The 137,157-nt window shown below is 35.4% G+C and overlaps 7 protein-coding genes across 7 annotated transcripts; 2 read left to right on the forward strand and 5 right to left on the reverse strand.

Moving 5' to 3' along the window:
* Positions 1-3,665: 3,665 nt before the first annotated feature.
* On the reverse strand, positions 3,666-21,089 carry dila (centrosomal protein dilatory). The gene is made up of 14 exons (XM_071584693.1): positions 21,051-21,089; positions 20,799-20,903; positions 20,612-20,719; positions 16,593-18,069; positions 15,502-15,568; positions 15,333-15,425; positions 14,001-14,253; positions 13,529-13,732; positions 13,076-13,239; positions 11,907-12,132; positions 10,961-11,184; positions 8,489-8,660; positions 7,587-7,783; positions 3,666-3,993 (listed from the first exon to the last, which is right to left on the reverse strand). The coding sequence occupies exons 1-14, from the start codon at positions 21,087-21,089 to the stop codon at positions 3,861-3,863; spliced, it is 3,462 nt and encodes a 1,153-aa protein (XP_071440794.1). The 3' UTR covers positions 3,666-3,860.
* Positions 21,090-21,852: 763 nt separating this feature from the next.
* Ctu1 (Cytosolic thiouridylase subunit 1) lies at positions 21,853-26,541 on the forward strand. Its single transcript, XM_071582561.1, has 6 exons — positions 21,853-22,033; positions 22,172-22,403; positions 22,482-22,600; positions 22,700-22,891; positions 23,533-23,773; positions 26,061-26,541. The coding sequence occupies exons 1-6, from the start codon at positions 21,986-21,988 to the stop codon at positions 26,342-26,344; spliced, it is 1,116 nt and encodes a 371-aa protein (XP_071438662.1). The 5' UTR covers positions 21,853-21,985; the 3' UTR covers positions 26,345-26,541.
* A 631-nt stretch (positions 26,542-27,172) lies between these two features.
* On the reverse strand, positions 27,173-28,349 carry LOC139685631 (coiled-coil domain-containing protein 115-like). The gene has a single exon (XM_071582574.1). The coding sequence runs from the start codon at positions 27,979-27,981 to the stop codon at positions 27,382-27,384; it is 600 nt and encodes a 199-aa protein (XP_071438675.1). The 5' UTR covers positions 27,982-28,349; the 3' UTR covers positions 27,173-27,381.
* A 250-nt stretch (positions 28,350-28,599) lies between these two features.
* cutlet (chromosome transmission fidelity protein 18 homolog) lies at positions 28,600-64,886 on the forward strand. The gene is made up of 19 exons (XM_071585861.1): positions 28,600-28,696; positions 28,805-28,966; positions 29,429-29,561; positions 31,657-31,771; positions 33,804-33,887; positions 36,984-37,124; positions 39,585-39,708; positions 43,957-44,073; positions 45,146-45,297; positions 47,809-48,002; positions 49,834-50,082; positions 52,291-52,377; positions 53,951-54,062; positions 55,751-55,921; positions 56,136-56,285; positions 56,462-56,592; positions 57,294-57,507; positions 60,215-60,269; positions 64,721-64,886. Exons 1-19 carry the CDS (start codon positions 28,600-28,602, stop codon positions 64,819-64,821), a joined length of 2,589 nt encoding a protein of 862 aa, XP_071441962.1. The 3' UTR covers positions 64,822-64,886.
* Positions 64,887-66,952: 2,066 nt separating this feature from the next.
* On the reverse strand, positions 66,953-83,166 carry LOC139685638 (uncharacterized). Its single transcript, XM_071582586.1, has 18 exons — positions 83,013-83,166; positions 82,709-82,933; positions 81,276-81,401; positions 81,058-81,193; positions 80,678-80,894; positions 80,218-80,374; positions 78,585-78,735; positions 77,880-78,032; positions 76,292-76,425; positions 76,010-76,206; positions 73,767-73,814; positions 72,988-73,032; positions 72,525-72,725; positions 71,166-71,333; positions 70,840-71,039; positions 70,656-70,745; positions 69,428-69,555; positions 66,953-67,540 (listed from the first exon to the last, which is right to left on the reverse strand). Exons 2-18 carry the CDS (start codon positions 82,888-82,890, stop codon positions 67,402-67,404), a joined length of 2,472 nt encoding a protein of 823 aa, XP_071438687.1. The 5' UTR covers positions 82,891-82,933; positions 83,013-83,166; the 3' UTR covers positions 66,953-67,401.
* Positions 83,167-85,056: 1,890 nt separating this feature from the next.
* Positions 85,057-91,346, reverse strand: LOC139685646 (ribosomal RNA-processing protein 7 homolog A). Its single transcript, XM_071582600.1, has 7 exons — positions 91,223-91,346; positions 90,983-91,122; positions 90,744-90,872; positions 90,336-90,456; positions 89,333-89,492; positions 85,531-85,661; positions 85,057-85,438 (listed from the first exon to the last, which is right to left on the reverse strand). The coding sequence occupies exons 1-7, from the start codon at positions 91,254-91,256 to the stop codon at positions 85,353-85,355; spliced, it is 801 nt and encodes a 266-aa protein (XP_071438701.1). The 5' UTR covers positions 91,257-91,346; the 3' UTR covers positions 85,057-85,352.
* A 27,706-nt stretch (positions 91,347-119,052) lies between these two features.
* On the reverse strand, positions 119,053-128,804 carry LOC139689124 (angiotensin-converting enzyme-like). Its single transcript, XM_071586578.1, is given in 9 exon segments — positions 119,053-119,306; positions 120,378-120,437; positions 120,809-121,061; positions 121,156-121,249; positions 121,415-121,523; positions 123,970-124,237; positions 126,348-126,548; positions 127,163-127,404; positions 128,755-128,804. Coding segments are annotated over 9 exon segments (1,416 nt in total). The 3' UTR covers positions 119,053-119,167.
* Between the last annotated feature and the right edge of the window lie 8,353 nt (positions 128,805-137,157).

The following is a 137,157-nucleotide window of genomic DNA, read 5'->3' on the forward strand; positions in this document are numbered from 1 at the left end:
GGGTGTAAGAAACACTCAAATCAAAGAAAATATTTATCTCTTTCTCAATTATTCTCATCCCTGAGAATTCTTTCTGCATGATCAATTTTTGGGATAATCCGTGTACATATATACTATTGCAATGTGATAAAAAGGTAGGGATATGTGAGTATTTACATATGGCTTAGAAGTTACACTGATGATTTCAAGTTGATAGGGTACTAGTAATGCAGTATACAATAATAAAGAGAAATGAATGCAGAATTTCTTAATTTCTTCAGACAAGAAAGTTTAAAATATTTTTATGGAGAATCATATTCAATACAAAGTAAATTTATTAATTAAGAGCATTGACCCCCTAGTTATGACTGAATACCATACCGTTTTTCAGCGATGCCAATCCATTTTTCTTTATTAAATAGGTTATCATGTAGTTAAATATTTTAACCTTTAATGAACCATAAAAAATGGATGTTCATGGCACACCTAAAGATGTCATGGAAAAATTGAAATCCAGGTGGAGACATATAGGTTTAGTGCAAATGAATAGAACAAGGTTATTTTTACAGTTTTGTTTTTACAATAAAAAAAAAAGGTCTAGGATTGAGTCCCAGTCAAGGGAAATGATTTGCACTGCATTTCGATGTACAATAGTGGATGATTCAGATAAAGTAACTGCCAAGGCATCTCCTGCAATTCTTTGAATCTATCAAAGAAAAACACCTTTGTGGTTGAACAATGGCCTTAGACCCATGGACGTGCAGTGTGCATGACAATAATTACCAGTGACATTGTGTGTACCGTAATTTGTCATAACATCTTTTTCCTTTAAAGTCCCTAGAAATTCACAATGTAAGAGGATGCCTCAGTAACATAACTGATTTACACAGTCAGCTGGAAATCAATAGGATCTGGGTTTCAGTCCTGGTCAAGGTACGTGCTTTTAACACTAATATTCCTGCATCTAGTGCATTCAAGGTTCCAGGGGAGTTGTTCCTTTCTCTGAGCAGCCTATAATTTCTAATGAAGATCTGGGTCCCATTCCTCAAAGCTACATGGCAGCATTTAAGTCTATGTAATTTTCAAGAATCTGCTGATGATCATAAATTATGCAACTTTGATGCAGTTACTTGCCTACATTACACAGTATGCAAATTTGAAAGTTTTATGTTATCATTAGGACTGTATTCAGAGGACTTGTAAACAACAATATTACTTCAGAAAAGCTAGGCCAACCTCCACAGCTATATTCCAAGTGACCGACCACATTTTAGTCGCACTTGATCAAAAAGGAATATTAGGGATTTAGTTTTAATTTATCCAAAGCCTTGAATAAATAATGTTATAATTGTCAAAGAAGTATTGGCATCGGAGGTCACTGGATCGAGTCTTACATGAAGAACTACACATAATTGGTTAAAATTTTAAAAAATGGGGAAAATATCAATCACTTCAAACTGTGATTTTGAAGAGATGGATATTTGACTCCATTCTCAACAATTATAGTTGTACCTATCACTAGGTTTTCCTAAGGGTTATGTTTTCGACAAGTGCTTTTTCTTTTGTAAATTCATTATATGTTGGAAAGCGCTGGCTCCATGGCTATACATGGCTCCAGTCCCAATTTATATGCAGATGAAATGATATTCTCACAGCCTCTTCAGTAGCAGACTTCATGACATGCAGCAGTTCCGTTATTACTTACTTGGTGGCAAGACAACTAATTAAATATTATGCAGTAAAATTCCGGCTTATGCCCTTGGCTAATAAAAATAAAGAAACATAAACTTCCATGTTAACCTTTGCAGGAAACAGATCCCACAGATATGCTCCACTAAATTTCAAGGATTTGCTGTTAATAATCAACTTATGTGGATGTAACTCAAAAGAATCCAGGCTAATTGACTCAACTCAAATCATTACTATCTAAGGACTATTAAGGCCAAAGTATCTATGGAGGTGTGGATTTCACTTGACATATTATGAAAAATTCTACTCTCAAATTATAAACAGTATCCTGGGTTGGGGTACTTTTACCCAGTCAGATACTATTTTTGAATTTAAAAAAATGCACATACGACTAATTACCAATGTATAAATACACAGGCATACCTGTAAGCACACCCTCTGTTTAAAAAATCAATAACTTACATGTGCCTTGTATATGTATCTTTGTAAGCTTACTTCATATATAAACAATTTTTCATTATAAAATGTAAAAAAAACTTGAGCGTGTTTGCTTATGAGACAAGATCCCAGAATGATTAATTTTAACAAATCAAGTGAAGGACTCAAAAAAAATTCCCAAGATGTCACCTTCCAAACGCAAACTAAGGAAATTCATACAGGTTTTTTTCCATTCCTTTTCCATCTAATCCAGGAGTTAATGGATAGTGATAATTTGTAATGTTTGTACATAAAATGGCTGATGATATTATGTTTACCTGTTCAATGCTATTCTCAGGTGTTATTATTTTGACGAGTCCTGTAGCATGATGAATTACATGCTTCAACCTTAAGGCAAATGAACAATTATTATTATATAAATGACTAGTAACCTTGAGAAATGAGCCCTTGGTAACCAAATATCAGCCCAGCTTGTGTGCAAGGTGAGGGTGTTCAGAGGCATTACTAAAATTTCAACTTAGGCATTATTTGAAAGCTCTATTCAGTAGGCTATCACATTATCCATAAATGAGACACGCTCAATTAAATCCCCTTTACTAGGGATCATTCTAAGACAAAATCATTCCTAGAGCCTAAGTCTTCCAAGGTCTCTTTTACCTCTTAATTTCGGGCTTTTATAGTATAAATTACTTACAGTATTTACAAATTATTTACAGTATTAACTGTCACTCTTGAGGCCCATGGCAGGCTATTTTCATGTATCCAGATAAACAAAACACTAGATCTGCCTATCTTTCAAATTAACTTGTACAATATCAATTTAAACGCACAGAAATGAATTCGACTGAGGGTTATGCCATTGATGCTTATTATGGAAATGGGCAGGCCCGTCATCATATGAAAATATAGAGCTAACATGACATAATGGCACATTAAAGGCATTGCCAATTGTTGCTATACTTTGGCTACCATGCATTTTTATAGAACATATTTCATAATTTTCATTAAATCAAAGAATTAAAATCAGAACATTGGTGAATTAAAAATTTGCCATCTACGTGACTACAAGGAACTACAGTGCCATGAAAATTTTGAAATCCTTCGGTATAGTTTCATAAGAAAAACTAAGCATTAATTTGATCTTCTTAAGAATTACACAACTTTAATAAGAAATACCATCAATGATTTATTTGCTCAATATTATGTATTTTACAACAAATAATACTGTACGACCCTATAGTCATGAATGGAATTAACTACAATAAAAATAACCTATTAACTTTAAATTCAAAAACTTGGCCAGTAGTTGAGTAGTAGTTATAAACTATTTATAGACAAACAGTAAAGTTTTAAAAGATAGCAGACTTGTTAAGCAGGAAATTACTCATTAATTATCATAAATAATTATTATTAATAATAATGCTATCTCTTTGGCTTACACACTTACTCTAAAAGTAATAATACTGAGGTTAGTAATACTACCATTTCAGTAAATAGATAGCTGATTAAACAACGAAGGAAAAGCTTTTAATTTTTCACCAAATTATTAATATTTCATAATAAAAGTAAATACAGTAGGTAAGGCTATATAACTAGCCAAATGCTATGAATATAAAATGGCTATTACTACACAGTCATGCATTAGCATAAGGTATTCTTAATATTATAGCTTTTTCCCCAAAATATGAAAGCTTATAAATATATGGGATTTCAAAAATAGATTAATTAAAAATATATTATTCATTTATCAATAATTATTTTAAAAGTAAATCCTTCCTTTGCTTATCAAGGAGCTCTTGAAGTTGTGAACATTTCTTTAAAGCAGCCTCATACATTGATTTCACTTGGTTGACTGTTTCTTCTTTTTTGGCAATAGCTATCTCCACCCTGATATTCAAAAACAAAATGTCAAAAATAGTTTAGCAAAAAACAAATGCAAAGAAATGAAAATTCAAAATACTTCAAAAATTTCAGGGTAGAAATGTGAAAAATAACTATGATACAGGAACCTCTCCAGCAATTTGAAGGTTTCTTGAAGATAGATCGTGTCCAAAATTTCAAGATGCTCTTTAAGATCAAAAATTGGGATGGTAAAGATTTCACTACAACCATGGAGGTGTTTTTGTACATTTAAATTGAAATTTTCAGCATACCCTTAGAGGTTTCAAAGGTTCTCGAAAAATATTTCAAATCTAGAACTCCATTTAAAAAGCTGTAACAGTTCCACCATATCTCCATCACATTGCAAGAACTTCAAGTAGAATATATAGGACCTATTTTTACAATTAGCCATATTTTGTGACAGTGAGAAATCATCTGGGAATTGTATAGAAGTCTGCTTCAATTATTCAAAAACCACTAACATACACACATTAAATAGGTCCTCAATATCTCACAAATGATGCCAATGCCAATTTGGGTTATAGAAATAATCTATGTTTTTCATTCTTGATGAACCCTGTGAATGATAATTACTCCATAACTCTCTGAATAGATGCATAACTTGTTTCACAAAATATATACATTAAATCATTGAGCCAAAACAAATACATGTTAAATATAATTTTATAGAAACAATACAGATAAATACTCAATTGGTGCTTTTCCTTTGCTGGACTTTAGTAAGTCAATGGAAATTATAAGTGTGGTAATTCCAACAAGCAAAGGTATAGATAATATTTGGAAAAAAAAACCACTAAGATATATTTCTTGACTTTGGCTGATTGTCTTGCATCATATAAACCACACACACGGTAGATATTTTAGTTTCTTGTTATGAATCCATTTAATTCATGAGGCACCAAGAGAGTTTAAGAACTTGATGAATTGAAAGCATCATAGTTTTGTTTTCTGTCATCAAAATCAATGGTAACCAGCCAGTTACTAAATCAACTCTAATTTGAATGAAAGTAGTGCAGGACACAAATGGAGCGGTGCATGATCTTTCACAAATTGCAATCACATTACAACGTATCGAAATATGTACATTGTTCCCGCAGATCAGGGCCAGGGAGTGCCAGTGGAAGCAATAGAAGAATTTGAAAAGGATAAAACAAGACCTAATATGGAACAAAAACTGTTCTCAGGGATGCTCCTATTTGATAAGTTACCAATGGCTTAATTACATACAACTTTAGAGATTATTCAATGGCTATAAACAAAATGCTAATAATATAACTGTCAACTTTGTCTGACATTCTAGGCATTGTGTTTTTAAATACTCTCCTTTCCTCCATAAGATACATGCAACGAGGTAAAGTAAATGGCTGTAGATAAAATAAAAGATGGTAAATTACTGAAAAAAGAGTTAGTCCATACTTCCTGTGTGACCTGTGGCTGCCTTTTAAATACTTTCCATCTTTCTGGGTTCCCTTTCCCTTCTGTCAGTACCTATATATTCTGTTTTATATAATGCTTCCGACCTCTGAGTAATCCCCTTGACATTTAATCTTCTTAATCTCCATTTATATAATTTGAAAGGCCAACCTTTGCCCATTGTCCTAAAACTTTTCCATAACCAGATAGTCTTCATTACTCTTTCAATTTTTAAACCTAGATTTGGCATTTCATGGTTTTATGTTGTGCCCAATCTTACACCTGGGTCATTTGTGCAATCTTACATTCGATTTTGATATTTATGTTACACCCTAATAGGAATAATTCATTTCACTAGTCCCATAGGATTATTTAGATTTACCCTCCTCTTCCAATGCCCTATTCTTTAGTTTGGGATCATCAGGATAAATACTCAATCTTCCACAATGGAACACTAGACTAATATTTATAAGTATGAACATTCTGACTGTGAACAGCAAGTATATCCATAAAATATTGATTTATGTAAAAGATAATTTACATCTGTTTCCCGCAAGATGTGAAGAACATGATTATAACAACAGAATAAAAAATCAACTCTCCATGTGTAACAAATATAATCATAAATAACATGTAATCAAATCACAGCATTATTTGAATAACTTTGGCATAATATTATTTAATCAACTGCCACAAAATGTTAGAAAAACTAAATCTGCCAAATTTAAAGAAACATTGTATTCATGGCTAACCTCAAAAGCTCTGTACTCACTGAATGAAATTTTCATTCATAGAAAAATGGATATGATTTGCTGATGTTTTATATACCTGATGCACTGCTTTTTGTTGTACCCCTGATGAGCTATTTTACATTACATTCTGATGTGATGATGATTAATTACACGTCCTATGAGTTTTGTTTGAAGAGGTCTATTTGATGCCTACTTAATGACCAATTAAATTAGTATTATCAATGGCAGCCTGTTGGCTTGGAACAGCCAATTCCTAGGCCATAGTATCTTCATGAAATTTCATAATCTTTTTCAGGTTATCCTAATTATCCTATCCTACCTACGTTATGCCCTCCAAGTGCCAATACGCATTAACCATGACCAATTATTCACCACATATGCTTATTTATAAGCTAACCTCTATAGCCGAACATCAAAAAATCACCTGCAAGCTGATGAAAAAATTCAATGGCTTTCAACTCAACTTTTCAAATGATTTTTTTAAATTGCATTTTAATTCAACGCCATGCTTTTTGGTAAGTTAAAACGTTTGGCCATATCTGTCAAATACATATACAGGGTGCAGCAACATAACTTCCTTTTTTGATAGCATTTGAAAAAAGAAAGTTGTCACCGCACCCTGTATTTTTGATTTTTTTAAATAAATTTCAGTGTGGACATATTACAACACAATTCAGTGGAAACAATGAAATTTTATCACATTCTGAGAGAAAAATGGCAGATGAGACCCATGAGATGTATTCCTTAATTCCTTTGGTAGGCCAGCTCTCAGTTCTCCCTCCATTTTTTGGGGTGCATTCTCTTTCTCTAACTTTTGCAAAGCATAACAGAAAATCCATGAGAAAATAACTTTTAAGCAGTGCGACATGCTCATGAGATGCCATTAAAAATTATCTTTCATAAATTGTCAAAGTAAATGAACTAAGAAAGATGAACTTTAGCAGTTCATAATAGGTGACCTTCCACCATAAACTTAACTTTCTCGTATTGCTGATGTTTTAAATAGCCTACAGGAATATGGAACAAATACCAATTAAGCAAAAATATCTATAAGTCTGGCCACAGAATTTTACAAAACCCCTCTATTGTAACCACACCCTAATTGTTCTGATATGGTGGAAACTAAAAGTTTCCCTAGCATTGATTTTTTAAGTGGCCTACATCGAATAACAATATAAGTTAACATGGATGTGGCTGGAAAGAAATCTCTTCACTAACTACTGACTGTAAAAACCAGTTCCACTATTTTATCCTAATTCAATACTTGAGAAACTATATTAAGTAAAATAGAAGAAAAATTTTTGAATAGATGTGACACAATGGAGCAATAGGGATAATGAGATAACTTTTGACATGAAATTGATTGAATGGATCAGATTAGACTTATAAATAATGTCATACGTAATGGCAAACCTTTTTTGGACCTGGACTAATTCATGCTCTCTCTCCTTTTGAACCTGAGCCAGTTCCATTTCTCTGCGTTCCTTTTCACCAACCACTTGAGCTTTTAATATGCCAACCTCTTCTCTAAGGGCAGCAACACGAGCAGACCATTCCTCCACCACTAATTCCCTTACCTTACTTCTTTCCTCATACAAATGTGTGGTTAACTGTGAGCAAAATTATAGAAGAAAAAGAAGCTAATTACTAATAAATCAAGTTAAACGGAGTTACTTGAGAGGCAATCATTATTTGCTCTCCATATTAATAATATACACCCATTTAGAACACTTCAGTGCACATAAAAATGACATAAGTAATTATATAGAGCAAATAGTTAGCAAACAAAAAAGAGGTGTTTGATGTAATATAAAAACTTCATTTACTTGTATACCATCCTACAAGAGTAACAGCAATTAATTTTCCCAATGAAATAATTCTCACTCATTTTTACCACGGCACTGATGCATCACTCTGCCATGATATCAAAGGTTGGTGCAATAAAAATAAGAAAATTGAGGAGCTCGAAGCCAGATGTTTATGACAAGAGGGTGGTGGATATATAAAAGCATTAGGCAGCATCAACATTGATTTTAGAAAGTGTCATTACTGCCTGATTTTTTCTTTTCTCACACTTGTCTTAAAAAGATTTCCAGCAAGGATACTGTGAATGCTTTTGAAAGTATACACCGCAAGGACAATTTTCAAGGATACAAGAGCATACTGAAACTGGTTTTAAGAATACGATTCTGAAAATGCTCTCTAGTTTGCAGACTTAATATAGTACAGACTACCATAACCTTTTCAAATATTTATTGCATCAAAATGATGGAAATGTATATTAAATCAGAATTATGGCTTGTGGGGAAAGGTACCTTATGACCAGTCTCAAGTTCTTTCTCTAGTCTTGACACAGATGTTTTTAGCGAAGAATTTTCTTCCATTAGAGCAGCAAACTGTGAACGAATCTCTGCACACTGTTTCCTCTCCTTCTCTGCCTCAGTTTCTGCAATTTGTACTTGTTCATCACAACGTTCTCTCATACGCCTAATGGAACAAAATATAGTGGGTCCCATATTATTTATAATTTAATTTTTATGTTGAGCTTCCATGGTATACTATTAGGTGAAAATACTTTAGAGAGTGATGATTCCAGAATACATGATTCACCACAATCCTAACATGAAAAAGGAAAAACCTGAAGGCAAAAACTATACTGTGTTAAAAGGAGAAAAAATTGGAACTTGTAAATCCTTTAGTGTCTAAGAAATAGCACATGACATGGGATAGGCAAGGCACAACAGCCGCAGTAATGAGTATTTATGAAGTATCAGCATTAATGTTACATCGTTGAAGCTGCAGAGACTACTATCAGCATAGTTACAAGCTGAAGAGACAACTAACAAGTGCTAAAAGAAATTGAGTCTGAAAACAATGAAACATTACATGCACACATTGGCCTGATGTAAGGTACTATATGCACAAAAATATGAGTAATTATGCACTGGAACAAATAAAATTGGCAGCTTTCAAAATGTGTAATTAGTAATGAGTTATCAATGCCAAGTGGACAAACACATTACGAAGTGACAATATAACAAAATAAGTACAGATACTGTACGTGCTAGTTATGAAAATGCTAGTGAAAACTTTGATATGGAGAATGATCCTGCGTGACGTGGAAACTTGGTCATTGATGCAAGGTGATAGGCATAGATTGGAAGCTTTTGAGATATGGCTGAGGTGTAGTGGTGGAGAAAGATGGAAAAAGTAAAATCTACAGAGAAGGACATAAACAAGGAAGTTCTAGGTTAGGTAAGGGGGGGAGATAGGAATGTTGGGAAATATCCAAAGGAGACAAGAAAGGTGGATGACAGAGACTTTTAATTGGGGATGGAATATTGATGACTGTGATAGAGAGGAGAGCATTAGGCAGGTAATGCAGGGGGAAAAAAATGATAGGGATGCAGAACAGAATGAAGGGAAGCAAAAAGTATTAGGAATATGAAGAATGGGTTATAGTAATACAATGTATCAGATTGTGCCTAACTAAGTGGGGCTTAGAAATAAAGTGCTGCTCAGTCTGTTGTGTCCATTCAAAACCTACCTTAAACGTTAGACTGCCAATGATGATCATAAACAGTGAAGAACCCACAAAATAGAAGTAGATATGGATTTGAAGTAAAACATATACAATGCAGCCTCAGAGAGCATATTGACAGAAAAAATGAATGAAACAAAATTAAAAGGGAAGAAGTTCAGAGTTGCCACAAGGTGAGAAAGTGGAAAGATATAATGAAGGAAATTAGTAATCATTGGATTGAAGAAATATCATGATGGTGGTGAAGGTAGACTTAAACTTATTACTTATGGGATGCTATCTTATAGGTTCTATGAGATATATGCATTTAACTCTTTCACAGTGGATTTCAACACGTAAATTTCCTTCAGAAGAGTATTTTTGCTTAAAATAAAACAAAGGTGTTGAATTTGAAAACCTGAAATTTTTAAAGTTGATTGCCTTTTGGTGATGTGCACTCAGTGCTAGCAATATTCTTTTTGATATTATAAAGAGAAAATCAACAGATTTGATGCCAAGAAATTTGTGGGAAATTGCAATCTTTACAAAAAAAAGGGTTAAGGAATGACATGATCATACATTCCCAAAGGGAAACTCTCAAAGAACATTTTTACAACAAGGAAGAGAAAATTGAATTATGGTCAACACAAAGAGCTGTGAAACTAAAGTGACCTCATTAGAAATAATTCATGGTATGCTTATAAGAGTGGCATAAAGAAAAGGCATGCAAAGATGTTTATTTTTTAAAGGGTGTATGATTCTATTTGGTTGCTTAATTTCAATTACAGACATCTGATTATACAATTGCAGCTGAGTATTTCAGTCAACCAACTCCACTTCAGACTTTTGCCCATCATGAGAAATAATATTTAGATATACTAATAATAATTTCCACTATTTCTCATTGCACTGTGAAGAAACCCAGATTATAATCCTTGATAAACTTGTGAAGACTGCACCAGTTTGTCTAAGATCGATCAATATTATCATGTACACTCAAACAACTCACTTAAAAAGGATTTAATTTGGTTTAATTACTCTGAAATTATTTTCTACACAGATAGTTCTGATGGGACAATTCTAAAATCTGGAAAATAACTAAAGATAAGGCCATTTTTATTCATAGTTTTAATTAACAATCATACAAAAAGCAATGGCTACCTACTAGAAATAATATTCCAAACTTAGCATGCAGGAGTACAATTAACAATGGTAATTCTAAGCATGTAATTAATTTATTTCATTATTAACAAAAAATTATGCAAACCTGAGCGTCATTTCTGTCTTGGCTTCCATCTCCTGTTGTGTCTTCTCTGCTTGCCTTGTTAGATGGAGAACGGCTTTTTCAATCCCTCGGTCTCTCTCTAATCGAAATTGCTCCTTAAGCTTGGATTCTCTCTTTCTTTGCTCCAACTCCATCAGTTCCCTTTCCTCCTTCCTTGCTGCTTCAGCTGCCATTTCCCTCTGAGATCTTTCCTTACTTAGCAAAATCTGTAATTTGGAAACAAGGCAATCCTAATTAAAAGCAGGGGAAAAAAGGAATCGTTCTCATTTCCTTGGAACTGTATGCTTATGGATTTATTTCTAGGTGCATAGTTTGAATTTTCATGGAAGAAACTATTTTGGAAAGATTTTTTAAATAAAAGAAATTTCAATTATATGAATGAATGAATCTAAATCGATAAATAATGGTTTGAAATATAATATTATGAGAAGACTAATTTAAAGCATATTTACACATAGTAGCTGTCAAAGTATTAGTTGCAGACTTATGACTTGAAAGCCCAATAGATAAAAATAAAATCTATTATTCTTTTAGATTTTCAACTAAATTTCATTGTATGCTTTATATTAATCCTGAAAAAAAACAGATTTTAGTTTATTTTACTGCTTCCCTTTATAAAAATCCTGGGGGTAGAACTATCAATATGAGTGGTTGAGTTGCTATGGCCTTAACAATAAAAAATGGGGATATTACACTCCTATGGCTGGACAAATGTTCACCACAATTCATCACTGACTGTGAATATTTCATACAGCGTTAAGATAGTAACTTGACTGGTTTTGAATTAATTTATGCTCTCAAATTTCAGGGCTGAAGAAAAAATATTAATGACTAGATTTCCAACTTGTAGGGTATACACTGAGGTACATCATATTAGAAATAATTGGATTTTTTTCAGTAGCCTGAAAGAGAATCACTAAGAACCCACTTGATAATTCTGCTCAATTTCATCCGTGGCTTTTTCGAGGTTAGCTTGTGCACGAGCTCTTTCAGCACTTATATCTTCAGCCCTTCGCTTGCGTGCCTCCTCTTCAACTTCTCGTATCCTTCTCTCTGCCTCTTCTGCTCTACCACGCAACATACACTCTTCAGCAAGAAATTTTCGCCTTTCTTCTTGATGAAACCTCTCCATTTCCTCCATCCGTTCTTCCAATCTAATGAAAAAAAATGAAAGGAATTATTGGAGCGATAGTTACTCGGTAATATACAGTAGAGTAAAAGAGAGCCACTGATGGGTTGCAGTAGTATTGAAAGAAAAGGGGGGAAGAGTAAACATAAGAAAAGGTGAGTGAAAGAATATTATTATTATACTAAAAGCTGAAGAACCAACAAACTTAGTTCTTATTTATGCCTGCATGCCAAAAAGTAATCATTTGGAAGAATAATTGGAGTGTATATGATCAACTAGACAAAGCGAATGCCTGTGAAAAAAAAAACTTTATAGCAATGGTGGATTAGAATGGGATGGTAGGAGTAGGGAGAGATGAGTGAGGAATAGGAGCTCAGTTTAGGTACTACGAATGACTATAAGGAGAAACAATTGAGTTTTGTAGAAAAAAATGGATTAGTTATAACTAACACTTTGTTTTAACACAACTGTAGACACAGGTATTTGTCAAAAATTAAAGGGGAATTCAGAGGGATTTTAGTTAGATATACAGTGGTTTAGCACTGCAAATTTATGGACAGCATAATCAAAATCACCATTTACTGGGAGTGAATGCAATTCAGGTTATTATTTAGAGCACCTATAGAGTAGCATCAAATTCAAGTGGATAAGAAAGGAAGGATGCACAAGGAAATGGAATGTAAAAGAAAATGAAGGTGTAATATGTGGTAGCCTGGATGAAATGGATATATGAAATGAAGGAATGAGGAAACATGAAAGAAGAAATAGGGGCTGTATTATGCATCTCACAACCCACTTTTTATCTCCTAAGTTTTGGTGGACACTGAGTTTAAACATCTTTGGAATTAGTTCAGAACCAGAAGATAATCATAATATGTTCCAGAGTAATTAATGAAATAATTATCTCAAGCTTTGCCATTTAGGCAGTCACATGTGATCACAGGAATGGAGTGGTCCAATTAACCTACCTCTTTCTGGCCACTTCTCTTTCTTTGGCCATTCCTTCTTCAGCTTCTCGTTCTAATCGACCCCTCAGCTCATCTAATCTTGCTTTCCATAAAGCTTCAATTTGATAGACTTGCTCAGAAACCAACCTTTTCACTTCCCCCTCAGCTCCTTTAGCAGTTGCAGTCTGCACCAATTTGTTCATTCAAAAAAGGGGTAAAAGAGTATCTGTTTAGTAATAAAATTAATTTGAATGTTTTAAAACCCCTGTAGAGACCTATCAAAAGGCATTGCATTGCCATTTATCATAATTATGCATGCAATATACAATGTCTGTTGGAAAACTAGAACATTTTTGTCAGAGGAGTCAAAAAAATAAACCTTAAAAATGTTCATAATCCTTACCTTCTCTGAGGAAGATGATTCTTGAAGAAATTTTAAAAAAGCAGTTTCAAATATTTGCACGAATTACCAACCTGAATTTTTTGTGTTTTTTCACGAATCCAGCGATCTCGAGTTGCTCTCAGCTCTAGTCGAGCACGTTCATGCTCATTGCGCAATTCAATAGCATGATGCTCTTCCATCGAAAATATGGTGGCTTTGTGACTTTCCTCAGTTCTCTGAAGCTTCACAATGAGGGCCTCGCATTTTTCATTGATAGCTTTCTTCTCTGCCAAAAGCTATAAATGAATGGAAAATGAATCAATTTTACCTACTGAAATATAAATATGAAACAATAATAAAAAAATGAAATAATAAAGGTTTTGAAACTGAACTCTTTGAATGAATTAAAACAATAAAACTTATGCTAACAAACTTGTGCAAATTATTCCAATAAATTACAACAGAAAAGAAGAAAGAAATATAAATTAGAATACTTAGTCCATGCATATATTAGGTACTATTAAGTAATTCAAGGTGTACATATTTCCACGGGCCTTTACTAACTTTTTCAATGAACCCTTGATGTCTTGACACAATTTTGGCATGTTCTTCCTCCAACTTCTTTTTTAACTTCTCCTTCTCTCTGACAGATTTTTCCCTTGTTTTCTCAAGTTCCTTCTTTAGCAGCGCCAATCCTTTTGCTTGTTCTTGCAGCCTCATCCCTTGAATTTGATTGCATGATATTAGATCACTGGGATCTGAATGCTCAATAAATTTGTCAGATCTCATCTTGCTTTGCATTGACATCATAGAAAAACTGAAAAGAAAACATGTTTTTTTTTACTTGGATATCTTTTCTTAAACATAGGATAGCAAGCAAAACAAAAGTTATATGGTTTTCGGGAAAGACAAAAGCTAAATTAAACATTATATTGGGAATTCAGAAACAAGAGCGCGTGGAACAGTTTATCTACCTCAGAAGAGTTTTGGACAAAAATGGGCAAAATAGTTTGGACATAAAAAGAAGAAACTTTCCCAAGGAGAAGAGAAATGATGAAACGTTGCAGGGACGTTGAGTAAGGATGTTAAGAAATGATTCATTAAACTTTGATATCAAAACTTTCGGTAGTTTTTTGCAAATTCTCCTAGTAATGCGATCTAGACATAGGATTCTACGCCATTTGGCAGTAGAATCTTGTAGCGGTTGGGATTTGTAAATGTCTCTGACTGCCAGTTGATTAAGTTTTTTAAAATACAAATTATTAATGAGCTTCTCCTTATAACCATTGTTTCTAGCTATTGTTTTTAATGTAGCTAATTCTTTTTCGAAATTATTTTGAGACATGGGAACGTGCACTAACCTGTGAATCATGGAGTGAAAGGCGGCTAACTTTTGAGAAAAACAGTGCCTTGAGTCAAAGTGAATCACTTGGTCCGAATAAGAATCTTTCCGAAAGATGGAGAACTCTAGGTGGTTGTTCATTTTTGAAACATTTAAATCAAGGAAATTGAGGGAGTTGTTATCTTCTATTTCGCATGTAAATACCAAATTGTGATTTAATGAATTTAGAAAAGAAAGGAAAATTTCAAGTTGCCTTTTGGAACCTACCCACACGCAAAAGACATCGTCCACGTATTGGTGCCAACACAATACATTTTTAATCAGAGAATTACCAGAGGAGAACAGATTCTTTTCAAAATGGTCCAGGTAAATATCTGCACCCATCACAAATCACAAAGTTATTATTTTTCATTTCCAAGATGAATCGATTCCATAAAGTCACGCCGGAAACCATTAACTAAGACATAGCCCCATCATATTCATACACAGTGTAACACATTTTTAGCACATTTATGAGCAGTTTGCACAAAAAGCATAAAATAAAATTTACATACTCTTCAGAATTTGAAGTTTCTATGTCCTCTTCGACGGATTTAAGGGGGGAACTGCAAGACTGTTCCACATTATCCAGATAAGAGAGAAGTTCCCTAAAAAAATGTTAGTTTTGAGATACAGCATGAGCATAACATTTCTCTTTTTTGGCATAAAAAATTATTTTCTTACTTCAGTTTAACTCTTGGTGTATGCTGGAATTCAGACCCTGTTGGAGGAGGTCTTGATGACAGCAATACTATAGAAAGAATAAGGCAGGAAACAGAAGCATTAGAGAAAGTGCTAGCTAGTCGTCAAATAAAAGAATTGGAGCAGAACTATTCAAAATTCATTGAAATAAGAAAAAAACTTAAATTGCAAATAATGATGTAAGTAACATATTTACAAATTTCTTGCAGATGTACATTTTATTTCGGTTGAGTCTAAAAAGCTAATCCAGCAACAGAATTTCTAGGTTGTGAATTTTAATAGCAATGTTTTAAATAAAATTTGCATTTTTATCTGCACTTTTTCATGTTAAAATCCAGCAAATAGATTGGAAGACTTTTAACAAAAATTTTGCACTGCATAATTTAGACTAGGAGTGCATAGTTATTGAACTATTAACCAGACTGCATTTTTAGGGTAGCCAATCATTTATGAATCATTTCTTGACAATGGCCCTAACAAGTGACCAAAATTATAACCCTAAATAATTTATTACAACATCTCAGTGTATAAAAAATTTGAGGTTTGCCTCAGATGGCCTCAAAAGCCACAACAAAATGGACAACAGAATCCCCATCATTATCAAATGGCATGATTTTCTTTACATGTCTATTGACTTAGGGGTTTTTTTAATTAATACCATCAAATTAATGGTCAGCAACCACAATGGGGTTACGGAAATGAATCGGTGATTGTCAAAAGTGTTGATCTTATGATTTTATCATGGAATGAAATGAGCCAAATCCTTATGAGGCTGGAGTCAAAGTAATCTTCATACAGTGATCAAGAGATCTAGAAACAATTTTATCCATGTATTCTGCAGACCAGCCAAGGGGAAACTCAATGATGAGGACTTTGTAGACTATGCATATCATTGCAAAGGTGGCACCATTAGGAACAAACCAGGTACCTATCTTTAAGTACAATGAAAAGCCTCTGACATATCATTTGCAGAGGCTTGCAGGAATGTTCAAGGCCACAATTTCTGACATAACCACACAAGAACATGATAATTAAATAATCGAATCATTCCATTTATAAAGTTATATTATTACCTGGCTCTCTTTCTTCCTTCTCCAGGACCTTGAGAGTAGTAAGTATGTCTTCATACGTGGAGTCTTCATCAGAAGACTGATAATTTTGCACGCCCCCGGAACATTCTATTGGACCAGGAATGTAGGCATTTTCTTCTTTTTTATGATGATCATTTGGTATCTTATGTCCACTGTGAGAGACAATACTAGAAACTGATATATCTGATGTTTTGCATGGTGATTTCATATCATCAGGAGTAATGAAATCATCTGAATCAAATGAATTACAATCATGAACAGAACTTGTGCCAAAATTTGAACAGCTGATATGGCTATCTTTAATCTCTCCTTTTTCACTGGTTTTCATCCAACTTCCTGATGAGCCTTCCACACAAGAGGGTCTTTCAGTCATTACTTGAGTACTTTCATTTATTTTACACCCATTTATGAACTGAATATTATTTTCATGAATGCTTAATATATCTACAATGTCTTCCCGCAGATGCTCTCTTGATAACTTGAGAATCTTGTCAACATCTTCTATTTGGGAAGCAATCTCAGCACTTGTGTCTTCGATAACATCACTGACTATTGAATTGAATGTATTTCCAGTAGGGGGTGGTGAGTTTGATAGGATTTTAGAGCATTCTTTCACATCACCATGGTCACCACCATTCTTGTGTTCCTTGCTCGAGAGTTCCATCGGAGAGACATCACAAAGGACTTTGAACAACTTGATTTCATTTTCAATTTCTAAATTTAAATTGGGAAAGTCATCCTCCAGGAGGCAAGGATGATGACTCATGGGAGAAGTGGGAGAGTTTCCCTTTCCTGAACATTTCAATCCATCAGGCAATTCATCCTGACCGGTAGATATCATGTTATTTTCCAGATCTACAAGTAGTGAAATAAGATTATTTTCTATGGCACCAAGCTTTTCTCCTGCTGTAGAAATTCCTTCCACAGATTCTCCAGCAATTCGTGAACTTTTGGAGGAACTCATTTCCAAACCCTTATCCTCAATGACTGACAAGTTGCCTGCATTTACAGCAATGTGTTCATGAGTGGATTTTACTTCAGAGATCCCGTTTTCTCCATCTGCTAAGCAACTGGGTGTCAACTTGACTGTTTTAGTGACATTAGGTGAGTTAAGATGGACTTCTCCTTTGTCATCATGGAATTCAAGCGCTGTGTCAAATGGATGGCTTCCACCATTGGACTGCTTCATAAGACCAGCCTCATCAGGATGAGATTCACTAGGGAAATTATGAATGACAGTGCCCACCAAAGGTTTGCAAAGGTGACTATCAGAAACATAGCTAGGAGGATTATGGAATGCTTTCCTTTCTTCAGAGTTATAAAAATGCTTCTCATTTCTTTGGCCACTTCTCATAACACTGCTGCCAGTTGTTTTGAGAGATGTTTTAATTTGGCCTTCAGATGCATTCAATTCGTTGGCTTCAGGGCATTTTTTCATCTTGTTAGATCTAAAAACAGCCTGGAAAAATTCAAATGCCAACATAAGTATAAAATATCCTCAATGAAAAATTAAACCAATAACTTAAATCCAAAGTATTTATGAATTAAATTAGTTTGAATATTAACTGGGGTCAGGGCACAATACTAAATAGGCGAGATATGAGCCACCGAATGCTGGGTAATTCCCCTGAATATTCCAGGAATGCAAAGGCTGTGTGAAGGTGGAAAGCTTACTACAGGAGTAAGAAATGCCAGAAAAAAGTTCACCAACCACTGGCCTACACCATCTTCAACTTCATTTATATTTGAAAATATTGGTATATAAATAAATTCTAACTTCAACTCAAAAGTCAAAAATTCCAGTCTAGCACAGAAAAAAACGATTTGTAGCAAAAAGATGGCAAACAAAAATATCAAGTAGTATGAAAATAGAAATGACTAATTAAAATTTTCATAACTAGAGAAGAATCTCCAGTTCTTCCCATTCCTCTTTTACCATTTACTCCAATTACATGTTGAAAAGCACAGGTGATAATATCCACCCTGTCTTATCTCCCTCCTTAACACTGCCCCTCCATTATCCATCTGCTGCTCGCACCTGAGCAGTTTATGACATGAATAGGTCGTGGATAAGTCTCCTATCCCATCAATCTACTCCTAATTTCTGCAATATATTCATTAATCCTACCCAATTTACTCAAGTGAATGCCTTCTTGAAATGCATGAAACAAGTGAATACAATTTGATTGTATACTAATTTCCGCTCTATAATTGACCTTATAATTGCCATCGCAACATTCGTACCTCTCCCTTTCTTGAATGCAAACTGATTCCCTAACCAATCATTTGCCCTGCTCTCCATCTACTTGTTGATTATCCCAAGTACCACTTCGGTTGTGTACAAAATCAAACTATTGGTCTACAGTCCTCACATATAGCCTTTCCCTTTATTGGGATAGGAACTAACACTGATCTCACAAAATCTTAAGCCAGATTCCCCACTCCATAAATGCTGCGAATCGGTCCATAAAGACTCTTTCTCCCACCTTTTCCTAAACCGTTAAGTTGTTCCGCAGGAATTTTGTCAGCCCCCAAGGTCTTCTTTGATTTCATTTCCCTAAATGCCCTTTCTATATCTCATTCAAGTATGACTGAACAAAAGCTGTCACCATCTACATCACATTCTCTTTATCTGTCTAATCTCATGTAACACCTATTAAATAATCAGTCTATAACTAGTCATAAATTATGGCAAAACCGAAGGAAAAATTGTTCATCGGTAGTTAAAATATATGTAAGCATATGGGGGAAATGGTAGTCCAGTGGGTTGAAACTGAATGGAGGGCTGCAGTTAGATTCCCTGCAATACCTCTGGGTACCTTAAGCTTCACCCCACATGAGTCATTTTTTGGGAATTAAATGGATCTTTCTTCATACAATAGCAAAATGAGAATACTACAGTTCCCGTGCTGCAGAACTGACTAGTTGCTTTTAATTTTAAACATACAAATGAGAAATGAGGAAATTTAAAACATTTTTACTTTATTAATGAGTATTTTGAACTGGATTCTAAGTGTCCAAGTTTAAATTGATTTTTGTGTGCTGATGTTTTTGTAGGTCACTTAACCATTTAACCGCATTTACACAGGTAACTCCTAATAGTATATACTAATTCAGTTTACTAAAAATTTCAACTTTTGACCCATGCAATTGAATGATGCTAAAAAGGTTTCATTGAATTATCTTCATGCACTTCGTCTCATGAAATAGGTCTTTAGGAATGCATACATTTATTTTTTTATTGCATAATCATAAATGAATACAGGTAATATGTACCTGTATTACATAGTAGCAAAATACTTGTCTGTATGTATATGCAGGTACATAGATGAAAGTGGGTATCGAGATGGTGCAGTGGTTAATGTACAGGCTTCCCAATAGGTTCAAATCCAGGAGACAACAAACATTTTTCAGTGGTAACCCAGTCGCTACTTTAGGTGCTTAGTGGAGACCACCCTGAGTGAGTGCAACGTCCATCAGATGGGACGTTAAACTGCTGATCCCTAGGTGCCTTTCGACCAGAGTAGGCTAATACCTATACTGGGTTTCTCTCTATCCTTCCTTTATCAACAATCCCTAATGGTGCAAATGGCCTTAGCTGTCGGTGCCTTCCATAAAAACCACTACTACTATACTTGAAAGCAAAGTCACTCATACGTTAACATCTACTAAAATATATGTGCATCATAGAAAGTATTAACGAAGACAATTCAATTAAAAACGTCAAAAATGGAGTTATAAACTAACACTTAATACGCAAAACCTTTCCAGAAAGAAATATACATAGAATATTTGGGATTTAACTTTTTAAGTGTACTCTTTTAGGGTTATATTCCCAAAGATCCTATATGAGATGTATCTTTAATTAATAATAGGTATATTACACAAGAAATACACATTTAAAAAATTCAATAAGGTACTTGCACTTTAAATAAATAAAATTTAAATTTTAATTCATTCATTGTACTTTTTAACTTAGGATATATGCATACATGACCAACCTTATAATGGCCATCATACTTAGACGGCCTATTCGGAGTACGCTTTTCATTGAGAGAAATATCATTTGCTGATTTGGGCCTTGAAGCATTTTCCAATCGCTTGTTATGCTACAATATAAATTAATGAACATTAGGGAGTGAGAATGACAGTAATTACACAATCAAGAATAGGTGTAACCATACATACCAAACCTTTTTGCGCTTCACTGGCAGAATAAGGCCTGAAATTAATCTTGATATTTTTTGAAGATGCCTTATCATTTGAGTCTTTAGTTCTCGGTTTAGGATTAACCTAGATATGAAAATTTATTTGAGAAAAATATATTGATTTCCTATATGGGTTAAAATACAAAAATCGATAGCAAAAAAGCCTTTAAAAACATATTCTCATTGTAAACAATGACGTCCACGGTTCAAAATATGCAAAAGATTGACATGCCTGTAGCCCCCTTAGACATAAATCAGCACATTCGGACATTATTACATAAATACAGAAAAATCACAGAAGCATATGCTAAATCACATAATATATCTCCGACTGGCGGTGGGCTACTGGCACGGCCACTACCAAAAACAATTGGTGCTCACAACTTCCATCAGGGAGTTTCTCCTAGCTTCCCTGATTCAAACAATGGTATCTTAGCAACGTATGCGGTGACGATCCATTTCCAAATATGGCGCCACATACTTCCCTATGCGCTGCTATTATTCCTTTATCAGAAGTAATAACTGACAAAAAATAAATACAAAATTTAAGCATTTCCATCTAGGGCACCAAGATGTGAAATTTCATTCAGTTTAATTAACATCAATCGGGATAATTATCCACAGAAACGTAATCTTCTCTCAAAAAATGTTTAGAGATTACAAATCTTAATGAAATTTTCCATAGGCCTCTCCTTCCACATAGACAGAACGGAGAGGCTCTCAGCCAAAGCCAATTATTTTCCAAAATGCTGCTGACTGAAAACACATCTAAATCACAGTTCACATTCCATTAAATTCATTACGGATGGAAAGTTAGTGTGAAGTTGGTTGTGTACATGCACGTTCCACGCGTACCACCTTCAAAAGTAAGAATTTCTCATTTAACACAATTTAAAAAAAATTAATGAATCATTGACCTAAATTCAACATATTGCAAATGTCCAAATATTAAAATCTTAGGTTTTAGGAGCAGAAAATGTATAGCATTTCCTCCTTATTACAAATAATATCTATATCCTGGAAATGATGCATGTAAATTATTATATTGGTACTGTTTACTAGTTAAATGTTATAAAATCACTTATTTTCTTACTTGAATTTGAATTGTAACTTGGGAGTTTGTACTCAATGAATCATATGCGGAGTACCTAATTGAATCAAAGAAAAATGCCTATACCTTGTGCCTCAGGATGTGGAAGAAATGCCGTATTAAAGGTGAGCAAGAAAAATTCAATCGACCACTGGCGTCAGAAGTTTGGGATCATTTTCCGCTTAAACTAATCATAATTTTGCTAGAATACTACGGAATGCACTCATTATATCTTTCCTTATCTCATAATTCTGCAATGACAGCGTCCAAAGACAGGCTGCGCACTTTGTAAGCAGTGCTTCTTCGTGGCATTTGAGTCGGAGGTTCACGACACTATAGTTAAAGGGCGACTGTTTAAAAAAGGTCAGCATGTCGCAGTGGGAGCCTCAGGCGGTAAAGATTCTACCGTTTTGGCGTACGTTCTGCAATTACTCAACGAGAGGCATAATTACGGCATAACCCTGACGTTACTTTCGATTGACGAAGGAATCACAGGTAACCAGATAACAGACTCTTATGTAGGCTAGTGTTAATATGAAGTGGCCTATTCCTTCGTTTAATTTTCTATTCAAGGTTACAGAGATGATAGTTTGGAGATGGTGAAACAAAACCGCGATGACTTGAACCTGCCTTTGAAAATACTCTCTTATAAAGATCTTTATGGGTGGACAATGGACGCTATCGTACAGGAGGTAATTAGTTAGGATGTACTGAATGATATGCGAAGATATTGTATTGAGATTCTGAGGTATTTAATGTCTATTTGGTATATCCTTTTTATTTACAATTAGGTTGGTAAAAAGAGCAACTGTACATATTGTGGAGTTTTTCGTAGAGGGGCTCTTGAACGTGGAGCAACTATATTGAATGCTGATGTGATAGCTACTGGTCACAATGCTGATGATATGGCAGAGACTGTCCTGATGAACATAATGAGAGGCGATGTAGCTCGTTTGCATCGCTGTTGTGACACTATTACCCAGGTGAATTTTTCAAACTGGTTTCCTAATTACATGTTTTTTGCAATATGGTTCTGCATGTTGTGATGATTTACCCATAGTAAGCATGCATTGATATTATTTACCGAAATAATTTAAGATACAACTGCATATTGAACAAGAGAAGATTTTGATCCAAATATTTTATGAGAGAATTGAGTTTATTTTACAAAAAATGATAAATGCTTGCGAATCACGTTTTACATGTTACCTATTGCACATTTCGATTCTGAAAAAAATGTGAGATCATGGGGTTTAAATTCTTGACAAGATGATTCTAAAATCCTAGTTGGTTAAATCATTTTGGGCCAAATACATTAGTATAAGTTATAAACTATGTGATGCCTATCTTTTGACAAAGTCAGAGAGTGTTATTTACACTGGTTATGTCATGTTAATTTAAGCAGGGGGCCATCTAACTGTCATCCGCATAAGTTGACCTCACTGGAAAATTATTCGTAAAACCAAATTTTCTCCCAGGAAATAGAAAGTTTTTAACAGAGTATGGTAGCAATCTGGGTTGAAAATAAAATAATCCAAAAATAATTAATGCTTGGCAGTATTTTATTATGTGTGGAGTATTCATATATGGAATAATATAATCTTAAATGATTGCTGTTTTTTAGGATTCCCAGCATTCCAATCAAGATGTATCTATTAATAATGGTACTAAGGACCTTCCAAGAGTGAAGCCCCTTCGATATTGCTATGAAAAAGAGATCGTCCTCTATGCTCACCATGCTAAGCTACCATATTTTTCAACAGAATGTACATTTTCACCATTAGCATACAGAGGACATGCACGAACTTTCCTCAAAGATCTGGAAAGAATAAGATCCTCTGCAATCATGGATATAATACATTCTGGTAAGTTGAGAGATCTTTTGAGGAAGAATCTTGAGCTATTCCTTTAGGTATTTGATGTTTCAAAAGTCAAGATACATAGCATTTCAAGTCAAGATATTTAAAATGTTTGCCGCAATGTATATGTGAGAACAAGTTTTATTCATTTTGCTGTTGGTCAATTATCTTGCAAGCTTTTTCCATTGATCAGTTGCTGATTTAATCAAGAGTTATTCCTGATTTGCATCTAAAAATTTAAAAATTGTATCCAATGTATCCAGTTCTGTGAGAGCAACCCCTTACTTTCAGCATATTTATTGACATGGCATAGCATGTAATCATCCTGATCCTGTTAGATTTTGATTTAAGGATATCTATCAGACTCTCAAATCTTGAGAAGAGGTTCTGTAATGACTCACTGACATAAGATTTACAATATGCTGCAGAGATAGGCACTACATATTTCTGGCTTGTATGCTTCTTCATCAGCTAATCCTTGTCTATAGCAAGTCACTTTAGGTCCGTGGTATGGCAATCAGCTCTAAGGGTTTATAGAGTAGACAACAGGATATTGGATCGTTTTTTCAATTTCTCACATTGCTATGTTTGGGGACTTATCTGCTCCATTTGCATATTTGTGCTCCTCCTTTCTCCTTAGGTGTTAGCATTTATGTTGATTTCTTGATTTCTCTGGACATCTGGCTCTCATACAGAAATGCTTCATGGAGTCCATTCCAAAATTAATAGTGATGTCTCAGTGCCGACCAAATGAAAAAAGACTAATTGGCATGCATTTTTTTGAGATTTTTTAAATAAGGGAATAGTAGGGGAGACAAAGGTGCAAAAAAATATGAAGGAGTAGCCATTAAAATGCTGCAGCATGGATACTGCATCATAGCACAAGTGTGTGATAAATAAAAATCACCAACATTCCATTGTATGCATTTGTAAAATGTAAATGTATGTACAGGATCCGTACAATTAGTCTTGTGACTTGTCTAAACTTGTATAGCCTCAACAGAGAGGTGGATGGGGTTCCAACCGGTCGCCTCGGTAGAGAGGTCCCCCACCACTCAGGTGCACTTTAGTTCAGTCGCTTCCAGGCATGCGTTGAGAAATAAGGTGGATTTTTGTGACGTGATCGTTTGTGGTATCGTTGTGCCAGCATGGAGGGCCCGTTGAGCAGTGCTGCGCTGTGAAGTTTTGCCTTAAACTTGGGAAATCCACGTCAGAGACCTTTGAACTAGTTAAACAGGCTAATGGGGATGATGCCGTAAGCCGCACAAGAGTTTTTGAGTGGCACAAAATGTTAAAGGAAGGCCGGGAGCTTGTGGAAGACGAGCACTGCATTGGATGCTTAATTGACCCACATGTTAAACAAATTTTGCTACAACAAAAGAGAGCTATTCGCTCTCTTGCTAATAAACCAACATGTGATTCCTTCAAACCTTTTATTGTTAGGTATGGAATCATAACTGTATTTAGTTTATATACCATTAAGGCTCTGATTTATGTGAAAGTTAATCTAGAACCTTACCAATTAACATCTCACATCCATAATTACACTACAAGAGGTAAAGGGAATCTAAATACTACTTATTGTAGACTGTCCTCAACTTACAACTCATTTTATATTGTGACACATTTAACTCTTAAACTGTCTGCCTACTCAGTTGAAATTGGACTGTATCCATGATTAAGAATAGGGTATATGCCTGGTTACTTGCTCACCCACTTTACTCATTTGACGAATTCTTTTTTGACAATCTTCATCAAATTTAAGAACTTATGTTTAGAAATTAAGTAATAATTATATTGACGATATTTGCTGTATTTTCCCATTGATAACATGCATGTTATCTATAGAAAAATGTTCAGATAATTGAAAAAATGCCCATGCACGTTATGCAATGAAAATTGAAAAATTCCAAACATAGACATATTTTTACACTCACTATATATAATTTTTATGCGCATACATATATGTATACTCAGATTAGCGGCATCTTTACACTTTCAAGATAACTATGAAGCCCTGGGCACGTGGTGTCTATACAAATTCATAATAACTACGAAGTTCTGGGTGCGCGTTAAACATAAGGTGCACGTTATCGATGGGAAAATACGGTAATATGGTTGTATCATTTTTCAAAATGAATATATTATTGTTAAAATATAGGCTAAATACAGTGCTCGGCCATTTTTGTTTTTATTTATTTTTTTCCTGTGGAATCATACATTTTTTTAAATTAGGAAAGCACATATATAGGCCAGTTATTGGTGATGCTTTAAAGTGTTTTCTTCATTACAGGGGAAACATTGCGGATAGGAGTAGTAGAACAGCTGCCAAACAGAGGACATTGCACTAGGTGTGGACAAGTGTCAAGTGCTTCCAGTGGTGTATGCAAGTCATGCATGCTTTTAGATAGCTTAAATCAGGGAAAGCCAAAGATTTCTTTGGGTAAAGCTAGAGATGTAGTGGACAGCGTGGGTAATGCAAGTTTTAGTGGTGCAGATTCTAATGCTTTGACAAGTAGTGACTCTGTGAGAACTAGTAATGATAAAATGCGGGACATAAAATCTATTACATGGTGAATTTTTTGCTGTTCACTTTACTTTTTTTTAAATTGAAGAACCTATGTGAAGATTTAATGATTTCAGTTTTATCTATATTATCTGAAATGTGATCAATTTTTGTACAGAAAATAAATTCATGTTATGTTATGTGCTATGCTTCATTGTATGCAAGTGAATATGATATCGTATTAACACATTAAAATTTTAAATCGCTGTGAAGTCCACTTCTTTATAACAAGACCAGCCCATGATGAAATGCATTCATATGTATCAGTAAAATATTGTCACTTATTCAAATTCTAAACTTATTCTCAAATTGTGAATATGAATAAGTGCTCAATGGACGTATGGAGGGAGTGGATGAAGTAAGTCTGGTGCTTTCCCAACTTATCTGCTTGATGAACTTTTCTCGTGTCTACCACGGGGCCCATGGAAACCCTGACCCGGTAGAAGACCTTAGTAAATTTCATCAAGGGAGTAGATGTTGGTAAGCTACATTCGCCTGAAGATGATGAGTCAGTCATCCATTGAAAGGTTTAATGCAGTAAAGTACAGTTCGTAAAAAAGGCACGTACTAACTCTATGTATGCCAAACGACTTTCTTCGGAAGTATTGTGTATATAAATAATATCCACGCGGATCTATATTCATGGGGGGTACTAAGATATTGGATAGTGTGTTATGTTATCTATATATCCAATGTATATAGTTCATGGAGAGACCTGTGCGGGTAAATTATGTGTTATCATCTATCATAACAAAGAGAGATACATATCAGGTAACCATCATTCAAAAGGATTAATAGATATAGTTGAAAATTAAGTGTTAACACTGCCATCAAATGTACAAGACTTTAGTTCTTTTAATGTACACATAAGGTACAGATTCATTCTGATTTATTTACATTGTTAAAAAATTAACAAACAACCATAGTCACTTTTAATACTGGAAATAACAAGTCATTACAAAGGCAGCATTATACAGGATTCCCAAATAACCGAAAAGCACTTTATATATTCTAAATTACCCCATATTATAAACAGTTCCTTCCAACATCACATACTATTTTCAACAGACTTGACAACCTTGAGAGCGGCCTCAATTTTTTCAATTCTATTTTGAATGTTAGCACAGTCAATAGAGAGTGTTACGGACTTTTCAAAGGCTTTTTGAGCCAGTTTCAGCTCTTGTGGTACTAAAACACCAAACCACTTTAAAGGCTCTACATCACACTTCTTTGAAAGAACAAGTTTAGTCTGTTCATACGAAGTCTCTGCATCTTCGTCCTCAGTTGCTATCTCCGGCTTCTTCTCACTTCCTCTATGTCTTAAATGCATTGAACAGTCAGGTTTCTTGGGATCACCTCTATCACTTGCATCGAACTTGAGAGAATTTTGGACTCTTTCTTCCAACGATAGAATATCTTCGTCACTTGATTCTCTGTGCACACAGTAACGCGCCATCATTAGTTGCTCGTCGCTCGTTGGAAATTGCATCATGGAAACTCTTTCCTTGCCCAAAAGCATCCTAGCTTTCGCCAAGAGTATAAAGCCTTCGCTCATAGTTTTTTCCATTTCTACTTTAGTTTTCACCAAGTCGTCCATAGACTGCAACAGATTGAATGATAAGGAATCCATATGTTCACAATCAGCCATTACTTAGGAAGAAAATGCGATTTCTTTGAATAGTCAATATGCGCAAACAAACGAATCTTCTAACTGATGACTCGTTCAGCTATAAGGCATAATTAGCTGCAAATAGAGGCGTTACTAATTTGCCATTAAATGACAGGGCAGAATGGTTCTATTTGCTGATTGGGCTATTTAAGCTTCTGTATTCCTACAAAATGAAGACACCCGCAGCAAAGTCACTATAAACGTAAACCTGTATATTTTCAGCTTGGGTACTGTTCAACTAGGTAAAGATAGCTAAGGTCCAACTGACGTACAGAATCACGATAAAAAATTAATTGGCCCACGAAAGTGCATAGCTGCCCCCGACCGTGTTTTCATGATAATCAACTTATAACACATGATATTTTATATTGTTTTTTTTACTTGAAATAAGAATCGAAATTACTTCGCAAAACTATCGCCTTTTGTCCAGGTTTCGCGCCACATCAATTGCGAAAACATGAATATGCCCTAAGTCATTTATGCTTGGATGAGACTGTGATATACAATTCCAATAACCGCTCTGGTGAATATTTTTTATTCTTGGTGACACACTATATGTGCGCTGGCAAGGAATTATCTTCATAAATATTTTTCGCGATGGATTTTCCTGATCCAGATGAGGAATTCGAATGTATGCATGCTGATGAACTCGAGTATTTAAGAGAGTTAGAAGAAGACATCGATTGCAGAGATAGTGAGTTTTTCTCTTTATACTGGATTTTTTTATTATTATTATGAGCAGACTATACAATCAAGTTGGCAAATGTCGCCGACATTAATTCCCAGTAATTGATTTTTACAGGTGAATATTCCATCGCTCTCCCAAGTGATCGCACGTCCGCAAAGGTTGAGGAACTTGCCAAACCATTGGTAGAAAATGAAACTGATGGCAAGAGAAAGATCGATGAATTGTTCGGTGACGTCTTAGATCTTTCATCTGACGAGGACTGTATAAGTGTCCCAGGTGTGATAATATTGTTCCTTTCTTGTTGACATACAAATATTAATTCTCACCTTCATCCGTTATCCATAAATCAATACAAATTATAAGGCGCTTTCGAAGTACCGCACAGTTATGTGAACGTTTGTACAGTTTTCCGGGTACACTTTTACAGTTACAGCAACCCGAACTGTGGCCAACTGAAATATCTTAGTGTGTCCATCTTATTTCTCAACTGGGATCAGTACATCACAGTGAGGAACAAGCCTAACTTGGCCCAGTACCCCTGTTGTGTTTGGTTGTATCTTGGTGCATTCATTGACCATTGACTCATCATTCCCCCGGATACCTCCTTAATGCTTTCCCTCGGTGTCAATCATCTTATTCACTTAAGTTCTCAATGTTTTAAGTTATGTATTTCTCAGTTACTGATATTCAATGTTTACGGAAAACCATAATTTCAATTTCGGTTTGTTTATTACGTAGCTAAGAAAAGCTGCCTTTCAACTAATAGTAGTGAGCAAATCTGTGATGAGATGCTGATGGAGAAGATAATTTCCCGAAGGAAGCAAAACATGGGACTTGAAGAAAATAGTCCTTCTCAAGGCTCTAATCAGAGGTAGGTGTTCAGAATTTTTAATTTATTTTCCTCTCCCCTCTTTATATTTTAAATAAATCATACATTGTCACTGGAACAATGTTGCCAGTTTTAGAGGTTCATTTGCCTGGACCTATGTTTATTTCTAATATTTTCCTTGTCTATCGTATATGACACTTTTTCTAAAGTGTCTTCCTTTCTCTTCATCATTACCACCCTTACCCTCACTCTGCTTACTGTTGCTGGTAAGGCTTATTTATACTAACAAATAATATAAAAATATTGGTGTGAAATAAGTGTCAGAAATTGTTGATTTTCCATAATAACTAGTGAGAGATATTCTTGCAAGAGCAGATTTAGCCACCAAGGAGAAATACACATTTAACAAAATAAAATATATAACATGGTTCAACACCAAGTACTATGCCATACAATAACAGTATAGGCATTAAGTTTTCAGCTTTTATCCCAGACTTTCACTGCATAGGCAGTTTTATAATACATATTTGTTAAATGTGGTCCAACTACCTTTCTATTCTGAAAGTTCGCTAGCTGATACATAGAACCTTTTAACATATGTGTAATAGTTTAATATATTATTTAGAATCTTAAAGATATTTAGATTTATTAAAACAGTAATGAAATGAATGTGATGAAAAGGTCAAAGAGAAATATTATCTTTAGCTAGTTAGGCCTCATTTAGATTATGCCACAGGTATATGGGATCCTCACAAAGTTGGATTAATTACTGAATTGGATCACGTGCAACTAAGAGGAGCTAGATATGTAAAACGTTTTTATGATAAATTTAGCAGCATATTCAAAATATTGGAGCTGCTTGCCTGAGAATCACTCACTGAGGGAAGTTTAATCACAGATAAAATCTCTTGCATTAATTGGGAGGAAGTCTCTTTAGCGGTGATGTTAAAAATGTAATATGGTACTGTGGTAGGAGTGATCATGTCAATAAAATTAGAGAAATCAACTGTAGAACAGATAAATTTAAGATGTCATTAATATCATGAATGATAAGGAATCAGAATAACATTGTCTGATCGCAGTACGGTCATATTTGGGTCAAAATTGGTCTGGTGGGTATTCACCCCCTGCCGCACACCCTAGCATTTGCTTGCAGGGTACTAAAATAAATGAATTAATGTTTTAAAAATATTTAGCATAGGAAATGATATGATTACAGCATTAATTAATACAGTGAGTAGTAGTAATAGTACAGTATGCAGCGATTAAAATTTCCCAGAAGAGACTTGTATGGCATGATATTAGAGCACTTATTAGAGAGCTTTAAAATGCTTTCAAGCAGAGGTCATCTCTGACCAAAGAATGTAGAGCTACTGTCACCGTGAATCAAGATTTGCTAAAATTTTACATTTTTGAACTTAAAAAAAACAGGGAGCAAACCTTTTTTCAAAAATATTCAAGAGACTTGGATTATCATGCATTCCATGGAACTAATATACAAGCTATCTTTGGCTCCAGGCATCAAGGTTCAAAATTAATGTCTTGCTTGTTGATTTGAAACAGAGTGACCCTCGTGATTATTGGAATGGGTTACTCTCCTCAGTCTTGGAGGGGGAGTAATAAAAATATAAGGCCTGGTGGAAAACATCTTATCATTTATGAATAGACTTTGCTTTACCTATTTTTAAGAATACTCTTGGAGTATCAATTCTTGAGTTGATCCCTGGATCGTTAAAAATTCACCCTTCCTGGCACCTTATGATGTAATTGAAGACATTATCACAGTAGTTCATATTATTATCATTAATATTAATTTTTATTGAGCCTTTATGTGGTCAGTCATAATAATGCATTTCTATTGGTGATGTGTGTGCAAAAGGTTGCGTAGATATAAAAGGCCCTGGAAAATTCGAAGATTTTTTGCCATATACAACAGCCACCCCTTAATGACGGAAACATTTTTGCCCATTGTTAATAGAAAGTCCAAAATTGGCATTTTCATAATTCAATTCATGAAATGAGCTTGGTTTAATATACTGAAAGCTGTGACTACCTCTTTATAGTTTCAGTTTCTTAATCAAGGGTTTTCTGTGATGTAACCTATGTGTAAAATATTTTAATATTTATATATTTCAAGGCATGAAGGCTGCATTACAAGAAACATACCGCCTTGGCCATTTGTCCCGACTACCAATGATGATGGGAAAAAGGTTTATGTTCGACTTTTATCTGAAGAGACATTTAAGCAGCAGGTAATGATTTTTGCATATCTATTTTGAAAGAGATAATTTATTCTCTAGGTCATACCTCTTCAGTTTAGGAGAGAATACAGCTTTTCGTCATGACTTAATATTCATACTGAGAAATACAGGTTTATAAAAAATTAGAAATTTCAGTTCTATTGCAATTTTATTTTGGTTGTTTCTTTTTGTGTGAGAATTAGTTATTAACTAGTCTGTGTGGGCTGGAATGTTGAATAACAGCTCCTCAAATGTTTCGAAAATCAATTGTTTTGTGTTGCTTAGAAAAGCTCCTCGCTTACGGAACTTTGATAAGTGAATTAAACCACGAAGTTGAGAATCCACCCTTATCTCCACCAACTATACTTAAACTTAATAGTGACAGAAATTTTTATTGCTAAAATATGAATAAAATTTGTATACTAGATTAAAAGGAGAAGTATTGTTAATATAAGAGACTGCCACAACAGTGATGAAAGTATTGTGAGAAAAAGTTATTTAGACCATTTGTACAACTATTCATTCTTGGCAGTAGGCAAGTTCATCTATCTTCTACTTTCCATTCTGATGATACAAACCAAAGTTCGAAATCACAACTGTAATATCCATTTGATTTCCGTTCAATTTAAATACTTTATTATTAGGAGATTATATCATTTAAGCTTACTGTTGCATGATTTTAAATCAAACTTGAACCAAGTGTGCAAAAAATTTTCACCATCAATTAATAATTAGGTATGGCATCGATATTTATTCTGTTGTGCATTGAAAGCCTACCTCAAACTTACCACCAAAATGATAATAATATATGAGAAAAGAAACGGTAAAATTCAATAAAAGTTGCTAAGTGCCCCATGGGGAGGTGATATTTTATGTAAATTCTGGGTTCCAGGATTTTAATTTGAGGTTTTGATTGCATTGAGTAATATATAATACGAGGGCGATTAGTAAGGTCTCCAATTTTTTTTCATGAAAAATCAAATTTATTCTCAGCTTTGCATACATCATTGGAAAGGTTGAGCATTTATCTATTTTTCTTAATAGTTGCCTTGACGATCAATCGCTTTTTGCATCCTTGTAAGCAGCTTTTTAATACTGGCATCATACCTCTCTCCCACCGTGTATCGAAGCCAATTGACGACTGCTTCTCCAATATAAATTCATCGCCCATTTAGTGGAAGTGTATGGACATCAAAAATATGCGGAAGTGGTGCAGGGAGTTTTTTGACGGCCGGGAAAATATCCATGATGAGCAGCGATCGGGGCAGCTGAGTTTGCCGGAATCAATGGTGGCTCCAATTGATGAGATGGTGCGCAATAACTGGAGAATTACCTTTCATGAAGAGAGTGGCTACTTCTGTGTGCTGAATATTGTGTTAAAGGTCCTCAGTTACAACAAGGTGTCTCACCAAAGGAGTGTGTTTGCATCATGACAATGCACGTCCACATGTGTCACGTCAAACGACTGCCCTACTCAATGAATTTGGCTGAGATATCATCGACCATCCTCCTTACAGCCCGGACGTTGCCCCCTGTGACTACCACTTGTTTCCCGCTCTCAAAAAACACCTTGGAGGACAGAAATTCAAGCTGGACAAGGAAGTGCAAGAAGCAGTCTTCAGTTGGCTTCATGACCCAGCAGGAGAAAGGCAAGACGCTGGTATTACAAAGCTGGTTTCAAGGATGCAAAAAGTGATTGATCGTCAAGGCGACTATATAGAAAAATAGCTAAATGCTCAGCCTTTCTAACAATGTACACAAAGTTGAGAATAAATTTGATTTTTCATGAAAAAAACATAGGAGACCTTAGTTTATGAATAACCCTCGTGATAGAGTCCTGTCTGGGCTGTAAAAACTTATGTTAATTCAGGGTGAGTTAACTTGATTTTTCAAATTTTATTGCATCATTTTTTTCCATGAATTTTTCTCGCAACATGAAATATCATAAGAAGGGTTCAATTCATCCATAAACAGTGAATGGTCATTTAACCTGTTTAACTGACATATGTATGTATTGTCTAAAGGTCTAATCCTTATTTTTTAGGTTGCCTCTGTTTCTACTTCCGGGAAATACCTAACCCTTCTTTCTGAACCTTATCATGTCGTGAAAAGTCAAGCTGAGGAATATGTAAGTATATCATATTTTTCTTATGAATTAATGTAAGAGTCATGAGAAGAAGTTATGTGTAAAGTTGCTGCTTCTTATTTTCTGAAGATTATATAGTTCTACATCAAAATCCTGCTAATCAATAATAGCATAAAGGGACTATAGAGTAATTCCTCGTTTTCCATTAGCTCTCTTCCTTTCTCATTTCCTTATTTGATTCACCTTAAAATATCTGATTTTTTGAACTATTTATAGTAAGGGACTGTCAGAAATAGATATCCACAGGTTAAGTATGTTCCTTATTTCCACTTTCTGGTTATTTTCCAGGATCCCCGACCTCTCTCTCCTTTTTTGAAAGAACATCCAAAATTTTGACAACTCTTAAAATTGTAAAATTAGATAACTTTGCTGTATCTAAAATATGAGTGTTTAAATTTTCTATTCCAAATATTAGCTGAAGTCTAACAAAAATTTAGGATGCAATGAAATTTTCTCCCAAAAATGTTCAAGATAATCATACTTTCAAAAGTTAAAAAATTTTTGACCTTTGTTATCTTGAAAGAGTGATTCATTTTTTACTTTCCTGTGACCTCAGGGCTGAGTTTGTTTTAATTGGCATCTGCATTTGAAGGGTTAAAGAATAGTTAATGCACAAGTCATTGTAAAATAAAAATGGTTTTTTGCTGCACTCTTTCCGGGTAAAGCTTGTGAAATTTTTCCTTTCTGCAATTTATGGTATTAAGACTTCTCAAATAATATAATTGTGTAACTCAAAGTTAAATGCTTGGATGTCAAATGGCCCAGACCAACCTCTTCCCCCTTTTTTTGAACTTCATGCAATTTCACAGACCCATCCTTACACCCAAGTAAATCAGCAATAATTAATTTATATAATTCAATTTTTATTCTTATTTTGTTTGTTTATCTTAATTATATTTGTTGTTAAGAAGAAATTAGGTTTAGTGTTGTTGTTAAGGGAGCACACAAAATATTTGTGCAAAAAAAATAATCTTGTGAAAGGAGTATTGTTTTTCTCATAATGACTTTAATGAATTAGAATTCTAACCAGTAATAAGTGATGTAAAACTGCCATTAATCACTTCCCTGCATCTTCCCTCAGTCTGTGGCTATAGTTTCTAGATGGCCTTGAAAAGTATAATGTAACCTTTTCTTAATGCTTCATGTAATCCTTAAATTGAATTCCTTGCTCTAAAATGCAGAAGACCATTATTGGCCAAACTATTAGTGAAATCCAGAAATTTCGTAATGTAGAAATCATTTTCCTTAGTTTGGAACTGCCTAAAGAAATTTGCAGTTAAAGAGGAAGCTTCAATAGCTTAATTAGTTAAAACACTCTTCCAGAAATCTCGAGGATCCTGGTTCAAGTCCCAGTCAAGGCAAATGATTTTTGCATTGAAATTTCTGCATTAAATGTTTATCACCAGATGACTCCATCACTGTCATGGTATCTCTTGTAGTTCTTTGAATTCGATTAAATATTAGCATTAACTCTAAAAAAAGTTTAATTATCATGTATTAGAAAACTGCTGGCTAAAATATATGTTGTCAATCGCCAGCTTCTGAGTCAACCTGGACATAAACCATCAGCCAAACAAGCATTATTACTAACTTCTTTCTACCCTTGTACTGAATTAACATGACATAAAAAGCAGATAATGGGAACTGGGCAATAATATAATTTCCATGCACGTGAAAGGTCAGTATATTGCATTGCATTTATTGCATTTTGTTAAATTGAGGCTATTATTGTGATTACAATTCAACAATTTCAGAGTGAAAAAAATCATTCACCTTGACCATGATGAATTTTAAACTCTGAAATTGTTGCATTGTAATGGATGTTAGCGGATAACTCCATCAAAAAGTTGCTGTCATAACATCTCCTGCAGTTTCTTGGATTATTATTGTGACTTTGGGCATGCACTTTCAGCTAGCATAATTTCTATCACTACTGTTAATGACAAATTGGCTAGTTTTAAGAGGATTTCTATAGACTTATTACTTATCAGCTAAATAAATTTCAATTCAAACTGTTTCTTGTCCATCTCCCTTAAAAGTATGTGAATGAATGGGAGAGGTGCACATAACTTAAAAATGGATGTTGAACCTCAAAATGTTTAGTTCTTGATGTAATGCTAAAAAAATAATGAAATGAAAAGATGTTCTATTTTACTAAATGAAAAATTATGGTACTTATTATACCTAAATATGCCATTTTATATTAGAACTTATGTATTTCCTAGTTGAATTTATGAATTCCTGCAAAGCCAGAGAATAAAGTCAAAGTGTGAGCAATATTTAATAGTTCCCACTAATGTTGCATCCTTGTATACTGGGCCACTGTGCAGTATTGCGGCCCTCCCAGAATCTAGGCATTGGGCCTATCTAAATCACTGTTTGGTATTGGAATAAGGTCTTAGTATTGTCTCATATTCACTTCATCGATCATTAGGACATGTCAACAGAGATTTTTTTTTACATATTTAGAGAATGCAGACTAGAAGTACCTGAAACAGATGAACAATGCCTAAAATTAATTATATATATATATATATATATATATATATATATATATATATATATATATATATATATATATATATATATATATATATATATATATATATATATATATATATATATATATATATATATATATATATATATATATATATATATTGTTATGTGTCAAATAATTGATTTTTATCACTATTAGTTTTTAAATAGTCCTTGCTTAGTGAGTGCTGATGCACTTGTACTAAATTTTTAGACTTTCGGTGCGGAGCCGAGAGATTCCATTTTCCATGTGATTTCTCTTGTCACTTGAAATTTGTTTCCTTAATTACAGTATAATTTTAAGTAATTATGTGGGAAGCTTTAGCAAGTTCATCATCATATCCTCATTGTTTTAAACTTTTTTGGGGAAGATGATGATTTTATTCAAAAGAAAATGTGATTGATTGTTTTCTGGCATGCAAAATTGAAAATTTTACCTTTTAGTAACAATCTTCTGTATAAAATGCAAATTTCATGTGTAAATGTTTAATGATCAATTTATAGGATACTAATTGATTGTTTTTTTATTTCTGTTTGCAGCTTGAAAAAAAGAAAATTGAGTCAACTGCTTCTAAACCTACCTCTCAGCCCTCCCAACAAAGGAATGGCATTGTGGAAAGTAGTGACCTGTGGGTAGAGAAATACAGACCAAGGACTTATATGGATCTATTGAGTGATGAGGTGAGTTGCACAAATGAATACATTTATTGAAATAATTAAATAAATATGTTGATCTTATTCTCTTAATAATGCTTATGATGTATGGTTATAGGGATGAATTTGTTTTTAAGTGAAACTGGTCTCCTCTGCTCAAGGTGTTGGGTCACCAACATGGCAAATGTTCTAAGGTTCTTTTCAGCATTTTTGGTAAAAACTAATGAGTCTATTTCATAAAGAAGGAAACGCAATAGTTTCACAAGATTTACTTTTTTATTCATATTATTGATATATATGTCATTGTGCTGTGATGCTGAATCTTTAAATGTTTGAATTGAATTTATAATTAAGTAAATAATGATTTGAATAATGTGTCAAAAGTGTCGAGACTAACTAAGTTAAAGTTTTATTTAGGAAAATAGACATGCGTAAGATACTTCTCTAGGAAGAGGGAAAACTACTTTTGAAAATGAGGAGTGTAGGGTATGGTTAGAATCAGAAAGCTAAAATTCCAAGATATTGAAAAGCCCGTCAGTGTTATGGTCTATTCAAATTTATCTTTTAATAACCAAATTGATTGCGTTTGTCAGTTGATGGCCAAAAAAGTATTCAGAAGGATAGATTTCTATCTCAATGAGCAAAACTTCATGCACATGAAGCAATTACTTTCTCACATTTTGAGTGCTGTTAATCGGTATTACTGTAAACTGATAAACACAATATTAAGATATTAAAGCAGCTATCATGGGCTATGAGAATAATACTAGAGTGTGATAGTAGAACACATGGAGCAGAAATGTTCATCATCATTATTTCAATACTAAGATTGGTTTACTGCAGCCCTCCATTCTGTCCCATTTAGTGTTGATTCCCTCCCCCTCTAATAGGTTCCCTGTTTTACATCCTTCCTAATTTGCCCTATGTACTTGTCTCTTGGCCCTCCTCGCTGGATCTTTTCTTCAATTTTTCCTTCCATTATGTTTCTTACTAATCCATTGTGCCTCAAGGTATGTCCAATCCATCTAGTTCTTCTTTGCTGTAGAGCTCTCCATCTGGTCCTTTCCTCTTCTGCTCTTCTATATACTTCATCGTTCCTCACTTTGTCTGTCCATTTAATCTTCAGCTTTCTCCTCCAGCATCATGTTACCATGTTTCAAATGCTTCTATTCTTCGTTGGTCCACTTTTCCAGTAATCCATGTCTCCGATTTATAGAGGGCCATGCTCCACACCAACATTTTGACGAACTGATTCCTTGTTTGCAATCTTGTGTTCTTTGATCATAGTACTTGCCTCTTCTCAATGAACGCTTTTTTTGCTTGGGCTATTCTTTGCTTGATGTCGGTCGAGCTTCATCCCTCCCAAGTTGTACTGCTGCCCAAGTAGATGGATTCCACCTGCTCTAGTTTCACTCCTTGAGTTGTGAGGTCTGTATTGAGCTTCTCTCTTCCACGCAAAAGGATTTTAGTTTTCTTCTAGTTGATATTCATATTATATTCCCCCAGTACTTGGTCCATAGCATTTAGAGTTGCTTGCAGGTCCTCTCGCGTTTCCGCCACTACTGCGATGTCATCTGCAAACGGGAGCATGTTGATTTCTTCTCCATTTACCTTGACTCCTTTGATACCCAATTCTTGTTTCTTTTATTGCGTCTTCCAGGAAATTGTTGAATAATGCTGGCGAGAAGTTGCATCCTTGTCTTACTCCTTTCTTTATTTTGGCTTCTATTTTTCTTCCATTTTTCGTTTGCATTGTTGTAACCTGATTCTTGTAGAGGTGATGGATTATTCTTCTGTTGTTGTAGTCCATTCCAAGTGCTGCTAGTATCTTGAACATTTTTTCTTCCATGTTTGCAGAAATGTTAAATGCTCTGAATTCATTAAGCATAGTGCACATGATAGCTTTCATGCCCATGCATATAATTGTTCACCCTTATGTTCATTCATGTAATTGCCATGGGAAAGGAAAGAAATAACATAAAAATTGTACATTAAACATCGAAAACAGACGGAAGTAAATTTATGTAAGTCGTATTAGGCTGAACAATAAGATTCTGGAAGTAGTAAAGGAGTAACCCATATGTGTATTTATTTTTAAAATCTATGTGTGAGATAGTTAAAAGTGAAATTGTGTTTGGTATCTGATTTATAGCAAACTTGTAATTCTTTAAATGGATTGATTGCGTTTGATTTATATTCTAGAAACTAGATCACTAAGGCAAGGTGAAAAAATGTTAACTTTCTAAATATAGTCATCTTTTGATAGTATTGAAGCCTGCTTAGCTGAAAATGTTAATTTTTTAGTTAGAAATTATTCCTTCCTACATTCAAACTAATTTTTACCAAAAGCTAGGGGGTCTCCATAGTAATATGATTATTGGAACTGTTGTATTGTCGTGGTGTAGTTTGTATCGCAGTAAATGCTTGTATTCTATCAAATCTTATGAAAGTATATGTATGTGTGCATTCTTGGTTGAATCTTCTTAGGGAACTAACCGCACCTTACTGAAGTGGCTCAAATTATGGGATCATGCTGTTTTTAAAACAGAGTTAAAGAGGCGGCCAAACAAGATTAACAAGGAAGAAATGAAGTTTAAGAAGGACAAGCAAGGTATGCCATTTCAAATTCTTACATTCATGCTCATTAATTTTCTTCATTCTCCACTCTTCTATTTAATGCTGTGAATTCGCCTTAAGGAGGAGAAGCTTTGGTGAAATCCAAAGGACTCTTGCTGTGGGCCTGGTGTTAATAGGGTTCAGTCTGCAACTCTTGGCCCCTATATATGATAATTAGTCTGCATCTGCTTAAGAATTAAATGTGTTTGTATATAAATATATACAATAAATCTGTCACTCATTTCATTATATGAGGGTTGCTATTTATATTTTCGGCCTAATAATGAAAAGACAGTAATTTATTGTTGAAATTGGCTTTATTGTTTTTCGAAGTTTTCTCAATGATAATCAATTCACTTTTGCCTGTACTCAAACCAATTTCCATATGAGGTGTCTTCAAAACATGGTTCTTGAATGTGTCAACAGCTTCTTCAGGTGCCGAAAAACATTGGCCACACAATTTTTCTTGATAAACGGGAATAAAAAGAAGTCATTTGATGCTAACTCCGGGCTGTATGGAGGATGACCCATCAATTTGACATTTTTGCCAGTCGAATAGGTAGTTGTTTCAGCTGATCAGTGAGAGCTTGCATTGTCATGATGAAGAATGATCATTCGTTGCTGCTTCTTTTTCCATAGTTCACCAAGCACTTCTGGCAAACAAATGTTCATGTACCATTCAGAATGCATGGTTCAACATTGCTCTAACATGCTCATGCGGTTGCCACATGTCACAGATAGACGATTATTTGCTTCGATGTGTTTCGTGCATGAATCACTTTTGTTGGATTTGGCTCGTTGTGGAAGATCCATACAGTGGATTGCTGTTTTGTTTTGGGTTCATATGAATAGATCCAAGATCGCCTGTATAGATGTTACATACAGCTTCTGATACAACGCGATTGTATTTGTTGGGTATTTCTTTGCACCAATTGACACGAGCATCTTTTTGAGCCTAATTATGGGGGATTCAGCACGAACAAATTTTTTTCTCAGCTAATGTTTATGCAAAATCTTTTTGATGTTCGTCATACTAATCCCCAAGGATTCCTCAATCTCGCAATAAGTCACATGACGATCTTCCTTTACTAGTTCTTGCACAGCATCAATTTTTTCTGGCACAACAACTGATTTTGGACGATGTTCAGGACTTTTGAAAGTATCTTAGTCAAGATTAGTCGATTAAAAAATAAATAGCCTGAGCAGAGGATGTGAATCAACAAAAAATGAGTATTTAGCCCTCGTGTGGAATGTAGCGTATAGGATAAAATACTGGATTAATTGTAATGTTGAAATTACATTGCCCTGAGTTTCACACTGTTTCCATACTTTGTAACAACAAGACGTACTAGTAGATGCTGAAAGTAAACAAAGTATTTTTTATATCATCGCTACAAAATCATTTTGGGTATAAAGACCATGGTTCATATTTCAGCTGTGTCCTGAATGGAACTGAATACTATGGACAAAGTACTGGGGGAATATAAAATGAGCATCAACAAGAAGAAAACGAAAATCCTTCTGTGTGGAAGAGAGAAGCTCAATACATATATCACAATTCGAGGAGTGAAACTAGAGCAGGTGGAATCCATCTACTTGGGCAGCGGTATAATTTGGGATGGATGAAGCACGACCGACATCAAGGGAAGAATAGCCCAAGCAAAAAAGGTATTCATTGAGAAGAGGCAAGTACTATGATCAAAGAACACAAGATTGCAAACAAGGAATCAGTTCGTCAAAATGTTGGTGTGGAGCATGGCCCTCTATAAATCGGAGACATGGATTACTGGAAAAGTGGACCAACGAAGAATAGAAGCATTTGAAACATGGTAACATGATGCTGGAGGAGAAAGCTGAAGATTAAATGGACAGACAAAGTGAGGAACGATGAAGTATGGAGAAGAGCAGAAGAGGAAAGGACCAGGTGGAGAGCTCTACAGCGAAGAAGAACTAGATGGATTGGACATACCTTGAGGCACAATGGATTAGTAAGAAACATAATGGAAGGAAAAATTGAAGAAAAGATCCAGCGAGAAGGGCCAAGAGACAAGTTCATTGGGAAAATTAGGAAGGATGTAAAATAGGGAACCTATCAGAGGGTGATGGAGTTAACATTTAATGGGGAAGTATGGAGGGCTGCAGTAAACCAATCTTAGGATTGAAAGACAGATGATGATGATGGACCGAATGGAAAATGAATAAAATCTAAATTTGCTAGAGATTGTCCCTTTGCTTTAATTTAATTTTTTTCTTTCTCAGACCACATGCCATCTATGTGCCAGAAGCAATGCTTACCACAATGCATCCCCACCCTCCATCTGTAAAATCACATTCGTTTCAGTCCAGCCTAGCTGACATTGTGCTGATCAGGTCATAGGCACTGCTGAAAGTTAAAGTCCAATTTTTCATAGAACCTTTGTTCTACCCCAATCCACCCTCCACTTCCCATCTCAACAAAGTCCATTGGGGGATTAACTGGCAGCTTCATTTGGTTTATGGGGATCGAAATAGTGCGGGGGCTAACGTACTGGCTTCCCACCCAGAGGGCCCGGGTTCAAATCCCGGCGGTGTTGAATATTTTCAGAGGTATCTCGATCCCTACTTGAGGTGCTTTGTGGAGGGCACTTTGAGTGAGTACGCCGTCCGTCGGATGGGACGTTAAGCCGCGGACCCCTTGGCGCCTTTCGTAAAGAGTAGGCTAATGCCGACGCCGGGTTTCTCTCCACCCTTCATCCTTTTCTGTCCATCCCCTATGGCGCAAATGACCTCAGCTGTCGGTCGCCTCCCCTCAAAACTACTACTACTATTTGGTTTATTAGTCCATGTTACGGTATGGTTTTGGCATGTACTCTGGGAAAATAGTGTATCTAAATTGTTGAAAGATTCATTGTATCACTTAAACTTTGTATTGCTCAAAGAGAAATGATTCTCATGAACATCCAAGAGAGTGGTTCTACTCTTATGGGCAAACTGCCTCTGGCTTTGGGCAGAAAGAAGGTAAGCTGCCTATGTACTCCAATGGCAGTTGGGCTCCTGTCAATGGCAGAGCTTTTACGGTGCTGCCTGGACTCTGGTTAGATGTTATCACATTATGCTATGAAATCAATGATTTTTAAAATTATTTTGATGACTTATTTGTCTTCCATTTGTCAATTATTTTGTAAATTTGAAGTAATAGATAAATACAAGTTGGAAGTAATGACCTATGCTATTGTCACCAAAGTTGCTTCATGTTACTTGTTTTGCCATCTAATGCCCAACTATTCTTTAATTGCCACATTATAAAATTATCCGAAATGGAAACTATCAATGCCATTTGCAAGCAAAAAATTATGCATGCATCAGATAAAATAATTAAAATTTTTCCTTATTAAAAATCAGTACTCCTTTTTTGTGAGATGGAAATGGAAAGTGTGTGATCGAAATTCAACATTTCTCAAATATGTATTGAAAAAATGTATCCTAAAGGCTCTTTTTCCCTAGCAAGATTATGGGAGTGTAGTTTAACGTAGTAGTTAGCTTGTTTATTTCAAGTAAGTCCCTTAGAAAGGGTTTTTCTTCTCTTTCATGTTAGTTGGTGAACACTTTGTTTTCTGCTCTTATTTTTATCAGGTTAGGTGTATATCACATCATCATGACCTAGGTTTCCATATTTTTTATTGAAACAGCTAATTAGCAAAAAAAATTATAAGTAGAGGTGCATTAAGTGAAAAATACTGGAAGTGGAAGTCTATGTTAATAAATATTTGAGAAAAGCATGACTCTATTTAGTATGGGTATAATAGAATTAACTAAAAGAATTTTATTTTAATTTTTTTACTTAGTAAACAGTTAAAAACTTTCATTAAACACCAATAAATTTGAAAAATATCATGGAAAGTGAATGAGTCATAATTTCTAGTTTCTGTGATAAAATTGAATTCTCTTCTTATTTAATATCAATGATTTCTTTTTCAGAGGTTATTTTATTTATAAGATAATGTGTTCAAGAATTTAATCAATATTTTAAAGGTTGAAATTAATTATCTGGAGTGGTATCATTATCTAAAATATTAACTATGGTGTGTTGCCATCTGTTTGTTGACTCTTAAGGCTTGTTTTGCTGTGGATCTTTTGTTAATTACTTGGGTGAATTAATATTCTTTTGGAAATCAGGTACATATACACATATTGCTGTCACCATATGCTACTAATTAAGACATCTGGGGCCTAAAATGTCATGCATGTATTCATTTTCTTTTAGCTGAGTTTGCTGAAGAAGTCGATGAAGCTGGTTATCCTGTTAAACGACTTACTTTATTATGTGGACCCCCTGGCCTTGGAAAGACAACTCTTGCCCATGTGGTTGCTGAACATGCAGGTAGGTTGATAATGAAGTAATAGCTATGGTGGGGATTAGGATTGTGTGATGGCTAACCAACTGGTCCCCCCGGGTTCAAATCCTGGAAGTGGCAGATCTTTTTCAGTGGTATCCTATTCCCTACTTGAGGTTCTCAGTGGCTAGCACTTTGAGTACGCTGTTCATTGGATGGGACATTAAACTGGAGACCCCTTGCCGCCCTTTGTTTAAAGTAGGCTAATGTCAATGCTGGGTTTCTCTTCTCCCTTCCTCCTTTCTCAACCATCCCTAATGGTGCAAATGACTTCAGCTGTCAGTCACCTTCTGCAACTCTTTAAAATTTTCATTATTATTTCCCATTACACCATTTTACCTCCAACCACATCCCACTTCATTCCACCTCTCCTTATTCCATAGCCCCACCATAGCTTCTTTCACATGAGCCCCAGAAAAGGTGAAAGAAGACTCTGTTATTATATTTTGGGTACATATTCATCAAAATAACATTACAACAAATTTGTTTATGACATCTGCAGTGACACAAGCAGTTATATTTATAACTAAAATTTGTTCAGACTCCTCTTTGGCTATATTCAGTTCCTTTGTAATATCGTTTTGGGTCTTAATCTAAGGAACAGCAGTGTATTCTCTCTCTTCCAATTAATAGTGGAATCCATCCAAAATATTTTGCCAATATACAGTCAGGACCCCTGTCCTGTAAAGTTTTACTTGTAAACGATGAATTTTACCCTGTAAACAGTCAAAAACACTCGTTTAACACCAATACATTTGAAAAGTCTGAATTTCTCTCTTCGATATCCTCCTACATGTGTGTTTAGATTTTTTCCTGAAAACCTTGCCAGTGATTGTCACAGATTGGTCAAAAGAGCTGTGTAAATAAATTAGTACTGTCATTTCTAAACATTCATAATTGCTAGAAATCATGTTGACATTAATTTATGTTACTCGATTGATCAAATGCCCTGTTGGCTTATTAGTTATAATTATATTAAAAATTTTGTGAACATTTAGTTTGTCATCCTCATTTTTAATAGTTAATTTGTAATGTCTCATTCTTTTACTATTGCCTAAGGTTACAATGTTGTGGAGATAAATGCAAGTGATGATAGGAGTCCAGAAGCTTTCCGGAACAAATTAGAAGCTGCCACTTCCATGCAGGCTGTAGTGGGGAGCTCACCCCGTCCAAATTGCTTGGTCATGGATGAAATAGATGGTGCACCAGCTGTGAGTACTTTCTCTGGTCCCATTTATTGGAATGTCGTTGTAAATTTTGGTAGGTCTTTGATATGGCGTTAGAAATCAGGCAGTGAATATTTTTTCTACCGAGCAGTAAAATCTCCTTGTTATGGTTCTGATAAATTTGAAATACATATTATGTTCTTCAAAGCTGAGAACATTCCCTGCAAGTCAGGTAAAATTTCAGCTGGTTAGCAATATGTAATGAAATGCAATTAAATTTAAGTTTTAACTTAAAGGATAAGATTGCCAAGCTTTATTGCAGGAACGAAACATGAACTGGTGTTAGTACTGTAAAATTGTGTGTTGCACATCTTTTTCTTAAATGAAGTGATTGAAATCACTGTACAATGTGCTTAAGCTACAATGAATGGTAAATACGAGGGTCATCCGGAAAGTAGTACCCGTTCGTGAATCAAAGACACAAAAGTAAATATTAACAAACATAAAAAATTTTATTTGAAAGAGGATACTTTAAACTACTTCTCAACATAATCTCCAAGCAAATTAAGGCATTTGTCATAACGTGTGACAAGTTTCTGTATTCCTGCTGCATAGTCCTTCGCCGCCAGCTCATTGAGATACGCGAGGGACCCATCTTGCACAAATTTTTGCATAATGCAGATGGTGTTTAACAATTTCATGAACAATTGTTCGAGAAAAATTGGGAAAATGCTCACAGATGTCATCAATTGTGACGCGCCGATCGTTCCTCACGAATTCGTCAACTGAGCTCACCAGTTGGTCTGTAATGACAGACGGTCTCCCCGAACGCTCATCATCGTGTGTGTTCCCCCTCCCCATGTTGAAGTTGCGACACCACCGCCGAACAGACGACTCGTCAATTACATTGTCTCCATACACCTCCTTTAATTGGCGATGAATATCACATGGGCGAACGTTTCTTGCATTGAGGAATTTAATCACTGCCCTCACTTCACAACTGGCGGCGTTCTCAATTTTTTTAAACATTGTAAACAATCACAGAAACAACACAGGCAATGCTAGCGTCACGCAACTTGGCTCAGAGAAGGCAGACAAGCCACTGAAGCTATCTGACCTCGTCCAGCGGCTACTCGCGTCGTCAGCACTTCATGCGGCACGAACGGGTACTACTTTCCGGATGACCCTCGTAATAATGAATAAGAAATTATTTGAATATCCAAAGAACAGGAGATAATATTGATTTCCATAAATATAAGATTAAAATTATCTTGGAGTATACCCAAAAGAAATACTTCTTATGTGAGTGATAATGATAGAGTATATCTGTGCACATCCTAGGAAGAGCATAGTCATTCCAATTGGTATGAAGATGGTGGGTAAAAAACGAGTAGTGCAATATTTAAGATAATTGGGTAAACACAGTTGAAAACAGACACTTACTACGTGCTCCAAAAACAATAATTGTGCTGATTTTGTAGGTTATGGCCAATGGATTGAGGTCCATAGTTTACTGATTTACCCACACTCATTCATTATTGTAATTTTAAATTAAATCTTATGGTTTCAAGTGCTTCCTTCATGATTTTATATCCAAATTGTTTTTAAGAATTTTTTAAAGTCTGTTTATTTCAAATCCATATGCTTCGAATGTAACAATTTCATGGTCCCTTATTCTTTAAATGATGAGGTTTCACTGTGTAGTTAAACCCCGCTGTGTTGAGATGAATGGGACCGAAGACTACTGTTCATAATAGCTGTCATTCATTGTAATTGTTTTACATAGTAATATGTCATTTACATGTAATTTACCCAATGCTTTTCTCTCTCTGTCTCTCACTTATAAACGTATGCAAAACATTTTCCAAAAATAGAGCAAGGACATTATTTACCGAAGTAAAGGTTGTGCAATGAACATATTATTCAGTAAATACAAACACCACACATTCTAATTTTTTTTGTGGATATATTGTTGGCACTCATGCCCTGAGGGACATCCACTACCCTCCTTTTCAATTCTATGCATTGGGTAACCATTGTTTGGTGTGCCATCTAAGGCACTTGACACCATTGCAATGTAGAATTTTTAGAGATTGCCATGTACCATTAAAACTGAGGTATTTATTCTTTGCTAAAGTTAAATGTATAAGTTTAGAAAAAATATTAATAATCTATTGATTTTGATACTTTCTATTAAATCATTGTCATGATTAAAAACGATGCAACAATTGGCTAATTAACTAAGAATTCTTCATGTCTTAACTTAAAAAGAATTGTTACTTAAATGGTACAAAGTGTAGAGATGGTGGCTGAAGCAGAGTATAGAAATGGAAGATAAATGACCCAGGTGATATATGTGACAACAGGTCATTTTATGCAACATCTTTAATTTCTTGTGTGCTTATGTTGTTAGAGTCAACATTTGGGGTGAATATGATGAGTCATTTAACTTTGGTCAGGAATGTGTATGTAATCTGTAGTGTTTCAAGTGGGGGATCTGATTAAGCCTTATGAATTACTGTGATTTTTTATCATGCATAAATGTTATATTTTCAGCCAGCAATTGATGTCCTCTTGAAAGTAGCCTGTGCAAAAGACTCTGCTCGAAGCAAAGAGAAAAAGGGCAATAAGAAACAAGCAGTATTGAAACGCCCAATTATCTGTATATGCAATGATTTGTATGCTCCTGCCTTGAGATTGCTGAGACAACAAGCATTGATAATCCATTTTGGTTCAACAGCTAATTCCAGGTGACTATATTTTTTATGAATATAATTATTTTACTCATATGTTCAGATATTTTCAATTAAATTACTGTGATAATATAACTAGAATAGTCCCCTTGTAGATGGAAACTAGTTCAATGCTTGAAGATGTCTGTTGTTGAGAGGGAAAGGAGTTAGACACCCATGGTCTATTTAAATCTTGAAGTATGATCACCCATAGTGAGAGGTATTTCTGCTATGGAAAGACAGGTCAATGACTTATTCATAATGAATGTTAGTTGGTGGATATTTTGAATAGATGATCCAGGAGCTGCCAATTAATGTTTATTAACATTTTATTAACAAATTCATAGCAATCTTCTTAGAAAATTTCTGGTTTAGGTTTCATTGTTGAGAATTCCCTACATTTAGAGGTATTAGTATGTTGCTTGCCTATACTTTGCTGCTCGGGGATTCAAACAGGGACCCCGTATCTGTAATTCATGTAATAAATTGATGGCGAAATGATGTAGTTTACACGTTAGACTCCCTTCATAAAAATAGTAAAGAAAAACGGATAGATTTGAATTCAGAATTTCATATTTGCCTGGAGTTTTATTTTATATAGAGCCAGGGTGCTGAGTTAGTCTAGAACTCTCCCGACTAACTCAGCACCCTGGAGAATGATGGCAGTGTAATCCTTTGAAACATCCGCAGCAAAATAACTATTGGATGGAAAACCTAAGAAGACTTTATGTAACTTGAATACAGTTTAGAAATGCATCGATTGTTGAGTAACTGGTAGGTATTCACCTAATGGTTCTTTTGTCCTCAAAGAAGTGCAGCCATATTCTTCCACCAATTACAGATGCAAGATCGTGGCACATCATATCTTTGTTGTGTCTGTGTTCTGTAGTATGATTTCCTATTTCTTCACCATCTTTGATTTGTATGTACAAATGGACACAACAGGATGTTGGTGAGTGAGTGTCAGTGTGTGCTAGGTGCTAGCTAGTACATGATATCCTCGAGAGGCAAGTAAGTGAACAAAACATTCTCCTATTGGAACTTGCTCCGTACCATAAGAAACAGAGAAGCAGAGGAGGGGTCAATTCGTGTGCACTGGGAGGAGAACACAGAGATGGGAGGGAGGAACTTGAACTAACATAAGATGTTAACCCTCTTTTAGGGTGGCATTATCTAGGAAATAAGATTTGAATTGTGCATGCGTTTATATAATGAAAATATATCTATATTTTTTATTAACTCTTCCAGTTCAAGTCATTAGGTGACCTGTAATCTTCATGGGATTCCATTGATATTATTTGCCATAAATCCTTGGAGAACCGCAGGCATACAAATCTCAGAAACTGCCTGTATATTTAATGTCTTCACTATATATTTTGTATTTGATAGTCAAACCATTTCCATTTTGTTTCACGTGTGTAACCTTTCTCCATTCATCATCTTCTTAGGTTATCAGTGTGAGAATTGGGTTTTAGTAACTCTCTAAGCTGTCCCATTAAATTTCAGTCTTTTCATTCCTTCATAGTTCAATGTGTAGATGTCTTTCATCGCCTGCTTCTTGTAATTCATTTTTGGCCCTCCTTTGTAATTCATCTCTGTTTCCTTCTATTATTGTCTTCAGTAAGCTATCATGACTGGGGATATGTCCAGTTAGACTTATTCTTTTCCTGATACTAAATGTATACAAAGAAAGTAAGAAAATAAATTGAAAACATCATCTGAAAAGCAGCTGGGTAATAGTTACATATATTCTTTTATCTTTTTGGACGTTCTCATCAAGTGAGTTTCATTATGATGAACTTAAAAAAAATAGCATTTCTAAGTTTTAAAATTGTTCATTTTTTTATAGACTTGCCTGCAGATTGATGGAAATTGCTAGGCAACAAGGCATTAAAACTGACATGGGAGCACTCATGTCCTTGTGTCAAAAGATGCAAAATGACATACGGGCTTGCATTTCATTTCTACATTTATTTAAAGTGCAGAATAGACCATTGAGGATGATGGATGTTCAGAAGACAACTGTAGGACTAAAGGATATGCAGAAAAGTGCATTTGACGTGTGGCAGGAGATATTTAAAATACATAAAGAAAAAGCGTAAGTAACTTTTCCTGAAAAAGGCATCACTTTACTCAACTTGATATTCTTTGATTTAATTTATTCCAATTGAAATTCAACAATCATTATTATAAAGTTGTGTGGTTTGCGGTAGTCCATGGGATAGAGTGTTGGACTACTGACCAGAGGGCCCAGGTTTGATTCCTGGGCAAGCTTCTCTGGGCACCCTCAGCTCCACCCTTGCTGTGTGATTTTTTTAGGTACCAGATTATCCTGGGAAGCCATTACAGCACAGGGAAACAATCTGCCCCCCCCCCACCCTGATGTGTGAATTTCACTTACGGTCTGGCTTAGTAATGGGTGAACTCTACCATCACCTACCAGACTGACCTTTGTGTTGAATATTGTGTTTATTTGTTTTTATTATAAGTTTTAAATTCATAGTTGCTTTATGCATTGATGCTTACATTGCAAGCCCTTATGTTTCTTGCAAAGTTAACATTAGGAATGTTATTTGAATGAAATTACAAATCCATTACCTCCATTCCCTCCGCAAAAGATTGTAATTTAACCCACTTGTAAGCATTTTTTTAATTAATTTAATCATGGGCGTGAAGTATAGATATTTTCATCCAGAATGCATTTTTCATAAATATTTTGGTAATTTAAAATTTTTTATCAATGTTTTTAAATGGCTGTGATGCTTTCAAGAAACTGTGGGAGATGTCACGACTGTAACTTTTAGCAGAGTCATCTGCTGAATGTAAATTACAATGCAGCAATTTCAGAACAAAAAAATCATTTGCCTTGACCTAGATTCAAATACGGATCCCTGGGCATTGAGGGATCCGGGTTCGAAGCCCATTCAAGGCGTATGATTTTTAAAATCTGTTGCATCTTAATGGCTTTGATGCCTTGATAATCACAAGAAAGAATCAAAAGTAGCCAATTAATAATAAATTGGTTGGGAATGTTCTGTGTTTTTTCTTGCTTTTATTGGAATGTTCAACAAAGCAACAATTGACATAATTAATTTTAATGACTAAACAATTATGTTGTCAAAAATTTCACAATCCATTAAGAGTCAATCTGGTATAGTCTTGTATATTTACTCCCTAAAGTAGTTGTGGAAAGGAGAAAAACTTGTTTAGTGAGCTAAATAAATATGCTTCATTAGGAAGACTATTTCAGCCAATTAAAACTACCAAAATTGTGGCTGTATGTGATTTTTAACAGTTAAATGCTGCAGCTGATGCCCATAAGTGTATCACCATGAAGGTTATATGTTCGCAAATATTTTTTCTGAAATGATAGTCCCTCTCTTTAACAGTTCAGTGCTCTCAGTTTTGATAAGGGTATAGTGGGTATAATAGTGTAAGTGGGGCTCCATACCTGTATGGAAGCAAATTACTGATTGGCCTGGGACCACACATCCTGGCTATTTTCATTTGATCAAATATGCAACAACAAGAAAACAGCCAGAAATTCATCAAATTGGGCCCTCTGGCTATTCTTTATTTTGTGACCTGTCATTATATTTTTGGTAACTGTGATTAGTAATTGATTTATCTGTCAAAATATTCACAATAAACTTCGCCATTCCTGAGGTTCTCTAATGTTCAAGATGCAAAATTTTAATATTTCCACACTTGCAAACACTTGGGCTCGGTTATTTATGAACTCTCTGCTGATTATTTTGCTTTAATTTTCATATGTTTGCCTCATGGTTGAGATGCCATCTTATATCAGTTAGGTATACAAAATCCATTGGTCAGGATGGTGACTTTATTCCATACAATATATCTATTGTTTTCCTATCTTTGCCTTGGCTACCCAACATTTTACCTTCAATCCCAGTCTACAGCACTCCATTGCTGCTCAATATAACCTTCTTGACCTTATTAACCAATCATTTTTGTTCGTTGAACTTCAAGCTTTTGGAATATCAGACCAATACATTTACGTCACCCATGACAAGTAGAAAAAGATTACATGTTAATAAAAATGAGAAAGCTGAGAATACAGATGTTAGTCAAAAGTGACAAATTATTATTTATTATCGATTTTTGGTAAAGTATTGGGCTCCAAATCATTTGTCCAAATTTCACCGTACAGTAACCTTAATGGTACTCTTTGCATTCAGAATTCCTCATGATTTCTGGAACCGTGAAAAAATGGTTGGACATAAAACCACTTCTTCAATTAGAAAAGGATAGATTCATATTGAAATATTGTTTTACTTTCCAGTGGCAGTATGACAAAGGACAATAATTTTTCAGTCAGCGCCGTTCAATCTCCACTTCTGAGGTTTAGTGAAAACAGTCTCAAATATAGGTAAGTTATATTGTCCAGTTGGTTCACCATTTATAAAATATGTAATTAGTTCCCATTGAATTGAGAATGAAGGACAATGTAGTCAAGCCAAAGAGTATATGTACGGAAATTACGTGTAAACAAACCTCCTTCTTCTGTTAGGTCAACAGTTAAATACCAAATATCACTGCTTCTCTCTGCTCCTTCATGCCTACTCCCTTCTGCTCTATATGTAAAATATTACTGGGAGTGTTATACTTCTGAGAATAGTTTGATGCTATGAACTCATTTTTTACTGGAGATAGTTGTCCTGTAGCAAGAATCAGAAAATTTCTGCAAAATTTCTTTAATTTCCAGAAAATGCCTGAGAGCAATTCAGGGTTTGCACTCTTGGCACTCAATCTCAGACTAATGCTGCAAATTATGTGGCTATCATATCTCTGCATGCTAAAGATCCAGTGTTGCTCCAACAATGCACAAGCATAGGTGTATTTTGTTTTATAAAATTAATTGAAAAATTATAATTTTTGATTTCTGCATTTTCCTATATTTTATATACCATGTGAAAAATATTTCTTTGCTCAAGATGTAAAAACTTTTTCAGGTCTTCATGTTTTTTTACATTCACATTCTAAGGTCTCTTTTATTTTTTTATGACAAACTACTTGCACCAAAATTTTGAAACTTCTGTTTCTTCTCAACTGAATCTCCATGTAGACATAGGCATTTTTACCATGTTGATGCCATGATAACATTGTTTTCTTTGAACTGTTGCACTCACAAATGCACATATTTTGCATCAATAACACCATCACTGTATGCCTCACTCAGTTGACAGATGAATTTTGTGTGTATTACACCATGCATGTGAAGAAGGCAGATATTCACACGGTTCTTGTGCATTAAACAATTTCATTTTAAGTATTGAAAAGTTTTCTCACTCTGGTGGCACCTATATAAACTCTACCCTGGGGGTGCAGGCATCTTGCTTTTTTCTTAAAGTGTCTGCATATTTTCAGCTCAAACACATTTTTAAATAACTGCTTTCAGTCCCAAGAAAAAATTGGGCAACCTTAGAACTTGAATGCACTTAATATATGGCTATTGAGCTCCTATTTTCTGAGACATGTTTACCAAAATTTCTATAATCAGTAGCTTGTCAAAAGACTTAATCACTAGCGTTCTCAATTAATCAATGTCATTTTATTTGCTCCACATTACCATCTGTGCTAGTCTTTTATTCTGTGTCTAATGTTGCTATGTAAATTAATGGCAAAATATCAGTTTGTCAAGGGTTCTCTTTTAAACTTTTATTTATTTGAAATATTTGTTTCATGCTTCTCAGTTCAATTCACGTTGCCATTTCAATAGATGTGTCAAGCATGAAGCATGAAGTCATCGGTACATTTTTCATCTATTTTCAAAATTAACAATGTTTTTTGGGTAAAATCTGGGGTCTACACCTAAAATGCTCTCCCTTCCAATGTTTTCTCTCATTAAAATTTACATCCTCCTTATTTTATTCTCCTGACTAGAATTTCGATAGCAGTATCTTTTTTTCCTTTTATTATGTTCACTTAGCATGTCTTTTAAGGATGATGAGGGTGCTGAAAGCTGTGCAGAGTTTTGGTGACTATGAGAGACTGGCCCAAGGAGTTTTTGAAAATTACCTCTGTGTCAAACAGAAGGAGTCAGCCATGAAAGAGGTGATTACAAAACTGTTTTTAATATAGATACTGTATTAACATGCTGCACTTTTTATTTGGTGATTTACAAGGGTTATAAGTTACATGTATACAAGGAGTACCTTAAGGTGTTCCATAATTAAAAGGATAATACATGTTGAGCACAATAATTTTCTGTGATATCTTTTAATAAACCTTTTAGTTAATGGTTGCTTTTCAAAATTTGTGTGAGTGTTGTTCTGTCAAGGCAAATAAATAGATGGAAAATAGTTTCCTGTATTTTTGATATAACATTGTTTTAAGATGGCGAATGAGAAAAAATTTTGGAAGAGAATCCCTTCATGCCAGTTTTTTAATACTTCAATGCATAAGTTTTACAGAATTTGGAGCCCACCAAATTTCTTATATAAATTTAGAGACATAATTGAAAAGTTTTTGTATTATGGGCCATTATGCACATTGAACCTTCATCCATTAGAGTATGCCTAATGGCTATTGTATTGTATTTATTCTCATTGTATATCTACATGCTGATCAAGAGGAGTACTATTGCACCTGGCCTTATTAAAAAATAAATAAAACTTGAATTCTCTTGAGTACTGACTGAGAATGAACATTATTGAACCACATTTCTGTATAACATTACATTTTGTGGAATACGTGTAATGGACTCAGTTATATGAGATAAAAGGGAAATAATTTTTCTAAGTAATAAAAATCCCATTTTGTTTATTTTCTACATGAAACGATGTAGGCATTATGGTGATTTTTTATTATCCACCACACAATACAGGGTTTCTTTGGCTTTTGAATGTACTGCCAGATGAACTTGAAGAAATTTGAACTTTTATCAAACCATGCACTTGATAAATTACTAAAGGCCTTGACATTGGGTTGACAATACTGCTGGAAGCTGATTTTCCTAGTTTCCTTGTGGGGATGGAGGTTTATTGAGGTTAAACTTGGTAGTTTTTCAATTTACAAACCATCTCTTTTTCCTTATGAAATGTGTCTGAAAGGTAACACCTACTCCTCATATGTGTTGAGATTAAATTGGCTAACTTGAATATGGAGAAAATGAAACTAGGTATGGAGGGATGACAAGTTTGTATGTCAATGCAACGATTTCAGAGTGTAAAAATCATTCGCCTTGACTGGGATATTTTTACACTCTGAAATTGTTGCATTGAAATGCACATTAGCGGATGACTCCGTTAAAAGTTACTGTTGCGGCATCTCCCGCAGTTTCTTTGGAATTAGTTTGTATGTATCATTTTTCAGTGCCTGCTTACCTCAATGTAAAATTACCATTTTGCAATCAATGGTATTAATATATATGTGGGAAATGCATGATATGTGATCCATGCATATACCCCTTAACCAAGTATTGAGCAAGATGAATATTTTATATCCAGTTAGCGTTTGTGAATTGTTTTCCCAGAGCGACCTCCTCCAAATTATTAGATAGCAAGATATACTTACACCAACTTTTTTGTGTTCATAACACTGTAGTAGCATTTGCAACATTGACAACGTCCTCACAGTTTTACTACAAGTTATCCCAACGTTACCTGCCATTACCATTATCGTTTGGGAATAAATATCATTAATAAAAATTATGTTCTACAAAAGTATCTAAACTGCTCTTTGATGATAATGTTATTGTATTGATACTTCTTAATTATTTGTAAATTTCCATTTTTGAATAGGTTGCAGTTGGTGCTGAATGCTTCACATTTTTTGATATGATCAACCATGAAGTTCGTTCACAGCAATCATTTTTCCTCCTCGCATATTTGCCATTTTGTTTTGTGAAATGGCATTTTTTATTTGCAGAAAACTCATGGCCAAAACTAATATATCCTCGCTCTGGATTTGAGGTAAGATCTCTGCTTCTGCTGGAACAAATTTTGCCTATTTCTACTGAAGCCATTATTGTAATGTTCACAGCATCCTCCTTTCAAAGAGGGTTAATTCTAAATAAGTTTTTTTCGTGCATCCAATACTTTGCTGAATGTTTATAAATTTTCCAGTACTTTGTTGGCATTGAATTTCTACTGCACACCTCTTTTGTTTTATTCCTTTCTCCTATAGGCTAATACAAGATTTTCCAATTTCAATCAAACAATGAGCACAGTAATGGAAGGCTTATCGCCCAAAGCAAGATGCCACAATTCACGGAGCTCCATGTATCTGGATGTCCTTCCATATCTGCTATCTATAATTTCTCCCCCTCTGCGTTCTGTAAGTAAATATTGTGAATATTTTTAGGGTCTATAAAAATTATTGTAAAAACCATTAATATTTTTATCTTGTGTCATATTTAAATGGTTTAAAGACCCACCCTAATCTCTGGGTTACTGTATAATATAATCTTTCATAGGCATTTCACTTAACTTATAAATATTTCATTTGTTTAGGTCAGTATGGAGCTTTTCAACCAAAGGGAGAAGGCCAATTTTTCTCATTTAGTCCAAGTAATGATAGATTATAATTTAAATTATGTTCAAGAGAGAACAGCTGAAGGCGCTTATGTGTACAATTTGGACCCGTAAGTTGATAGTTTATGTTTTTAAAATATTTTAATATGTTAAAATACTGTTGGAATGAGACAATAGTTTTTCTTTAGATTTTATTCATTCAATCACCACTTTTACCCATCGACTTAGGATAAATGTAATCATGCCATGTTATATGTTTTACAGGTGATAGATTTCATTTCTTTGCTTCTTTATTTTGTTTCTTCAGTACTTCTCACAGTTAATAAAACTGTTTGATTTAACCTCCATTTTGTTATTGGCATGATGGTCAATCTTCTACTGTTGTCACAATGGAATGCCAATAGCTGCTTTCTTAGTGGTGCAAACTTAGTCCTTTTGATATGCAATAAGATGATTGCTAGATTGAATTGTGCATGCATCTGCAAAGCATAAAAGCCCACCTTTAGGATGTCGTGTGGTATTATACTCTCTGTACTTTGTCTAGTGGGTCATTGTATGGTTTCACAAGAAGGGAATATGTTAAGGGTCCTTTTGACTCACTTTCATTTACTTTAAATACATTTTACTTGGGATATCAACTTATCAATATCAAAATATATAACTGTGATGTCTGGCATTAGATAATGGTACAAGATATTCACAATAAATTGGTGTTTTTAATTATTGAAATTTCATAGTCACTCAGTTGTCTACCTGTTATGCAATTTATTCATCTTCTGTCGCCCATACATTGATGTTCTCTTATTTTCAGGAATATTGAGCAATTTGTTGTTTTTCCTGGGGTTAAGACATCTTCCCAATTACCGTACAATACCAAGCAGATCATTGCTAGGGAAGTAAAGAATGCAAAAATGAAGCAGTTTGAAACTGGGCCCAGCACACCAAGTGCTCCGTTGAAATCCTCCCAACCAGCCAATCACTTGCAGAAGTTGACTCCTAAGGCCATCAAGGATGTTACCAACAAGGTAATAAAAAATATCCCAGCATGACAATTCTTTATGTGAACCAAATTTTATGAAGTAATAATAATAATGAATTCATTGTCTGTAGATTTGGTATGTATTCACACATACACAAATATAAGACACGCCAAGTATAAACTTCACAATTTAAGAAAAAATACAATATACCATCCATATATCCATACCAATAAAAAAACCATAAACACAGTAATCAACCGAAAGGTAGGTTTAGTAGATGATGGTACAGTTCACCCAGCACTAAGCCCGACAGCGTGTGAAATTAACACATCAGGGTAGGGGGGCCAGTTCCTTTCCCTGTGCCGGTTATGATTTCCCCGGAAGATCTGGTACCCAAAAAATCACATAGCTTATCCGTCCTAATATACTACTATATTTACATATTATTTGGTTAAGTCAGAATTGAGTTGTAGTGAGATTTCCAGAAATTCATTTACAGAATAGAACATATTATTTTTTAATAGGTTGAACAGCTTTTTCTTGAAAACAGGTACCTTTGTTTCATTTTTGATTTAATTGGGAAGTTAATCGAGTAACCTTAAGCCTGTTGCTTTGGGCCCATGAGCAGTATTGTGTGTTTTGACCAATGGCTGGTGTTGGTCATTGCAGGTCCTTGTATAGTGACTATGGTAATTGAGATTGGACCTGTATTGAGAAAATTTACCCTTTGTATGCAAGATTGACATTTAATTATACATGTAGGGTACTGGTAATAAGCTAAGTCTATTGAAGAGAGGCTTGTTTACATGGTGCATTACAAGAGGGATTGCTCATAATATGTATAATCCTCTTGGATTTTGAAGATTATACCCACTTGGGGAGAGGAAACTTAGCAGAGAATACTAAAAGTAACATGAGAATGAAATTCACCATAGTATACCAATATATAAAAAACAGTATCCGCTTTGAAGCAGGCAACTAAGGATTCAAATACTTGTTCTTCATTGAGAAATTGGTAAGAGGAACCAATTGGAATATGGGAAAAGCATTCAGAAAGTAGAATCAAAATACTACCATTTTTGGGTATTGGTTGGCAAAAACACTAGCGATAAGATACTCAGGCATATGAAAAGTATCAAGTTCATTTGCATTAACCAGTGTTTGTTGATACAGATCACATGAGGTTTGTACTCATTTACTGGAACCTTGAGGTCCAGTAATTTATTATGTATGCACTGATTGTTTTATGTGCAAGACCTTCATATAACTGTGACTAATCATCATGCCAGTTACTTTGGATATTAACGGTAGTAGCAGCTGTTATCTATGCCTTGTTTAATTTGTGAAATACTAAAATTGCATATGCAAACATGAAATGAATGGCAATAATAATTATTTTCTAATTCATACCAAATGTGGATTATGGGAAGAAGTTTGATGGAGTAAACTGGTGAAAATAAAATAAGTATTTGTCAGAAGATAGTAGTAGGCTGGAAAGGTGGTCTTTTTGGATTGAGCACTTGGCACTGACCTCTGGGTCACCATTCAAATCCAGGTGATCCCTTTTACTCTCCCTCATCTTAACCCAAACTCTATTATTTTGAGTAAGGATTCCATCTTGGGGATGAGAGAAAAGAATTGAGATGAACTATTCATATCTGAATGTGTGATCATCATGCCTATTTGGTCTTGCATCAGTCCAGTGTTAGTGTGATCCAAATAATCACAAGATTTTGCAAACATATTTTTGACGTTTTATTTTTAGAAAGACTTAATGATAGACCCATCTATAAATTTGTCCAATTGAATTCCACAGATGAAGCTTAAAAAGACTTTTTTGACCTCCAGCCCCCATTACTCTCACCAATCTTGATGATATTGAAGGACAGATGAATAACACAGTTGGGCCTTACAAACAGACAGTAAAAGATATAATTTCAGCAGTGCTACTCAGGCTTCAACATCACGACATTAGCTGTTCAGGAATTGGATGGTGAGCACATAGAATGGAAGAACTCAATTGTAAACTAAATAAACTTGAAAATATATGCACACCTCAGGTCCTGTGATGCAGAGTGATCTTTAATTTTCATAAGACTGCTTACTGACACTGAATCAACTGCATAATGGAAAATGTCAAGATGTGCATGGTGATCAACTACTATATCAACAGAGATATGACTGATCTGGTAAAGAGTGACAAGAGACCAGTGTAACCTCTTGGTGAATAAAAGTAGCTATTAGTGTATTTTGTTGTTCAATCTTTTCGCAGTTAACTTTTTGAAACCTATCTTTAAATTACACTTACTTGTGTGTATATCTTTCATCAGTTGTATTTGTAATTAATCATAACATCTATTGTTTAATATACTCACTTCAGTTTAATATACTCACTTCAGTTTAATATAAAAATGTTATATTTCAGCTTGTAAATGTAGTCTTTAAAAATAATGACTGAGGAATTATATATTTCTGTGACTTTTTTTCTAAGAAAGTAATAGATAATTTTTGTAAAGACTTTGTCGTTAATTTTTTTACTTTTTAAGTAAAACAGGAGACTTTTTAGGCCCTTTTATAGAATTTTAGAGACTATTGTTGCACCTGATAGTCATCAGCTGACAAGCAGCCTTCAGTTTTTTTACTCTGGGACTGCAAAATACATATTACAAAATCGAAACAACCTTGTTTGTACTTTGAACCTGAATATTTATGGCTGCATTAATAAAAGATGAAATATTTTATTCCATTTCAGACAGCAAAAGACTTTTTTGGAAGAACGATTGCTGTTAACCCCAGAGTTGAAAGAAGTGAGTGTTAATGTCATAAATGAAATCCTATGTTTACTTTTTTATGTTATTATTCAGATAAACATGAATAAAAGTGTAATTTATATACATAGAATACATATATAAATTGAACATAGGGATCGGGATGGTGCGGTGGTTAACGCATACGCTTCCCACCGTGAGAGTCCAGGTTCAAATCCTGGATACTACAAATGTTTGCAAGTGGTATCCCGATCCCTACTTGAGGTGCTTTGTGGAGAGCCCTTTGAGTGAGTACGACGTCTGTTGAATGGGACGTTAAACTGCAGACCCATTAGCACCTTTCAACAAGAGTATGCTAATCTGATGCTGGGTTTCTCTCCACCCTTCCTTTCCCATCCATCCCTAATGGCATAAATGACCTTAGCTGTCAGTCACCTCCCGTAAAACTACTACTACATAAATTGAATATGTAGCTAGTATGTATTCGTATGCTTCGTTTAATTTGAGAAGGTTTTCAATCGATTAAAATAGGCCCAATTAATATACATTTTGCAGAATATATGAGTAGACTGGGTGGATAGAAGACTTAGATCCTGCATATTTCAGACTGCACAGGTGTGGATAGCAACTTAAGAGTCTGGTTGGGCAGTGGTAGACAGGGGCATACGATGGAATATCCTTTATCACTTGTTCTTTTCAATATGTATGCAGAGGAAATGATTAGGGAGGCATGAGTGAAAGTAGGTGGGAAACTCATAAAATCAGTTAATATTGCTGATGATCCAGTTTTAATTATCTGGTCAATCAAAGGGTTACAGCAATTACTTAGTGCATCACAGAATCAGGGTGACAGGTATAGGATGAGAATCAATCATAAGAAAGTGAAGGTATTGATATTCTTAAGAAATGAGAAGACTAAGATTAGGATTGAAGTTATTATGCATAAAGAAGAACAGTTCACCTATTTAGGAAGTGTTTTTTAGGAGGATGGGCAGAGTATTGGGGACATTTCAAGAAGAATTGTGTCAAGTAAAGATGATTTTAGAGGGTGTGAATGACAGTCGCCTTGAGTAAAGATTTAAAGAAACGGCTGGTGAAAACTTAATTATAACCATAGTTTTGTATGGATCGGAAACTTGGTAATTGAGGCATGAGGATATGAATAGATTGGAGGCTTTTGAGATGTGGATTTGGAGAAGAATGGAGAAAATAAAATTGAAGAAAAAAACAAATGCAGTAGTTCTAGGCATGATAGAGGAATAGAGTTGGTTGTTGGCAGAAATGCATTGAAGAAATGACAAGTGGATGCAGTGGCAGAGGAAGCTGAATGCGATAATAGGGGGGAGAGCAAGAGTAGGAATTTTGGATAGAATTAAACAAGATAGAAAGCATGCAGAGCTAAGGAATGAGTTATTGATATATGTAGTTAGGGTTGAAGGATATTTTGTGCTGTGCTAATTAGGGCTTAGGAGTGTGTTGTACTGACAAGCGGTTTGGTGTAAGATATACTATTCCCAGGACAGCAACATTATTTTGGGCAAAATAAACACTACTTAGGTTACATCAGTTAATAATAATAATAATAATAATCTTTATTTGCCCAGAAGACACTGACACAGTGTAATAGATACATCATATAAGTGTATAGGACACGTCATATGTACATATAGATGTTAAACAATGATGAAATTCAGAAAAGCATGACACAATAATAAATTTTTTGCATAAAATATATTCCATATTCAGTATGGTTATTTTTTCTCCATGAATTCCATTACAGAATAAAACTGTTCTTTCCTTAAAAATGATATTAATTTCTTTTTGAACAGGACTGGATCCTTTACGTACTTAAAATCGTAAGGGAGCCTGTTCAGTGCAAGGAGGCCCATTGATTTAGGCCCCAGGGATGTATTTAAAGTCCTGCAATAAGTTTGATGCAGGTCTCTGCAGGCTCTGGTTTGGTGGCAATGAACGTTGTCATTTGTCATATAATTGGATATATTACTTTTAGCGAAAATGCATACGACATAAATGTAAATACATGGAACAGTCAGAATATGTAACCTTTTGAAGAAGGAAAGACAAGGTGCATTGTAGGGAGCATTGCATATTAATCGTATTAAACATTTTTGAGCTTTAAAAATTGAATCAGAATGAGGGGAAGAACCCCAGAACAGAATACTATAGATAATTAAAGAATAAAATTCTCCGTAATAAATTGAAAGTAAGATATCAAGGCTTACAGATTTCCTAATACTTCTAATAAGAAAGCAAATGGAATTTAACCTGCTACGAAGATTGCATATGTGTTCATCCCATGATAAATTTTTATTTATAACAACTCCCAAAAACTTGGATCTAGAAATTTGAGGTACACACGTTCCCCCTAGGTCAATGGCCAATGAAGCAGGGGCTTTATTTTTATTAGAGAAGTATATGAGTCCAGACTTGTCAGGGTTGAGTTTCAGAGAATTTTGTGAACACCATTCACAAAGAAGTTCGGAAACTCTAGCTGCTGTCAAGGTCAAGTTGTTTAACGATGGTGCTGATACAATTACGTTAGTGTCATCAGCATATAAAATTGGCTCGGCTCCTGGAACTGACTGCAGAACTTTTGGTAAGTCATTAATGTAAAGTAAAAATAGGATAGGGCCCAAGACTGAGCCTTGGGGTACACCTAATGTAACTTCTTTACTAGGAGAAGTAAAATTAGTACCGTTCTTTGACAAAATAACCTGTTGGTGCCTTGCGCTGAGGTAAGATTTGATCCAGTTATAAGGGATACCTCTGATGCCATAGTGTCCTAATTTGGACAAGAGTAACTGATGATTAACTAGGTCAAAAGCCTTGGAAAAATCGAAGAATAGTCCCAAGGTTTCAATTCTATTATCAAGATTTGAAAGTATTAGGTTTACGAGGTGATAGGTAGCTGTAGATGTAGATCTGCATTTCCTAAAACCATTCTGTGAGCCAGACAAGAGATTAAAAGATTCAAGAAATGATGTAAGTCGATTATGGAAGACCTTTTCAAATAGTTTCCCTATCTGGTTTAATAAAGATATTGGACGGTAAGAATTCATATCCTGCTCACTACCTTTCCCTTTATAAAGTGGTACAACTTTGGCAATTTTAATGGCATCAGGAAAAACACCAAGTTGTAGGGATTTATTAATTAGGAAGAGTATCTGTTCCTTGATAGAATTAATTGATTTTTTTATCACAATCCCTGGGATACCATCTGTACCAGGACTACTTTTGTTAGGGAATTTTTTAATGATGTTCATCAGTTCCAGTTCAGTACAAGGAAGCAGGTACAATGAATTAGACAGGCTTGGGATTAGAGGATAATTAACAGGAATTGCAGTATTTGTAGTAGTCTGGTGGGACAAGTAGAAGTCATTTAAGTTGGATGCCATTTGAGAGTAATCAGAAATAACATTACCGGTGGAGTCCTGTAATTTGAATTTCAATCTTCTATTGCCACCTACCAAATTAATTTTCCTTGTTTTCTTCTTACTTTTTGTTTTCTTTTATTGATTGGAAACACTTCCATCCTCACCCTGGTTTGTAAAAAATTATGCATGTCAATGGTTAAATTTTTAAGATCAATCTACTTGAATAAGTATCTACTTAAGAACTAACTCTTAATGTGCCTTTTTTTCTTGACTTAGCATTATCAGTATCTAAATACATTACTTACTTCACCATTAAGTTGAAAAACATGGAAGTTTAATTTTTATTCATGCAGTTAAAATATGTGCTCAATTACAAAACCATTTGAAAATTGAGTTTCTTGTAGCAAGTAGCAATTTGTGCAACAATTTTTAAAGGCATTGCATGGCTAATATTTTACATCAGTCAAGTTACATTAAAAGACATTCATAAATGAGAAGTATATTTACTGGCATAAAATAGTGAGCGAGGAAGGAATAAACTAGCACCAATAATTAGTAAATTAACCACCTATTTTTTTATCAGTTAGAATTAGTAATAGCCGTTGACCTTTTGCATATTGTCATGTATGGTGAAATGAAAAAAAATTATTTGTAAAAAAATTTATTAATGACTGTAATCCTAATAAATATTTTTGAAATCATATAATAAAGGCCCAGAAAAAGGTTTTGATCCCATCAGGTCCCAAAAAGTGGAAGGTTAAAAAACATTTAATTTTGTGACTAGAGTAATATTTAGTGCTCACTCATTTCTCTGAGCACTGTGCTGTACATGTGCTTTGTGCATTCATTTATACCCTTGAATTACTCCAAAGATAATGCAAGTTTTAAAATACCAGTGCTGCTGTTTTTTTGCAGTTAGACACTGGCAAACTAAATTTTGAGTTCCATACATCCTGAAAGTATGATCTTAAGTGAATTGTTCAGCCCAACTTTGAGATGAAGGTTTTATACCAGTGACCATTACCAGTCACATGCTGATGTCATGTTTAATACATTTTTATACGTCACAATAACAGTCATCTTATCTTTTTTCAGGAAATATAGCCACCTTCGTGAAGAGTGATATTTGGTATCACTTTAAAGAAGGATACACAAATGCTGTAAGAAGACGAGTGAGAATAAAAGATTTTCTATAATGTAATGAATGACAAAAATTTGTTGCTAGAAATGCAATAATCAATGTATATTTTGTATTGAAAATGCCAGGAAAAAATATTTTTATATAATTTATTTTTTTTAATTACTCAAATTACATTTATATTCTAGATTTTCAGTAGATTATATGACATTCTATAAGCATTTAAATGAATAATTGTAGTACTATATTTCCCGGCCCATAAGATTGCACCAAAAGTTTTCATGTCGGAATTTACTAAAAGTACTTGGATAAAACAGAAAAGATCAAATTATTTTGATGCAAACACTTGATATGAATAAAATTGAATTGTTATATTAAAAATTACGAGATGTATATCAATGGTTATTCTTTGTATAATCCTGTAAATTTGTCATCACTTTCCTTTCAGCCACATAGTGTCAGTGATTTGAAGTGTTCAAATTCAAGTTTAAATGCAAATTTACATGGCAATCTTCTCTCCTAAGATCTCATGAGGTTATAATCTTTTTATCTTATTATATGACACTTGGTTTCTGTTATTATTTTCATATCATCAAAATATGTATTAAAAGCAACAATTTTCTTGCCTTTACAAAACTCTAATATTAATTAAGTTTAATTAATCCGTGTTTATCGGGAGCGACACACAAGTGTTGGATGGGGGGACAACATTGGGAGAGATATGCATGTATTAGCAGAGGGGTGACATCCCCGTTAGCCTAACCTAACACCTTAAAAGTTTTTCAGCAGCTTCACATGTGAGATTTGCTATAGTGATAGGTCAAATTTATACTCGTGTATCCCCTGTCCATATGACATAGACTGATGATTTTAGAGTACATTTTGAAGTAAAAAAATACATCTTATGGACCCAGAAATACAGTTACGGTAATTACCTCTAACCCATTCACTGCAAGGTGGCAAGTGATTCTATTTGAAATGGAACTGTATATTATGAATGTTTAATGTGCTGCATGGTGAAGCATTACTACCTATAATGCCACCTAGTCAGTGTAGCTTCCTCCCTCTTACAATATCTTTGGCATATAGGTCAAGAGAAGAGGTTTATTGAGATATTCATTCCACTATCTGTTAGCCTCATCAGAAAATCTCAGTGAAGATCAGGAGCACAATTATGCAGCAAAGAGATTTTCATTACTGTCAACTAAGCTAGCATTTTTGAGAGAAGAAAGAGTGGAAATCATGCCCTTCAAGGTGGAAATCATGTATTTTCCTAGGTAGTTTCACATCATTAAATGCTTAAATATTATTTGACCGTATATTGTTATATCCATTTTTATGACCATATATTTATATATTATATACCATATTTGCTTTTCAGGGAAATATTTAGACTTGGTGTTGCATTTAGTATTACTAAGGTGATTATTATGTAGTTTTCCCATTAGGATCCAAATTTTGACAATCTTTGAAAGTAGTCTTAAAATTCTGCACATATCAAAACAAATTGGCAAAATGACTCTATACTTCTCAATGACGTGTTTCACAGTATCAATGGCTTTTTCCATCCAAAACAATATTAAACAGTAACATGACTTGAGTTTTAGGCAATTACATTTTAATTATTGACCAAATTAATGCGTTGATCAGTTTTCCAGGAATTCTTCCATGTAGACCCTAACTGTTGAGGCAGTAGTTTTTTCAGATCTGTAAACACAGTTGCAATGCTGGTGAAACCACTTTCCCAAAAATTTATACCTTCCTGAAAGAAATCCTAGAAGAAATGGATCTTGAGCAGACACTTGCCATGGAAGCCTTAAAGTGAACAAATATGTGTGTTCACCAGCATTTGGCAAAGATATACCCAATTAACCTTTCATTTTTAATATTGAAAGGGAACTTCATCCCATTTATGGTGAATATTCTCTCATTCTCTGGGGGCTTGGGTACAAGAAAATATATTCTCAGGACATGACTTCATTAAAATATGCCTTTGGATGTTGTAATGTGAAATAGAGAAGGCAATGTCAAATGAGTTGGTGTGAATTCAGAGAAGAGAAACTTTAAATGCAAGGATCATTCAGCATTAATTGTCAAAGAGAGAGACTTGAGGTAATATTAATTAACAAGCCATATATAAAATTTGTTTATTGATTTATGAATACAAATCATTTGAGCATTATAAACATGTATATATATAGGGTGTTGATTAGTTTACATAGATTGTCTTGATGTTTTACCAACATCAAATTATAACATTCACATTTTAAAGAAGCACACTTGCTTAATTATCATCATTTGTCTTAAGGTTATACCTGCGTAATACTTAAGATTCGACTCCTCTTTCCAACAAATACATCAAACGAAACTTCGTAGAAAAAACTTCCATAAAATTAATATCACAATAAACATGTTGAAATCATAATAACCGAGGAAAACAAGATATTTCTTGGCACCATTAATTGCACACATCTTAAATGACTCAGCATTGAAGTTCTGCATAAGGAATACATTTGTGACACATCAACTATATTACAAATATTAACTTGATAAGACAAAAATCCAGCTTCAAGGACAATACTGTAAGACCAGACAATGCTCGCAATAAAATCACTGAAATTCTAAATATGAACATATCTCAACCTGGTAAGGGCCCTAGGCAGTGCTCAAATGCATCTCTCAGCTCTATGAAATATCCTGACTGTTTTAGTTCTTCACCAATATTTGTTCCAGAATCATCAAACAGTTCCACAATAAGTTTATTAATTGGTGTTAAGCTGGAAAAAAAAGAATTTAATTACTTTTTTATTCTCAACATCTGTTAAATAATAGAAGCAATTGTCATGCTGCTTGCATAGCATAAAATAAATTGACATTGTGCGAAAATAAAAATATTTGTGAAATTAAATTGAAAATTGAAAGAACTTGGGCAATTTTACTTTGATGTTGTTCACATAAAGATGGAATGCCAAAAAGATAAGGATTCTAGAGTCAATTTTAAATTATCCTTACATCCACAGAAAACTTATTACTATGATAAATTATAGAAACAAAATAATGTGCTTAGTAATTGCCTTAAGTCTGTCATTCTGATGCTCATTGCCCTATTTTCATAAATACTGACCAATTTTATCTTTTTTCATTCTGTTTTCTTTAATGTGGCTTTCTTTCTGAATTAAAAAATGAATTTATCACATATTAACTAATTGCTAGGAGTTAAAGTTGGTAAGTATTATGGAATTCAATGACGATGGCTGAGGGACATAACTACAGTATTAACATCACTTTTACTAAGCAAAATTTTTACAATCTGAGATCTAACAGGAATATTCTACAGAATAATCATTATTTTTGAGGACATATAGTTGCTTGTAAAAAGATTATATCAATAGAGCTGTTTTATTTTTTCATTTTTACAAACAATATTTCCTGAATTTTTTCCTTGTTTTGTAATGTGGAAAAGACGATCAACAATTCAGAGGCAAAAATCTTGAAATCATATGTATCACATTTATTTTAAATCATTGTGTCAGCCTGTACTGTTCTACATAAATCCTGAAATAAATACAATTTAAATCCTTAACACTTGGTGAGAGAAGCCTTCATCAGCTGAACCAAGGCCATATGAATTGCTGGCTTAGAGCAGTTCCTCATCAATATTTTTACAATGTTGGAGGACACTTGGTAAATGCACACAGGATCCTTATATGCTAGAGTCACTCCTTCGGTAAATTCTAAACTACAATATTGGCTCTAGATTGACCAGTTTAACAATCAAATCAACAGAAAATGTTATCACACTGGAAGAAATTTATCAGTTCACTGCGAGGAATCGTTTGTTTTCATTATCAATATGGGATCTGCTAAGTTACAGGCTTCAGTTTGAGTATAAAATATTAATAATTTAGTTAATGAATAAAAGTACACATGGAAAGGAAATACTTTTGGTGCATTTATATACGATTGATTGAGATAGTTTCTTTGTCTACCCTTATCAATAACATAGTGCTAACAGTAAGTAAGTAGGTACATGCATTCAAAATAGAGAAGTCAAATTAAAAATAAAGCAATGATAGCCGATGCCTATCCTATGGGTTTAAAAAGGCATTTAGGATACACAAAAATTATTACTCTAGATATGAAAGTATTGTTTTTAGTTTTTCTGTAACCCCGATTTTTGATCTGTATTTGTTGGAAATGAATAATTTGATACATAAAAACTTTGTGCTGTTGTAACGATTCTCAAATTATCTTTTGCCCAAGTAATATACATTTCACATAATATTTTGGTTACCTTTGTCCAATATCTGAGCCCACAGCCTTATGTTCATTTAGAGCAATTACTTTAGGTAACCATTTCCAGATGTCATTCATAAATATAACAAAACGCACAGAGTTACTGGATTAAAAAATATGTACTTGATAAATTGAGACAAGTAACAAAGTATCTAATTAAACGTAAACTTGCCTATTTCAATTCAATGCAAGATTTCGACTGGAATTTACAAGGTGATTTAGTTTTAATATTGATCTCACAAAGCAAATCTATTAAAACATCCTTAGGACAAATATATTGACTGGTAGAAGAGAAATTAATCAGAAGAAAGAAAAAATATGGAATGCAGAATGCTTCCATTTTAGAGGTGATGTAAATATGTACCAACCTTTGTATAATGCGAGCAGTCAATACTTTAAATGATATCACTGATGATAACTTTCTTGTTATTTCAATCTTCCTGTATCCATCGGTCTCTGGAGATACTCCACAGTAAGCTAATTCACATTCCACAGCCTGTGCCGTAAAAATAATTTTACAATTAATTGTAACAGAAGTAATACCATAGGTTTCAACAATAATCTAATATTTAGGATGCATAAAATTCTGATTTAAATGTTAATTACCTTCACCTGAATTAAATATCTAACACCACTTTGTTATGAGCAAGTATTTCTGTATTTCAACCCTGTATTCTGTATTACAATAAGGTATATTGAAAAATTCACAGTTTTGAAGTAGAGATGTTGCAGCAGTTCATACATGTATTCAATATTTCAATGAGGGTAAAAAGATGAAATCATCCTCTCTAAGAGGCTCCATGGGCATCAATATTCCCAATATGATGGAAGCCTCTACTTCATTAAGAGAGCAAATTTCTCTCCTGTTGATTTTTTCAATTTTAGTGTAAGGTAAAAAACTAATATCCTATATTATAATATTCTATCCTAACATAATTAATATTCTAATTCTAAAGATCCCAGACAGATCGAAGGAATAATATAGAAGAACTTTGCAGTAAAGAACTTAGGCCGGCAAGGTTAGACATAAAAAGAGAATATGACGTAGATGAAGACAGCCTAGGTCCAGGCTTACTCGAGGATGAGATAGAAAGGTCATTATTGGAGATGAAATCAAATAAGGCAGTAATAGGGCACAGGTAGGAAGTATATGGAGATGAAGATGGGGTTGCTGTAGAGTAGGATGCTGGATTGTATTTCGTTATGAGAGACAAAAGAAATATTTGGTTGTTGTATCCATCCAAAACCTACTTAAACCTGGAGATTACCTATAATAATAATTCTAATTTGAATGCACTCACTACCTTCGGCCCTTTAATGTGAATTTTATTTTTTTAAATGCCGCATGAAAAATGCTGGGCTAATTGGGTTTTTAGGAATATTTAAATAGCGTTTTTATCTTCATGAAGCTCCTTAGAACTATTCAAAACCATGGTTGCAGAAAATAAATGATTTCTTTATTAACTGCTTTCCTTGTTAATTAGAGCATTAATTAAGTTTAACAATATGAATGACTTAGATATTGTTTAATGTTTTATACATGATATTATAGTTACACTCAACATAAAACAATAGATAGGCATAAAAAATATTTACCTGAAATGGTAAGTGTAGATATTCATTTTCTATTTGGCGAATATATCTGGCATTCACCCAGTCAGTCATTCCAATATCCACAAATAATACCTAAAAGATATGATATTATTTTGTTAAAAATCAATGTTTCATTAAATTATTCAAGTATCATTATTTCATTTCACATGCCCAAATTTACACTTACTTCAAATTCATTATCTTCTAAATTTGTATCCAGCACCTGTGCTCTGTGGTAGGTATCTGTTGATTTAATCTTGCACATAACCAATTCACCCACACCAGGGGGCATGACTAATCTTTTTAATTTGGAAATGTTTTCTTTGGAATTGATGAAGTCAATTAAATTCTCTAATGTATCATCTTTGAATTTTTCATTGGGAAGAACTGAAAATATGTAAAATAAATAAAATATAGCAAATGAAAGCTTAACCATTGTGAATAAATAGCTAACACAAGCTGCAAATATTCAAATATAAAGCAAATTAAGATATTTTTTGAAAAGAATCTCACATTCACATGCTGTTTCCTTATATTTCCAAGCATCAACCAAAACTGCATAGAATCTGCAAACGCCACAAACAAACATCACATGAAGTTTGATCTCAGATCCAGGTCTAGGTAATGACAAATAAGAATATGCTTTCCCTGGTACTAACTGGCAATCAGTAGTTATTCCATCTGTGAACAATGTATCAAGTAATTAATAGGAATCAAATTCTGCATTTGAATAGACCTTTAAAATAATGGACAAAATGAGAAACATTAAACAAGAAAATTCCAGAAAATCATAATGGATGTTACATATTAACTAAATTAATGTCTGGCAATTTAAGCAAGAAAAATATAAAGAACTTGCAAACACACAGACAATAGCATTGGATATAAAGGAGAAGTTGAAAAAGGTCCTTTATATATTGGCAACAAACCAACATTCCCTCTACTCTCTCATTCTCTATTCCATTCCTGTTCCCTCCAATCCTGCATATATTGGTAGCTAATGGCATTTTTTTAATGAGATAGGATTTCTAATTTTTTTCTGTCAGAATCAAATAATTGCTGCATCTGGATGATGAATCCAAAACTTATTCTACAGAAATAAAAAAGGATTTTTAGAAAAAATTGGCTAAAAAATTTCAGCAGAGCACAAATGTGACAGAGAACTGGGAATGCTGAGAGGAGGCCCACTTGACATCTCAGAGGCCAAATTCTTTCTCATTCTTCTTAGCTTCTCCCTAACCCTCCAGTAAAACACACTTCAAAGATATTGATAGATATTTTAGATATTTATTCGAGGGAATAACCCTTTTATAAAATGAAAGGCATAAACATACATTAGTTCCACAATTATAAAATACATTTACATATGGGTACCAATTATATAAAATTAGAAACACGTTATTGAGAATTAAAATATAATTTAGAGTTGAAAAAGAATTTAGATTTGCAATGCATGAAAAACATTTCCAGATGGTATACATGTCTATTTTTGCTGCATATGCTACAAGTTATATACTACGAGTTGGTATCAATTTTCTTGGAGCAAACCACACAAGTTTCAGTATTTGCCATCTTGGATGAAAGCTTAATAGAAAGCTAACATTAGAAATTATGCTTTTAAATTAAATTTAAATGTAATTGATGATAAGAATTTTTATTGGTTCCTAAAAGAGATGATTGAGACATGTATGGAACACATCACATTGATTGCAAATATTCCAGACTAACATAATACATTGCAATTAGAGTTCATTAAATAAGTGCATGGCATAACTGGACTGATTGAAGGATCAAAAAAACTTTGTAATCAGTGTAGTTCAAAAGAGTAATATGCACAGTTTATTGAGAAAGTCAACATATAGAATACTTTACCTGGTCTAATGTATGTGTGTTCCTTCTTACAAGATGCCCCTTTGAAGCAACGTCCAGATTCAGCAAAAAATTTACAAATTCGACTCTCATCTGTGGCCTGGTAGCCAATGAGTGCACTGGCATCATCATTCACCACATTCTCATATGAGATTTCATTACTTTCATAATCTTCCCGCATCGGATTCCAATCAGCAAATGCATCTTTTGAAATGAAAAATAAAATCAGTCGGGGCAATCAGCTTTGTTAAATATGAAATTAGCATTGATGGCCATTAGCAATTACAATTAATTTTCGGCATGTACCGATTAATCCTTGAAAAAGGGTTGTTTTATTAATACTTGGTGCAACAGGTAGTCTTTTTGTAATGGTCACTTTCATTTATTAGTTCAATATTATGAACTGACTTTAAAAAAGCTATTGATTTCAATTACATATGTCCTTGATAGTTTGTTGATTACCTACCATTAGATACCGATGGCTCTGACAGTATGGGCGCAACTTCATCATCTGAAAGAGATTTAAAATACATTTATTGCCAACATTAAAATATCTTAAAATTTAAAAAACCATACCTAAAATAAAAATATTAAAGGTAAAAGATGGATTATTCTTGCTTAGAACAAATTTATTTCTCCTTGTTATAAAGGAGACATATTGGCTGACACAATTATCAACAGATAAATAAACAGCATAACAATAAATCATCAGTGATTTAAATCCTTAAATAACTTGGATTTTATTTCCATAAGATATATTTTCCTTTAATCTATGTTATGCTTCCTTGACATTATTTTAAAACCCACCAAATTTATGTCTAATTTGTCTGTGTTTACCATGGACTCTGTTTACGACCATCATGGGTTTTTTTGCCCATGCTTCAAGGTTCATTGCTAGTCATAATAATTTTTCCATGGAAACGAATTTCATAAGCAACAATAAATTTGAAACCTAAGCACAACTGTATCCATTATTTTTTTCTTAGTCTGCTATTATGCAAATGACGGATGAGGTATTTAGCTTGATCTGAAATTCCTAAACATGATATTCCTGTTACTGGGGACTGTGAATGGAACATGAACAGAAAATAATGCAGCCAATTCAAGTAGAATTTTAAGGAAAAAAATAAAAAATAATAGAGTAAGGCTGTGAGTAATTAAATGTTTGAAATCCTTATGGTTTTTGGCTAGGATAATACAATGTAAGGCTGGCAAAAAATATCACAAAAGTAATTATATACCAACCTAAAATTTCTTCTTCGGGTATCTTTTTTTCTTCAACTGAGACTTCAGCTACAAATATAAAGAAAAGACAATGAAATTTTGGACTCATGACGAATATCTAAAAGAATACATTTAGGTGATTCAACAATATAAAGAATAAATTTAATGGGATTTTTACAAATTATCCCAAAATTTCAATGCCATTTTACCAGGTACATTTAATAATCATTACCGAGCACAAGTTATGAGGGTGTTTAAAAAAGTATAAGCAAATAGAATATTTTGGGACATTTCAATTGGGGATACATTCCATATTACTTTCCTACTCAATTACCTTCCTAGTAGTTATAGGGAAGGCAACCGACAGTTAAGGTCAATTGGAATAGGAGGGTAATTTGGGAGAGTTAGGATGTCCAGGGAATGGGCAAAGGGTGGAGAGAAACCTGGCATCAGCATAGCCTAAACTTAACGAATGGTACTAAGGGGTCTTATCTGATGGACGGTGTATACCACTTGAAGTTCTCTCCAGATGGTACTCCAAGTAAGGATTGGAATACCAGAAAAGATCTTGCCACCGTTGGTATTTGAACCCTAGCCCTCTGGGTGGGAAGCCAGTACATCAGGCACAAAACCATACCATTTCCCTATATACCTTCCTTACAAATACACTTCACACCTGCTCCAACCTTATGATTCTATCATACAATAATGTTTTTGGTAGGGCCTTCAGACAGGAATCCACTGCTTTTCTGACCTCATCTTCTCTCCCAAATCTTTGCCCTTACAATTCATCTTTCAGTGATATAAATATCAGAGGGAACAAGATCAAGACTGTATGGGGAATGCCATAAGATGGGAAATATGAATCTGTGAATGATGCCAAGAGGTGCAGTGGCCATCTAAGGATGCGAATTATGAAGGATGCTCCATATTGCTGGCTTTGAGTCCTCCAATCCTTCACTGTATGGGGCATTTTTCCTGTCTTTTTTTGTAGTAGTCTTCCATAACTGATTTATCCATATCCCAGAAGATACAGAACAGTACCTTTCCAGTAGATTTAGGGAAGACAATCAACAACCGAGGTCATTTTGCGTCATCATGGATGGATGGGAAAGGAGGGAGGGTGGAAACCCAGCATTGGAATTAGCCTCCTGTTATCGAAAGGTGCCAAGGAACTGCAGTTAATGTCCCACATTATTGATGGCATACTCACTTGAAGTGCTCTACACAAAGCACCTCAAGTAGGGATCGGAATACCACTGAAAAAATATCTGCCATCTCCAGGATTCGAACCCAGGCCCTCTGGGTGGGAAGCCAGTATGCTATCCACCGCTCAATCACGATTCCCAGTACCTTTCCAGAGGAGGTTTACAACTTCAACCTCTTCTTGAATGGAGAAGATGTGTGATCCCAGTCAGAAGGCTGCCTCTTGTTTTTAGATTTATAGTGATGCACCCAGAGGTTTTCCCTTTGTGTAAATATATGCTTGGAAGCCCTTCCCTTCATTTCTGTACCATACCTAGAAGGTTGTGAAAGTTTGCACACAAACTATCTTACAACCATAAGTCAGCATCCCAGGTGCCAATCATCCACATAACTTTATACATTAAAAAACCTCCATGACAATGATAACTGTAAAACCTATACTGATATCCAATTTTCTGACCAGAAATACTAAATAAATTAATGTTTACATGAATAATGGCAGCAGCACAATCCACGTGTTTCTGATTTTGCTGATTTTGTACATAATGTTGCCCTTTCCCAACAGTCCAGTGGACCGTGCGGGCAGGCATACCTGGTTAAGTTTTGGAAATTAATTATCTAATTGAATTAAGAGCTGTGCCAGACACACAACTTGAATAGCAGAACATTTAAGAAAAACCCAGGTGAAGTTAAGGGAGATGATTTTAGGGTTACGATATTCAACTTGTTGAGGGTCAAAATTGACTTCTACAAATTTAAATGATTATAAAAGCCATGATTTCAGCAATATTAGCAATACCTAATGTGATGGACTGTACCAGAAGATTGAAAAATTGTGGGTTTAGGTTAACTCAGACCTGTGAACTCAAGATACCATGAAGACAAAAGAAGATATAGAACAATATCCCAAATTTTGCATGAATTAGTTTTAAGGTAATTCCCAAATTTTGAGCATTACTGCAAAAAAATGACTTTTGAAAACTTTTTTGACACATTTTTATGTACCTATCATTACAATTATGAACCTACTTTATTTAAAATGTAAGATATGTACTCACATTTGTCAGTGATTATTTCACTGATTTCAGCACAACTAGAAGAGCCAATGTTTTCATTTTCAGCACACTCAAAAACTTGATTGCAAGTTTGCACATCTAACACAGATGACGTCACAAGCTTCTGTGCAAGAAGCTCCAAATTTATCACATAATCATTTCCTTTGGAATTTCTTTCCAAAATAACTGGTATGGAACCACTGGAAATAAGTGAGCTGTCAATTAGCAAAAATTAAATTATGGCTAAGTAATTTAAATAGAGAGAAGATATAACAGATTTCTTACGGAGGGTCATTGGCACTGGTAGGAGCTTCAATTAGAGTCAGTTTTCCTGATTCTAAAAATAACCCAAAAATTTCTATAACATGCTGGCTGTAATCAAGACCATCTGGAGATTCCAAACTAGGTTCGGGTTTGACCTAAAAAAAAGTTATAAAATTTCCAGTAACTGTCTACAAAAAATAAAATATTCAGCAGGACAACAAAATTGGAACTAATGTAGTATAATGTATATCAGATAAATTACGATCCATTAAATGACACCCGGGCCAGGTCAGGTACGTTTACTTCCAGGATCACAAATTACTCTGCTATCTTGAATTTCCAGGGAAAACTTAACTCATAATATACAATTAATTCTAAAATAATATTCTAAATTTCTTATGGATATTTTTTGTAATTCATCAATGGCCAATTTATTTTGACCCACATTACAGATTTTTGCATCAAATTATTTCCTTAGGTGCAAGAGGGGAGGAATAAATAATTATACCACTTGACTGAAACCATAGCACACACTCAGATGAAAATCAGGCGGTGCACATTGGAATGGCAGAACTGTTGCCAAACCTTGCAAAACTAATGTACACATGCCTGTAGAACCACAAACAAAAACAAATAGCTATATCAGGCAAAAAGTAGATTGAAGTACAATTCTTAAGCCTCAAAATCATATATTTATTTTTCAACATAGTCACCGTTCAGGCCAACACATTCCTCCAAATGTGTAACACGTTTTTTCATTCCGCCACTGAAAAACTCTTCCGACTTTTCTTGGATCCAGACTTGACATCTGCCTTCACCTCATCGTCCGAGGTGTAATGATTATCCTTGAGGTGTCTCTTGAATAGAGGAAAAAAATAATATGCAAGGCGCAAGATCGAGGGAATAAAGAGGGTGTGGAATAGGTTCAAATTTCAGGTTTTGCAGAGCCTCTCCAGTTGCGTGCAAATTGTGCGGATGAGTGTTGTCATGTTGCAAGATTATTGGCGCCAGGCTGCCTTTAACACAACAAACTTGACGTCGGTGGTGTGTTACAGTCTGTATATACTGAGAGGAATTTACTGTTGCCCCTCGTGTCAGGAAATCGGTCACATTAACCAGGTGAGCATCCCAAAACACAGTCAAAAGAAGTTTCTTCTACAATTATGGCTTTTCTAGGCTCGCAACCATGAAATTTGACTACCTATCGATTTATAGTAAACCTATCAACAGCATCGTCACCATAAACAGCCTATAAATGATGATGAATCTCTGTAGGAGTCACTTATTCAGCAATTAAAAATTTGAAAACAGCACGTTTCACTTGCGTTGACATAGCACTAGAACACGTCTCCATACTTCCGCTTCTCAAAATACAGTGGATGAATGAAACGACCTCAAACCTGCAAACATGCTTGTAGAGGGGGAATGTTACTTCCACATACCACCAGGAGTGCTTCTGAAGGTCATTTTGTTCGTGGTCTACAAGCATGTGTACATTAGTTTTCAGCCTACCCTCATATGTCCCCAAAGCAGGATAATCCTACCAAAATGATGATATCCAGTCAATTTACTGCAGTGTAAACAGATAGGGACAAAAATTATATCTTACCCCAAAAAGATGGCAACATTTGGCAAAAGCAGGCTCTTTGAGGAATTCTGGTGCCAGAGGTCGTAGAAACGAACATGGAACTTCAATTCTGCTTCCAAAGTCCACAAACAGAACTTCATAATGCTTTTGCACCAAACCTTTGAAGTTGGTCGTCTGAAAAATATTAGGCTAATTCATTAAGTAAAATGTGAAAATACCAATAAATACAGGTAAAAACTAATTAACTTTAGGTATTAGCAAGTATTGTGAACCTTAGATCATAGTTTTTTTTTCAAGTAGCAAGTTCTTTTGTGATAAGTTCATTTTTAATAGTTTTGCTACAATGTTATGATGGTGATTTAATCATAATGTGATAGTCGGTTACAGTGCAATATGAAGTAACTTATAACTTATATAAATTCTGGAGTATACTGAAATTAGTAATTACATTTTATCATCACCAACAATCAACAATTAGAGTGATATTAAATGGGCACACTTTCAATGGCCTTATTATCTAATTTGAGGGATGGTTCACTTCAGTTCACCTCTATTTTTTCTGAATGTCTTAGCCACAATAAAATGTCAATTTTGAAACTCCAACTCCTTTTACATGAGTTTTTCTCTCCTCAAGAATATATATGAAAATGAGTTTATCCTTTCTTCATACACCCTATGTACTATATACTAAATATAATACAAGTAAACACTACATATAATTCTCACCTTAGAATGATTTAACACCTGGGCTCTGTACCAACTTAAGTCCTTCAAATCTAGGGCAGCACAAGCAATTCCAGGGGACAGTCTCTCATAAAATGTGTCCGACTCATCCACAAATTTTGATTTGTAATAAGCCTTCATTTCAGCTACTAAACTGAAATTATGGTTTACACTGAATGAGTAAACTGAGTGGCATAATTCATGTGCTGTGGAGCAATTCTTAATTTTTTTTAAAGAAATTACTTGTTTACACATTTCCTTTTAATGTGGGAAGTCTTTCCTCCTTGAAATACTTAGAATTTTCCAGAGAATATTACAGCTCAAGAATATCACCAAAGACAATTGGATTATGATTCAGGCAATGCTGCCTGAATCCCTCTAAAAAACTCCCTCTAAAAAATCTTAGAAATCACAGGTGGGATAAGGAAAGAAAACAAGTATTCTTAAGTTCTTTAGAGTATATGCTTTATGAAAATGAGGGACCGACCTCCACAGGTAGGTGGGAAGAGAGATAAGATGGGTCTACCCTAAAGGGAAATGAAATCCTAGAGCATTAAATAAACACTGTGAGAAAATCATGCTAGCATATGGAAGAATTTGATGATAATATCTGGTTTCAAATGCTAAATTAGGTATAAGTATGCATTAGGAATGGCAGAAGATACAGGAAGTTAGCCATACATCGGAGTAAGATAAAGAGAGGATGGAGGATGAGGAGATAAGGGATGGCATCATCAATTATCATAGCTTCCTTGGGCAGATAAAGATTCTATTCTTAATTTTGAAGTTAAGAAATGTGACTAAACATTAAATGAATAAGTATTAAAACATAGAAGGCAGAGGTTTTGAAAGAGATTAAATAAAAAGGCACTCTAAGACAAACTTGATATTTCAAGTGAAGATTAGAACATGGGATTGGTAGTAGTAGTAGTATTTAGGGGAGGCGACTGACAGCTGAGGTCATTCGCGCCATAGGGGTTGGACAGGAAAGGATGAAGGGTGGAGAGAAACCTGGTGTCCCGATTAGCCTACTCTTTACAAAAGGCGCCAAGGGGTCTGCAGCTAAACGTCCCATCCGACGGACGGCGTACTCACTCAAAGTGCCCTCCACAAAACACCTCGAGTAGGGATCGAGATACCTTTTAAAATATCCAACACTGCCAGGATTTGAACCTGAGCCCTCAGGGTCAGAGGCCAGAACGCTAGCCCCCACACCATCTCGATCCCCATGGGATTGGTCTTGGACAATTAGGAATACCTTATGAAAGGGGATAACAAGATCTGCAGAGGAAACAATAGGAATGGTGAAAATTGAAATAATTAGGAAGCTAGAGAGATTATCAGCAAGCTGAATGAGAGGGAATGAAAGAAAATGAATATGGAGTTCTGGAGAAGAATGCATGGGGAATTAAATAATTCAATCGAATGAGTGAAATGATCAAAGCAAGGGAAACAATGGAAAGAGGATTCAAATGATATGGGATCAATATCCAATACCTTGATCTATATCTAAGAATCATTTGGTAGGTAATCATACTGTTTTCTCATGCCATGTCTTTTCATGCAACTTGCTTTTGTATAGCTAATTAAGTAGGCCATTTAAAAGTATGGATAAGAAGCAAAATATTTAACTTACTTATTGAGATGCTTCAAGTGATCGATTGATTCCCAAATATAAAACCTTGAAATTGAATCAAGATGAGATACTTGGACATCCATAATGACCTTGGTTCCATCCTTATTTTCAATTTTTATGCCATTACTGAACCTTTCAAATCTAATTACCTCTCCAGCTGAAATGCCAAGTGAACACTAACAGAATGACAATATACATAACAAATATAATAGCATAATAGCATACATTTTTTGGTAAGAAATAAAAAAAAATGAATGAATTATTGCTGAGATAATACACATAATTTAATGGGTAAGACTGCAAAAAAAGGAGGCTTGACTTTGTACAAGTGAAAATCAGGGAATTTTGTATATTTCAATATTAATCAAAGGTAATAGTATAACAACAACAATAAGGCACTACACCATGAAGAATATACCAACTTAGCTGTAATTTACAAGCAGTTTAAAATTAGCATTACCAGGCACATCAGTTCTATTCCTCACGGTGGGATTGGTCTCCTGAGATTTTCTGTCATGATTCAAACTATTAACAATATCTATGTATGTGTCCTTTCTTTTTAGTCGCACCCTGACAACATACTTAGGAGGGTTAGATAGCGTCACTCTTTTAAAGGTGACTTTCAGATTATCTGCAGAGATGTTTTGCAGAAACATACGGTTGTTGTAGTTTTTCCCCTAAACATAAAATTATAGCCATGAAACCAAAATCTAAAAAGCAATAAATTGCAGCCATTTAAATATATACATACATATAATTTTCATGCTCATTGCAAAATGGCAGGTTTTCATTAAAGCAAAACATCACTGTCCTGAAAGTGAAAATATATGTTTTACTCACATTGCTCAAGCAACAGTTTACTGCAAAGGGTTTTTTCCCCATTATATCTTCATCTGGTACGTACAAAGCATTTACATGCACTCTCATAATTTCTCCTGTGTCAATATCCAATAAAAATGGATAGAAGTTCCCAAACCTGAGAAGGGAAGTGATCAATTCGAAAATTTTCTTATGCATGGCTTCTACATTACTGATTGATAATTAAAAAGGATACTTACTCATCTTTCACAGGTTCATCTAATACTTTGGCTCTGATGGCAACTCCTGACGGCAGCAAAACAACCACTAAACAGTTGGCATTAATTGTAGAAACTTCTTTCAGTTCATATGATAATACCTTTGCCCTAGAAACCATGAAAATTGTAATTAACAATATCTTTCGACAAAAATATTTCAAGTTCAGATTCTATCACTACCTACAGGACAATATATTGGCCTATACTAAAACAAATTACTGTTACTATTAGATTAGTATATGAAAATAGAATGCTAAAACTAATCAATAGTTTTAGCAATCAATACAACCATGATAGAATATTCATTCATAAGCGGTCTCTGGATGTAGAATAAATAGTGTAATCTTACTATATCATTTAATTAATCATTGCAAAGGTCAGTTCATTACTGTTAGCAGCTTCTTTTGGAGAAAGTAAGAATATACATGGTATATCAACCTTATTTTCTAGGTTCTTCTTCAGAGAGTATTTTTTAAATTAATCATCCAACAAGTCGCAACATCTGACTTTTGAATGCTATTGTTTTGTAAAGATCATTTAAAATCACGACCAAATCTTTGCAGACATTGCCTAAGAAGAGAGAAATTAAAATCAAAATAAATGCTGGTTTCTGTTAAGCATTAAAATTTATTCTGGAAAGGTAAATATTCTTCGCTAGGGCTTAAGGATCATCCATTCAATACCGATGCTGCGGTTCTATATAGGGATGAGGGTCCAAACAGGTGAGTAATACAATGAGGTCATTTTGTATATACAAAGCACGTTACTCCAATTCCATTGCACAAAACAAAATATATTAGTGGAGCAAACTATTCTCAAGCATAAAAATCGCGGCGGATTTATAGATTCATTTCCTGTGACAGACGTAATTAAAAAATGTTATACCATAACGAAACCTAGGTCGTAAATAAAAGTTTTTTATGTGAAAAAGCGAAGTGTTTTAAATTTAATTTCAATATGAAGAATTTCCACCAATTGACGCCAGAAACTGTTTTACATACTTGGTTACTTGATTAAATATTCAGATAACATTAAATGTCCGCAAAACTCGCCTCATAAATTAATGAAAAGTGTACCACCTGTTATGGATTGACATCATACAGTTCTCCTTGATTATAACGATTTTTTAAATACTCCAAAGCATATTCATATTATACTTTGATCCGATTTCGCAATCGTTTTTATTTGGTCCCATTTTTAAAATTATTTTTACTAGCATCATGAATGAAGTAATGTATGTTCAATATACTCTTCTCTTAAATTTAGCTAGCCATCGTCTTTTTGCGTTTAGAGGCTCACAGAACTTTACAATAATTGCATGCGATAACTCAAATAGCATCTAATGGTATTAATTGTACAAATACAAAAAGAATTTTCAAAACAGCACTGGCGTGAATAGGTAGCTCCACACTTACGTTATTCTGCCTTTCCACCACTCCAGAGACTTTGATAGGCTAACTTCTGACAACCAAAAGTCCCACATACTCGTCCCAGATGTGTATTTCATTTCATATTCAATGTCTTCTTCGAATATGTTTTCTGGGAGGCATGACAATTGACATTGGATAGCAGACAAGTTTTTGTCTGGCGAACCCATTTTTATTCGTTATTATAAGGATCACCCTATGGACCTATTCTGACTAATATATGCATTCAAAGAAATTAATATGTAGATTTTTCGTTGCACATAACATATCACAATCATAGCTTATGTCTCACCAGTTCGGAGTTGGATGATAAACTTCAAATTAAAGTGAGCAGTGTAACTATAGCTTCATAATCCAGAATTAAATATTTCCACATACTAAACATAAATAACAAAATTTTCGGGTAATAAGTACATCATTTCCGTGATTACTACGTTCACAGAAGCCGCTAGTATAATTATCACGAATTAACAATTGAGTACATATATTCGAGGGAATCGTCAAATGTGTCGACAACGCGTGTATTTAGACCGCCAGTTTGAAACTGGTTTAGGGTTGTAATAAGAAAAAAAGGACACGAACATGGGAAACAAAGGTAACCGTTCACTATTTGACCATTAATACCGCGAATATTCAGTAAAAAAATTACTTACATGATCAAATCTGCTAGAAATAATGCCATATACTTGAGTCCAAAGCAATTGACGAACGACAAGACGTAATTTCAGATCCTAATTGAGGTTTGATTTCCTTCAATATTAAGATAGCAAATGGCACCGAAGTTAACCGTTTGCACTTCTAATGCAGCATATTTTCCGATTCAAAAGGTATTGTCTAAAAGTATTCACATTTTCGGAGATTTCCCTTCCCTGTAGTACCTTTTCTCATGATACTTCCCATTGCCATTTAGGTTTGAATAATTTGGAGTGTAGTCTACTGACCAAGTGTACATTATTTGCCTCGGTTGTTCTGCTGACCCTAACACAATACACTTAGCAAGTTATTTCTTTGCTAAACCATAAAATAGTTCTCTTTGTATCCCATCTCATTTATGGCATACCTGCCAACAGAACTTAATATGCTCAGGTCTTCCAAACACCAAGTGTATATATATATATAACCATTTCTATGATGAAATATTTCATAAAAATGCAATGGTAGATGATTTATTGATGAGTGAGTGACTGCTTCTGCCCACATATGCGAAAGCATAATTGTTTCCAAAAGAAAGGTTCATGCTTTGACCAGATGCAGCCAATTCATCCTTTCTTTCTGGGGAGCAAATTTTTTGTTAATTATGCAGTTGTGTTTCCCATTCCTATTGGGAAAATTTCATAAAATAATTTCATGCAAATATGCAGCTATTGTCGCATTTATTTCTGCATGCCTCCTTTGTCTGGCAATTATTAGAAAGAAATGGCATTTCGATTGTGCATCAAATTTTGTAAGGTATTCTGTTTGAAATAAATTTTACATAATTCCTTTTACTAACTTTAGTATTTAACTAGAGTATTTAATATGCTCTAAATGTTGATCTGTTTTTATGGACTTAAAATTGGCATCATTCTCGGTGAAGTCTTTCTTCTGCATTTTTTTTCAAGCCATGATAACTCTCTGTGTAGTTTAATGTTTCAGTAACCCATAATTACAATTTTGAAAAATTTTCAGTAGATAACATTGGTAATTAACATATTGCTGACATTCTTTTCAATTTATGGCACCCTTTTCTGGTTCTTGGCTCATACCTGGAAGAAATCTTTTCATTCCACAAATTACACTGGTATAACTTCTTTATCACCAGTAACTATTAGCAGTAATGTTTTGTTCAGTTTTTCCTACCTTATGTATTAATTATTTAATGAGCTAAATACTTCTAAAACAATATTACCTATAGGAAACAGAGATTGTCACCACTTATGGCAAATGCATTAGGTGTATAGAGAAATTAGCTAATTAGTTTCAAGTTCACAGCATCCATATGTTTAACTCCATCAAATAGAATACACATGCAGGGGCAATTAAAATAACAACCTAGTTACCAACACTGTGGTTTTACCTACCAAATATAGAATAATACTTCCAAATTTATCAGTTTTCAGGCAAAAGGAGATTATTTAAAACTAATGGTCTTATGTGAATTGTATAAGTAAAAAATTGAGACAATCAGGTATATAGTTATGCACCACTTATCAATTTATACATTTATTCTGGTGGAGTCCAATATATAAGTTACCAATAACAACATGACAAATATTATTATTAAAGGTTTTTTTCTATTATCCATAGCTCTTTAAGTTGCATATTACCAGAATATTCATTTTACATTGACTGGCTTCATTTATATTTTTTTCTAGTTCAACCTTTTTTTCTCATTTAAAAAAATGTCAACAAATAGTAAATTAAAAGTAAAGGATGGATATTTTTAAAGGATTATGAGGACTTAGATGAAGCAAGACTAACAATTCAAAAGAAGTCAAATACTCTAATGCTTAATAAAAGATAGATGGTAGCCTGCAAATACGGAGTCAGAAGAAATATGGTAGCAAAACAAGAATTTTACAAAATGCATAAAATATTTATTCACAAATTTTTCTGGCACAAAACTGCATAAAATTAAAGCTGATTATGACAATCAGAATGGTTTGAAACGCCTGGCTTGCTTCAATGCTGCAATTCTCTTTTTATCTTCTTCAAATTTTTGGCGCAGTTCTGCTATATCTGAAGAATGAGAAATACATAAAACTTTTGAAACTGACCACTAAGGCCACCACAGTCAGATATCAGTTTGAAAATATTTTTTCTTAACTTACGCTTCATTTTTGATTCCCGTATTTGAAAAGTATAAAAATTCAATAACTCCTTTCTAGAACGTTTTTGCCTTTCCCTTCCCATAACTTTTCTGTGAAGACTTTCCTTGCGTGAGAAGCCTGGTTTCCTCCCACTGAAAAAATAATAAAACCATAGAGCAAAATTAATCAGTCTCAATACAGGTTTTGTTGTGAAACTCTAAACAATTCGCTAGACTCACTGTAAAAATATAAATTTGGACATTAATATGTATTATGGATCACTCATAGGCTACACAATTATGCACCACATTTCTTATGGAAAGCTTGCCACATAACAACATTAGATGAGAATAACAGTTTAGATTAAGCAATTTTAATAATAATGGGTTTCATCAAGGAAACTTTCGGTGAATTTCTCAATGCATTGCAGGATGCATTGTTGAACCACAACTATATAAAAACACAAAAATACAATAAAACATAACACAACACCCACATTTGATGTACATGAAAGTTGTTACTTTTACTTCAACCAGAAAGAGTACTACCTACACATATACGAGGTCGGTCAAAAAGTAGAGCAAATGTTGAATTTCTGTGTGTTACGTATTTTTGATTTTTTCATGGCTTCTGTATGATACTTATGTCTCTCCCTTATGCCGAAACGTTTGGCCATTTTCAATGTTCCGTCAATTTTTGACAGCTGTTTTGCTGGGACGTGTTTTTGCTTGTCTTTGATTTTTGCCTGTTCCAAAAAAATGGATCAAAGAATCTGAATCAAATTTTGCGTGAAAAATGAAATTAAGTGCGCAGATGCATTCTGAATGTTGACTACAGCATACAAAGAAACTACCTTGGATGGAAGCAATGTTTATCGGTGGTACAAAATGTTCTCAGAGGGCTGAGAAGATGTGAACAACGATGAGCATGCTGGACGCCTGAGCATGTCAACGACACACAAAAACATTGATGAAGTGAAGAAAATAGTATTGGCCAATCGTCAAATCACCGTTAGAGAAGTTGCTGAGGACCTAAACATATCGATTGGCTTGTGTCATTCAATTTTAACCAATGATTTGGGCATGACACGGGTTGCTGCAGAATTTGTACCAAAATTGCTCAATTTCGACCAAAAAAAGCAACGCATTAACATTGCTAATGAGGTATTGGACTCTGTCCGCGATGACCCAAATTTGCTCCAGAGGTTCATAACTGGTGACGAATCATAAGTTTATGGTTTTGACGTGGAAACTTAAGCTCAATCATCCTAATGGAAGCAGCAGCAGCAGTAAGCGAGCCAAGACCGAAAAAAGCACACCCAGTTCGGTTGAATGTGAAAGTTTTGCTTGCAGTTTTCTTCGATTGCAGGGGCAAGGTGCATCATGAGTTCTTGCCTGAGGGTAGAATGGTAAATAAGGAATATTACCTGTAAGTTATGCGCAATTTGCACAAAGCAATCCGCCACAAGCGCCTGGATTTGTTAAATAACAAAAATTGGCTTATGCACCATGACAACGCCCCTGCTCACACATCGCTACTTGTGCGCAAATTTTAGGCCAAAAGCAACATACCAATGATGCGCAGCCACTGTATACCCCAGACCTGGCCCCCAGTGAATTTTTCTTGTTCCCGAAACTGAAGAGGCTCATGAAAGGACAACGCTACGCTGCGACAGGCGAGATGACAACCGCATCAAAGGAGGAGCTGAACAAGATCACAAAAACTGATTTTCTGAAGTGCTTCAAGGATTGGAAAAAACGTTGGCACAAGTGTATAATATCTAATGGGGATTACTAAAAAGGGGGCAAAATATATTTTCAGGAAAAATAAATAATATTTGAAAAAACACAAAAGTCATGATACTTTTTGAACAGACCTTGCATGTATTAATTTGTAACATTACTACTCTAACATATTTTGTAGAGTACACAACTACAAAAATAAGAGAGGTGGCACATGTACATTATAAAGGGTATACCATTAGACTTTCTCTTTATTTTTGCATCTCTGATCTAAATTACCAAAATATGTATCATGCTTGTAATTAATTTACAGAAGACTAAAACAGGAAATGGTGTTGTGTTGCTCTATTGAGTTCCAGAAAGCTGAAATCTATCATTACTTGTGTGTTAACACAAGTATAAAAGAGGAATGAATATTTACACAGTTCAAAAACAGCAACATGACAATTATATAACTCTTGCAATATGTGCACACAGATGAATCATGAGCAAGAAAATTACTATGTAACCACCTCTGAGAGAAGTAAGAAATGTAAGCAATTCAATCTATTTTTCTTCCTTTCAGTGATAAAATGGGATTGACTTATTTAAACAATCACTATAAAGCCTCTCTGTCACTGGCTCATGGAAGCAGAGCACAACCAATGCTCACAGTAATTAAACATTCATTCAATCATTTTCATGAACCTAAGAAGGATCATTGTAAGAAGGAGATCATGGTAACATAAATGCCAAATCATTAATGGACAAACGTGATAGAACAACCCAATATTCCCATGTTTCTAATCCAAGAAAAGTGAAAGGATGACAATGTCTAAATTTCAGCTGTAATCTCAAAGAAAGTGCCACGTAATGAACAAGAACTGAACAGATATCTGCTCTCATGTCCTGTTCATATCAACTTCACCAATTATGAGGGTGCTGGAAAAGAGTTTATGGTTTTTGAAACCTTGATGCACTTATCAACAGATGAACTGCAAATGAATGCTTGGGTGGTTTAGTGAAACATTGAAATTCATTATTAAATAATAAGCCTAATATGGGGTGCGGCAACATAACTTCCTTTTTGAAAGCATTTTGGGTCTGAAAAAAGGAAATCATGTTACAGTGCCCTTCAGTATTTACTATCCATTAAGTTTCAGTGGATAGTAAATACTGAAGTAGTGCTGGAAAATATTTGTAACAATTTTGCAATAGTGATGCTTCCAAATATCAAAGTATTTTACATTATCTCTATTTATCATGCAGAATAATTTGTCGATAAATACACAAAAAATAAAATCGGGCCTAGATGCAGCCTCCACTTTTCTGTAAATTAGTGTGGACTGAGAGTCCTAGGAACAGTGAACCAGTGGTAAACAGTTACTTACACAGATTTGTTGATTCTTACTGAGTGAGAGGGAGGAGTAATTGAAAAATGCTGCTTCTCATCAAATTCATCAGATTTAATCCTAAGAATGGTTAACTGCAGCCCTCCATTCTTCTCTATTTAGTGTTGATTCCCAAACCCTGGTTCCCTATTTCACGTCCTTCTTAATTTGCACCATGTACTTTGCCCTATGGCCTTCCTTGCGGGATCTTTCCTTCAATTATGTTACTAACTGATCCATTGTGCCTCAATATATGTCCAATCCATCTTTTCCTTCTTTGCTGTAGAGTTCTCCATACAATCCTTTCCTCTACTACTATTCTGTATAACTCATCGCTCCTCACTTTGTCTGTCCATTTAATCTCCAACACCATATTTCAAATGCTATTCTTCGTTAGTCCACTTTTCCAATATTCCATGCCTCTGATCCATGGAGTTCCATGCTCCACACAAACATTTTTGATGAACTGCTACCTTATTTGCAATCTTATGTTATTTGAACGTAGTAGTTGCATCTTTTCAATGAACAACTTCTTTGCTACAGCTATTCTTCGCTTGATGTCCGTCGCACTTCTTCCATCCCAAGTTATACTGCTGCCCAAATAAATGAAGGATTCCAGTTGCTCTAATTTTATTCCTCGAATTGTGAATTGATGATTAATCATGAGAAAGAAAAAATTTACTCATAAATTGAAAAAATATATCTTCATACCGTTTTGTGACAGTAACCCAGCCTTCTTCATCAGCTGTTTCTTCCTTTTCCTTCCGCTTTTCTTCTTCTTGCTCAGCATCATAATTGGCCATAAAGGTATCAATTTCTTCTTGGAGTTTTTGGCTATCTGCTATGTTACTGTTGTATTCTGCTGCCCATTCTGACAAACAAAGATAGTCATAACTAAATTAATCTGTTAAAGTCAAATTTAACAATTGACTTCATTTAAGTGTATTATACGATACAGATAGAAATACTACATAGAAAGAAAAGTAATTCAATTAATGCAACAAAGAGGAGATAGATTTGCCAAAAGATGCTAAGATAAATTTACAATAAATTGTGTTTATATAGTGATAGGAGAACAGAGACCTGTATCACTTGCAGACCAAAGCTTTCAACTTATATTGAATCTCTCACGGAATTTTGAAATTATAAAAATGGGTCTCTTACCCAAAGATGTAAATAACATACAAGTTATAAAACCCATTACATCAGGACAAGAATTATCATGAATGTACGTGGTAGTCTGCGATAGAGCATTGGACTACAGACCAAAGGCCCAGGTTCCATTCCCAGGCAAGCCTCTTTGGGCACCCTCCACCCAAGCTGCATGATTTTGTGGGTGCCAGATCAAGTTTCCCAGACCTGGGAAATCATATCCAGCACAGGGAAAGGAACTTGCTCCCTTACCCTGAAGTGTGAATTGCTCACAACCTTGGGCTTAGCATTGTGTGAACTCTACCATCACCTACCAAACCGACCTTCAGATATATTATTGTGTTTATGGTTTTTTAAAGGGCAAAAATTGGTACAAAGAGGAAATGAGAAATGGACGTGCATGCAAGGAAGAACGCTTCTTTTATGGATTTAAGAAAAAGTCATTAATTTAATAAAAGGGCATTGCATTCCCACTGTATCATTAATTTACAATGCTGAGAGAAATCAAAGATTAAAAATTAAATTTCTTTCAAATAATATACTTCTCAAAATAATAACTTACTTTCACAACCTGTTAAGACAGGATTCTGGGGAGTCGAGAGTAAAATAGGTTCAGCAGTGGAGGCCAGGGCTGCCTTAAGCCCAGCGGCTGATTCAAAAACAACGTACGCCACTTTGAAACCCTGAAAAGGAGAGACTAATCAAATGCCTAACTGATATATATTACATATACAAAATTATATGCACAGAACACAAAAAATAAATGAGTTAGGAGCAATTTATGATGCTAAAAAAAGTGGTGAGATCATTTCTTTGGATACACTAGGAATTTCTAGAGACGTAGAAATTTAAGATAAATTAACTATTTAATGAAAATTCACGGGTGCACATGTGCATCTCATGCAGACATTTCGAGGCATGTATATAAATTACTAATGCATGTTAACAAAGCAGTCGCTGAACACATTACCTGAACTTGGGGTTTTCTGAAGAAACTTGATTGCTCAACATCGGGATCAGCTGAGGTCGGCTTTTTATGGAAATGAACAGCTTTAACCGAGAAACCATTTCTTTCAGAGAACGCTTCTTTCAAGCTTTTCTAGAGAAATGATCGTGGATTTAAAATAATACTACATACAAAATATATAGGAAAGCATATATTTTTGAATAAAAAGACTATGGCTGAAATTACAGAGCATGTCATCTTACCTGGGTACAGTACGGAGGGACGTTCAATACAAATAAAGTCCTATGCGGCGGTTTACTTTCCGTTACTTCTCTTACAGAATGCTCTTTCACAAAGAGTGAATGCTGAGCAGTGTTTTCCTTAGAAAATTTCAAAGGAATAACTGAAAACAGCCGAAATAATCAAAACGATAAGCAATGTAGTGCGTTCATTTTTGTTTATTACTCTCGTAAAAGTCTTATCACATTCCATTGTTAACTCACCTTTAAAGCCCTGTATTTCCATATTTGGAATCATTCTTGTCACGGATTTTCTTGTGCTGTCTAACAATCATGTGAGCAGAAACATCAGATTTATACCCTTCCGGCTTTCTTTATAACATGGATAGCGCGACTTGCGCTTACTATTTGTTTTTTGTTTAATAATATCGAGATCATATCGAACATATCGAATCCGCCGTTCCAATTGGTTTAAATTGGTTGAAGATTTGAATTCATCTTGCATGACAGAATTAATCCATTTTTGGTTTACTTGAACTTTCATCCTAAGCAAAATGTAAATTAATGCAAAGTAGGAGTTGTTATTTCCATTGGACCCATATTTAATGGTTTACTGTGTTCATTCGTTTTGCTATCTTCGGTTAGGGTACCTATCGGACTTGGACACGCACTGAGGTAGGTATGAACCATAGAGTTTTTACCGCATTTTCCTCCTTTATTTATTGAATAATACTTTCATTTTACAGCTTAAAATTTTGGATTGTTCATGTGTTGCTATGTTTCTTTACTTCCTCTGTGGAGAAAGAAATAGAACAGCACCACAGCTTTTACATATGCTGCATTCATTTTCTAATTTTTTTCTAAATTGCTCATGAAATGCTATATATGACTCCGTTTCTTTAACTGATCAAGCTATCTTTGGTTCTACATTGTTTTATGTAGCTCCTTCCATTAATATGGCATTTCATTAATATTAAATTTTATCTCTAGATATTTGCATATGGAGATCCCAACTACTGACTATTTTGGTCCAAAACACTTCACCAATAAGATAATAAAATAACTTATTATGAATTGAAACCTTTAATCTATACTCCAGACTACATCTATTACTCACTTTGTTCACTCAATAATAGTTTTTATGGGCTTTAATTTATTTAATACAAGATAAATATTCCAAAAGAGGAACTGCTGAAATATTTATTCTTTAACTTTATTAATCTTAAACCACAGTAAGCAGCCTGAAGGTGTAGCTTTGATAGCTGAGGGTGGAGCTCTTTTCATGCTAATCGTCAGCCACGTAATGTCTTAAATTCATGTATCTAGGATGGGGGAATTCTTTTCACAGGGCTGCATGTGGTTTCCCAGAAAGATTTTGGCACCCATGATAAATTATTATGGGTCATTTAACCATTTTGTAATTTAATTTTCTGGTTTACTATAATTTTTAGATGTCTTTGTAAGGAAGGGTCATTAAAATATTTAATAAGCTTATTTAAAATGACCAAAAATTGTACCAGTTTTTGGTTGTGGTGCTCAATATGTATCAAATGTGCCAATTCATGTTTACAGCTTTCTTGGAAAAAATCTAGCTTTATTCCTCAGTTCACTGTGCTCCCTGAAGCTCATTCAAAAACTAAAAATACCATGTTTTAATGTGATCAAATTATTATTTTCAGAATCTATTTTACAACTCATTTAGGCTAAATAAAATAGATTCTTTGACTTTTAAGTAAACTACCTTCTCAAAGCCTTTGATTTAATATTGTAAATTATTTATTTGCCATCATAATTTGTCCTAATCTATGTCCATGTTGTGAGTGAATCAGTCAGTGACCATTGTAGCACGGGGTGAGTGTACTACAGTCTGTTAATGTAGCTTTGTCTCTGTAAATGGCAATTAAGGAATATTTCCTGAGTGTAGAATCTGAGTGCTGCATAGTGTAAAGACATCAGGCTTGAGAAATATTAATGAATCTGAAAGGAGGGAACTAGTCCTGAATGGGACTGTAGTGACTTAGCATTTTGAAAATCATTCCAAATGATAAGCATATACAGCATGCGGCAACATAACTTCCTATTTTATAAAGCAAAACCCCTTTAAAAAAGGAAGTTATGTTGAGGCACCCTGTAGATGCCTACAGGAAAATTCATATTTTTTTGACCCCCTCAAATTCCCAACTGTGATTTGCAAGTGGCCCTTTTCATTATTATGTTGAAATGTGGAAAATATCTAAGAAATGGAAAAGCTTGTGCTTTTGTGGCATATTTTCATGGTGAATTTTTCGAAGCATCTCAAACAGGTTAAATTTGGCATAACATGCTGATGTTTGGTTGGTCCACTCATCCTATGTATTCTGGGATTGGTGTCATCTTAGAAATAATACTTGATTATTTCTAAGAAATAATACTTGATATGCATGATTATTGGAATTTAAGACTTGATGAAAACTAACTGCAAAACTTGATGCTGGCCAGTATCTGCACATGGCAACTTTATCTTGGTAAAATGCTCCCTCAGGACAGTATGTTTGGTTGAATAGTCCATTCAGGCTCTTCAGTTCATCAGTTTTGGTAAGTTTCTTCATTTCCCAATTTTGTTGCAAACCTTAAAAATTTCACTATTATTGTGACTGATATAAATATAACTGTCAAAAAATGATGGGGAATACATATCGTGATCGCTATTTTATTGGCAAAAAGAGATATTTATGGAACAATTTTATGGATGGCATATAAAAGTTAATGTTATGCATGGTTTATTTGTTGACTCGTCTTTTGTTGTGCTGATATTCTTAATTATTCAGGCAAAAATCAAAATTAATAGGTAGGACTAACTGCAGTGATATTAATATAACTTGAAGAGATGATAGATAATTCATAAAAAGTAACCTATAAAACCCCAGTTACTCAGAAGGAAAAAAATCTCATGGTTGTTAGGAAAATAAGTAAAAATGTGGGAATTGAAATCTAGAAAACAAGTGGCTACCCTGACATTGAACTAAAGTTCATAAAACATATCTTTTCTACAAAGACATGGGACATTAACCGGGGCAAAAATAAAATCTTGAGACAAACTTTTATATAGCAATGAAATTGATATATAAATAAAGTAGATAGGTCAATACAAAATATACATAAGAATCAGTAAAAACAATCAAATACGTTTTCATTTCCATGAGTTTAATTTTTTTACCAAAACGCCCACCTCTGTGTTAAATAGGCTAAAAGCATTTTTCAATTACTTTACAAAAGTACCTTACATATTTTTTTCTTGTTTTTCTGCCAGAGATCACTGGTGCTCTGTGTGCCCTCAGAGACATTACAGGTCACTTAGTTGTCACTCACATGTCATTGCTTTTCACCAGGTTTCCAAAGCCATTTGTTTTATGCTACACAACAAACTTGCTTTAGACAAGCATGAGTGTATAATTTGGTCTTTCAAAGGTATATTTCATGCACCAAGATAACCTGTCATGTATACAGTGATTCTTAGCTGTCACAGAAATATGTTAATATATGGCAATAAATGTACGTATTATATGAAAAATTTTTGATATAATTTCTTCAGAAAATGTCTTTTCAAAATGAAAAACTTCAAAGATAGTACTCAAAAGTACTGTGAGTGTTGGAGGTTGAATTCATTCTTTCATGATATGCTGTTCATTCATTTTCATTGTTCGTTCATTTCATTCATCATTTGCAACTATCTTGAAGTTAAATAATTTCTTCCCATGGACATTTTGCATTACCTTGAGGAGAAGAAGAATTGGAATTAACAAAACTTATGTATTTTTAAATGCGATAGTGATGGAATGTAATAATGGATGAATAATTACCCTTTTAACAACATGTACTGTAAATCCTAATTATTATAGAATCATCTGTTTACCAGCTAACGTATGTTACAAAACTGAATAATGTGAAATTACTTGAATGTGCCACATTTAATTACTTTTCTGTGTCATTTTCAACCAATCCTATTTTATAACTCAAATGCAAGTATTTTTGCTTGAAAATTTTGGAAATTCCCATTTAAAACCTACTTTTACTCCAAGTGAACCTTCATTAAGATTGCCTTGTGTTGGTATATTTTACTATATATATGTATGCAAGTGTGTGTGTGTATATGTGTGTGTATATATATATATATATATATATATATATATATATATATATATATATATATATATATATATATATATATATATATACACACACACACACACACACATATATATATATATATATATATACATATATATGTATATATTATGGGTTGCAGTAGTCCAGGGGGTAGAGAGTTGGACTACTGACCAGAGGGTCCCGGGTTCGATTCCCGGGCAAGGCACTCTGGGCACCCGCAGCTCCACCCAAGCTATGTGATTTTTCGGGGACCAGATCTTCCTGGGAAACCATAACCAGCACAGGGAAAGGAACTGGCCCCCCTACCCTGATGTGTGAATTTTATATGCCGTCGGGCTTAGTACTGGGTGAACTCTACCAAACCGACCTTCAGGTTGATTATTGTCTATGGTTTATACATATATATATATATATATATATATATATACACACACATATATATATATATATATTTATTTATTTATTCATTCATTTATGAATATGTATGTATGTATAGGTTTTCAATATTTGGCTTTTGGCTGTGCTCCACTTATATAACCTGATTGTTGCATTTACAATATGTGTCCATCCTCCTGTCCAGTGCTCCTACATTTCTTATTCTCGTGATTTATTGAGGAGTAGTTTTTTGTTACATGCGTTGCTAAATGTGCTATGTATATGTGCTACTAGTTCCATTGATTTTACTCTGGCATATTGTCAATGGCAGCCAATGCAATTTGAAACATATTTAACACTGGTTGAACCATAGGTTGCATTGAAATTTTGCATTAGCCCGAACAAATTATCAGCCAAGGCCTTGTTTTCAAAGCACTAGAGTAGCTAGTTGTGAGTCTGTTCTTCTCTAGAGAACAACTAGAAGATTGGAATTTCCATCCTCCCAGTTTCATAGGAAGGTAGATTCAGATCTCCATTGCTCTTACAGAAGTAAAGAACTACACTGATGCTGTAATTGTGAGAGAAAACTGTCAAATAATGTTTAGAGCACAATCAGAAATATTGAAAATTTCAATTGGTGTCACCTATATGTTGGAAACAGAAAAATTGTCCATGATACAATTTTGTGTGTGGTGGGCTCCAATAATTCTCATACCAGAAAATCAAGACGTTTGCATGTAGGTTTGTTCATTTTTGAAATTGATGTTGCAAGGAGTTTTTTTTGTCTACGTCTGCAAGATAAGGTGTTTCTTTTGAAGGCCTTTACCTGATTGCAGATGATACTTGGATGCATCATTTTGATCCTGAGTGCAAACACCCAAGCATTGTGGTAAATCCCCACCATCAACCTTGCTAAAAACAAAGTCATGGATTCTGCTGGGAAGGTTATGTTTTTATCATTTTTCAATGTTCAGGGAATAGTGTATTAGCATGTATTATCAGCACACACAACTGTAAATGAAGCAAACTATAGGTATGCACTGAACATTCTTCAAGGCCATGTACAATAAAAAAGGCTACATTTATAAGCAACAGGCTGGACGTTGCAGCTTATTTACTCACAACTGCACATCACAGATGTTAATGCTGAAAATCTTCATAAAATCAATATCTAGTGTGTTTCTATTCTTCCCTATAGTTCTGATCAAACATCATGTATTTTTTTTCTTTTCCCCATGTGAAAACTGCCGTCATGGAAAGTAATTTATATTACCATCAGCAGCAGTGGTTAAGACTGCTGAAGTGATTTTGAAGGGCCTATCAAAAATTGGCTTCCAGTAGGTATTTGACAGCTTGAGTAAAAGGTGAGTTGGGTGTTTTTATTCCAATGGAGGCTACTTAGAGAAGGATCATCAAAATTTGTAAAATGAGTAAAGATATTTTGGTAAAAAAATTATCATTTGTTACTGAGAAGCTTTGTATTATTCAACTTTTGTATGGCAGAAGACCCAAATATGGGAATGAGCCAGTTTTCATTTAAGGACTGAATTGTTTGTGTCAATATTTATCAGAGAGTTATACATTGGCATCTTCATGTAAACATTCATGGTTAAAGGATATCATTATTAATGGGCTCACCATCTGAAAGGGTTTTTTCCTCTGAAATCATTGGCTTTGTAATATTTTCACCATTTTGGGCAATCCGCATCTGTAATACTTCCCACATTAGTGGTAGGGTAGCCATCTCCATCGACACAAAATGTCTTGTCTCCATCATCAGATTGTATTTTTAAATAATTTCCGTTGGAGTTGCACTCCATGAGGAATTCAAGTCCAGATTCTTCAAAAAACTCTTTGTCCCTGGCACAGTCTAAAAAAATTACAAGCATTATTTACTATTTTGCCTGTAAGGCAGAATTGTAGGAGAAAAAAATGTAAAATAGTGTACTTACAGCAGTTTGTTTCCTTTATTTTGTTCATAATTCCCTGCCAAGTGCCTATCATCGTTTTGTCTTGCCGAGCACATCTGACTCTGGAAAATGAATATGTAGTGCAATGGTGAATTATTAACAATACTTTAGGAAATTAGATTTGTGAAAAGTCATCCAATATGGAAATAGTCTTATATATTTGGCATGGAAAGAAGTTATAGCTGTATTGAGTCTGTTTAAATTAGAAAGAGAACCAACGCGATAAATCAAAGCAATATTATTTACAGGAGCAGCTGCTAAGCCGAAAAGAAAATTCATGAGTTCAAATAAGTATAAATTAGGTCGAGATGGATTATCAATATTAGAGGTATAGGTAGACTATAATTTGGTTAAAATACAGGTGTACATGCTTACAAGTAATCAATAGAATGAAAAAGGATATTGTGTATTTTATCAAAAAGAGGAGATAATTGGTTATATTCCAGCGACGAAATACTTGATAGGAGTTGCATGCTGGAATGCAGTGATGATTAAGGATGTCAAAAGAAATAAGGTAGATTTTGGTTTAGGAACAAGTAATGTCTGTGGTGAGAAAATAGTAGAACTTTCAAGGATAAAGGTTTCAATAATAAGTCTCAGAAATATGGCATTTAGATTAAATTATAGTTGGATATAAATACCCAGCAGGTGCAATGAATGATTCCTTGCTGATGCTCCCTTGCAGTAAAAAAGAAGCGAAAAACCTGGTACCAGGAATTCAAGCCCAATAGAATGCAAAATCAGATTAAATCAGGAGAGAAAAATCGGAGTAGGAGGGAAAAATGATGCCAAAGTGTGGAATAGTCGAAGGGTTTTCTAGTAAATTCAACTTAGCGAATGAAATTTCTTAAGGTTGGAATGCCTGTCCTGTTTTGAGAGCCTTTGATTACCATCTGGTTTACCTTCACCCTTGCCCAAGTGGAAGACTTGGTGGGTCGACTGTGGAAGTCACTTTGAGTAAGCCCTACTTTTCTTGGTCTTTCCCTTCTGCTCTCCTCTTTGTGCAGTCAGTTGGTTGAATTCTCTATGTGGTGGATTTTTTTCAAAGATTAATGGGTATTTTATGTTGACTTTATTGGTCATACTTTATAAGCATCCATCCCTTGCTATATATGAATCCTACTGCAGGATTTACCATATCTTGTCTTATTGGTGATATTTCTTGTACATTTGTATTTTAATTTTGTGTGATGAAATGAACTAATTTTGTGCATGATGCATTCTAACTCTCTCCTTTTTGAGTATTTTTAGGATTGCATAATCATTGGTTTTTCGCCCTAAAGGATTTGAAGGTTTTTACTCTTACTTTGATTTCTCCGAAATCCAGCAAACCATTAATTGTCAGTATTTAAACTTACGCGCCATTTAAAATCTGAACAGGTCCATAACTTCCGTCAGGATCACACCTGGCCGGTTCAATACTCATACGGTTTCCATGTTTTTGGGATATGTCTTTGATCAAGTTCACACTAATTTCAATGCTCTCACATTCCCTTAAATAAAGTTGTTTATCTGGCTCCTCAACATCTGTAAACAAAGAACAAAGATGAATTATTTCATTGATTTAAAATGTTGCTTCTAGCCAATTGACAATTTTAACTGATGAGACATTTTCAGTTCATTTGGCGCACACATTTAAACCTTTTATGTAATAATTGCTGCTATATAAAAGTCAGTCAAACTCAAAATTAAATATTAGAACCAGGATTTTAATTCTAAACCAGCTGTACAGTTTCCACTCAACTGCATAGAAAAATCTGAATCAAACTCACTCTTTAATGCAAGAGTATGACAGGTAAAATTATGACCCATAATGCATACAAAATTGGACTCACAACAAGGAAGAAGTTTCATCATTGTCTCTGGCACCACCTCTACCAATGATGCTCCAGTTTGGAAATGTGCACACCAGCAAAGCTTGTCATCACACTGTAGTTGCTCATAACTTCCATCCAGAGTGCAGTGCAAGGAAATATCTGTTCTCCCCATTGCTTCTTGAATTGAAGCCACTTCTCTGCTACATGCTGTAATCCACACAAAAAGATTAAATTGGAAAAAATATTTTTAGCAGGATTGAATTTTACTGAAATCTTCCATAGGTTCCAGTGCACGAGGGTGGTCCCATAAATACCCGGCCTGACCTAGAGATGGTGGTAATTGTTTGAAAAATCACTGTATTAGAAAGTACGCAATCTATAAAGTATATGTTTCAAGTTTGAAGATGCCACAATGCTTAGTATTTGTTCGGCAGCCATCAATAGTGAACGTTTTCAGTGAATTAGTGAAAATGGAGAAAATTGGTCATCGTTATGTGATACAATACTTTTATTTGAAAGGCCTCAGCCCAACCAATATAAAAGCTGAACTGGATTCTACTCTGGATGAGCATGCTCCTTCGTTTACAGCAGTAAAATATTTGGTAGCACAGTTTAAACGAGGCCGTACGAGCTGTCAAGACGAGCCATGCATTGGTCGATCAAATGAGATGATGACTCCGGAAACGGTTAAGAAAATCTGCAAAGTGACACTGGATGATCATGGACTGAAAGTGCGAGCTAGCAGACATAGTAGGCATTTAAAAAAAGGCGGTACATTGCATATTAACTGAAAATTTGGACTTGAGAAAGGTGTGTGCAAGATGGGTGCTGCGTTTGCTCACACTCGACCAAAATCAGTGTTGTGAAGATGTTTCAATTGAGTGTTTAGCAAAGTTTCACAGCATCAAAGCAGAATTTATGCGCTGTTTCACAACCATGGATGAAACATGGGTCCATTACTTCACATCCGAGACAGAAGAACAATCAAAACAATGGATTCAAAAGGGCTCCAAAGAAGGTGAAGATCATATCATCTGCAGGCAAGGTCATGGCGTCAGTTTATTGGGATGCGCGTGGGATAATTTTCATTGACTATTTGAAAAAGGAAAAGCTATGAACGGCTAATATTATGCAAACTTACTGCAACATTTGAACGAAGAAATCAAGCAAAATTGGCTGCATTTGGCTAAGAAAAAAGTGTTGTTTCATCAAGACAGTGCACCAACTCACAAATCCATTATTGCAATGGCCAAAATTCATGAATTTAAGTTTGAATCGCTACCTCATGCACCATATTCGTCAGATTTACCCCCTTGGATTATTTTCTGTTTGCTAACTCAAAAAAATGGCTCGACGGCCAATGATTTTCCAACCTTGAAGAAGTAATGTCGGCAGTTAATGGCTATTTTGAGGAGCAAGGCAGTTCTTATAATAAAAAGGGTATCGAATTTGTTGAACATCGCTGGGAAAAGTGTATAGAGCTGAAAGGAGATTATGTTGAAAAATAAATATTTTTTTTCAAATGTTTTTTTCCTCCTTTGTTGGGTCTGGTACTTCTGGGACCACCCTCATAGAATTTGCTTGCCATTCATCAGCTACTTTGTAAATCTCTATGGGACTGCCTATGAAGTGATCCCTCTCTTCGTAAAATTGCTGTGTGGGCCCATGATGAATTTACAGAGTTTAATGGATTTTCCTGAAATTTCACTAAGCCACACATTCAAAATTCCATTGGTTCTTTTTTATGAAAATTTTAGTTGATGTTGTATATAATGCACAACTTAATATTTTGAATGTAATTTCAGGATCTAGATTAGAATGTGAAACAAAGCATGCAGTTATAGTTAACATTTTTGGCAGATGATTGAAATTCTAATGTATGAAATTTTTCTATGATGAGCTCAAGAAAGGAATTAAATCAGCTTTGATGGGGCAGATTCTATTAAAATGTGCCTATTCTAGAAAATGATATCTGTTGATGATATTCCACCGTAAAGTCAATGGTATCTGTGTCTTATCTTCTACCTGTGGTGCCTAAATAGGGGGAAGGTAGGATTGTTAATGCCTCCCAGAATAGTTTGCAACACTAATCGCTGCCCCACACCTTTGCTTGTATCAATGCCAGCTGTCGTAGTGGTGAATTCAGAAACACCACCTGAGTTGCAAAGGCTTCAATAAAAATGTCTCGAAATGTATCTTCCGGTGATCAGTTTTGGAACCTGAATTTTCCTCTCCTTGCCTAGAGTTATAGTCTTACCTTCTCTGTGTACTTAACCATTGGCTAGGCTTCAAAATGATGTCATCTGCATGGCTTTGAGAGATTTAATGAGTATTCCCATGAGTAAGATTATAACGCAGTTATTAGAATAATCAATGTACATTTTCAATGTAGATTTGTCAGTGATATTTTACATTTTTTTTATCACCTTCCCAATTCAGCCTAAGAGTTTTGATTTTGTCTGAAGCTCTCCGATCTTTTTTTTCTTGCTTGCCTTTCAAAAAGGCTAAAGATACAACAGGAATGTGAGCTTGTAAAAGTCAAGATGGAGATGTAATGAGGGTTGGTTGCATCCTGAACTAGCTAAATCAATTCTACATTCCCTGCTAATGTATAATACAAATAGCAATTATCATAAATGATTGAAAGAAAGACTTTTCTAGTCCTGCATTGACTAATTATCTACGCAGGCCAAAGGAAAATATTGCTGTGTCAGAATGAGTTACTTGGACAAAATGGAATGGTTTCTTACAGTGTGGGAGCTTTCGTTGTTGCTATTTGGTCATTCGGTGAAAGAAATTCAGCACATCCCTATGTTGGATATGATCCTCGATTTTTCTGAACCCATGAGACCAACCCCCTAGCAGCCATTCAGTCTACCCCTCCCTTATGATGCCTCTTTGAAAAGAATTTGAATTCCCATCAAATTTGCCGACTTGTACCAAAACCTAGAGATAGTATTGGGAATGCAAGGAGTGTCATCAGACTACTCTGTCTCCTTCCCCAATTAGTGGCCAATTTTAAGTAGTGTTGAATATACATATAGCTCTATCCTTCTTCCCACATGGTGATATACAAGTGTATCACCATGAGTTGTATATTCATTCACACCTTGGGAAGAATTGTAAAATTTTTCCGGGAACCCTCTCTCACAAAATTTAAGCAAAAATCATTGAAATTAGTGTCCGTAGAATTATTTGCATGAGAAAGTTTTAACTTATTTTTTGCTACTAACACATAAAATATCATTTATGATCAGAATTATGTGATATTGACGTTTTCAACACGTCAGGTTAGGTATGTGGTTGACATGGTCACCTATAAAGCCAAAGGTCATGGGTTGATGCCTCACTTTGATAGAAAGTGTTGTATTCACTTGGATAGTTTGGCCCGTGGGACACTTGATGAAAAGCCAAGAGCAGCTTATCAGGGCCCCAGGAACAGGAAATCGACACTATATATCAGGAGGGCAAAGTAAATCTAGGGTGCAGTTCATATCTAATTATATGTTTAAGGGCTGCAATATATTTTTTTACTTTGATTTGTGGCAGGAGGTTTGAATGATGTCTTATATGCACCAGCACTAGCAGTATAAAAATCAGTACTTGCCACATGTCATGTTTCCTGCTTGCTGCCACCATGCTGAACCAAATAACCGGGTCCCTTCTCTGCCATAACAGAAACACCTATCAAAATATATGCATGGATTAGTAAAAAAAACATAAATGCTGGAATCAACCCTAAGGTCGGTTTGATAGGTGACGGTAGGCTTCACCCAAAATAAAAATATGTCTTGTATTTATAACATCATAGTGATAGAGGTTTAACAAGAAGTTACTCTATTAACAGGTATTTTCTGAGGAGTGAAATTTGTTGTCTAGGAATCATATTTCAAGAATTTTTGTGAAAGAGATAAAATGATACTGAAATGATGTGAACTGAATGGTCAATCGTTGAGAAATATGTATTTGTAATCAAAACATATGTACTTACACTTCAGTACTGCAAGGTTTACTTGATTTGATTGTCTGATTATTTCATTGAAACTAGAAGGAAAATAGCCTTGCTTTGACAAATTGGAATTGATAGTGTTATGGAATCAATTTTGTTCAGTAGCCATAGAAATGTGAAACATTTTACTTTTTCATTTTATCATTTAGATTATAGATTATTTTGATGAGTAATTGAAGTCCATTAATGATATAATTTCTCAGATCAGCTTGTTTAAAATCTCACTTCTATTTCACATATGTATGAAACAAGTGGGATTGCTGGCTCATTGCCAAAAATAATGGTACTGTCCATCCTTTCCAAAAATAGTAGTTCGTCCTAAGTCTATTCCAATACTTTGAATACAATGTAGGTTTGCAGCACCTTTTATGTCCAAAATTTCAGAGTTTAAGAGGACGCCTCGGTAGCTTAAGTGGCTAAAGTACTCGACCGGATATTGAGGGATCTGGGTTCGAATCCCAGTCAAGGCGAATGATTTTTACACTCTGAAATTGTTGCATTGAAATGCACATTAGCGGATGACTCAGTTAAAAGTTACTGTTGCGGCATCTCCCGCAGTTTCTTTGGAATTTGTCAAAGTAAAAGACCATAAGTGTTTAAAGTTGGCTTTAACCTCGTGGACTGTGGCGCCTCACGCACGACTACGAATGCCTGTGACATTGTATGTACGGTATTTCGTCACAACATCTTGTTCCTTTAAAAGCCCCAAAATTTCAGAGTTTAAGAGGACGCCTCGGTAGCTTAAGTGGCTAAAGCACTCGACCGGATATTGAGGGATCTGGGTTCGAATCCTAGTCAAGGCGAATGATTTTTACACTCTGAAATTGTTGCATTTAAATCAAATTCATCGATGATTGACCATTCAGTTCACATAATTTCAGCATCATTTTCTCTTTTTCAACATACACTAGATGATAGAGAAAATACCGATCTCTCTGCTAATTTAATGTGAATTATTTTTTATTATTCATACACTTCCTGCAACTTTAATTATTCAGATGCATAGCTATGTTAAATAGTTACTTCTTCACTAATTTCCAAATTATGTTCTGGTTGGCATCATTTTAATCTGTCAATATTTTTAGGGTTCTTCTAAATTACTGCTCATAAACTTTGAGAATTGTGGATGACAACATAAAGGTTTTTTGTTTGTAAACTTTGTGTCTGTTCATACTGTTGGCACGAAGTGTTAGCAAAGTATTATGTACTATACCTGCAATGTAAGTAATACATCACATCACTTAGCTCTACTTCATTTCAAATTCAATAGGTGGCCGGAGTTTAATTTATCATCAGGTCATTATGAGGTAAATCAAATCTAAATACTGCTTATTGTTGATTGTCATCAACTTCCAACACATTTCGTAACATGAGCATATGACTGTATAACTATCTGCCTACTCAGTTGAAATCAGACTGTATCCAGAGTTTCAAGAATAGGGTATATACCTGGTTACTTGATCACCCACTTTACTCATTGGATGAATTCTTTTGTGAAAATCTTCATCACATTTAAGAACTTATGTTTATGTATTAAATTATATTTATATTGATGACATTGAATATAGTTGTACCATTTTTCAAAATGAATAAAGTATTATTATTATGTGGAGCAAAAAAAAACTTGCAATATGGATTAATTTTGATCTTGTAGTCGGTGACAAATTGAGTAGTTGAAATTATTTATTAATTTTTCAATATGCTGCAAAAACCATTTATATCAAGGATTCTATTGGTACAATGTACTTTGCATTAGCTGTTCTCCATATGTCCACCACCTGCCTGGTAACAGAGATGTAAATAGTTCACCATTGATTACTTCTGTACCTCAAAAATTGCATGTTTCTGATTTTATGCCAACTCTCAAGGAATGGGGATGAAAATAGTATGGGTACGTGCATCTGGTCCAGTGCATGGATGAGATGATTGCCCATCTGAGTTTATTGTTAAGAATAAAGTATAAGTTATATAATTTGCTGCGTACATTGCAGGTATTGAAGAAAAGACTTTGGAACCTGACTGTGCCACCATTTTTCAAAACAGATGCAAAAATTAATGACCAGATGTTTATTTTTATTGCCTTCTAGAATCTCATTTAGTTATATTATCTAATTGAAAAGCACCAGCATTGCTTTATTTAATTGTAAATACCAGTGATACAAAAATGGAGTCATTGACTGAAAATTTATAACTGACTTCAATTCAGACTCTCTCAAAATATCCATGACTCTAACTTTGTAACCTCACAACCCGATATCCAACCCTCTCTCTTTGCTTAAGCAATCACCCAAAATATATACATATGTGTGTGTGTATGAATATACACATACACGTGCATACATAATGTTGGCAATGTAGGCGAATGTGGAATATTTGAAAAGAATTGTTTTATGTTATTCATCTCAATTGTTCAAAATTATAAGATCTGTTTTTAGCATACCATTAATATTCTTATAAGAAAGTAGTGCCTTGTCATACCTGCCATTGATTGGGTCGCCTTTACATTGAACTGCTGAGAATGTACCATCAGGGTCACAGTAGTGCTTGAGAATATTAGTGTCCAGATATTGATATGCAAAGCATTTTCCTATACAGAAAAATATAGAAATAGTTACTAACATTTTGGAGACTTTGGTGGATTATTTAATGTATGAATTTGTAACATACTGTGGGAATGCTTCGGTAGTAGTTGGTATATAAATTGATGTTGGCATTATCAACCAATGCAATAAATTTACCTACCCAAATTAACCATTCTCAACAACAACCATCCCCTCGCACAAAAAGTCGACACAGCAACTCCACCTTGACGGCGCTTTCAAAAGCAATGCTACTAGACTAAAACATGCTCAATTTTTTGTCCCATTACCTCTTTCTGTAGTTCAAACATAGGAATCTTAAATACAATTTGAGCCACCTATTCATGTAGTACCCTGACTTTATTTTATCTCCTGCAATGCAACTTTTGTCTCGCATTTTACTTAGGTAAATGCATGCACACCACTCAGCTTTTGCATTAATAGCCACATTGTCCTATTAACCCTCCTTCCCCTTCTCTCCACTTCATATTCCTCCCATGATTGGACATATAAAGCTCTTATTTCTGAATAGTACCATGGATTTCTCCCAATTCTCAAGTAGAATGTATCTTTTTAGGTAGTTATTTCCTTGTTCTCCAAGCTTATGTTAATTCTTTTTGCTATTATCATTGCATGAATGAAGTGAAACTGATTATCATATAAACCGAGCACATTGCTGTTTCTCTTTTTTTTTGAATGGGCATTAAAATACAACTGATGAAGTCTTGTAGACAAATTCCTTACTCATAACTGCTATGAAATACTCAAACCTTTTGTTCCTTTTTCCCAAAATCTCACAAAATTCTTTAAGGATATTATCCATTCAAACAACCTTATTCATCCTAATATCTTGTAAAAAAAAGTTGTACCTGGCTGGCCAGTATTCTTCATCTCACATTTACTGATTGTGGTTAGCCATACTGGGCAACTATTTTACCATAAATCTCTTCCATCTATTTTCTTCATAACCCTAGTCCAGTTTTGCCTTAGTCCTATCAGTTTTTCACCTTCATGTATTATTTATTTTATCTACATTCTCCCTCACAACTCTTGTGTTTACCTTCTTTAATTAATGTTTTATCTACTGTTTCCTTCAATCCAATTATTCCCCCTTTTAAAGGTATCTCTACTTTTCCTCATATTATCCCATCCCTTTATTCACAATTAGCATTATGACAACTGAATCTTGGCATATATTCTTGGTACTCCAATTCTTACCTTTAATGATGTTTGAATTGTTTTCATTAGTGCATATTTAAATCTATCTCCTGTAAAATTTGATTTCTTTTTGAATGCTGTCATTTCTTATTCCTTATCCATATTCTACAACTTCAGTATTGTCTTTCTCTTTTGTCATCACCACATTCTATTCTGACATCACTAAGGTGTTTTTTCTTCCTGGCTCATTCTGAATCTTCTTCTCTTAGATCCTGTCTACATTTTCCTTTATGCTGACTAGTTTTTTCCATGAAAAACGAGGGTTACAGCTACATGTGTCAATTTTTTGGGCTCATGTTTTACTCTACTTTTAATATTCTATACTCTCAATTTTCTTCTACTTGTTCTTTATTTTTTTTGCACCATTCTCAATTTCATCCTTAAGACTGTAGCTACTCAATGTGGACTCTTTCCCTTCCTCTAATATAACTTCTACCTTCTAACTTTGATGCCACTGCTCCCTTATGCCTTGGCATGAATGTCATACAAAACTGACTTGACTTCCTTCATTTTTGGTTCAGTGACTTTCACTTCCCTGTCCCTCATTCGCCTATCACTCCATTCTTCAATTATTATAATTTTGGTCCTCTTCTGTCTCTTCTCTTCGGTAGCTTGCAGCATTGTTTCTGAAATTGTCAAGTGATGACAGTCATGGAGGCCTTGCCTTCCCTCTTGCTAGGCCTGCCCCATCTGCCCCAGTGCTGAGTCCGTGGTTATGATGCTTTGCTATTGTGCCCATCATTATTTCATAGATGAAGGAGGTTTTTTTCCCTTAACTTACTCTTTAGTATTTTTCGTATGATTCTGTCTCTATGATGGTTATCCTAGTGATTTAAGCTTCTTTTGCTGTCATCTCACTGAGATACTAATACAAAATGAACTACCTAGGCTACTAACTAATAAATATGTATTTGGCATGGGTGACCCTACCTAATTTTAGGCTTTCACAGAAATATATGCATAAATAATATATATTTTACTAGTTACATTTTGTCCTTGTTTAGGTTTTTAGAACATATTTTACTCGTAAGGCCCACGCTTCTTAAATTGAAGGAAAGATGTGGAATTAGGTCTAATGTATGGTACATTAATGTTTAACGACAACTAAATCATAGAAATGTGCAAATTTAGGCACTATTGCCAATTAAATTATTGTGGATTAATTACTGTCATCTTCAATAAAAATACAGAAGCAAAAGATGATAAAATATTTGCTCTGTCCATCTTTGAAGTTTAATTGTCTCATTTGCAAATTTATATACTGAACAAGATGCTCTTCCCCATTTCCATTTGTGGTTTAGCATTATCGATTAACACTAAACAAGGCAATTGACAACCATATAATACACTACCCTTAGAGAATGTTGGCAATAGTCTTCCAATAATACTAGCACCTGGTAAATGTTCATCTCTATGGAAAATTGAATGATGAAATTAGTAAAATTTTTAGTATAGTTTTATTTTAATGCGGAATAAAAGAGTAGGAATAGCACTTAAGGGCTTCATTCTTTGAGATTGATCAAGCCAAACTTTTGGGTAATGTTAGAATTCAACATGAGACAAAATTATTACAAATTATGTCTATAATTGTATCCAAACTTTAATCCATTATAAAATACCAGGCATAGTTTCAGTGCCATCCTATGGTGAGGTTTTGATCATGGGAGTATTTGAACCTGTAACTTGTGTGTTATATGTTGGGTTCAAAATGTGTGAATACTTGAGGGTTATTCATCTCTCATTGAATTATGAGTTGAAAAGTCTGAGTGGGAGATGAAAAGTCCTGATGAAGTGCTTATTTGAAAATAATGTAGCAAGTATTTCCAAAATTTCCTTCTTCAGAATAATTTTGGTACGATCTCTTTGTTATGAATATCTATATATATTTTTGAACATTAAGACCTTGGCACTTCTGGCTCAGCTGAAGGATCATATGCAAAACCTTTCAATTACATCAGTTTTATTTCAACAAAGCTTGGGGCAACCTTGAATGTGCCTGACCATGGACTTCATCTAATCATGATTTGTTACAATTTTTACCACATTTATTTTATCTTTTGAACAATTTACTGTACCTTCATTCATCTTGCATCTTTTCTTGTCACAAATGAGTCCTGGAGCACACTTTGATGAGTCTATGATGAATTCACTTTTAACATCCTTGTATAGATTTGGCCTCGGCTTTTCTGAAGTCTCACATTTATCGTTCAAGTCTTACATATTTTCACAGGGAAAGCGTAATCCAGTATATGCACACCCACATTCATAGTTGGAGAATGGCAGTGCAAGAATGTCATGAAAAAGAAATTTTCTGATCTTACCATTCTTATTTAATTTATAAATTACATGCATTTAAACCATAAACACAGTAATCAACCCGAAGGTCGGTTTAGTAGGTGATGGTAGAGTTCACCCAGTGCTAAGTCCGACGGCGTGTGAAATTCACACATCAGGGTAGGGGGGCCAGTGCCTTTCCCTGTGCCGGTTATGGTTTCCCAGGAAGATCTGGTACCCGAAAAATCACATAGCTTGGGTGGAGCTGCAGGTGCCCAGAGTGCCTTGCCCGGGAATCGAACCCGGGACTCTCAGGTCAGCAGTCCAACGCTCTACCCACTGGACTACCGCGACCCACTACATGCATTTATCCTATTTCAAATAATTGGGCGGGAATAATTTTTTTTGGTACACATTTATTTTGTTTGTGAATCTTTCTGATGTTCTGAATGAATTTATTAGCTTTGCTCATGATCAGGTTTTTGATTGGCTAAACTACCAGTGTGTGTACAATATCCATGTCTTAGATGAGATACAATTGGAAAATTTTCAATTTTGTGGCATATTTATGTCTACAAATTTTTCATTTTATATGTATCCCCGAAATATTTACTCTTTCATGAAGTTTGTCTTGCAGGAAATGCACTTCTCCCAATCGGATAACATATTTAGGAGGCGTGAAACGACCAGCAAGATGACTGAAGCTTCAGGGTGAGCTGCAAAAAATAATTCACCCAAATTATGGCAAGTTCAGCCCGTATTTATAGTCTTGTCTGATCCTCCTATTTACATTATCACTGAGCTTCTGAAGATAAATGCATGGTTTCACTGGGAATGAGGAAGAGAATGTCAAATTTTATTTCATTTTACCCTCATCTATTATCTGTACCATATTGCATTATACGATTCTTCCTCATTTAACATTTTGATAATGATTGAATTTGTCTGGACTTTTAAATTGCTAACAATTTTAGGATATCCGTGAAGACTACTATGCTACCCAAATTTTGGTTGATTTTCATGTTAAAATGATATGGATTTGAGTTTGTTTTGAATCTGAGCAAGGTGTCCTGTCCTTTGCTCGATTATTTTGTCTCCTGAAAAAATTTGACCTTTGTCCTCAGTATTTTAATTGCTAGTCATAATTTATCAACATGAACCTACTGTTTATCAGACCTAATAGGATCTAAAGGATCCTGGAAGAGTAGCATCCTTGCTTGCATTGGATAATATCTTTTTGTAGTCATGTGCCTTCATCTTTGACTTTTTATGCAGAAATAAATGGTAGAATAATTTTGATTTTTGTCAGTCTCCCATTTTTTAATGATCTAAGTGTGTTTAAAAATCTTTTGAAGGAGTGATAAATGTAACTTAAAATATTGTGCCATCATATGCAAAATAGTAGTCTGTTGGATTTTGATGTTTCACTGTTTGAAAATTTCATTAGACAAAAATGAAAGAGAATATGAAATATTCATCTGTGTGCTAAAACCATTGCATAAAAGTAGGATCTTTAGCCAGAGGGGTCAAAAAATCACAGTTTGTATGTTTTCAACTTGCAGCAATTGAATATAAAAAGTTGTTTTGTTTATAATCATGAAAACTTCACTCTTAACCAAAATATACAGGTATATGGCTGCTCTCAGTTCTTGATCGATTCAGGAGTATTAATTCTATGAAGACATATCAATAATTCCACAGCATCTGTATGAGTCTCATATAATTTCCTTCAATTTTATACTGGGCATGGTGCCTCCAAATGCCATAATTGATAGAGACAAGAGACAAAAACGGAAATAATCTATTTTTAATGCATGCTAGGCCAATATGTAGTCCTAACTCTTTTTTCACGTGCCTATAGTGCTACATAATGTTTTAGCAACAAAGTAAAGAGATTGATACAATTATATTTTCCTTATGGATTTTGTTTGATATGAGATATTTTTGTGAGCTACACTTTTACCAGATATTCCATGCATCATTCTATGCATAAGCTTCTCTTATGTCTCAAGAGGATTCCTAGCATTCGGCTTAAGTGTTTCAAGTCTCCATCGTGTACAGCATAGGTCTGTGTGGTGTAACATTTTTAACATACTTTGTCACTTTTTAAGTGTTAAATGATCATTCACAGTTGTAATATTTTTCATTGTCTCTTTTCAATTTTTAGTTCTTAAAATAATATTATCAGTAATAATAATTCCAAGGTTTTATTTATAATATACTACCTTGATCAAAAATTTCCCGGAATTTATTCAGAAAATTAAAAATACAAGTTTATTCATCTAAATCTATATTGTCCCCTTCAAAGTAATCCCCATCGACTGCAACACACTTATGCCAGCGCTTGATCCAATCCTCGAAACATTTTTTATATTCGGTTTTCGGTATGTCCATCAGTGCTTCCTGCGATTTTTCCATTACTTCCTCTCGGCTGCTAAAACGCGTTCCCCGTAATGGTTTTTTAACTCGATTGAACAGAAAGAAGTCACAGGGAGCCAAATCAGGTGAATTCGGTGGCTGTTGGATGGTATTTGTTGCATTTTTCGTCAAAAAATTACGAATAATGATAGCACTGTGCGACGGTGCGTTATCATGGTGCTAAATCCACGAGTTTTCTGCCCACATTTCTGGTCTCTTTCGGCGAATTGCTTCACGCAAACGTCTCATAACGCCCAAATAATACTCTTTGTTTACTGTCTGGCCTTCTGGCAAAAATTCATGATGCACTACACCGTTGTAATCCATGAAAACCGTCAGCATTGCCTTCTTTTTTGACTGAAAACGACGTGGTTTTTTTGGTCTGGGCTCATTTGGTGAACGCCATTCACTTGCCTGATGTCTGGATTGCGTGTCGTACTCATAAACCCACGTCTCGTCTCCAGTAATGATCCTTTTGATGAATGTGGGATCGGATTCAGCCTCGCAAATCATGTCTTTTGCGACGTCAACACGGTCTCTTTTTTGCATGAAATTGAGGTCTTTTGGCACCAACTTTGCTGCTACACGACGGAAACCCAAATCATTAACCACAATGTCTTGGGCGGATCCATAGGCAATGTTCAAGTCCTCCGCTATTTCTCTGATGGTTAATTTGCGGTTATTGACCAACATTTCTTTTACTTTATCAATTTTTTCACCGACTTTCGATGTCGATGGTCTGCCACTTCGTTCATCATCTTCGATTGACTCACGACCACTTCTGAACCGCTCGTGCCACTGGTAAACGACCGTTTTTTTTAGAGAATCGTTGCCGAAACACTTTTCCAACATTTCCAACGTCCGTGCGCCACTAAATCCGTTTTTTACGCAAAATTTAATACAAGTTCGTTGTTGCAAATTTAAATCCATTTCTGCAATTGTAAAAAATCGCCAACACACACAGAGATAGATGTACTCTTGGCTACGTAACTTTTGCAAATGTCAAGTTATGACACTAAGATTTAAAGGGAATATCAACAACAGATGTACCAATTTAACAAAAAAAACAGAACTCAAATCGGAACGGTGGGAGCGCCACACGGTGGTTATTCCGGGAACTTTTTGATCAAGGTAGTATTTTGTCTATCCAAGAAAAGTGTCCAACTCAAATTATTTTACTATATCCTTAGGATTATGCAAACTCAGTGCAGCTAGGAGCTGAGTGAAACGTACAGGGGTACCCAAAAATATTAATTTCCAGCAAAAAATTAATGTCTCAAGCTGCATATTTTCTAATATGCTGTTATGCACTACTACAGTCTGTTTCCTAAAACGAGTATGGGTGACAGTGTTGCCAAATCCGCATATGCCTCGTGTGGTGAACTTTAGTATCTTGTGATGGTGTCAACACAGGATATGCATAGAAATATTAGAGCAAATATTTTGACAGTGAGTGTATGTGCATGAAAAAAATCTTAAAATTTTATTTTCTGATTTTTCTGCTCGTATATTATATATCAGTAGTCGATAAATCGTTTTTTCTTAAATTGCCCGTTCCTAATTATGTGGTGATAATTTTCCATTTTAAATGTTAATTATTTACCATTTAATGCCATTCGTTTAATATTTTACGTACCGGAAGAAGACATTTTTTAATTTCCTACGAAAACATCGATTTTACACGTACATTTAAGCCCTACACTGTCAACCCCTATAAAACCGGGTCCCTTGGATTAGAACGTTTCTCTCTTTCCAAATGATCCCCATTGTGTGTGCGTGCTAAAAATCGTAGCAAACACCGGTCGATGTATACCGTGTTATGTAAAACGGCATTGATTGGTGACTGTAATTTAAAATGATAGCATGACAATGCCCCTTATTTCTCTTCTCTTTACTCTTCTTTTACTAAGAGAAGAGACTTGGGTTTTGAAACACCCCTGGCTTCAAATGAAAATTTTACAATATTGTCCCTGTGTCTTTGACTCGTTTGTTTACAGTTATTGCCTTGCACATTTACGAAATAGTCTGCAGATCTCCGGAGATATCGTCTTAGAGTTCGTCAGTGAACGCAGTGAAATACTCGTAATCATTGAAATGAAATTATTGACTTTGTAATTCCACACAAAGTGTGTGGCCTAGAGGTGCGCCGTTATTCTCCAAGACTACCTTGACATCCTGATGATTTAATGTATTTTTAAAATCAATCGTACGCTATTCCAAGATATAAATCTACCAAGCCAAGCACCCGCTCAATTGTAAGTTTCGGAAACAAGACGTCACCTAATCGTGGGCCCAGTTGTCTTGATTTGAGTATAATTACATCTCTCACTCCATCTCTATTTGGCAGTTGTCAAAACGAAGTAGTATTTGATTGCACATTGGGATGCCTCGTCGAACAGACTTAGGCAAAACTATAAGTTTTCTTGTCATGTATTTAGCAGTACCAATTTGTTGGTGTCTACTGCCCAACTCAGCAATTAAAATTGTGATGATACAGAAGTTCGTGATGGCAGAGAAACCACATACACAAGGAAAGATTAAAATATTGACTTCTAATTATATTTTTGAACAATGCTTGCGAAGGGGTGACAAAAGAAAAACGATCCTACCTGTTAGATAAGATAACAAGACTAACTAACGTCGCATAGAGATAAGGGTGGAAGGTAGAGATAAATCATGGAATAAACGATTTCGTAAAGCCGCCATGGCTATTGTGCTTGTCAAGTCGGAGGTGAATTAAATAAATATTGGACATGGACATTTTTATCGCGGGATATTCGAAGATGAAAAATTAAAAATTTTGTTTCCCTACATGAGCATAATGTGTTTTCAAAGAAGCAATTATGACTGCGTAAACATTAATTATTTATAATTATAACCATCAATTGTATTCATTATAATATCTCCGTTGAATTTCAATCGTATTCCATCCATTTCTGACATTTTTAATAGAAAATTAATAATAAATAGACTGTGTTTTTCATCAATTTCATTTATTGGAGTTTTGGTTTTCGATTATTTAATTTCAATGAATCGCACTGCATGTACTTTGAATTTTAAGTAATGGCATTGTAGCAGGCGTTATTGTTAGTAACGTTCGATTATCATATTAACCTTTGAACGATACATCCTGAAGTAGGTATAGGTTCGACGCCGAGTCATATCAATTGTGTGTATTTAGGGTTTTTAACCCATTTAAACAGCACCGAATACTTTTTCGTGGACTGTGACGGGTTTTCAGACATTGTAATTACTCGTACTATGGTTTTCTATGATTTTTCTCTCTAATTACCAATGTTTCTCTGTAACTGTGAGCCTATGTGATCGACAGCATTATAAGCCGTATGAGGACAGACTCTAATAGAGGAGAGAATGTTAGGCAAACGAGGAAAGGGCAGGAACAGGATAGGGATGTGGGACGGGATGAAGGAAGAAAGGAAGTACACAGATGAAGAGGGACCTGATGTAGAGTAGGATTCTGGATTTTGTGTTTTGTTTGGAGTCACAAAATATTTATTTGGTCGTTGTGTCCATAGATTACTTAATATCTCGTATATAAAGTAATTACCGGTTAAGGTAGGTTTTGGCTGGACATGACTACCAAATAAGTATCTTGTATTTCCTAAGGTATACCAAAATCTACTCTACAACAAGTTCCTCTTCATCTCCGTGTACTTCTTCCCTTCATTCCTTCCAACATCCTTATCCTATTCCTGTCCCTTTTTTCGTTTTCCTAGCATTATCCCCCTATCACAGTCTTCAACATCCCAATACCAATCAATATGCTCTGCATCCATTTCTCCTCGGAGGATTGGGATGGTGCGGTGGCTAACGTACAGGCTTCCCACCGAGAGAACCTGGGTATTCGGTAGATTACTTAATAATAAAAAATAATGTTGCAAACGTTGGAGAAATGCAATTAGCCGAAAAGTGAGAAAAGCCAGGGGAGAATGGATGAAGACTTGGGCGAATAGGGGCAACATAACCTTGTCCAGGGGAAAGTTGAAGCAGCTTACTTGACTCCAAGACACCATTTCAATGATCGCAGAGCAAATATCGATTCAATTCGGCATTAAAATGGCGAGATTATTAGTGAAGATGAAGTAAAGTAAAGAAGATGAGAGAGAATTTTACCATGGAAAAAATGCACATTATAATATAGCAATATTTTTAAATGATCATGCACACAATGATTCAGATAGCTCACTCAAAAAAGGCATTTATGAGACCCTTATACTCTGGTCAAATAAATTTAGTCCCACTGGAAATGAACAAACAAGCACGCTGTGAGAATCATTTATGGGACATGAGTCAGGAACATGGGCAGTTGAGAAAGTGGAAAGAAAGCTCAAGCTTGGATACAATTAGACATAACCGTGATGTAATGGAGCAACGGGTGTCGGAAAAACAAGAGTGAGAAACGTGGCAAAGAGAAGAAGACACCAAGAGAACACTCGACCGAAGAGAATTAGCCAAAGTATAGGCTACACAAAAAATGTAATGCATTTGTATGGAGTAGATGAACGGTAGCCCTACAAGAGAAAGATCTGGGTGCACTCGCCTAAATGAGACAAATTAAAAAAAAGATGTAGGGACAGAAAAGGCTCTCGAAGGACGAATAAATATGTAAACGAGGGGAAAAAAGATGGTTTGCCTACGGAAGTTAATGGGAAAGAATGAAACGTTGGATTTACCAAGCTTCTAATTAGCGAAATGGCGATGAGGGCTCCGCTGATGAAAACTTATCGCCGATGGCAACCCAAAATGATTGTGTCTGCTGAAAACTCGAAAGAATCGGATGGATCAAATTGCGGTGAAATTTCGAAAGTTTTCCTTTCTACATGGTTCAAAATGAAAAAAAAGCGTGGATTTAAAAAGAATGGAATTGACTTAACGATAGAAGATGGGAATAAACTTGCATGCACCAACTTAGGAATTTGACGCAAGCCGGACAGCAGTTGCAGATGATGACGTTCTCTTGGTAAAACGTTCCTTCTGGGCATGAATCTTGGCTTGTGACGTCGCTGATACATTCGACTTCATCGCAGTCTATATCACAGTCGCCCTGAGCGCGAACGGGCGGTAACTTGCTGGAAAGCACTGAGATGCAGAGTGCAATGGAGGCACAAAACAACACTGATAATCTCGGGGAGCTCACTAATGGCCTAGACATGCTCCCGTTTAAGATTCAGGATGGGGTTAAATCGAAAGGGGCGCACGCGCACATTGAAAAACCACCTTCCTCGCCTGTTTTGAAATACGCACTGACAATCCAATATGCTCCGCTCTCACGATTTCATATCTATTTACCAGGTTTTTAATCTCTTTCTGGAGCAGATATCATTCCTGAGTTGATAAGTCGATTCCGTGACGAAATACTCGAGAGAAAAATGTCGAACGTCACAACTGAAATGATGATCTGCGTAAACCCGAGTGCGTGTCACAACCTTTATATTGTATTCTTACTATTGTGTAGGCTTCAAAAATCTTATGATTTTCATGTTTTAGGCATCCCTCCATTTTCTCTTCGCTACGAGAAACCTTGGAATTCATTCACTTAAATCTCAGGTAAAATTTGTCTTTATTGTTCTAATCATAAAAGTAATTTCATTTTTTTCACGATTAGAACAACAGAAGGTGTTCATGAACTCTAGCGTCTCCAATAACTTTAAATTCGTGATCTGTCTGCAATTCAATGCAAGAATCGTCCTGCAGAAAGTAGAAAGACCTACTAGCCATTTGCAAGGAAATCAATTTTAACTCAACGATCCGCCAATAGTGCGTAGAATACGTGTAGAACTCCTAATCATAAATCAAATATATATCCAGCGTTTAATTTTCAATCATATCTAGTAATTAATTACTCGTAGTACATTTAATGTGAAATATCATGAATTGACGTGTCCGAATGCCATAAATATACTTAAGCCAACATACCCAAGTGCCTGCCCGCAATCGGAAATATCATTAAATGTGGTATGATTTTTAGGATTCCGTTGAAAATTTAGATAAATGCTTTTCAGGAAACTTCCAAGTAAGTCGGCCGATCACACAATAGGCGTCTTACGTATATTCAAACGTGAATGGAACGGGAGGATTCCTTGGAATGGATCCTCAGTTGTTACAGGAAAAAGAAGGCCAAAACATAAGTTGCATGCCGATCAGCATGCAACATGCCTTCTGTTCCATAGAAATCCCATGCCTTTTAATAAACATCAAGGGATTTCCATAGAGCGTAAATAGGGAAATATTCGATTTAATTGCGGTTTCCATGGAAGTAAACACCTCCAGGAAAACTTATGGAAAAGACTTATTTCTATGGAAAATTTTTATTTTCAATGGAAACTATCCCTGTGGAAGTACACCTCCAAGTAAAACATGATGGTAAAGAATCATAGAACCCTGGTGTTCTCAAAGAAATTAATCCATGTGGAAATATACACCAAATATTGAGCTATTTTCCAATGAAAATACCAATGTTCCATGATTCTTTGCCATCAAGTTTTAGTCAGAGGTGCGTGGAATTTTATGAAAACTGTGACATCTTTATATGATTTTCCTCGGGAAATACGAAGAAGATTTCCAGTAGGGAAGTTGAGTATTTGGCGAAGAACTAAATTTATAAATGTACCCTCAAAATATAGTCCAAAGCTCTGTGCCGAAACAAAAAAAAATACATATAAGTGTATGTTCTAGAGACATTTAACTTCTTTAAGTCACCATTCGTATTCAGAGCCGTCATTGAATACAGAAATAAAGACAGTTTTTGCTACCGAATGAGGCTGGCTATCAATTCGTAAAACGAATGGTATTAATGTTCCAAAAATACTGTGGTCTAAGTTCTGCAAGGATTGACTGAAAATTTGCCGTCCTGGAGGAAATATTCACCAGCATAGTCCGTTATTTGGAAAATTCGTGAAGAGCCTAATGAAGAAGTAAATGAGCGGGGTTTTCTACCAGAAACTCCCAAATCTCTATCGAATTATTAAAATAAATTATTATGGTTCCTCCCAGTTGCCGAGAATAAACTAATGTTTCTCTCATTAAAATTCTTTATCCCTCATTTTTAATTTGATATTTGAAAATCTTCTAAATAAAAGTCTTGGATTTCTGGGCTGCTCTTGATTGGCATAGTTCCTACTTTTGAATAGAAATTAAACTTAGTATAATAATGAGGTAATTACCGACGCGAAAGACCTAGAATACAATCTTTGTATCTGTTTCGGTTATTGTGACTGTTACTTGTAATGAATGAAACACTTAAACAATTCATAGATCCAGTTTATTTCATCAGCACTCCTAGACTTCAAAGGTAGAAGTTGGGGCGACAGTGTTTCCCAGATGTTATGACTTGTTTTACGCATTGTTGTTTTAACAGGGACTTAATTAGGCTTTGGAAGTTTCTACCATCCCACAGGTATATTCTCTCTTGCAATCACTCCCTCCATCCACCGCTTGAGGGGCTGAAAATATTGCAGGATGGCAGATGCATTGTAGGTACTGTCGCCGGTTAGTGATTTCATTGCAGCTGGCCAAGGTAGACTGGAACCAAAAGACATAATTTTCCTGGAAATAAATAAATATTTTATTTAGTCAACTCTGAAAAGACTCCAAGGTCGTTCACAAGCTCGCTCATTTTTCGTACGTAGCTTGCGCACTGTCTTTTAATTTACACACCCAGACTTTAAATTACCCTCGACCAGTAAGCAGGGGAATCTGGCTAATTCCACTCTTCTCGATTGATGTTGGGATATTACATTTTGGAGATTTGCCAGTCAAAAAATATGCCAATTATTCAGTTGTGAAAGGGTTTTGATAGGAGAATAAGTACAATAACAACTACAGAAATTATTTTATTACTACCAAGATGGTATATCCAGTTATCCTTTCAAGTATTAGCTTGGGCTTTAAACAAGGCTAGTTTTAAACCAAACCCAATGAAAAACATCAACGCGTGCCTATCATTTTACTAGCTCAGACCTCAGTGTGAAGAGTTAGGAATCCAACTTTCAAAGAGAAATTGGTTCAGCGTGAGTCCACATGATAGTGGTAGCAGAAGTAGATAAATATACTTTCGCTGCTGGGTTTCTTTTATGATTTTGGTGTCCTTTTTTATTTTAATATTATTTCTATATATATATATATATATATATATATATATATATATATATATAATATTTAATTGTTTGCAGTAGCTGAAGTAGAGGTACATTTATTTGGGTGCGACAACTGCTAAGGTCATCAAGCACCTCTCACAACCCCACATATTTGTATATGAAAGGTATGAAACAGGAAGCAATTAAGTGTGTGCAATCAATGTTAACGTAAATGCCAAGAGGTGATTTGTACTTATCTTTAATATGCTAAAAGAAGCGTGGGATGCCAGATTCCTTTGAAAATTCAATGAATTGGCTAAAGACATCTGGGTGATCATTAATATTAGTGATTTTGGTAGTTAATGCAAGGAAAGATAGATATTTCACTACATTGTGTCAACAATTCGAATGAATAACTTACCTTAGCAGGCGCCCCGCTTCCCTTGATCCATAGATGTCGCAGCGATGGAGTTGTGGTAAAGGTGGGCTGCCTTTTTCTCGTGGATGAGGCATCAACACCGCGGCATTGCAGAGGGCGCTAAAGATCTGCATTTGTAAAATCCCTCCCAGGAAATACCTGCAAAATATATTTCATCGGGTTTCGACCCGCAAGGATTTAGGTTACGATTCTCCAATTTAAAATATCTCATCTAAATTTTTTTCATTTAAATATTCCTCCCGAGACTTTTCATATTCGGCTCAGAAAAAGCATTAATTCTGGCTCGCCTTTGAAGAGGGCAAAAATTGATTCATACAATGATTCTTAATGCATAGAATATCCATTATGATGTATTTAATAAAAGAATTGCTACTGGGTACATTCATTCTATTCGTAATTAAGGGATTTTTTTGGGCTAACCCCATGAGAACGTATAAAAGTTTAAATGACTTTTCTACGTAGATATCGAATTTAACTCGAGAGTGTTTTATTTAGTGTGCATCACCCACCTTGCATATGGAGTATTGTCAGTGATGTGAAACTTAGTTGCAGCATCAAAGTCATCTGGTCTCTTTGGCATCGGTGCATCCAGACCTTGGTAATGCTTTCGTAAGGACCACCAAACTTTGTTGTAGTCCTCTGGTTGAACTTCTCCTCTGAATACAGCCCAGCGCCATTTGTCAACGATGAGTGAAAAGGGAAGTTGAGCCAGTTTGGTCAGTGCCTGTCTGAGCAGGAGTGCAATATCCATGGTTCATGAGGGTGTGAAATATCTGTCACCGCCAGCGGATACAACTCATCAAAATATACATGGCGAAGGCAATTTTATTTGTAGACATACCTAGCTGCCAGTCATTAATGAGACCAATTCTTTGAAGATGTTGCGGAGTATTTACAGCTAGCATAATAGCATCGCCCACAGCTTCTTGGAATGCAGGACTCGCTCCATCCTTGAGAGGAAGAGTTTTTTATTTGCTAAAAATGGATTTTTTTCGTTAAATACGCACTTGTATTATTTCAAAGATTTCAATCAAAATTGACGATAATTTGTCGCGTTATTTTACATTAATTTTTCATCTCCTCGAGATAGGCATAACAGAAAAATGTGATCTTACCTGAAATATCGTGGGCTGATGTTGGTAAGCCATATAATACTCGATGTGGCCCATTTCATGGTGAATTACATAAAAATCCTCAGCTGATACTTCTGCGCATAAAATCATTCTGTAAGAGAGATTTCAGTATGCGATTTGCAGTAAATTTGTGATGGCCCATTCTTGTAATTCCCTCCTTATTGCATTTCTTTCTGTCTCAAGTCATGTACGACTTCAGATACAATGGCGCGAAATTCGAAGGATAGCTAAGACCCATCAGTATTCACGCATGTTTCTATCTTTTCCTATTCATTGCAAGCGTTAGAAATTTGTGATGTGGACATTATTAATGACAGGAAAGAGCACAAAAGTAAAGAAAGTGACGGGACTAGACCGGAGCCCAGGTCCTTGGACGGTTCCTTTATATCCGGTGTGTGCAATGTGTAGCACACGAAAAAAATATACGAGGGTAAGGTGGAAAGTTCTAGGCCTGACAATGAAAAACTGCGATTTTCAGAGGAAAATGACTTCATTTTTCTACATTTTCTCCCTGGACTTCAACATACATGGCCCAGCGTTTCTCCAACAGCGGAAGTGAGAGTCTGGAAGGCTGTGAAAATATCCATACGGCCCTACACCTTCTTCATTGGACGCGAAGCGCTTCCAAGAAACAAATTTCTTCAAGTTTGGAAAAATATAAGAGTCTGAGAGTGCTAAACCAGAAGAATAGGGGGGGATGGCCGAGGAAATCGTACCCAAAAGCCCGTAGTTTGTCCATCGCCAACGCGCCTTTGTGAGCAGGTGCTTTGCCCCGGTGAAAGTTGATTATTTTCTTCTTCAAAGCCAGATCTCTTCTCGCGAATTTTGGCGTCCAGCTAGTCAAGAAGGTTGGAGTAATCTTAGCCTGTGGTTGTTCTGCCTTTTTCAAGGTAATCAATGAACAGTATCCCTTTCGCATCCCAAAACACACTGTCTTTCGGGCAATGCGATCGACTTCGCTTTTTCTGGCCCTGAATCACTAGCTTCCACCCACTGCTTCGACGGCTGTTTCGTTTCTGGCGTGTAGCGGTCGACCCATGTCTCATCCGAGGAGACAGACGGCAGCACAAAATCGGTCGGTTCCCTCTTGAATCGGTCCAAACATTGCTGCGAAAATCATTTGCGGATTTGGCACCCATCTTGTGCAGAGCTTTCGCACCCCTAATTCTTTGTGTAAGATGTTTCGCACCCTTTCTTCTTATATCCCTCGGCCTTGGCTATCTTACTCACCTTCACTCGCCTATCGTCCAACACGATTACGTGCACCTTTTCGATGGTTTCCGCTGTGGTTGCGGTTTTTGGCCGTCCTTAACGTGGCTCATCTTCGAGGGATGTGCGACCACAATTAAATTCAGCTGCCCAAATATTAACGGTGAACATTGAAGGAGCAGAGTCCCCGTACACTTTTATCACTTCGGATGAATTTCCTTAGTTCTTTTCCGTATCCATCCAAAACTTAGAATTTTATGACCGTAGGAAATTCAAGTTTTTCCATTTTAACGGAAACCACGAAAGACGTCCACTGCAACAATTCGTGTTAACAAAGTATTTGAGAGAACAAATTGAAACTTGTCTCACGAACTAATGGCACATGCACCCAGACAGTAATTATAAATTTTCGCTGATTGGAACGCCATCACTGTGTCAGGCCGAGAACGTTTCATCTTACCTCGTAAGAGTTATTTTCACTCGGGGTTTCCACGCTACGTCATCTACAAGTTGTGATAATTTTGTAATAAGGCTTTGTCTGATTTAAAAACGCGTATTCGTAAAGTTTGTGTTAAGTCCACGTCACCTTGGTATGATATCCCTCTATTTTGGTCCTCGTCTATCCCATTTACACCGCATATTTATAACGGTAGCGAGTGTACGGAGGCAATCCGTTGAAAGTATTGCAGTCCATTACATGTGATTATTTATATTACATTTTTTGTAATATTTTATTTGAAATTTGTATTGTCATTTGTTCCATTTTTATATATCTCTGCGGAGTTTGATAATAAATTAATGAATAATATTACTGCAGTAATCAAGTCGAAGGTTGATTTGCTAGGTTAGGGTAGTGCTTATCTAGAACCATACCCAACGGCGTGTGAAATTCATGCATTTACATACAGGAATGGAACCAGTTCCTTTCCCTATGCAGCCTGTAGGGTACCAGAAAGATCTGCTATCCGAAAAATCACACAACTTGGGTCAAGTTGAGGGTACCCATAGCGTCACCCGGTATCGAACCCGGACCCTCCGGTCTGTAACTCAGCGATCTACTCTCTGGATTACCGCGTCAAAAATTATTTTACGGGGCCCTGTAAATTTTGATTTCAAGGACTTGTGGTTTTCTTGTTCTGATACTGATACGATATCACGAATAGAGCAAATGTTAATGGGTGGTTAGGCTTTGGTGCTACAATTATCAAACGTTCATTTATTTCCCGATTTCATAGTTTCTATAGAAGTTGACAACTTCTGTAAATCCTCAGAAAGGAGGGAAAGGAAAAAAAATTCTTCCCCCTGATGTATGGAAAAGGATGAAGTACCTGTAATCGTTGTGACTGAACATATTTGCTGCACTGCCGTGGCAAGATGTGGACGGATTCATCGGTTGAAAGATTGACTTCTTCCAGAATTTGTCCGTCATGGGCGGCAATCCCAGAGATGCGTAAAAATCTTCTGCCAAGTGAACCATGCCCTTTATGGTTATATTACGGGCATTCAGCGATGCAGTGATATCTATTGAAGACCTTTCAAACTCCTTTCCTAAAACAATGTCTATGAGGCTATCCCAACTTTGCCCCCATAGATTTCCTGTCAAAATAAATTAGCACAGCATCAATTTCTTTCCATTATACTCTTATGTGAAGAGGCCCTTTGATACACTATATTTGGAGGAATATATTCAGTATGAGTAAAGTTGTTGCATTCTAATTGATTAAAGAGTTTCGATCGCATTTGGTGACTTAAAGTTGAGTGTAATATGTCTGATATCCCCAAGAGATGGTCATAGTTTATGGCTACGTACTGTCCCAAACCCTGACCATGAGCCAAAATCAGAAATACGGTGAAGACGTATTTCTGATAGTCTGTCTCCCAAGGACAGTATATATTAATATTATTTAGCCATTTGAAGAGAGAGTTCAAGAGTACGTGAAACCGTTTGGGAGTAAACGGGTGGTACCCGAATTTCCTCTCGCGAGGTCAACACCTTTTTTCACTCTGACTGAAGGTCTTCTTAGAATTTCGAGCTGTTTTATGGGACCATTAGTAAAATTGTATTGAAAATGGAATAATTATTACAAAATTATCAACCCAGAGTTGTAAGCATGCTTCCTTTTTCTTAAACAACCTGCCGTGTCAGAAGCACATTCCCTTTCGCTTTCTCTTCCTGCCCTTCCATACTCCCCTGGATGGGTTGGATCATGCTTTGATTTTCCCGAATGATATCATAGGATGTCAAAACATAGAATACCTCTTTGGGTTCCGACCGTCGAAAACTAATCTTCTCACGCCCAGATTTTACCTCAAAGATGTAATCGTGTAGGCCCTGATGATGTGGCCTGGGGTTTCCTCCCCCATTTACAGGTCAAGGCTTTTTGTCTCCACACACAAGTGTGAGAGACAGTCCCTTCGTCCCTTTCTTTCCTCTAGCTTTCTCTTAGCCTATCGCCACGTCTTAGAACACTGACATAATATATATTTTCCCTTTCTCTTTTATTAAATAATAAAGTTTTACTCGTCGGAATAATATTCCCTTCCTCCCTGTGAGAAAATTGCACTTATTTCGAGTGTCATTAAAATTATTTTCAGAAAAGTGCCACCCGTCATATTTCGTAGTTTTCTGCAAAATTGATGTATTCGACTTGAATTCCCGAGCGGATGATGGGCAAACAGAAAACAACTAGTGATTTAACGAAGTTCATTTGGTATTAAGAAGTTTCATTTATTGCTAGAACTATCGAAAACTATTTACATACCGCAGAGGAATAGGAGTTTTGTATCTACGCCCGCATGATTTACCCGAAACGACAATTTTAGGTCCGACAGACATTGAAACTTTTTCCTGTGCAGTCAGGAACGACATGGGTTCTTGAAAGGGTCATGCGTCTGCCTTTATTTATTCAATGACAATTCTCCTAACCGACAACCATCTCTCTTTTCAAAGGGACACAGTAGAAGGGATATCAAGAGAAGAATTTCGTTTGCGACAGAGGAGTTTTCGAAAATAAAAGAATTTATGACGGGTACGCTGAGTAAAGATTTGAAGAAAAGATTAGTGAAGACATAAAATGTAGCGTAATGGATGTGAGACTTGTTTTTTTATGCTAGAGGATGGGCGTGGATTGTGAAGACTTAAGAGATGTGGGTGTGGCAGAGAATGGAGAAAATAAGTTGGACTGAGATAAAGACAAATACCAAGTTTTTAAATGAGGTGGGTCAAGAGAGGAAGTTACTGTATGTTGAAGGCCGTGATAAAAGGTAGAACTTGAGAGTAAGTAGGGTAAAGGAAGAGAGAGAGTGGGATTTTTGGACCTTTTAATTTACATATAGTTCAATTAAAGCTGAGCTGTTTTCCCCCGAACCAAATGTAGTGTTGCATGCATTGAATTAAAAAAAATATCTTATTACATATTTAATTGCGCCCATTAAATTCTTACCAGGCTAGATCAGCGTAGCGCTCCTTTATCGAAAATTCTGTTTACTTGTGCCTCGTTGATATCAGATCTATAGATCTTTGCTTATAAGTGGAATTTTGTGTCAACTGAGATAATATTGGGTGTATCATGTGCAAAGCTATCCAAATAGTTTATCATTTCGCTGCTACATAGTCTAGTGGTGTTGATGGTACATTTTTAAGCGTGTGAAGTTTAGCAGATATTACACAGTGAGTGATGTTTTGCGTAGTGCTAGGTCTACGAACCTACTAAGTGCGCTGGGATTGGACCATTCCAGCTGAGTCCGTGTGTTCCTTCCCCATACAGTTCGATTAATCGTGCCCTAACCAAGCCGTGGAGCATTCTATAAAGGGGGGCAACTTGGTGGAACAATTCTTCCATTATGTCTTCTAGACCGTCGGCTTCGATGTCCGTCTCTCTCCACGCAGCGCCAGCATCTGGATACCCTGATACAGTGGAAAAAGATGATTTGGTAGTCATTATCATTCATTCATTTATTCATTATTCTGTAAAGTTTATTCGTCCATTTGCATTTTATTTGGATCAAGACACCGTTGGCTATGTCAGCTTTTGAAAAGTATTGGTCGTCTTTGTACAAGATTTGGTAATGGCGCTAGGGAATGTTTCTTGAACAGTCGGTTGGTATGTTTATGATTACTGCTCCCGGTATTATTTTATTACCAGTGATGATGATTCTTTGAGCCAACTTCAAAATTTCCTGGATGGTGCCTACCTCATAAAAAAATGGTATTTGCGATAATTACGGATAGCTCCCGAAAACATCAATTTCTTCCGAAATTTATTTATAGCTATTGATATTTCCTAATTAGTCCTATAAAAAAACTTTTAAACAATACCTTTTGGAAACATCTTTGAATTCATGTGCCCGTTAATTTTCAAATATTTTTAAGAGCAATATAAGAATACACCCCAGTCTGCTGTGACGCAAAACTGGATGCATGAGAATGCATCTTCAGTTCCAGTATCTCCAGGGACGGTGAATAGAAAGCGACGATAGAATAACGACAGTTCATGCAGCAGTTGAGTCAACCCGCCGTACCGTTTCTGCGAGCCCCGCCGTTGAGCAGGGCGATGAGGTGCGGGTATATACGTAGGACGGGCGGTCCGACAGCCTTCCTCCAGCCCTCCCACGCCCACAGAAGCGTTTCGGGGTCTCGCGAGGCGCGGACCAAGCGCTCGAGGTCCGGCTCCCCACGATAGCAGCGTCTCGGACGAGATGTGGTGCAAACGCGAGCCGTGACGTAGATTTCCTGAAGAGAACCGAGGATCGAAGAAAGGTTTCTGCACAAAGAAATGGAAAATTCGCGATTGTCGATACGCACATTGACAAAAAATTCGCACGTGATTGCGCCAACCGCGATGCAAGTGAATAGTACGCGGTGGCACGAAGACGCACGGGATGGTAGCATTAAAAAAAATATTACATAGCATTTTTAACACAAGTTTACAGTTTTAGTGACAGCCTACTGGGAAGGGCGTTTTGCCCCTGGCAGTTGGATTTTGAGGGTAGAGAAAAAAGTTTGCTATTCCACATAAAAAGGTTTAATATATTACACGACCATGGTTTCAATGCTGCGCATCATCATCAGGTGACTTAGGATTCTGGTTTTAAATCGAGATGAATCTCTCGAATCCCCACTCTGATTTAATTATTTCCATAGCTCTTTGCACTTCATACATATGGAAAGGAATCCTCAGTGACAATTGTGAAATTGACAAACCCTTCAGCTCATGAAAGCTACCAATGTGCAGGGCAACCCCTGTTTTCGACTATGGACGCAAAGTATGAGTTGAAGAGTGATTTGTGGATGTGACTTCGCAACATTAATTATAACTTAAGTGACTATTGCCTACGGTTTACCTTCTGACCAATAATGAAATTGTATTTAATGTCATTTTTAATAGATGAAGAAGTACAATTTGTTATAATGCAATAATCCTTTATGAAGATACCGTAGAATCAGCGTGGATTATATAGGGTACCTTCATTCCTTTTATACTTAACTCCGCCACCACCACCGGGGATGTATTATTCAATTAAAGAATGTTTTAGTTGCAATTGTTACCATTAAACTCATTGCTATTATGTCATGTGAATATCGTGCTTCTCACTTCTGCGATGCCGAAATGCGGCGCGAGCGAGGTATCTCGATCGTCTTTAATCGCAACTAATCTTAACAAAACGGCCTGTGGCCTTCTTACTGAGTAAAATTATTTGTTTGAAAAAATACCCTTATAAATATGACAACAGGAGACTAGAGATTAAGCTACAGAATTCAATTTAAACTGTTTTAAACTACGATACGGAGCATGGAAACAGCACCACGACTCTTTTATCTATTAGAGTTTTCTTAAATTTAAAGATTAAAAGGAGCAATAATTTAAGTTGATTGGGGCCGTGCTATTGCGCGGACTATTAAAACTTTCTTGTGTAAGACCTAATGAATTGAGGCTGCGTCCTAGTTGTGCCATCAAAGACGGGAATTCAATATCAAAATAAAATAAAGTTAATATTTATTTTTCCCCTTACATCGTTTATGATCACAACAAAACTATAATCAAGAGAACCAAGATTTGTGTGTGGCACATGGGCGCGGATAGTTAGTTGTCATCGGAGGGGAGAGTGCTTACCTGATCTCCGCCGCCGTGTACCTAGGTCCCCGGCAGAGGAGGTACGGCATGCGCCTCCATCCAACCGCCCTGGGCGCGATCCCTCGCGCGAGCCCCTGGCTCCTCCACGCCCCCAGGGCGCCGCACCATTCCTCCCGCCACCTTGACCGGCCTTCAGCGAGGCGGGCTGCTTCTCTTCGCGCGCCCTCGGCACGCAGGCCACCCTCGGACACGGCCCAAGCCGCCTCCGCCGAAGCAGCGCTCAGGATCCGGAGCTCGTCGTTCATCCGGTCGAGGGTCAGCAGCTCTTTGGCGGAAGCGAGGGATCTCTTTTTACATATTTTCCCGCTTAACTATTATTAAAGACAAAGTCAAGTTGCAGGGAAATTTATGTCTACAATTACAAAATGCAGTAGTCGCCAACTTATGATAAAAGGGCTCAATTTTATGTAAAGAGGACAGAATTAGGTATATCTATCCAGATGCCTTAGCTAATCTCCTACATCTAATCGAAAAAAACGTGCAACAGGAGGTCTAAAACCAAAGTCAACTTTTCGCAAACTGAATTCATTTACAGGTACATCTATATGGTATCCTGCAAGCCACCGATAAGGTGTGTGACAAGGAGTGACCCCACACCAGATAAGCTATATAAAAATTTAGTATTTATAAATTTTACTGGGGGAATCAAATTGAATGACCATATCTCAAACAATTTTTCAAGTCAATGGAGTCTCTATCCAGCTCATTACGCTATTATTCCCGATGACCACATCTCGAAATCCTCCTCTTATTCTTTGGAGATCTCTGAACAATGCAACGCAACGCTTCATATCTCGGCGAATCTTTTCCTTACGTCTTAAAACCATTATACTCTGGAAATATATTATCTGGAAACGCGTTCACAATCATTTCTTTCTTCATTGCATTTCAGGAAAAAAATTTTATTTTCTATCAGTATATTATTATTTATTCCTCTTTTAGCAATTGATTATATCTGTGATAAAATATCCACATGCTAGGCCAAAAGTCATTTTTTTTCTTTCACCTATTCGATAAGTATACCATAAGGTCACCAAAAGCTGCATGACGAATATTCGATTTTATTGAAAAATTTTACCTTACATGTTCACCTCAAAGACGTGGAATGCAGCCTCTACGTAAAGAAGTTATTTTTCGATAAATTCTTGTCGGTGTATCCTTTATAAGATTTCCCCAATAACCCTTTTTATGTCGGAGATATTAATCTCAAAAACATTGTCTAATAAAAACGACGTTAAGAATTTATCTCCAATAAAATATTCCCCTTTTTAAAGGTCCAACAATCTGACTCGAGAATAAATATCAAAGAAATGGTGCATAAGTACGAATAAAACTGTTGTAGTTGGGTTTGATGGATGTTATTTAAACGCTTTATATGCGTTATTCACTCGAAATTTAAGTATGATAGAACTGTGGATTAATTAAGAACATTTTGGCAACAAAAATTATTTAACATTTATTGGAAATTCTTACAGCGCAGTTCAAAGTTTCGGCCTTGATAAAACAATTAAAAATGGCTGTACATGCTTCCTACTCCAGTTCATCTAAATTGAGATGCACTCAGACTCGTCAGATGCCTAAATCGCTCAGATTTAGGGAGGACGCCGTCTTGAAGGGTGTCCAAACTCGTTAGGCAGCGAGAGGGCGCAAATTTAGACCCCTATTTCGGCCCACGGGTTTAGGATACTAGAAGTTTATCTTAAATATGACATATAGGAACCCCGGGTTGGAATCCCGGTCAAGGCGAATATTTTTACTCTGAAATTGTTGCATTGTAGTGCACACTTAGCAGATGACTCCGTTAAAAGTTACTGTTGCGGCATCTCCCACAGTTTCTTGGAAACCAACAAAGTTTTAGGCATTCGATTTCCTCGATTTGTTTGCGGTGAAATATTTCGGGGCATCTCAGAAGTCTGCCCATTGCATGGCGTTGCATTCAGTTGCAGTAATAGCAATCGAGATTAGTCGTTATTGCGTAATTGAAGAGAGATGACAATGGTTTAGTAGTTAAAACTACCAAAAGGTTCCTTTGCCGGCAGTTCCCGTGATCATGAGTCGCTTATGAATTCAATATAATTTTGACCATGCAGGGTTCCTAAAATAGTGTGAGGCCCATAGCCTGGGACCTACTCTAATTGTTACGCCACTAGGAAAGATGTATCGTGGAAACTGAATGACGATCCGTTTTCAGCTTCTAGTTTTCCAAATGCGAAGCTAAAATAGGCACCGATATTCATTTCTTCATTCCCGTGCAGTGTGGCAACAATGAATAATAATATCAATAGGTTAAGGCGGCAAAATAATAGGTCGCTGGATAGATAGGAAATCCAAGCAGTAGGTTTAAGGAGGTCTTCAGGAGTGGTGGAAGGTTAGAGGGAAACTCGGCTTTGACATTAGTCCAATCTTGACAAATGGTATGAGGAGAATACACAACTGTCGGAGGGGTCGAGAGTTCCCTTGGACGGACGGTGTACCGTACTGGAATCGATCTCCTCAGGTCACGCTAGTTCACTTCAGACGTTTAATGTCCATAGTCGATATAACATTATTAAAATGGAAATAACAAGATATAATAACAGAGCTTCTCTTCCATGACCAGTCTTCCTCTTTAGGGCTGGTATTCAGTGAAGGTTACCTGAAAAGAAGGCGGCAACCGCAGAACTGAAATTATTCTCTAACTCTTTTCTTCGCTAGCGGTGTCGACCCGGAATTTACCGCAGACGGGTAGAAACTCGTAATGCTCTCATCAGGTTAACGAATCATTAGAATGCGCATACACTTATTTATTTAACGACTTTATCGGGGCGATATTGAGACTTCATAGTCCCCTCTTCCAGCTACATGAGAAGTAAATAAAAAAATATAAATGTACTGCACTTGAACTAGTCTCCTCACTGAACGCCAGGAATGGAGAAACAGCCAAAATGAACAACCTTTCATTTACGTTGCCATGGATCCTAATCTGAGTTCCGTTTTTGCGTCGGTCTCCACACACTCCATTCTCACGTCTGTGGCATCGCTGGAAGGAAACAAAAGACGGAGAGGAACATTTCGCTCTATATTTTGATGAGTGATGAATAAATTACAAACAGCAATCGTCGAATTTCGCTCGCCGCCGCGACTCCTATTGCACGGGCAACTTCTTCAGCGCCTCAACCTGCGGCGGTGTTCTGCGTCCTGATTGGCTGCGCTGTCTGCTGCACCGAAAAACGGACGCATGAACACTTAGCTGATTTTGGTCATCTCTCAACTATTGCTACGGAGCCGCAGTTGCGACGGCTTGCGAAAACCGACAGTCGCTGTCACCGCAGACATGAGAACGGGGTATACGGCGACACAAAAACGGAACTCAGAACTGGTTGCATGAAAACGAAGCAAGATGATTCGACCTCCTGGGTCCCCCAAGAGACGGTAGGCGCTCTGACCAACCTCGGCCGCAAACCCCCAGAGAACGAATCAACATCTCCGGCGAGGGAGCACTCCTCCGGCGGTTTCAAAGATCGTATCAATGCTGAAAGATCTCCTCACCCTCCACCGAACACACGTAATATGAATTACTTAAACGTCAGTCATCAGCTCTCAACCTTCATCTGGTGCGTTCCAGTGCGTGCATATCACGCGAGTAGTACTGGGATCACATTTTTGGCATACGCTTTATTATAAGAACGTTTTTTACATTCTATTTACCGTTAACATCTGGATCGGGTCATCGTGATCGTCACAATTAAACAGATGGCTTATTATTAATTAAAATTAAACAGGGATGACTTGCGCGCGATAAAGGCAGGAAGGCATCTGGGGGACAAGTTTAAAATAAAACTCTCGCGTTAAATCATATTTCCAATGAACTCGCCCAGGAGCGGAATGTGTTCCGTCTAACGCTCCTTTGTTCATGTCCGACAATAATACGAACTCATTCCCGACAAGGCATCTTCTCTGAAATTATTATTATTTATTTATTTTTTAAGACTAAATTATTTATTTTAATTCAATGTCTCATTTGAAAGTTTTTAGAAGTTATAATAGCTTGAGCCAATTCCACCAAGGGGAGAATTTTCATTGTCGTCAAAGCTCGCATTCCTCTGATTGTCTCTTAGAAAAATGAGCATCGATTTATGATTAAGTTTTTCAGAATCGTAAATATGATTTATATAAATATAGTACAGGCTAATGGCGTTTCTTAAAAAAAGCGTACCAATTTTTGGACGCGCAACTTAAAATCACTCCTAATCATCCCTAAAGCACGGCAGGGTGGATCAAAGCAGAAGCATTAATAGATCGTCCTACAAGTGATACGAATAAACGCGAGAAAAACTCACCCACTGCCAATGAGGTGGTCGCGACCATGGTGGCGATGAGAATCGTTCTGAGTGCTTGACGATCCATAGGTGTCATTGGGAGGAGTACTCTGTATCGAATCCCCGCAAGGGTGGACGAAGAAATGACCACGGTCCAGGATGAGAATATGGGATTGTGCACATGCGGGGAAGATGCCTTGGAGGGAGCAGTGAGGGGTGGACTAGAAGGAGGGGGGAGGTTTAGGCGATTGGTCGCTGGCTACCTGCTCCCCTCTGCTGAACCTCCTCCACCCCCGCCCCTTCCACCTGCTCTTCGCTGCCAACACGTGAGTCCACGTCAATGTGTGCGTCCCTTTGAAATTAATTTCCTTGTTCGTAATTATAGTAGTTCTGTCGTCGTGAAGGTGTTCCCGTCAAATGACTAAGACCAAGTGAGATAATTAAGTCCCATAAGGAGAAGTAGTGCGTTTAGTTTTGAATTGACTCTGGGTGAGGTTATACCCCACGGAGAACGTGATGGAGATGATTTTATTTCAGTGCGACGGCCATCACCACGCTCCGATTCCACATCCAAGCTCACGATCTTTTATATTTTATCCGATGAACGCGCATTGCTGCACACACACTCTCTCTTTCTCCGCCGATTGCTCGCTATTTCATCCTTTGAGGATACATTTTCCTCGTTCCTGTAACAAATGATCTGCTGTGGTTGTAAAAAATCATGCGGGTAGATTAATTTTCAGTAAGCGAAATATGTTTTTTTTAACATTACACTTCCTTATTTTTTACTAAACGGAAAAACCGCATGAGGCATACTTTAGAGCAGGAAAAGTATATTCGGAGTGTTTTCTAAATATAATAGCGTGCAGGTACTTGAGCATCACAAGATGATCGTATGCATACTGAGCGTAAAATTATTAAGTCTTTTAATGACGATCCATTTAGATATTTAGGCGTATAGATTTGGTTTGTCGTTCTCTTTCCATTACTCATCCCGCTAAACCTATTTCTCAGTACAGTATGTCCATATAATTTTGCACCCTCGTCATTCTTGTCGTATACATTAATTATGGTTTCTACCAAACGGTACCATCAAGCTAGTGCCTTTCAGCATATGGACCAGGCTTGCTTCTTGGAAAAGGAGAAAATTGATTGTAAATAAAATCGTACCGCACATTAATTTCCACGACAATTGAACGCACGTGATGCCAAAACGATTGACGAAATGGAATGGAATGTGACTCATCAAATCGACTAAAATGACCTTAAGTAGTTTTATATTCATAAGTGGTATACCTTGTTTTGTTGGCTGCGTACTTTGGCAGTGAAGAAACTTAATCATTCCGTTTGGATCATTTTCAATTAAGGTATCTACTGATTCAAGTCCGATTTTGGAGAGTCCCTAACGAGGATTATCTTATACGAATTGTAAGAACTTCGTCTTATTTACCCTATATCATTGCCTTATTCATTTCTTCGTACCTTCTTCCTGGATTCAAACTTTCTCAAAAGCCTGTTCTCTTCTTACCTCTACCTCGCTCACTCAAAGTTGGCCCTTCTTCCAACACGGCCTTAAACATCCCACTACTTCTTAATATTTTCCTAGCCCACGATTTCTACCTCCTTCGGATTTTCCCTAGCAATGCTCTCTCTTCGACCCCACATTTAAAACTCCAGCGTGTCGTTCTTCCTCTCTGTTTAACTTACTTTCTACATTGCTCTCCACAGCCGCATCTCACAAGCATCCAAGCCACACGAACTCTCGCGCCCCAAAAACCTGATTTCAAGGACTTACGACTCATATTAGTCTTAGCTAATCCTTTCTTTAGTTTATGCTTAATTTCCCTTATTGCCGGTGCTTCTTTCGCCAACTTCTTTCTCCTCCTGATGCCCCCAATGCTATTTCCATTTTCCTCTAAAATACTGCATAAATACATGTACTGATATACATGTTGGAATTTATTTCCTCCTGCTTTAATGTTTACCTTAGTTTTTTACGTCTCGATTATTTCATTACTTTTGTTTATTTGTGATTAATTTTCCCCGCATACCTCTCTCATTACTCCTGTAAAGCAAACCAGGATGATGTATTCCAGAATATTTGATATTTTCATTTCCGCATTAACTTTTATTCGTCATGCTCCCAAATGCTTTTTATTTTATTAATATATGCTTTTTTGTCTCTGGCGGGTTGATCTGCATATAATTTGCTATAAAGCAATTAGTTTAAAGTAAGATTTGATAGAGACCTTCACTCTCCTGGGAATAAGGGTTCCTAGGTGAAATAATCTCTGTTGCATGTTTAATGAAACATATTCATGAAGTTCTGTTGTTGGCACGAGAAGTTAGGTTTGAGGCGAGGTGAGAATAATTTTTTCACTGCGGCCTTGGGAATATCTCAGAAAAATCTCGGTGAGGGAAATTTTTCCATCATATAATGGTGTGTTTACCATAAAAACAATGATTTCCATATAGCAATTGCCTAAGCTATCGGGCTTGGACTATGATACTTTTTAAATATTAAGTTCGCTTAAATTAATTACAATGATTAGGTGATAGCACGTGTAATATGCCTCTTGATTCGAAACTTATTAAATTATCTCATTTAAACTGTTTACTGAGCATTGTAGGGAAAAACTAAAGTAAAACCAGGAGATACTAACTGGAAAGTATCCGTAAACAGTTTTCTGTTAAATTATCCTTGATATAATATTTATTGCTGGGTTAATGGTGCTCAGCTCATTTCACTATTGAAGTATCCATGAAATAGTCGTGGACTTTTTAGAGGTATTTTTTGTTGTGATATGATATAAAAGAGTTTATAATAAGAGTCTGACTTGAGTTTTAGTGATTTCAGCAGTTTTTATTTCACTTTAGTTATTATTTGCTGTAACTAGGTGTTTGCTTTCTCATATCACCGGGGAGTGTTTTGGTGTTTGGGGTGGCACTTGCCAGTGCGTAGTGAATATCATTTTCCACAGTGAGTCGGTTGGTCTAAGATAATATAATGCACCGCGGAGTTTGTATGTTCAAACACATACTACCTGCGGAAATTGGGGAGAGTGATGCACATAATCAGTTCATTTGTTGGCATAAACTTGTGCGGAAACTTTTGAACATTTCATCAATGCTTTGTGCATTATTTTCTTAGACTCATAAAATACCATCTCACTTCATCGCGTGTGTGGAAAATTTTAAGCTAGAGCGAAACTGATCTTAAATAATAACGGGAAAAATAAACGCGGAAAAGTAAGATGTGGGTCAAAAATGTTTATAAATTCAAATTTTGCGTCCTCAGCTTCAACAAAATATGTAGTCAGGTGCCTGTATGCCTCTAGCTCGAGTTATTCCTTTGTGTTTACTTTACAAAATATGTATTTAATCGATAATAACGCGGTTATAGTATTATTAATTTGATTTAATTAATGTATAACCTGCGGAGTTTCAAGTCATGTTGACTCGGATATTAACAGAGTGAATTTAGTACGTGTCTCCTGCAAACTTCCATGCGTCAACTAAGTCAATTTGCCGTATTGTAAGCTATAAATATGATTCTCTCCCCCAAAATTAGCTTCCAATTCCTTTAATGTATCAAATAATGATACATTTATTTCTTTTATGGATCGTTTTAAGAAGCACCATGCAGGGGTACCTTTCTTAGTGATTTATTTTAACCATAGAAAGTTAGTTCTCAAATTCTGTCATTCAAAGTTAATAAAAGGCGAGAAAAATGACGGAAATTATCCGAATTAGCCATGGAAACAAAAACAATTTATCTGCGTAATCCAAGGCGCAAGCTACGGATGAAGCGTTGACTCGAGCAAATTTCCCGGATCAGTTGACGTAGTGGCCATTGGATGAAATAACCATCATGTCTAATCCCGGTGCTCGTGTTGTTTGGATAAAACCTTCAAGGGTGGGGGTTGGGGTGAGAAGATAAAGAGACCGATCGAATCCTTACCCTCTTGTTTATTCAAACAGCGCCTCCACGAGATTGGCTCCGTAGTCATGGAGACCTTGTCCCCAGCACCGGGAGGGGGCGTGGGGACACCTGACAACGGATGAGTGTGTCTCCCTGTCCCTC

This window comes from Hetaerina americana, unplaced genomic scaffold, assembly GCF_022747635.1.
Source record: "Hetaerina americana unplaced genomic scaffold, ioHetAmer1.1.p SCAF_1, whole genome shotgun sequence".
In the NCBI taxonomy this organism is placed as follows: Eukaryota; Metazoa; Arthropoda; class Insecta; order Odonata; family Calopterygidae; genus Hetaerina; species Hetaerina americana.

Bases quoted from the DNA above. Each gene is read 5' to 3' on its own strand.
- dila (XM_071584693.1), bottom strand. From the start codon at position 21,089: ATGTCCGAATGTGCTGATTTATGTCTAAGGGGGCTACAG. The intron at 15,426-15,501 runs GTAAGAAAATAA...ACATTTTTTTAG, and splicing joins ACACCAAGAGTTAAACTGAA to GGAACTTCTCTCTTATCTGG. The intron at 11,185-11,906 runs GTGGGTTCTTAG...TCCAAATTACAG, and splicing joins AAATTGAGCAGAATTATCAA to ATTTTGCTAAGTAAGGAAAG.
- Ctu1 (XM_071582561.1), top strand. From the start codon at position 21,986: ATGCCTATACCTTGTGCCTCAGGATGTGGAAGAAATGCCGTATTAAAG. The intron at 22,034-22,171 runs GTGAGCAAGAAA...CTGCAATGACAG, and splicing joins GAAGAAATGCCGTATTAAAG to CGTCCAAAGACAGGCTGCGC. The intron at 22,601-22,699 runs GTAATTAGTTAG...ATTTACAATTAG, and splicing joins TGGACGCTATCGTACAGGAG to GTTGGTAAAAAGAGCAACTG.
- LOC139685631 (XM_071582574.1), bottom strand. From the start codon at position 27,981: ATGGCTGATTGTGAACATATGGATTCCTTATCATTCAATCTGTTGCAG.
- cutlet (XM_071585861.1), top strand. From the start codon at position 28,600: ATGGATTTTCCTGATCCAGATGAGGAATTCGAATGTATGCATGCTGAT. The intron at 57,508-60,214 runs GTAATAAAAAAT...ATTCCATTTCAG, and splicing joins TCAAGGATGTTACCAACAAG to ACAGCAAAAGACTTTTTTGG. The intron at 60,270-64,720 runs GTGAGTGTTAAT...ATCTTTTTTCAG, and splicing joins TAACCCCAGAGTTGAAAGAA to GAAATATAGCCACCTTCGTG.
- LOC139685638 (XM_071582586.1), bottom strand. From the start codon at position 82,890: ATGGGTTCGCCAGACAAAAACTTGTCTGCTATCCAATGTCAATTGTCA. The intron at 78,033-78,584 runs GTGAGAATTATA...AATATTTTTCAG, and splicing joins AGGTGTTAAATCATTCTAAG to ACGACCAACTTCAAAGGTTT. The intron at 69,556-70,655 runs GTAAATATTTTT...TTTACGGCACAG, and splicing joins ATCTACACTTACCATTTCAG to GCTGTGGAATGTGAATTAGC.
- LOC139685646 (XM_071582600.1), bottom strand. From the start codon at position 91,256: ATGATTCCAAATATGGAAATACAGGGCTTTAAAG. The intron at 90,457-90,743 runs GTAATGTGTTCA...TCTCCTTTTCAG, and splicing joins TCAGAAAACCCCAAGTTCAG to GGTTTCAAAGTGGCGTACGT. The intron at 89,493-90,335 runs GTAAGTTATTAT...TTTGTTTGTCAG, and splicing joins TGTCTTAACAGGTTGTGAAA to AATGGGCAGCAGAATACAAC.